The sequence below is a fragment of the Rosa rugosa genome, chromosome 3 (genome assembly GCF_958449725.1).
Source record: "Rosa rugosa chromosome 3, drRosRugo1.1, whole genome shotgun sequence".
NCBI classification, from domain to species: domain Eukaryota; kingdom Viridiplantae; phylum Streptophyta; class Magnoliopsida; order Rosales; family Rosaceae; genus Rosa; species Rosa rugosa.
The window spans coordinates 50,106,145-50,246,234 of record NC_084822.1 but is presented as its reverse complement, the minus strand read 5'-3'; the positions used below and the strand labels follow the sequence as shown (position 1 = coordinate 50,246,234).

Sequence of the window (140,090 nt, the reverse complement as noted above, 5' to 3'; positions counted from 1 at the left end):
TATCACCAAGGTGAGCCCCCAAAACAGAAACCTACTTGCACAAACAGAAGGAGCCATCCCTGCCTTACTCGCCCTCTCAAAATCTTCATCCAGCACCACTCAGATTCTCGCATTGTCCATCCTCTTCAACCTTTCCCTGAATCTTGATCTAAAGCTATCACTAGCAGATATAGAAACCATTTACCACCTCAATACCATAATTTCCGACCCAACAGAATCTGGCAAGCTAGCATCCTCACTGGTCTGCAGTTTAGCTATGCTCGACAAGAACAAGGCCAAGTTCGGAGTAGCAGGCACAATCCAATTGCTTGTCAATGCCATATCAGGTCCCCGTGGTCCTGCTGCTCATCACCTCCTTAGCTCTCTCGCTGAGCTTGTTCGGTTCCATGGGAACTGCACTGTGGCAGTGAGAGAAGGTGCTGTTCCTGCGCTTCTCCAAGTGGTGGAGAGCACCGATGGTGAGGACCTAGCTGGAACCTCTCTTCTGGTCCTAGGCCTCCTTGCAAGGTTTGATGAAGGGTTGAGTGCTTTGAGCAAAACTGAGCAGATTGTGAGTTCAATGGTACAAGTGTTCAAAGGGAGGTGCATGTTGAGCAAGGAAGGTGCAGCTGAACTTCTGCTTCTCCTCTTTGACGAAAGCGAGGGATGCGTGAGAGATGCTCTGAGGCTTCAAGATTTTTCGAGTTTGGTTGCTGATATTTCAGTCAGAGGATCAGCTAGAGCTAGAGAGAAGGCTGCTTTGCTGATGAAGAAGATGATGGATGCTGACATGGATTCTTATGTGGATGGAAACCCCATGTTTTCCCAGTGGTAACTGGACCTCTCATTGTTCAAGCTTGTTTTACACACTGATGAATTTTGCCTGGAAAAAAGTCTATTTGTATAATTGTCTTCTTCTTTTTTGTCAGATTATTTGTATAATTGTCAGTCATGACAAACCCCCATACTTTTATATCAAATATTTTCCAGAGTTAAATTTGAAGCAATGTTCCAAGTGTCTGTATATAATCTTTGGCTAAAATGAGTAATTGCTACAGGAAAACAGCAAGAGCAGAAGATCAGATTCTTGTTGAACGATGCTTCATCCTCGAAAGAGAGTACTTGACTGATAAGGGTATTTAAGGCCTTCTTGGAACCAAAACCAAAATCATATGGGGTCTGACAAGGTTGCTAATCTCAAAAAGTTAGTATTATAGAACCGAAAAGGTTATGAATGCGGATAAAAGTAGCAACTCCAGTAGGGTCATTTCGTGTTCATGTTGAGTACCAGCCAACGTAGCTCGATCAACTTCAGATTACTTGGTACTAGTCTGTTCTGCTTAAAATTTCAGCTACTCATCATGTCACACAATATAAAACTATCTTAATGGCAGCAAGTCGAGTAATGCAAGAGACTATGATCGAGAACTATAAATATGTCGTCAAGAGAGCCACCAATATGTTAACTAGTTATTGGTCTAGTGGTATTTATCTTCAATTCTTCCTTCCCAATTTTTTTTTTTTTTTTTTAAATTATAGAGATGAATTCTGAGGCAGTACGTATGATCTCATAGACTCATACATCTAGAATGCTGTATAGATTCATCGAAATAATATTGTTTTTAATTGCACAAAAAAAAAATTATGTCAAAAAGATGGAAGATGGTGTTCTTTTGTAACTGTATTATTCTCAAATCTCAACAAAAACATAAATCTATGTCCCATTATTATCACCATGATATGATATATCCAGTTTCTCTTGTGTGAGGGGTGTGCTAGTATAGTGTGCTCTATGTAATGGCTTTATGGCTTTTTCTGACAGCCCTCTAGGCAATTCATTATTGTATTGCTTGCTGAATTGCATATAATAGATGACATTTTCAACTAAAAAAACAACATTTCCATCACTCCTAAACTAAATTACATTAAACACAATAATATATGAGCACATTTTCTCACTTTGCATCTTGCTCAAGATTTTTCATCTTAGTCAAATTCTTCTTAATATGGATAACTTTGTCCATATTTAATCCTCAAGTTTTCCGCCAATACTTCTAATTCCTTAACTATTTACATAACTTTAAGGAGAGAAGTTTGCAACCCTAACTAATCTATCAAACGAATTTATCATATATTCATGGATACATTCCTAAGAACAACATTTATTTGTTGTTTGATACCTCTGAATTGTACAAATTTATCTGTTTGTCTTCTGGGGTCAATAGTTTACCCCAAATGTGATAGTTGTGGAGCTCCCTATGTCTTCTCGTCATAGACAAGATTCCATTTTTTTCTCTAATCCCTTTTGCATCTTACCTCCTCCTTTCAAATATTCCATTACTGTTGTAGTATAAATATATTATACTATAAATGTATATATCATGTAATAAGTACTTGAGTGTATAGATACGGTACTTGAGTGTATAATGTAGGTATAAGGACTTGTGTGACATGCTTTATGCCAAAGGGCAACAAGCATGACAATTATCATCATTGAAGACAACCATGTGGAGCTGCAGCCATGATGAAAATGGTTACCAAATTGGTTTTCTCTTTGAGTATTCACACTACAATGTATTCCTATAAATACAAGGGAGTATGAGATGAATAAACACACATTACTCTCTCCAAATTCTCTGATTCATTACTCTCTCTCTCTCTGTCAATTTATGTTTGTTCTTAAACACGTTATCAGCACGAAATTGCTCTAGAATTAGAATTGAAAATTGACAAGAGTAGAAGTTCATCATACGATTAAAGTCATTTTTCCAAACCTACAAAAAACCTCCAAACCCTATCACATATCAAAGCTCTTGATCCAAGAAGCCAGAACCGGTTTCAGAACGGACAGAACCGGCCGGAAACCTCATGAACCGGCCACCGGAAACACCGAAAGCCTCTCTGTCCGGTTCAACGCCTTCCACCCTGCCCCCTGCTGCCATACTCCACCAGAAACTGAAGCTTGATCCCAGCTCGCCGGAGCCGGAAAAATAGTCACCGGAACCGGCCTATTTTCGGCTGAACCGGCCGCCTGAAGCACTGCACCACCGAACCGGAGTCAAACCTGCCTCAGTCAACCCAGCCCAGTCAGCAGCCCAGAAGCTGCCCTAGGCGCAAAAGCAGAAGAGGCCCAACCAGCCCAAAAGCAGAAGCAGGCCCACTTCCAGCCCACTGCCATGTCAGCGCCCAGTCAGCGTCAGACTGCCACGTCAGCACCTCGGTCAACCATCCGGTCAATTCTCCGGTCAACGACCAGTCAACGCCGGTCAACCCTTTCCGGCCATTTTCCGGTGACTTTTCGGACATTTTCCGGCGACTTTTCAGACACTTTTCCGGCACTTTCCCGGCGACTTTCCGGACAACTTTCCAGAAACTGCGGACTGTGGGGTACATAAAGGCCAAGGACTATTTCGAGGTATTTCTAACTAAAAGTTCCCGCTTTTTGAGTTTTACCTTTTTCCTATGTTTCTTTTTCTCGGGAACTTGCAATTAGAAAGCGGAATCGTAGGGATTCACGCTATACGAACTAAGAGCGTTCGTAATCAATGAACTAAGAGTGTTCATAAGACTTCGGACTAAGAGCGTCCGTAAGCATCAATGTATGACTATATAAAGCGGAATCGTGGGGATTCACGCTATACGAACTAAGAGCGTTCGTAATCAATGAACTAAGAGTGTTCATAAGACTTCGGACTAAGAGCGTCCATAAGCATCGATTTATGACCATATAAACATCATTGTTTTGGTCTAATTTAAATATTCTTGGAAGTTGATTTCTTGGTAGCATAGCTCGGAGATCTTATTATTTTAGTTTTCGTGGAAGTTTAACTCCGAAACTAATATATCTTCTTCTCAGGATGTCGAATGGACCTGGACTCGATTTTCCTATGCTTGACTCAACAGGCTCAGATTACTATAGCTGGGTAACCGATGTTGAGAACCACCTCACTTCGAGGGAGATATTGCCCATAATCCAGGCACCTCGCCAGGGACTTATGTTCCAACGAATGCCCACAAAGCATGCTCAAGCAGTTATCTTGATGCGACGTCATATGGACAAAGCACTCAGGTTGGAGTATATGTCGATAAAGAATGCAAGAGAGCTATGGGTAGCGCTAGAAGAGCGCTTTGACAATATCCAAGATACCCTCCTCCCTGACTTGAAGATTCAGTGGAATGATATACGCTTCTCCGACTTCAAGTCTGTTTCTGAATACAATTCAGAAGCTCTTCGCCTCAAAGCCATGTTGAGGTTTTGTGGAAAACCTCTCACAGAAGAAGAGCTAATTGAGAAGACTCTCTCCACCTTCCCTGTCGCAGCACTTATACTGTCAAAGCAACATCGCACTGACTTCAATGCTAGACGACTTACGAGGTTTAATGAGCTTATAAATGTTTTGTCGGTAGCTGAAAAGCACGACAACATCCTCGTAAAGAATTATAATTCAAGGCCCATCAGAACCAAGAGCGTTCATGAGGCGAATTATATTGCACCCAAAAGAGGGCGCAAGGAGCGGTACCCTAATAACATGGGATATGGAGGACGAACGAGTCCATATAACCGCCCCAATAAGGAAGGAAACCGCAACTATAGAGCGAGCACACGAGATGGCAACGCCACACGTGGGAGAGGTGGATATGGCAACACCAGCCATGGAGGTCGCATCATGAGATATGGTAGTAGCAGCAACCCTCCTAGGGAATATCCACAATGTGCACAACCTGCACCTCAAATAAAGGGAGCTAACCACAATGACATGTGTCATCGATGTGGATCAATTGAGCACTGGTTCAAGCAATGCCATGCAAGTACCCAACTAGCTACAAGGAGTATAGGCAATTGAGAGAGCAAGAAATCAATCTTGTTGAAGATAAAGATGGTGAAGATATCACTCTCACCACTGAAGACTTCCAAACTGCAAATAAAGAGCACGAGGATGCCGCAAACTTTGATTAGAATAGTCTTTTCTATTTTCCAAAAACGGCAAATGTGCCTTAGTCAATAAAAGACAATTGTATTAACTCTTTCTCAGTGGCGCACCCAATGAAATATGATGTCTAGGAAAGTAATTGAGATCGGGGTATTTAAGCGAGCCTCGCTCCACCAACATCTCTCTACTTACTTGGTCATATTTTATTGGAGTTACCAAACGGATTGAGTGACTACAATTTGTCTAAAGTTTGATTTTGGAATAGACTTTGGAAAACTTTGATGTAATCATTGGCTATTGATAAAGTGTCGCATTATTATTCAATGTCATGGACATGTGTTAAATTCCGAACTTTATTATTTGAAAGATATAAAGAGCCAATGGTTTTCATGTGAAAACACATGGTGAGAATGGACAAGAGTTCCTTTGCATCACCTCTAATGACTACGGACATAAACGAGTATTAGAGGAACTTATGTGTCGCTCTAGTGGGTTGCATGCAACCACTATTCGAGTCATTAAATCAAACCATGTCATAAAGAGATGACTTATGGGATTCTGACACATATAAGCTTTGGCACGACCGATTGGAACATCCAGGTCATGATACACGGATATCATTCATTTTGCAAAGCTTGCTTTTTAGCAAAGGTAGGATCGAGACCATCCTATGCAAAGGACACTAAATACCATTCTTACAAATAATCCAAATTGATATTTGTGGACCCATTCAACCAACTTGCGGACGTTTAAATATCGCATGTTGTTGGTTGACACGCAAACACGCTGGTCACGTGTTGTGCCATTGTCCATCTATAAAAGCTGCTTATGCTATACTCCTAGCACATATCATATGACAAACCGCTCACTCCCTGGATCATCCTATTCAGTCAATTGGGTTTGACTATGATAGAGAGTTTACATCGAAAAGTTTTGATGGTTATTGCAAATGGGAGATGTTGGACATCACATTCCCATATACACACCCAAATGGTCTCGCGGAAATAACTACGATGATAAATCGGACATTGGTGATGCGCACCAAATCTCCTCATAAACCGCTTGGGGTGATGTAATATCGCATACAACTATGCTAAATCATCTCCGACCTACCGCCACTCAATGTATCTCTGCGTTACAGCTAGTGGCTGGGTACAAGTATTTTGTACTTACACACATTCAAGTGAGCCATTTATGTGCCAATTGCGCCGCCACAGCGCACTATGATAGGTCCTTCAAAACGAGTGAGCAATTCAGTTGGATTTGAGACTCCAAACAATCGTCAGCCACTTAATGCCCTTGCAAGGCGATCTCCTTAAAATCCCTTTGATGAGACAGTCTCCCCGTCGTTAGGGGGAGATAAGAACATGAATTTTCAGAAGGAACGACAGGAATTGTCGTGGTCTGTCCCCACTATGTCTCATCTCGATCCCTATTAAAGTGACGAGATCACACACATTTGCTGAAAATATGCCTGCAAGGAAGGACGTCCCTACACAGAGGTAGGCAAGGCGCTAACGCCATAGAGAGTGGCACTCTGGCGTTACAGGCCATGGCCCCAGCTAAGATGCATGGGAGGCCAGTGGATTCGAATGATACTTTGGCACAAACCAATTCTTGGATCACACTCAACATCCGTCTCATGAGTATCTTCCGGATTATGGTTATCGTTGGGGGACACCTCAAACGTCAGAACCTATTCCTGAGAATATAGAGCTCTATGAAAATTACACTAGTGTACATGAGACGTGGGATAGAAACTCCATCATAATTGATGATGTAGTTGCGCATTTTATTGCGCATGAGTTTGTTGAGTACGATGATATCAAACCACACTCTGTTGAAGTATGAATACCAACATAGAGAAATTTGGCCTAAATAGAAAGATGCGATCCAGGTTAAGATGGGTTCTCTAAACAAAGAGGAAGGTCTTTGAGCCAAGTGATGCCAACACCTCCTTACATAAAACCTATTGATTAATAGGTCTTCGTTAGAAAGCGTGTTGAGAAAAAGAGATGACAATATCGCCTTATGGCGCAAGGCTTCTCACAAAAACGCCCTGGAATCGACTACGATGAGACATATTCTCTCGTAATGGATGTCATTGCACTCCACTACCCTGTCAGTTTGGTAGTTCCCGAATAACTGAACATGCAGCTTATAAATGTGGTCACTACGTATCTCTATGGGGATCTAGATACGGAATATATATGAAAGTTCACGATGAACTTTATTTTCCCAAGTCAAGTGGCTCTCGACCACGGAGCGCGTTTGCAATAAAGTTTGAAACGCTCACTAAAGTGACTACTTGATTGGGAAGGGATATGCCATCACGTTTTCATAAACAAGTTTCGGATTCTATCGCGGTTCATGTTGGACATGATCTTCATTAGAAGCCTTAAAGAGCTAAGGGAAACCGCTGAACACTTGAAATCCGAGTTTGAGATGAAGGATTTTTGGGAGAACACGATTATGCCTCGGTTTGAAACTTTAGCAACGTGTTAATAAAAGCTTAGGCATTTTGACAAGGTCAAGCCTTAAAGCACCTCCATGATCGTCCATAGTCTTGATCCTGAAAAGGATTCTCTTCGTACAAAGGATGATGACGAAGATGTGCTAGAGGCAGTAGTGCCTTACTTAAAGTATAATAAAGCGCATTATTATACTTAGCTCAAAACACAAGACTGGACATCTCATTTTACCATGAACTTGTTAGCTAAGGTATAGCTCTGCGGCAACGCAACACCATTGAATTGGTGTAAAATATATCTTTCGATACTTGAGATGTATGATCGATATGGGCTTATTCTATCCCTACAACCAGAAACGCCGCCAAAGCTGGCCTGCATTTTCTATCCCCACCCAAAAACAACATAAGTGTTTTGGAAGGTTGGGTATCTCATAACCCATACAAAGGTCTTCCCAAAACTGGTTAAGTGTTCACCATGGGTAAAAACCGCGATATCTTGGGGGTCTACAGAATAGACCTTAGTCGCTATATCTTCGAACGATGCAGAGATTATGGCTCTTCACGAAGTGATTCGTGAATGTATATACAGATCCATAGTTACGCATGTTCGAATAGTTGTAGTTTGAAGTCTACCACAGATGAGCCTACAAGCATTTAAGATAATGCTGCTTATTTTTGAACAAATGAAGCAAGGCTACATCAAAAGCGACAACACCAAGCATAATCAGCAACAACAGACTCTCCTCAAGATTGAAATGAATCAAATCCAATCAGAGGATAATGTAGCGGACTTATTCACTAAAAGTCGTGACCTCAAATCCACCTTCGAGAAACATGTGAAAAAGATCAGATTGGAAAGGTTATCCGAACTCCCATGATTGAAGCAATCAGGGAGAGATATCGACATCAGGGGGAGTTATGATGTCTACATGGTTGATCTCGAAGAGTGAAGGACGTGTTGTACTCTTTTTCCTCCTCAAGCTTGTTTTTGTCTCACAGGGTTTTACACTCGAGTAAGGTTTTAACGAGGCAACGGATGAAACGTCACCGCCGAGTTTAAACGGCACAAAGGGGAGTATCCAGAAACATACTCCACACTCAACGCGCGTTGTGCTCTTTTTCTCCTTCGACCAATGTTGTTTTTTCCCACAGAGTTTTATTACTTGGCAAGGTTTTTAACGATGCAATTTCGAAGCGCACCACCAAGACAAAACTATTGACATGAAATATCCAATGGGGAGTGTTGTAGTATAAATATATTATACTATAAATGTATATATCATGTAATAGGTAATTGAGTGTATAGATAAGGTACTTGAGTGTATAATGTAGGTATAAGGATTTGTGTGACATGCTTTATGCCAAAGGGCAACAAACATGGCAATTATCATCATTGAAGACAACCATGTGGAGCTGCAGCCATGATGAAAATGGTTACCAAATTGGTTTTCTCTTTGAGTATTCACACTACAATGTATTCCAATAAATACAAGGGAGTATGAGATGAATAAACACACATTACTCTCTCCAAATTCTCTGATTCATTACTCTCTCTCTGTCAATTTATGTTTGTTCTTAAACAATTACCAATATTTAATTCATTATTCTTTTCACCACTTTCTATGTTGTGCTACACAATCTGGTTTGGAAGATATATATAGACCTAAACGGCTATAGATATACAATCCATGAATGTCAAGTTAAAAACGGTTGGAATACCCGCCAAATGGTCCAAAATTATATGTAAAACAGTAGCAGTAGGTTGCCTAAGACAGAACAAACACATTGTAAGATCATGAATGTCAAATAACACCAAAGATGTTGCAGCAAAGTGACAGCTTTTCGTGAGAATCAAACCCAAATCAACTAACATAAAAGCTTGATTGGTTGGTTCTTAAGTCCACCACCACATCAAGCATTGCTTAATCTAGAGCAGCATTATTTTGCTGTGGAAGACAAAGTAGGAGAAAAATGAACAACACATATGCTCTCCCTCCTGGCCTCATGTATGATGAGGCCAGTCCAGACTGGATGAGCAAAGCCGACAACGCATGGCAGCTGACCGCTGCAACTCTGGTTGGCATGCAAAGTGTTCCTGGCCTCATAATCCTATATGGCGGTGCGGTGAAGAAGAAATGGGCTGTGAACTCAGCTTTCATGGCATTCTATGCTTTTGCTTGTGTTCTTCTGTGTTGGGTTGGTTGGGGATATCACATGTCTTTTGGAAGTCCACTCTTCTCATCAGCTCCATTTTGGGGGAGGGCTGATGTGGCATTGGACCAAAAGTATCTTTTTACGCAGGCGTTTCTTGGAAAGTTCCCAAATGCCACAATGGTGTACTTTCAGTTTGTATTTGCAGCAATCACTTTAATTTTGATTGCTGGAGCTCTTCTGGGAAGGATGAACTTTTATGCTTGGATGTTGTTTGTGCCACTCTGGCTGACATTTTCATACACCATTGGAGCATATAGTATTTGGAGTCCAAACGGGTGGCTTGCCTTGAGAGGAATAATTGATTATTCTGGTGGTTATGTGATCCATCTCTCTTCTGGAGTTGCTGGTTTCACAGCAGCCTACTGGGTAGGAAAACCTTTCTTTCTCATTCATCTTTCTGTTTTTATTGTTTATTTCAAATTGATCTAAACTGAATTCAATCACCTTTGGAGCCAAAATCACTTTCTCCTCAAACTATGAAATGGGGTTTTCTCCCTCCAACAGACCAAATAGTATTGAAAACTTGCTTGCTTCAACTGGTTTAACCGGAAATGAACTAAAGATTTACATATACTTTTTGTTGGTGGTAAAATGTTTCAGTGTGACACTATAATTTGTGTCTCATTTTGAATATAAAGAAAGTAAAATCATTCATCGCATGCCAATAGAAAGAAGACTTCTACAAATTTTAGAATCAGTTTCTAAATTTGCATGATTTCAAATTTTAGTGGTCAATTAACACTAGACCCCCTTATTGTTGAGTTACATGATCAATTTTTTGGTGTATCTGATGGCAGGTCGGTCCTCGTTCAACCAAGGACAGGGAAAGGTTCCCTCCAAACAACATTCTTCTTATGTTGACGGGAGCAGGGTTGCTCTGGATGGGATGGACAGGGTTCAATGGAGGAGACCCTTATGTAGTCAGTATGGATGCTTCATTGGCTGTCTTGAACACTCATGTCTGCACCGCTACCAGCTTGCTAACTTGGCTAGCGCTTGATGTCATCTTTTTCCGCAAGCCTTCTGTCATCGGAGCAGTTCAAGGCATGATCACTGGTTTAGTTTGCATCACCCCAGCTGCTGGTAAGTACTAATTCACAAAGGCTACAAACCCAGAATATATGTCTAAGGCTCTAAGAGCAACTCAAACAGATTCCCTATATTTTGATTTTTCTCTACTTGGAAAAATAAGTCTCTTTTGCTCCAACAGATTCCCTATAACGATCCCTATTTTAGGGAAAGTGAGGAAAAAGAAAACCAAATTCCCTATATTTACAGCAAACTCTAAAATTTTAAGGAAGAATATGGAGATTTTTGAGATTGTTGTAAAATAGGAAATCTGTTGGAGTTAGCTAGAGAAGAAAAAGAGGCTAAAACTTTGACTTTTGCTTCCCTATAATACAAAAATTATAGGGAAGCTGTTGGAGTTGCTGAAAATAAGAACTTAGTACCAATTGTTAGCTTTATATGTATTGTCCACTATTGATTACCTAATTTTGGTGCTTATTAAAAAAAAACTTAAGTTTTTTGGTGTCCAATGATTACCTTACATGGTATCAGAGCCGGACTGTAAATTTAATTTACAATAGTTATGGTAGATATGAAAATAATATCCACTATTTTACATTGAACATCATGTAGGAGTTGTGCAAGGATGGGCAGCCATAATAATGGGGCTTCTCTCCGGCTCAATTCCTTGGTACACCATGATGGTTGTCCACAAGAAATCTAGGCTTCTTCAGAAAGTTGATGACACAATGGCTGTCCTACACACTCATGCTATCGCCGGATCCCTTGGTGGACTCCTCACCGGTTTCTTTGCCCATCCAAAGCTCAATAATTTGTTCTATGGCTACTATGCTCAATATGTTGGTCTATTTTATGGTTTTGACATGGGAAAAGTCCATCTCGGGCTTCGTCAAGTAGGAATTCAACTTATCGGGGTAATCTTCGTTGTTACACTAAATGTTGTTGTGACAAGCCTCGTATGCCTTTTGGTGCAACTCATTGTGCCTCTGAGAATGTCTGAAGAGGATATGGAGATTGGTGATGAAGCAGCTCATGGTGAAGAGGCTTATGCTATCTGGGGTCAAGGTGAAAAGATGGACGTAGCATATGATTTAGAGTCATCTGCAAAAAGTAAACCCAGGTCTGCTGGAAATATTGAGATGGCATAAGGCCATCTACATTGGTGTTCTAGATGCTAAGCTCAAATGAATTTGGAGGATAGAAGCTTTAAAATGTTTAAATGTGTCAAGAACTTTGCACAGTTTTCATTGAAATAATGTCACTTAATTAATAATTGTAATACCATAGAAGAAGAATCGACAATTTAAGCTTATGCATGACAGTGCTGGTTAATGTGAGTGCTTTTTGAAGTTATATTGAAATTGAGTCTTGATCCAAATAACTAGAAACAAGAAGTAAGCCTAAAAAGGAACTGGCTAGGCTGCAAAGCAGCAAGGGAACAGAGCTAGCAAGAAACAAATCAAACTGCAAAACAAGTAAAAGAGTCAGGTGAACCAGTTGACTCGGTAAAATTTAAATATAAGGCTCAAGAATCTCATCAGGAGGAAGAGGAAGAATCAAAGAGTAAAATGTTATTGTCAAGAAATATATGGTATGACCGTATGATGCGGTGCAACCCCAATCGTAGTGTCCGCTGTTTTCATTTTTGTATTTTTCATCAAATTTCCACCCATAACTTTCAACTGGTTACAAGACTTCGAGTGTTAATGTGAAAAAAAATTCTACGATGCGTTTAATGTATCGATGCTTTATATTACGTAACATCATCTTAGCCATTAGAACATCCAAACTTTAAAACTATAAACTAACTACGATTCATAACTTTGTGAAAGTTAGATGCCATAACTTCTTTAAAAAACAATATATATATATATATATATATATATATATATATATATATATATATATATATATATATAACCTTCTCCAAAATCATGATTTTATCCAAGTCTGTGGATACCACACGATTTTTGGAAAAGATTGCATGTTTTAATTTTCTTACCAAAAAATTTTTCACTCTTTTTTTTTTTTTGATCAGGTTAGTTGTTAGTAACTCACACACCCATGCAGTGGTATCCCAGCGCCAGGACACCTGCACCGACATTGCGGCGAAAGCCTGGCAAAACCAGACTAATCCACTGCACCGCAGCGCACGAACCCAAAGGGTCCCTCAAATCTCCTACCAAAAAATTTTTCACTCTTAAATAATAATTTTTATACGCTTGAATTGACAGACCTCAAAAATCACAATCTAATTTTTTATTTATTATTATTATTATTTTTTTTTTATGATTTGTCAAAGCCAAAACACTCAAAAATTCATTTAATATTTGTTCGAGGCTCTAAGGTATCAGTGTTCCATCAATTGGAAGATGTTCTAAAAATCATGCCATATGATTGGTGAGCTTATGGTACTGGAGATTTGGAGATCTTTTATAAAAAATAAAAATAAAATGTTAATGAGGTGTTACATGTTATGTCATGTCATTGCATTCCATATATGCCCTGTGACACCTTGCAATGTGTCAAGCCATACAAAGGCCCTTTTGTATTCAAATTATCATGTTTTTCAAGATCATTGGTAAAACCATGATCTTTTTTTTTTTTTTTTTTTTTTTTTTTTTTTTATCAACAGGAGGCGTCAAATTCATTAATATTAAATGAATTTAATGAAGTTAACATTACACAATTACTCACCCGGAATTCCAAACGCCAACAAAAGAGAGTCATGAATAGAAACCCTATAGTACAGAACGCTAGCAAATCTAACATAATGTTATACTAGAGTTAAGCTCCAAGTAACCAATAATCTGTCACTATCAGAGAAGAATCTGAACACAGTCAAAAACCTTTCCTTAATATAGAATTTCCAAAAACCTTGGTCACCAATCCAAAAATGAACCGGAGCCCAACTTTTGGTGGAAGCCTCTTAGGTCCTAAATACGGGCCCAAAAGTGAGTGCGCTACGCCTAAATAAGACAACCCACCTTATAATGCAGGCCCAGGCCCAATTGGAAATGCTCTGGGTGAAGGAATGGATGGATTTCAAAACTTTTTAATTAGTGCGGAATTAGTTTAACCATTAAACTACTAACTAAACATAAAATCCATTCCTTTAACCCATGATCTTGGCTTATTGTGATATGTATATAAACATAGCATGCATAGTAAGGAAGAACAAAGAGGGAGTTTATGTTCTACTCACCCTTGGAGCGTGATTTTAATCCGATCCAAGTGAACCACCAAAGTTCCTCTCCTTGATCTCTCCTTGTGTGTGTTTCCTCCACCTTGAAGCACCTTGGATTAAGAACTCCTTCTTGTACTCCTTCTTGTGCTTGTAATCTTCTCTTTGATGTAACAAGTAAAGCCACAAAAGGATATGGCCTCTAAGGATCTTCACCAAGTGAATCAAGAGATGAAGAAAGATGAAAGAAAAGAAGAAATTATGCAAGTGTTCTTCTTTCCTTTAATTTCTGAAAAATGGACCAAGAGAGAACTCTCTTTCTCTCTCTAATCTGAAAATAATAGTGTGGACACTACCATTATTATGTCTATGCTTTCACTTTTATATAATAGGAAATAACTCCAATTACTAAAAGAAAATATTGACTTTCATAAAACCAATATTTTGGCTGGTCCATACATGTTATTGGGCACTAAAAATGTGTCTTGGGCTTTCATTTAAATCTCATTTAGTGAAGCCCAAGTCCACACCAAAATCCGACAATCGTTTAGGCCCAATAGGTTCGGGTTTTACCCGAAAATTCTAATTATGTCCAAATAATAAATCTAATTAATTATTTGCTCATAACCAACTCTTGTTTAATCTTCTTCATATACAATCTCAAGGATCCACTTATATGGTGTGCGATCTCTTAGGTTCTAATTAACAAGGCAGTGAAGTTTATAGAAACCATTCTATTTTGTTTACGAATCAAAAACTCCATTTTTGATTCTCCCTTGTTATTAGGATAATAAATGTTTATTAATCCTCGGAGACTTCACAAGTCATGAGTGACGTCTTGCAACATATCATGACTACCCTAGTTAATGTAGAATGACAAAGAACCTATTCAATTGGAATTACAATACAATACGGTCCTTCTCTAACACGATGTTCTAAATCACATCATCGGGGTATGGAATTGATATGTCAATCCCCTAATGTGATTTTCATTCTTATGTGATTCTTAGAATGTGATTAAAAAAACTCCTTTTTAAATCTCATTCATTGCTTTGGCCAAAGACTCATTGAATCACATCTTTGAACATACACCTTATTTACTTAAGGATAGAGATTCATTGTTGTACACTCACATGTCTCCATGACCGAATTGATTATACCAATGAATGCATCTGTTATATCCATTAAGGGACACAATATTATTGCATCATCAAGAGATAATCCATTCACTCATAAGACAACTATGGTGTCTCAGGTCAAATGACTAATTTGTATTATTGCAATTTAGAGTTCAAGTTTGACATGTAAGTAAGACTCCATACAAGAACTCTAATGATCGCGTTCAGTGTACTCTTTAAGTTAAGAGCACCACATACTTGTATTAGTGTCTCTACACAAATGACAAGAGACATATCATCCTCCATATTGAGCATACATAGTATGTGCTAGTCTTTCCGGATTATCAATGTCCAAGTGATAATCCTATGACTAGGAACCTTTTAGGATAAGAGTGTGAAAGAGTAAAGGTCTCACACATCTAACTCTTTAGATTACTTTCTCTTTAACTCATATTCCTTGGACCTTGTTCAATCAAATATTAAATATAAGCAATGAACAATAAACTTGCCCTTTTGATTAATAATAATTACAATAATAATTACATCAAAATGATTGTTTTAGGACACAATTCCTTCAATCTCCCACTTGTACTAAACCCAATCAGCCATGAAACGTACACCCATCTTCTCAAGATGTTGTTCTAGCTTTGCTTGTGATAAAGGCTTAGTGAATGGAACTGATATGTTATCAACATATGCTACTTTGAGAATGTTAACGTCTCCACGATTAACAATCTCCTTTATGATATGGAAACGTCTTTCGATGTGTTTGGATTTTTTTGATGAGACCTTGGTTCCTTGGCTTGAGCAATTGCCCCATTGTTGTCACAGTAAAGTGGAATCGGTGACTCAATGGTAGGAACCACACCAAGTTCAGTGTTGAACTTTTTCATCCAAACTGTTTCCTTTGCAGCCTCTGCAGCTGCAATATATTCTGCCTCAGTAGTGGAATTTGCAGTAACACTTTACTTGCAGCTTCTCCAACTTACTACACCTCCATTCAAGGTGAAGACAAACCCTGATGTGGATTTTCTGTCATTCACATCAGATTGAAAATCTGAGTCTGTGTATGCTTCCACTTGCAACTCTAATTGCAAATCACCACCTCTATAAACGAGGAATAAATCTTTAGTCATTCTCAAGTACTTAAGGATATTCTTAACAGCATTCCAGTGTTCTAAACCTGGATTGGACTGATATCGACTAGTTATGCTTACGCCATAACTGATATCAGGTCTTGTGCATAGCATCGCATACATGAGGCTCCCTATTACAGATGCATATGGGATCTTGCTCATCTTTTGCACTTCCTCAATCGTTTGTGGGCACATTTTCTTAGAAAAGTGAATGCCATGTCTGACAGGCAGAAAACCCTTCCTAGATTGTTCCATGTGAAATCTATTCAGCACTTTGTCTATGTACAAGGATTGAGATAATCCAATTAATCTTTTTGATCTATCTCTGTAGATTTTTATTCCTAGTACATAGGCAGCTTCTCCAAGATCCTTCATAAGGAAGGTCTTGGACAACCAAACTTTAATTGAAGATAACATTCCTACATCATTCCCAAATAGTAGGATGTCATCTACATAAAGTACAAGGAACACAACAGCACTCCCACTGACCTTCTTGTAAACACAAGGTTCATCCATGTTTTGTGTGAAACCAAAAGATTTGACTGCATCATCAAAACGGATATTCCAACTCCTTGAAGCTTGCTTGAGTCCATAGATGGACCTATGAAGCTTGCACACTTTATGAATGTCATCTTTAGACGTAAAGCCTTCAGGTTGATCCATATAAAGGTCTTCCTCAAGGTTGCCATTCAGAAAGGCAGTCTTTACGTCCATTTGCCATATCTCATAATCATAGTGAGCAGCTATAGCAAATAATATCCGAATAGATTTAACCATGGCAACAGGAGAGAACGTATCTTCATAGTCAATGCCCTCTCTTTGCTTATAGCCCTTTGCCACCAACCTTGCTTTGTAGGTTTCTATTTTACCATCTGAACCTATCTTTTTCTTGAAGACCCATTTGTTTCCAATTGGTCTAATACCAGGTGGAGGGTCAACGAGAGTCCAGACTTGATTGGTATACATAGAGTCAATCTCGGATTCCATGGCTTCTTGCCATTGCTTTGAGTCAACATTTGACATTGCTTCATTATAACTAGAAGGATCATACAGGTTTTCATTGTCACCAAGGAGATTTAACTCCCCAAGGCTATCATGACACAAACCATACCTTCTGGGAGGTATCCGGATCCTACTAGATATTCTTGGAGTTTGTGTTATAGTTGGTACAGGAAGTTGTTCAACGGGAAATGAAGTGTTAGTTTGTGGCTTGTTGGACACTTCCTTGAGTTCTACCATTTGCTCAACATTTCCATCAAGGACATAGTCCCTTTCAAGGAAAGTGGCATTCCTGCTAACAAACACCTTTTGTTCTTCAGGTTGATAGAAATAATATCCTAAACTATCTTTAGGATATCCCACAAATAAACACTTGCTTAATCTAGCTTCAAGCTTGCCTGCTTCTAGTCTTTTGACATAAGCTGGACAACCCCAAATCTTAATATGATTGAGACTTGGTTTCTTCCCATGCCACATCTCATATGGTGTAAGAGGGACGGACTTGGAAGACACTTTATTCAACAAATAAATTGTTGTTTGAAGTGCATATCCCCAAAAGGATATAGGTAAATCAGTATAGCTCATCATGGAATGAACCATGTCTAACAAAGTTCGATTTCTCCTTTCAGAGACACCATTGAGTTGTGGTGTTCCAGGAGGAGCTAATGAAGAAACAATGTCTTCTTGTTTGAGATAATCAATAAACTCATTGCTTAAGTATTCGCCTCCTCGATCAGATCTTAGAGCCTTAATACTTCTGTCGGTTTGTTTCTCAACTTCATTCTTAAATTCTTTGAACTTTTCAAAGGCTTCAGATTTGTTCTTCATAAGGTATAAATAACCAAACCGAGAATAATCATCGGTAAATGTTATGAAGTATGAGAATCCACCTTTACTAATAGTGGACATGGGACCACATACATCGGTATGTATTAGGCCTAAGAGTTCTTTAACTCTTGTTCTTTGTCCACCATAATGTGACTTAGTCATTTTTCCTTTTAGACAAGACTCACAAGTAGGCATAGGATCAGATCCTAACGACTCTAAATATCCATTTTTGGATAATTTGTGAATTCTATCTTGGCTAATATGACCAAGCTTAAGGTGCCACATCTTAATGGGGTTAACCGTTTCTCGAGTTCTCTTAGATCCCAAAGCATTTTCCTTCATACAGTTAATACTACCATCTAAAGCTAGATGAAAGAGACCATCAATAATATTAGCATGACATATCATGCGTTCATTAATAGATACAAAACCACTTAGTTTATCAAAAACTACTCTATAACCATCCTTCAAAAGCATGGAGATGGAGATAAGGTTCTTTATACATATAGGAAGATAAAGACAATTATTTAACTCCAATGTATCTCCTGATGGTAACTTCAAAATATAAGTCCCCACGGCTTTGGCATCAACTCTTGTGCCATTTCCTACACGTAGGGAAATTTCTCCAGCTTTAAGCTTCCTTGCTCCCACTAGGTCCTGCAACGAAGTTTCGTTGCAAACATGGTGGGATGCACCTAAATCAATTATCCAAGTGGAAGTATTATTAACTGTAAATATTGATTCAATCACATTGATCATACCTTCTGTTGAAGACTTGTTCTTCAAGGATGCAAGATAAGCTTTGCAATTCCTCTTCCAGTGCCCATCTTTGTTGCAAAAGAAACAAATACCTTTTGGTTCCTTTTGTTCCTTCTTCTTCTTCTTTTGGACTACTCCCTTAGGCTTTATCACTTGTTTCTTCTTCCCTTTGCCTTTACATTTGGACTTACTGGATGAAGAAGAAGCGATAATAGCCGCACTCCCACTCTCTTTCTTAATTTGCTTCTCAGCTGTTACCAGCATATTGAGAAGATCAGAAAGAGTATGATCCATTTGTTGCATATTATAGTTCATTATGAACTGAGAAAATGAATCATCTAGGGAGGAAAGAAGAAGATCTTGAGCTAGCTCCGCATCAAGTGCAAATCCAAGGTCTTGAATTTGCTCAATAAGGCCTATCATTTTTAGACCATGTTGATGAACAGGTGCACCCCTCACATGCTTTGTCTTAACAAGCTCATTGACTACTGTGAAGCGCACATTTCTATTTCTCTCACCAAACAATTCAGTGAGATGAAGTAATATAGAACTGGCGCTATCCATATTCTCATGTTGCTTCTGAAGTTGTGAGTTCATGGATGCAAGCATAACACATTTAGCTTGCGTGTCATCATCCTTATGCTTTTGATAAGCAACACGTTGCTCATTGGTTGCATCTTGAGCCAATGGAGTGTGAGGAGGTGCATTTTGTAAGACATAAGCGATCTTATCGAATGTCAATACAATTTTCAAATTGCGGAGCCAGTCATTGAAGTTTGGGCCCTCAAGACGATTTTCATTGAGAATTTTGGTGATAGGATGTCCTGACATATTGCAGTCTACATAACATAAAATAAAATAAGTGAGATTGATTTTAAAACCAAGTGACTCGGGTCTTAAGAATCAAATGGCACCCTCTCACTATTTTAACAAATTCCAAATCCCTCAAAGGAATTCGAGAGTATAAATTAAAACTCTTAGTGAGTATGGAAGACTCATTTTCATTAAGCCAACCGCATCATAATAGAACTATAAGTCAACTTAATTTCCATGAGAGGATACTCTTATCCAATCACATCAAATGTGAATATCCATAACTTTGGTCTCTAAAGTAATTAAGTCTCACCATAATAGGATATTGATAAATTACTCTAGTTAAGCTATACCCAACATCTCATGTAAGTATAGAGATCAAAAATTAAATCTCATCATAATAGAATATTGACCAAGATTTGTCCCTACCTTACAACATCAAATGTTGAATAACCTCTCTTTAATGCTCCTAGCAAGAAATACCTCCGTTCGGAATGATATTCACATGCAAGAACATCTACTAGGAGATTACAATGTTGGAAGGCCACAAAGAAGCATTCATAATGACTTCTTCGTTTTTCAACTTAATATCACTTTGAGGGAATTTTAAGGTCTCATCTTTAATAATCTCATTAATAGCAATCACATTGCATTTGCTTTGATCCTAATGCAATCACACATTCATTATACTTGATCTATAATAAAATACTCCCACTAATTGTTTTCAGAAAACAATTTGATTTCATCAAAAACATTTTTCAAATGGAATCATGGGAAATATAAAATTACTTGATCAAGTGCAATGAACATGCAATTATAATAGGTCACATAGGATGATTATGGACTTGTTGTTTGATCCAACATGAGCCAATATGTTGGATCAAGGTCATGTTTGGGTGGTTGATTTTAATTACGCGTAACGATTACGAAAATTAAATAACTAAGCTAAGCTATTACACTTTGCACTTGAACTTATTTCAAGGCTTGATGACTTCAAACTTCTTCTTTGGATCATCATCATGTGCCTCCATCTTCGATTACAAGAGTGGATGAGGGGCATACAAGCTCCTATTTAAATTTAATCAAACTTGAATAAATTAAATAAGCTACTTAGTTACACAACCAAATGAATTAACTAAATTAATTACATAACCCAAATGAATTAACTACTTTAATTACATAACCACATTCATTCAAAATGAATAGTCGGCCAATCTCATGCTCAATTATATTTGGTCATAGTCCATAATCATCCTTTAATTAACCAAGATTAATAAGGTTAATTAAACAAGCATAATTAACTTATTCAAAATAAATTAACCACTAAATTACTTTAATTTAATGCAAGTAAATTAATTGAGTGATTTAGGGGATGATGTCTTACATCATGCAACACTAACTTTTTGGTGAGTAATTTAGGGGATGATGTCTCACATCACTTTTGATGAGTGATTTAGGGAATGATGTTTTACATCATGCATCACCAACTTTTGGTGAGTGATTTAGGGGATGATGTTTTACATCATGATTCACCAACCTTTGGTGAGTGATTTAGGGAGACATGTCTTTTATCTCATAATTTAGGGAGACATGTCTTTTATCTCATTCCAACTTTTGGTGAGTAATTTAGAGAAACTAATAATAAAGATGACTAACCCTACCAACTATTTGGTGAGGGAAACATGGAAATGATTTTATATCATCATTAACTATTAGGTATATTTCAATTCATGAATTTATGGATCAAAAGTGAAAGCAAACACCATGAAAAATTAGCTAGTTCATAACTAGTTTAGACATGTTCCAAAGCTGGAAATAAAATTCCAGTTTTGTGTTCTTCCATTGAACATTTGTTTACTTCATCTTTGAAGCCAAAAATCATGCATACCCTAAAGCATATATAATCTAACATGTTTCTAAGATTAACACCTTAATTAAGAAACATATAGAATCCCTTAATACATATCTCATATGCATCAAAGTTTCATAAAACTTAAAGAGTTAATTACTGTTTACTCCCTATACTTTTAGGGTTTCGTCGTTTCAGTCCCTGACATTCGAATTTCACCTAAAAAGTCCCTAAACTCTCAATTTCCTCTCAATTCGTCCCAATCGTCAACCTTCAGTCAAAATTGTCTGTTAAGATGCTGATGTGGCAACTTGAGTCGACACCTGGCGCCACTTGAGTCGACACCTGGTTCCACGTGGATCCACGTCGGTTGTAAAATGACGAAAACAGCCCTGCCTCTATTACGGTGCGTTCGGTCTGATATAGTCGAAATCAGATCGTAAACTCCGAAGAAACCCTAAAAAATCGATTTTGTGAGAACGGATCTAATCGCTTCCAAGTTCCAAACTCCCAAAAAACCCAGATCCGGCAACATTGCAAATCGAAAACCCAGAACCTATCATGTTACTAGGAGCGAGGAAGGCAACCTGAGTCAAATCGATTTTGTGAGAACGGAGCTAATCTCTTCCAAGTTCCAAACTCCCAAAAAACCCAGATCCGGCAACATTGCAAATCGAAAACCCAGAACCTATCATGTTACTAGGAGCGAGGAAGGCAACCTGAGTTGAAGAAGAGCGACGTTTTGTGGTGGCGACATGGTCGCGAACGATGCTGATTTGTGGGTTCCTCGAGCTACAGACCGGGAGAATGAGAAGGATGAAATCCCGAATTATGGTAAGTTTTGGAGGGGAACTATTCATCTCCGATATGAAGGGATTAAAGATGACGAAATCTAGGGTTTTGAAATACAAAATTGGGGGTTTTTAAATTGGTTAGGCCTTCTGTTTCTGGGTTATTGCAATGGGATTGCTGGTAGCTAAAAATGGTTTTTCTTAGTGTGGTGATGGTTTCGAGTGCTAGGGGTTTGATTAAAATTTGAGGATATGGTATGCTTTATGGGTTTCTGCCTTTCTGGGTTTCGAGAAAGATGGCTTCTTGTATTGAGTGGTAATAGAGATTGTGCCTACTATGTGTGTGGGTTTAGTGAATTGAGATTTGCATTCGGTGGTTGTTGAATTTGCTAGGCTGGCTTTTAATACTGTCGAAATTGTGGTTGGATGTGTAGGTTAGGCTTTTAATATTGCTGTTTCTGTCTGGTTTCTGGTTGTGGTCCTAGTTTGGCTTTTAGTAAAGTAAAGAATTGTGCTTGTCTTTGTCTCCCATGTGTGAAGAATATTGGCCCTGTAAAGCCTTTTTTGTTTGGTTCCTTTTTGTTTTCAGCTATTCATGGAGGCAGTTTGGTTAAGTGTTTTTTGCATTGACTAAATGTTTTTGGTTGACCATTTTCATTGACTAACTATTTTTAATTGACCATATGCATTGACCAACCATTTTCATTGTTGAATTTGCAGAACATGCAGACTATTTTACGGTTAAAGTTTATCATGGAGGGTGCTTGAGGCAGGGCACATATGTTGCTGGAAAGGTGGATTACTTTGATAACGTAGACAAGGACAAGATGTCCCTTGTAGAGGTTGACAACATGGCTAAGCAACTGAATCCGGGATATGAACACCAAAGAATCGATTACTGGTATAGGTGTGGGGATGAAACTGATGAGTTGATGAAATTGGAAACAGATGCAGACGTGATGGTTATGTGTACAGCTATTCCCCATTGGCGGTTGATCATACTTTATTTGGACCACATGGAGCTTAAAGGGGTGTTTGGGGAAGAGGATGAGGATTGCTTCATATTTGAAGATTTCTTTTTCAGTCAAAAAGGTAGCTGTGGGGTGGTCATAGAAGAATTACCGGATGAACCAAGGAAAAAGCCAGGTGTGGTGATTAAGGAGATATCAAATGAACCAATACCAAGAAGAAGCAAGGGAATTGAGATCAGAGAGGTTGACCAAGACCATGTACCGACTCAAGCAAGCACAGCTTGTGGTCTTAATCCAAAGGACAAGGGAAAACAGAAGCTGTTGGAGTATACTTCAAGTGGTAAGCAAGGCTCAACTGGAGGGAAAGTCAGAAGTGGTGGAGGGCAGTTTAGCGTCCAAAGGCAATCTAGTGTGCAAGGGCAGTCTAGTGTGCAGGGGCTGTCTAGTGGTGTAGAGAATGAAAGTTCAGGTCTTCATGATGTAAATATCGATTACTTCAATGCTATTCAGACCAATGATGATGGGGGCAGTGAGGAAGGGGTTTTTGATGAAGATGACAGTGAGGAAGTCAGTTCTGGTGAAGATGGCAGTGAGGATGATGACTATGACCCCCAGGCCAATGATGAGGAGTATGAACAGTATGGTGATGAGGACAATGAGGATTGGATGGAAGGAGTTGTGCATGAAGAAGCTACACAAAGAGCACCTAAGGCTGGTGTAAAGCTTACTAGTAGTCAAAGGGAAAGTGAGCAAGAAAATGTGACTGAGTTTGAAGATAATGAGGCCATGTTTGGTTTTCAAGATTCTGATGATGAGAATTTGGGTTTTACCATAAATTCCGATGGGGAGCTTGAAGATGAAGGACTGGAATTCAATCCCAAATCCGACATGAAGAAACCAGAATTTAAACTAAAACAGAAGTTTGCCACAGTTCAAGTATTGAGAGATGCATTGAGGGAGCATGCTATTCAAGGTGGATGGGAATATATCTTCATCAAGAATGATAAGACAAGGCTGCGGGTTGTATGCAAGGAGGACAATTGTCCCTTCTTTCTGTTTGCTTCCAAAATGCAGCATGAGAGCACTCTCATGATCAAGGGATATGATGGTACACACAAGTGCACAAGAAAATTTAACAATAGCATGGTGAAGCTTAGATATTTGACAGCAAAGTTTAAGGACCAGATTGTGGTTAATGAAAGTGTGAAGCCAGGTATGAAAGTTCAAAGTCTAAATGTGTTGTCCATTGGTGTTGGTTAATTATGTTTGCAGTTGTGTTGCTTTACCATATATTAAAGTGTTGACTGTTTGTTTTTGCAGAATCTCTTGCAAAAACAATGTCCTCAACCATTCGAGCAAGGGTTTCCAACTCAATGGCATATAAAGCTAAAAGGCAAGCTCTGTTGGAATATGAGGGAAGCATTCGAGAGCAATATGCAAGGCTTTGTGATTATGGCAGGGAGCTTCAGAGGGTTGATCCAGCAACCTCTATTGATATTAAGTGTAGTTTTCCTAAGGGTAGCAAGAGGCCAGTTTTTAAACGGATGTATATTTGCTTGGGAGCTCTAAAAAATGGCTTCAAGGCTGGATGCAGATCTGTCATTGGACTAGATGGGGCACACCTGAAGGGACCTTTTGGGGGGCAACTGTTAATAGTTGTAGCAATTGATGCAAATAACACATCATGGGTGGTTGCATATGCGATGGTGGAGCTGGAAACCAAGGATGCATGGATCTGGTTTCTGGAGTTATTGGTGAAGGATCTGGACATTGAACATGAAGGAAGGGGTTGGGTGTTTATAAGTGATAAACAGAAAGGTTTAATACCTGCATTTGAAGAGGTAGTCCCAAGGGCTCACATTAGATTTTGTGTGAGGCATATGTGGACAAATTTCACAAAGCTCTTTCCGGGAAAGGTCATGAAGGATAAAATGTGGGCTTGTGCCAAGGCAACCACCTTGCCTTATTTTCAGAAAGAAATGAATGAGATGAAAAGCCTAGATGATGATGCCTACAAGTGGATGACAGGTACTTTTATGTGCTTTTACTTGCAATGTTCCATTTTTCTATTTTCTTTACAATATGATGTTTTTTATCACAACCTAATTGATTATGTTTGCAGCACCCGAGAGACCAGCTATACATTGGTGTCGGGCTTTCTTCAACACAGATGTGGACTGTGACATCATGATTAACAACATCTGTGAGAGTTTCAATGCCTGGATATTAGATGCTAGGGGTAAACCCCCTGTGACTATGTTTGAAGAATTAAGGGTGAAGCTAATGAGACGGATTGCAGTGAGGAAGGAAAAAATGGAAGGATACCATGGGAATATCTGCCCCAAGCCAAGGGCTATTATAGAGACAAACAAGGAAAAGGCTGCTGTGGATTGTATTGCAACATTCAATGGTGGAGACATTGCTGAGGTTGACAATATTGAGGGATCAAAGAATGTTGTGAACCTTGCAATGAGGACATGCACTTGCAGGAGGTGGGACTTGACTGGAATTCCCTGCAAGCATGCTATTTCTGCCATTTACATGAAGAGGGAAGACCCGGATGATTATGTGGCAGCTTGCTATCTCAAGAAGACCTATATGAGTATCTATAGCAACCTGGTCCAGCCTGTTAATAGCATGGATTTATGGTTTAGAGGTGAGGATCCACCTATCTTACCCCCCCAATATACAAGGCAACCTGGAAGACCAAAAACAAAAAGATTCAAGCATGCTTCAGAAAAGGTGACAGATGGTGGTGTTAAACTACGAAGGGTACAAAGATCGCTGAGGTGTCGTAATTGTGGCCAAGTTGGTCACAACATCAAAAGTTGTCAAAGACATTTACCCCCAAAAGAAAAGAAGACTGCAGCATTGAATAGGAAGAGGAAGAATTCCAATGAGGAGGGACAAACTTCTGAAAATCAGGTAAAATGGGAGCACAAAGAGCACCTATGACTCAAGTAATTGTCATTTAAAGTGTTGTTGTCAATTAACATGGTTATTACTTGTTCCTTATTTGTTGCAGTCCAAGAAAGCCAAGAAACAGTCCATGACCAATAATGAATTGAGGCAAAAAGCCAAAGAAAGGGCAGAGTACCAAAGGGTAACCTAATTGATTATCTTTTCTATATCTCCATGTATGTAATGCTCAACCTTTTTAAAACTCTGCTCATGTACTTCTATTGGGTTTTTGTGTATGTTTCCAGAAAAAAATGGCTGCCTTAAAGGCATCAAGGTTGGAAGCAAATAGGTCGGCTCCAAAAGCATCAAGGCCTCAACAAGCTGCAGCATCTGCTAAGCAAACTTCGAGGCCTGTTCAAGCTGCATCTGCCCCAGCAGGTTCAAGGCCAGTCCAATCTTCGAAGGCATCAAGGAAGCAGGATGCAACAGCTACAAGGTCCTCTCAAAGGATCAAGCAATACTCAGGTAAAGGAGATGGAAAATAGTTGTCGAAATGGAATTGACATTAGCAAGCAGATTATTAATTTTTAGGCATCCTTTTTTTGGGCAACCTTGTGCTGTGACACTTGGTTGCTAGCTCTAATCTTTTGATAAGATGATTAGAGCTATCTTCAATTCTAGCAGAATTGGTACTTGAACAATTATTGAGGATGTAATGCTCAGATTTTTCTTATTTTGTGTAAATTAGATCTCTGTTTTGTGGCTTGCTATTGCTGAAAATACCATGTGTTTTGAGTTTATTATGAATGTAGGTGAATGGTTGTCTTGAACCTTCATAGTTGATGAACCTTAATTGCTCAATTTATGCTTCCAGCTTGCTCTGATTGTTTGGGTTATTATGCCATGCTTCCAGCTTACTCTGATTGTTTGGGTTATTATGCCACAAAAAATTAGCAGAAATCATTTTTTGGTTTATGATCTATGTGATTTGGGGATTTGGAGCAAAAAATTGACCGAGTTAGGAGTGAAAACATGGAAAAATTGAAGCACGGGGTAAGTTGGTCATTTTTCCTTTGAAATTTAATGCACCCAGCTGACTTGGCATGGAAATGACTGCCACCTCAGCGAGATAACGGACTGTTTGACGGAGGGTTGACGGTAGGGACGAATTGGGAGGAAATTGAGAGTTCAGGGATTTTTTAGGTGAAATTCGAAGGTCAGGGACTGAAACGACGAAACCCTATAAGTATAGGGAGTAAGCAGTATTTAATCCAAACTTAAACCACTTCTTACATGTAATTTCCAGAAAACTTTTTCTAGCTATCATAAAATCTACCTTACATCACATGCTTCATAACTTTTATGATAAAGCAAATTTTATGATCTAAATTACATATTACTCTAAGCTTAAGAAAATCACATCAACCAACATACTTAGCCATGTTTATAACATATCAAAATTAAGCCAATGGCTCTGATACCAATTGAAGGAATGGATGGATTTCAAAACTTTTTAATTAGTGCGGAATTAGTTTAACCATTAAACTACTAACTAAACATAAAATCCATTCCTTTAACCCATGATCTTGGCTTATTGTGATATGTATATAAACATAGCATGCATAGTAAGGAAGAACAAAGAGGGAGTTTATGTTCTACTCACCCTTGGAGCGTGATTTTAATCCGATCCAAGTGAACCACCAAAGTTCCTCTCCTTGATCTCTCCTTGTGTGTGTTTCCTCCACCTTGAAGCACCTTGGATTAAGAACTCCTTCTTGTACTCCTTCTTGTGCTTGTAATCTTCTCTTTGATGTAACAAGTAAAGCCACAAAAGGATATGGCCTCTAAGGATCTTCACCAAGTGAATCAAGAGATGAAGAAAGATGAAAGAAAAGAAGAAATTATGCAAGTGTTCTTCTTTCCTTTAATTTCTGAAAAATGGACCAAGAGAGAACTCTCTTTCTCTCTCTAATCTGAAAATAATAGTGTGGACACTACCATTATTATGTCTATGCTTTCACTTTTATATAATAGGAAATAACTCCAATTACTAAAAGAAAATATTGACTTTCATAAAACCAATATTTTGGCTGGTCCATACATGTTATTGGGCACTAAAAATGTGTCTTGGGCTTTCATTTAAATCTCATTTAGTGAAGCCCAAGTCCACACCAAAATCCGACAATCGTTTAGGCCCAATAGGTTCGGGTTTTACCCGAAAATTCTAATTATGTCCAAATAATAAATCTAATTAATTATTTGCTCATAACCAACTCTTGTTTAATCTTCTTCATATACAATCTCAAGGATCCACTTATATGGTGTGCGATCTCTTAGGTTCTAATTAACAAGGCAGTGAAGTTTATAGAAACCATTCTATTTTGTTTACGAATCAAAAACTCCATTTTTGATTCTCCCTTGTTATTAGGATAATAAATGTTTATTAATCCTCGGGGACTTCACAAGTCATGAGTGACGTCTTGCAACATATCATGACTACCCTAGTTAATGTAGAATGACAAAGAACCTATTCAATTGGAATTACAATACAATACGGTCCTTCTCTAACACGATGTTCTAAATCACATCATCGGGGTATGGAATTGATATGTCAATCCCCTAATGTGATTTTCATTCTTATGTGATTCTTAGAATGTGATTAAAAAAACTCCTTTTTAAATCTCATTCATTGCTTTGGCCAAAGACTCATTGAATCACATCTTTGAACATACACCTTATTTACTTAAGGATAGAGATTCCTTGTTGTACACTCACATGTCTCCATGACCGAATTGATTATACCAATGAATGCATCTGTTATATCCATTAAGGGACACAATATTATTGCATCATCAAGAGATAATCCATTCACTCATAAGACAACTATGGTGTCTCAGGTCAAATGACTAATTTGTATTATTGCAATTTAGAGTTCAAGTTTGACATGTAAGTAAGACTCCATACAAGAACTCTAATGATCGCGTTCAGTGTACTCTTTAAGTTAAGAGCACCCACATACTTGTATTAGTGTCTCTACACAAATGACAAGAGACATATCATCCTCCATATTGAGCATACATAGTATGTGCCAGTCTTTCCGGATTATCAATGTCCAAGTGATAATCCTATGACTAGGAACCTTTTAGGATAAGAGTGTGAAAGAGTAAAGGTCTCACACATCTAACTCTTTAGATTACTTTCTCTTTGACTCATATTCCTTGGACCTTGTTCAATCAAATATTAAATATAAGCAATGAACAATAAACTTGCCCTTTTGATTAATAATAATTACAATAATAATTACATCAAAATGATTGTTTTAGGACACAATTCATTCACTGGGCACCCAAGCAATTGGGCACTCAAGAGCCGGCCCATCTGGAATTGCTCAAGCAACCCAAGCATCTGGCTCCCAAGCTTTAAAATGTGTTCCAAATGACTGAATAACGAAATATCTAACGAATCTTTTTTTGTAAGCAAGAGAATATATATATACACGTACATACTTACATACACACGCACATAAAAAAAAAAAATTGTTCCATATTCAATATTAAACTCCAAGGGATTATTACCCCGTACCGAGACATCAGTTGATGTATGTCTTCCGTAAGTATTCCCTCCTCTCAAGTCATATGTCCTGACGTTAGACCTTATGAACACCAGTAAGAAAAGGAAACCTGGAAAGATGACATACATCGTAGACATCGGCAAGACAAGGGATCGTTCAGTAACTTCAGTTTCAAGCAGACCTGCAGAAGCACCGAGAGCCCCCGAGCTGGGTCCCTTATACAAATGCATGTATCAATGTAGATGGGTTCGTACGGTAGAACATTTCAAAGCACTAGCTATGTCACATGGTGAGTACCCTCTGCAACTTGTTCAACTAGCAACATCGATCAAACGTGCTCCTACTTTTCCATGATGGTTTTCACAAACTGGCATTTGGCACATGAATACGAGGATATATTCTCGATCGGATCTTCTGTTGGGTTGTTCTCTCGTTTTTATTTGTCTTTTAGTTTTCAGTGTATTATAAATTCTAGTCTATGATATTGTATGAAGCAAAGAGTGATCTTCGCATTAATTACATTTGTAATGCACAACTAGGATTGATGCAAAGAGAACAAAAGTACTGAAGCAAAGAAAAACAAAAGAATGGGAGACGGGGAGAGAATCCAATTTCTGGAATTTTTAAACCCTATAAAACCAGGTCTTGGAACTTGGATTAGAGTGGAGAACAGGTGGAAGGTGTTAATGATATAAGAACTCGTAGGACTACCCGACAAGCAGAAGTATTATTCCTTAACTTTTGTCTAATCTTCATTTCGAGCCTTTTTAAGGCATTAATCAGATTACAATATTGAAGTGTTTACTACATTAATTTGATGCCAAACTAGAAACGAATCAGCATATGGTGTTTGTATGTTTAAATAAGGCTAGAAATCAGTGCGCAAAATCTGTTCATAGTCTCATCCCAGGTTTATTCCAAATGCAAAGACGATTGTGAGCTTCCAGCCACTCTTGGGTATGAACCAATATTTCTTATACAATACAACTATGATTCGCCTTTAATTTAGCGTGTGGGCGAGTAACATAAAGAGTTGACATCTTGATAGAGACACTTAAGGTCATATGAAAACAAAAGACAAAGACTTTAGGACTTCCTTTCATCCTAAAATTCCAAATGCATGTATAAGCGTAGTTGGATTGAGACTTGTGAATCACAACTAAGATGCTAATTTGAAAAAGAAAAAAAAAACAATTAACAAGCACACCATCTTTTTCATTTCAAGACTCGAGGAAGTGATAAAAGAGAGTGTATTGGTTGAAAGTGTATTTATTCCGTTACAAAAATTTTAAATTCGAATCTTCCATTTTTCTCCATAAATTATTATTTAAAATAAAGTGAGTAAAGTTCAAGCAAAGACATGAGATACGTTGATATGAGAAGAATGAAAAAAGTATAGCTCAATTTCACTTGAAAAACCCAAAAAAGAAAAAAAAGAAAAAAAGATTTGCCACTTCATAGAATCTTCACAAATGTGAATACAGATGCCTATAGCTAAATTGTGACGCATGTTGAAGGGTTGGCATCGTATATTGTTTGAACAGAATGCAACTGTGGAACTAGGTGAATTCACTATATTGTCCCCAATATCACAAAGCTTATTCCTCGAGTTTGGTAACATTACTGTTCTAAGTTTTTTTTCAGATGAATGAAAATGACAAGTAAAAGTCTTTCGTCTCTTTCTCCATATCTCATCTCTCTCCTTTTTGGATGTCATATTTCCTTACAAAGGTTTTACCTTTTCCAAACGCAGAAAGGCGGAAACTTTTTTAACTATATGACTGTAGGTTAAAACGAAGAAGGGTATTTTGGTCTGGGCATGGAAAACCTGTGGGAAAATGATTAGTTTTCAGACCCCGTGAAAAAAAGAAAAAGAAAAAAGAAAAGAAAGAGCTTGGGGTTTTGTGGGTGGTTTCTGTGTGAGTGTGAAGTATGAACAAAACACAGAAAAGGAGTGAGATTGAGAGAGGGAGTGGAGAAAGTTGTGTGAACTGTGAAGCAGAGAAAGGCAAAGACAGAGAAGAAAGAGAGAGGCCCATATTCTTTTGGGTTTCTAGTCCCACACCAGGTTGGTACAAAAAGCTTAAACCCTTCCACTTCTCTTTCTCACTGGCATATTCAATATATTTTATATGTTTCCAGATCTTTTTTCTGTGCCTGCAATCTCATCCCACTTCCCCTCATTACCTCATTCAACGAGTGAACATTTCAACTTCTGGTTTTTTTGTATTTTATGGGTATCTGTCACCCATCAAGAATATACTCTCTTTTTTGCATTTTTGTTGTTTCCCTTTGGAGGAAAAATGGTTTCTTTGCAGGAAAAAAGTATGATTTATGGTTCTATTCTGGGGTTGCTGTAGTTGAAGTGCTTTACTTTGCCCATTGGGAGGCCACTAGCATATATTCTCTATTCCAATCGCTGTGTGTGCATTGCTAACTCAAAGTCTCTGTTGGTTAATTTTCTGCATTGGTTTGCTTTGGTGTAATGTGCCTTGTGTGCTTATAAAGACTCCTAGCTTTTCCTGTCCTTCTTTTTTGGTGCCTTTCCCTTTCTGATAATCTTTTTTAGGAGCAGTGTGTGAGATGTGACTTATGCAGATTCACGGGTTGTATTACATTTTCACACCCTACATGGGTATAAATAGGTACATCCATTATTGATTTTCTCAATTGCAGGAAGTCATCTCGGTTGTGCATATCGGATATTGGGTGATAGAAGAGAATGAGCTACAATAATCCCACTACTGGTTCTGGTTAGTCATTGTTTTGAGCTGGTGTCTGTATTATTAGTTCATCTGTATATGGAGGGTAAAGCTATTTTATGAAAACTTATTGTGTTGGTTCTTGCTGGTGTCTTGGTAACTAGCGCAATTGTTATGTCTTTTGAATATTTGTTGATTCAATTTGTTAGGTAGTGGAACTGCTAGAGGGAGGTTTGAGTTTGGAAGGACACATGTGGTCAGGCCAAAAGGGAAACACCAAGCAACTATAGTTTGGCTACATGGCCTTGGTGATAAGGGCTCAAGGTAATGCTATACTTTTATCAAATATTTTAGAAAAACATTGTGCTGGTTACCATCTGTCATTGTTTTTAGGTGAAACTTGTTGTAAACCAACTTATCAGGAGAACTGAAATTCGTAGCATGATAATTGTACCTTGTCATGTCAGGTTTACAATAGCAATACAGTCTAATGTTTTACTCCCCTTGGTTTTGTGGACGTGCATGTATCAATAGTTATGACAATTAAGCGTGAAGTTCTTTAATCACCTTTGTGGATATGAGTTGATTCCGTTCCCTTTAAAATGAGTATATAACTGTAAGAGTAGGGAGGACTTGTTTTTTTTTCCACATAAAAAGAAAGAAGGGGAATTGAAGAATGTCAAGTCTTTGTCCTGTTATGGAATGGTCTGTTATTTAACTAGCCTTTCAGCCCTTACGTTGCAAATGGAAGATTCTAACTCTGATTGACTTGATGTGGATAATGATACTGCTGTGAACCAAAGAAACAATTTCATAAGTGTTCATTTGATTCCTCTTTTTGACATTCTAAGTCATGTTGGGGAAGTCTTGAATCAAGTATTTGAATATTCCTAGGCCAAGAATAGGGGCCCACTTCTTCACTAGCTTAGTTGCCTTTAGTTTTATCAAATTGAAATACACTAGTTGATTTAATGATATATGGTTGGACGAATTTGAGCCAAGACATTATTGGAAAAGAATCAAAATTATACAAATTGTTGATCAGGCTTATTCTTAAGTTTGATTACATATGGTCCTAAATTGAGATATGTGGTTTTAACAAGTGTTTCTTAAATAATATTGTAATGATTCTCCAGCTTGAAGTGTGCCACCAACCCTAGTTATTGGACAGAAATGTTGTGCTATTCCAGCTCCTTTTTATGCCAAGCTGACAAGTTAAATTAACCAGTAGTGAGTCCTAATAAGATGGGTTTTCCCACTTGGTTCTTTGTTTTGCAGTTGGTCCCAGCTCTTGGAAACCCTTCCTCTTCCAAATGTAAGTATAGTTATTTTAAGCTATAGTTTACCATTATGCACATGTATATGCACGATGCATTCTACCTGCACACTTTATCTTCTATTTCAGAGACTATTGCTAGTTGTTTAATAGAAGTCACTGTCTTATCATACAGATCAAGTGGATTTGCCCTACTGCTCCTTCTCGGCCTGTAGCATTATTTGGTGGATTTCCTTGCACTGCTTGTAAGACTTATTGTTGTAGATTTTGTCTCTTGCTGAACACCACCATCAAATTCAAGGTGGTGTGAGTTTTATCATATGAGAATGTTACCCAGTAACTAGGATAACTGTTTTGGAGTTTGGACATTTGGTTTATCATTATTATTATTATTATTATTTTTCATATAAATTTATAGAACATAGGCTCATGTGTTCAAGTGATTCATAACAGGGTTTGACATGGGGGACATTTCAGAAGATGCTCCTGATGACATGGAGGGGTTAGATGCCTCAGCAGCGCATGTTGCAAATCTCTTGTCAACAGAGCCAGCTGATAGTATGTTCCATTCTTGAAAGATTCTAAACTCTTATATCTTAGTTATATTTGTTTGTTACAAAGTGTTTAACATAGGATAAACTAGGGCCTGGTTTTTCTTGGTAGTGTGGCAAAGGGGAATATAAAGAGTTATGGACTCAGGATTCATGCAATTTTCTACTTTTTACATAAAAAGATTAAATTCAAAAGCCAAAATTCTCTGTAATTGGCACCTTCCCTTGTGCTCCACTGAATTGAAGTTATTTGCTTATTTCTCTTTATGACTCTGTTCAGCTTTCACGATTCATGACTTTACTATAATATCTATATTCTGATCAGTTAATGCTCCCTGTTATCTGTTGTCTTTTCTCATCAGGTTCTGTTTAATTCTGTTTGTATAGTGAACTTATTTTCCCATTCATGTAATCATGTTTTAAACAGCTTTCATGAATCGTGACTTAACAAATAGAAATTATACTAAATGCTCCCGATTATCTTTTGTAAATTCATCATCAGGTTAATTTAATTTTTCTCACATCATGGAATGAGTTCATTTCATAACTGCCTTCTGCCAATTGATTTGCAGAACTCTCATTCGATCTTCAACCTTGCTACTGAATTACCTTACCTTGTTTTGTCAAGGTTGTCAAGACTAGCAGATATATGGACACCATAATGCTGCAACATCTAATTAGAACTAGAGGAAGTTGGTTGTTTATTTATATATATGTTATATATATTACAATATAAATCTAGAGGGAAGATAATTAGTGATTTTGCTTTGAAGTTGTGAATCACGGTATTCTTACAAAAATATTGGCTCTGTAGTGTTATTGAGGTGATTCTTTTTACAGGAATTATAGATGCTTCTATATTTGCTCATGTAAATTTTGCTCTTTTGAACAGTAAAACTAGGTGTTGGAGGCTTCAGCATGGGTGCTGCAACTGCCCTCTACTCTGCCACGTGCCGCGCTTTAGGGCAATATGGAAATGGAAACCCATATCCAGTTAACCTTAGTGCAATTGTTGGTCTAAGTGGCTGGCTGCCATGTTCGAGGTTTAGCTTCTGTCATGTTTCCGCTGATATGGATTTGTTCATGCACAACACGTATACCCTACACACACATGTACTGTTAATAATCAATCAACTCATCTCAGTAGCTATTTTTCTTATAGGACCTTAAGGAACCGGATGGAGGGGTCGCATGAGGCTGCAAGGCATGCAGCATCCTTGCCCATTTTGCTGTGTCATGGCTCAGGTAATCATATCTTCTGATATCCGGTACTATAAGATCCAGTTCTTCTTCTGAAGTATCTTTGGAAATAGCTGCAAGCTGCTAGATTGTTTGTTTGGTTGGTTAGATTTATAATTTGCAAGTTTAGAAACACAAAATGTATATGAAGCATAGTTAATCTATCTGATGCCTTGATTCTTCTTTGCAGGTGATGATGTGGTTGCACATAAACATGGAGAGAAATCCGCACAGACCTTAAGTGCAGCTGGATTTCGAAATCTCATGTTTAGAACATACAATGGGTACGTGATTCTGGCTTCATTAAGTTTTTATATTTTGTTATTTTTTGTTCCAATATCAGTTTCATGAATCCTACATTTGGCAATGCAGTCTGGGCCATTATACGATCCCTGAAGAAACCGATGAAGTTTGTGCTTGGCTGACTGCAAGTTTGGGGCTTGAGGGATCCCGATCTTACTAGTCGAAAAGCAACGAATGGTGAATGATGAGATAGTATGCATGGGGATTAATTACAAATGACCCGGAGTTTATAGACAAAAAGGGACAAGAAGAGGGCATTCCGACTAGAATAGATGGTGGTTTGGGATACATATATGTTAGTGGAAGTTCTTATGATTTCTCTCTGGCTCCCTTTCCTTTTCTTAAAATAATGTCTCGCTCTTGGAGTCGAGGGTGGGGGAATGGGAGCCAGATGCGGTTCTCTTTGTTCACATTCACTGATATTTGTTGTTTGATAGTGAAGTATTTTATGCCCAAAAATTATATAATGAAGTGTTTTGTTTTATTTCTTCCGTTCATAGTTTTCTTCATTATTTCAAAGGGAAAAAACCTTAAGTACCATTTTTCCCATAAATTTGTCCCTTAAGTTGACCCTTATTACTAGTTTTTCTCATAAATCTAATATAAGCCGCTTGTTTTCCATCCTTATGGAATTATTGTATCCATGTCTTTTTTAATTTTTTAGGACCATTTTACCTTTTAATTGGCCAAGAAGCTTACAATTACCCTTTAGTTTTTTGGGAGCCAATTAAGGAGCAGTTTCCTATTTTTTCTGATGCTGACTTCTACTAGGACCAAGTATAATATTAATAGATTATGAGTTTTATATTTCTGGTTTCATTTATGGGTTAAATTTTGGGGTTTCAAATTTTTAATTAATTTTTTTTTTCTTTGTTCGCATTTCTCTTAGAAATTTTTGTTAGTACAAGTTGGGCCTCTATGTTTTTTTTCCTAACTTGTACTACTAGAAAAAATTTATGAGGGTCAATAAATTTTTGTTAGTACAAGACTACAAGTATTGAGGGAAGCTTGAAGTTCGACAACTACTTTTTTTAGTATTGCTGGTTTTTAGTACTTCGACAAATTTGTGTTATCATTTTCTGTAATTGTGTTATCTACTTGAACATCATTTTTTAACTTTTGTTATATTTGTATCCTGTCGAAGTAAGGAACCGTGTTATGTGTTATGTGTTCTAGCACTTTAGTAATATGTGTTCTGTCCAGTTTTCAACTTTTGATCAACTTGGTTCAAATTCTGTGTTCATTGTTAGTACTTGTCAAATTGCTGTCCAGTTTTGGTAAAATTCTGCTTTTAGTAATTAGTAATGTGGTAAAATGCAACAGTTCTGTTTTGTTCTACTTCTGTTGTGAAGATGCAGCATTTTTGTTTTATGTATTGATGTGTTTGTTGTGAATATGTATTGCTGTATTTTTGTGAAAATGCATTTCTGTTTTATGTATCGATGCATTTCTGTTCTATGACTCATATGAAGATATGAATTATGATCAACATTAGCAAATTTAAGTACATATGGTCCCTCATGCAAAGCTACGCCATTATCACCCATAAACCTTCCACAAACTCTTTATTAATCCCAAACCAAACTTTTTGAAGATATCTTTTAGCTTTTGTCAAATTTAAATTTGACATATGAAATGACAAAATTGACTTGATGTTTTAAATTTGAGATTTGACTAATCTTAGCTCAAAACTAATATGTCAAAAAAAAAAAATCAACAGTTAATTGATATTGGGAAATAAATGGGTCAAATTTGACATACATCTCCTTTCATCTTTTTCCATATCAGAATGTGGCAAAAGACTCTTCATTGGAGACCTCCATCCCAACTACATAAAGGGCTAAAAGCTTATTTTTTAGCCCTTTTGGTCTCCAACCCAAACAACTTAGGAGGGCCAAAGTGTTAAAATTGAGGGCCGAAAGGCTAAAGAGAGGGGCAAATTTAGCCCTCAAATTAGCCCTTTAGCCCTTAGGGCCAAATGGATCAGAAATGGGAGGCCCACATGTGGGTGCTGCGTGACATGTGCATGACGTCATCTAGCCGTTGGTTTTTTTTTTTTTTTACACATATAGCTGTTGGGATTTTTTTTTATTTTTTTTATAGCCGTTGGTTTTTTTTTTTTAAATGCACCATGCTTTATTCCATTTCAAAATCAGCTACAGATATTTTTGATTATCTTAAAAAAAAAAAACATCCAGAAAAATATTTTTTATCATAAAAATGATTTCAATTACTATAGTAAAAATCTGATAAAAAATAAGAACATATATATATATATATATAACATATCCAAAATATTAAAATATATTTTAGGGCTATAATTTAGCCTTAACGGATTGTAGATGGTTGATGTCACATCGATAAACATTACATAATTTAGGGCTAAAATTTAGCCCCAGGGCTATTTTTAGCCTTGCCGGTTGGAGATGGCGTAACCCCTCCATCAAACCCAGTTGTCACTCACTTTTCCACCCAACCTCTCTCCCTCAATTTTGCTAACACTACTTCAATGGCAGCTAGATTTCTACCTTTCATCTATGGTGGCTTTGCAGGCGTGTTCTTCCTAGCTAGTGGGTGTTGCACTCATAATACTGTTATGTCATAGAGACGGCAACAGGAGGCGGAGTTGGAGAAGAAACTTCATCAATTCTAAATCACAATGCCGCCCTATTCGTCATGGTCATCATGGCCGACGACGATGCACCAACGACAGGCTAGAGCTTGAGGTGAGGTCCAAGAAGCGGCTGCCTCAAGCCCAATTTTTTTTTTTTCACAATTTGTTAGGATGTTATATATATATACTAGTTTTCTGCTCACATGCTCTGCATGTGTAAAATTTTTATAATTATTATATTGAGAAAAAAAATAGTTATTTGAGAAAAAAGAAAGTGGGAGGTTATCTGAATTGTGGGTGGCTATTGCAGACATGGGTAGTTAACTGTCTGAAAATTATTTAACTTCTTTTTTATAGGATTTTTTATTTTGCTATTTACTATACTACCACTAAGTTATTAAAAATTAGGAAAAAAAATATCGTTTTAGTCACTCAACTTTCGCTTGATTGACACTTTGGTCACTCATGTTTATAAAATCTCACTTTAGTCACCCAACTTTAACTCCGACTATCACTTTAGTCCGCCAGTGAATTTTTTCGATAAAAAAATTCACATGACACCTAACATGCCATTTTTTAAGGGTTATTTTCATCCTATAATTTCAGAAAATTTCAACCTATATTCAAACCAAAGGTCTCACAACTCTTCAACATCTTAAAATAACTCTTGAAAAATGGCATGAGAGGCGTCATGTGACTTTTTTTATTGGAAAAATTCACCGGTAGACTAAAGTGATAGTCGGAGTTAAATTTGAGTGACTAAAGTGAGATTTTATAAACATGAGTGACCAAAGTGTCAATCAAGCGAAAGTTGAATGACTAAAACTATATTTTTTTCCTAAAAATTATTTAAAATTAATATAAGGTCTAAGGATTTTATTGTATTTTCACACCCACTTTGACTAACAAAGCCTCTTCTCTTAATATATATATATATATATATATATATATATATATATATATATATATATATATAAAGTTCAATCACTATTAGGAGTAAAAGATTACTATATTTAGAGGATAAACAAATTATTTGTATATTATATGCAACAATACAATCACCACAAGGTCAAAAAAAGTAAATCTCTCTTTTTTGTCGATCATTCTTACTTTATTAATTTAACTTTTAGTGTAGAACATATTTTGAGCATATTTACCAGTAAGCTATATTTTAAGTTAAAATAACTAAAAAAGTGAAATATAGCTATTGGTTTAATAATTTTTTTTTCCAGCAATACTAGTTATTTCAAATGTTTTATCAAAACATAAATTAAAGTTTGGATAAAGGGCAAAGAAAATAGGAGATAGAAATGATATATAACTATTTAAAAGAGCTCAACAAGAAGCTTATTGCCTCCGAATCCCGCGACGGGGCCATGTGGGGTGTCAAATTGTTCGCCTGAGATGCCAAGGCTGACGTCATCCTCCTCCATTTTCTCTGGGCCCGGGATTTCCGGGTCGCCGATGCTTTCAAGATGTTAATCAAGTGCTTGGAGTGGAGGAAAGAGTTCGAAACAGATGGCATCGTCGAGGAAGACCTAGGATCTAAAAAGCTTGAAGGTATTGTTGCTTATATGCATGGGTTTGATAGGTCGGAGATGGTCGCAGATGGCCAGGAAGCTTTACCATGAGTAAAAGAAGATGAAGGTCGACGAAAAAGAGAGAGTTGGAGAGGTTATGTTTATCGCTGTTCTCGCGTGGCTGGATTTAATTTATCTTACCATCTCAACAAGATTTCTTATTCGAGTCTGATTGGATACAAAATTTCTAACCCAAACTTATCGAGGCCTCCAAACATCACAAGTGGCCTGATTGGATACATTCCTATCCACTCTATAAATCAGGCAAAACAAACGCGCCCTTAGTGTGTGGGCTCACATTTGGTTCGTTGATGGGTTGGAGCCTCACTAGGAAATTTTTAATCTTGCACGATATATCATCTACTGGAGGGCTGAGATCAATGAATCAATCATAAGTTCATAACAAGAATAACATATTTTACTGATAAGTCATGTAGAAGTTTTTAATACACACCCCTAACTATTTAATACACACTCTCTACTCAATACACCACCCATTTAATTTCTCATTTTAATATTTTACTAAATACACAAACTGAAAGTACCTAAAAATATCATTAATCTCAAAAACCATTAAATATCATATTATTTGACTATATTAAGGTTACTATTTAATATGATTAGTATATATTAGTATATTGGAGTTTTGTAAATGACCATATTGATTACTTGTGTTAGTTATTGGAAAATCCATAAAGATTTGTTGTTCCCTAGATGCCTAGAAATAGTTTTGTATTATTTGAGTTCTCATCAACCAAACACCTGTTGATCAAGTATAAAATTTTTGGTTGAACATTCAACCAAAACTATATCAGTAATTACTCCACAGTGGCGGAACTACGAAGTTATCATTGGAGGGACGATTACAAACATTTCTACTTGTGATGTTTTATATGTTGCCAATTATAACTTTTAGAACAAAAAAAGAAATTAAATAAAAAATGGGAGTAAAGCGATCTGTTTTAAAAATATTTAATATCATTGATTCCAAAATTCTAAATTATATGGTTTCTCACCCCATTAATTACAATTTATTCAAGGAAAAATTAAATAAGATAGCTTTTAACTTTATTCTTGTATTAAATGGGGAGGCCATGTATAGAAATTTTTTGTGTTTATCTAACTATTTATACATAATTATAGAAGCGTAAAAACTCCAAATGGTACGTGAACTATTGTGAAAGGTATTTTTTGGTACCTACAAATTTTTTACACCCCAAATGGTACCTAAAGTATTGCACCGTTACCAAATATAGTACCTCCGTTAACTTTTCCGTTAAAGTCGTCTACGTGATATGTATTTTTAAAATAAAAACTTCAAATGGTACCCAAACTATTGCAAAATGTTTTTTTTGGTACCTATAAATTATTATTTTTTACCCAAAATGGTACCACAAGTATTGGCCCAAATCGTTTGTTGATAAAATTTTTAGCTAAAAATAAATAGTTAATTTGATGAAATATTAGATTTTTTTTTATACCGAAACTTGTATTGTTTCAACCTATTTGTAACACTTCTTCCGATGAATGAATTTCATATTATGATGAAAAAAAATAGTAAAGGCGCAATACTTGAGGTAAAAAAAAACATTTACAGGTACCAAAAAATACATTGTGCAATAGTTTGGGTACCATTTGGAGTTTTTATCCAAAAATGTACATGCCACGTAGGCGATTTTAACGGAAAAGTTAACGGAGGTACTATATTTAGTAAAGGCGTAATACTTCATGTACCATTTGGAGTAAAAAAAATTTGTAGGTACCAAAAAGTACCTTTCACAATAGTTCAAGTAGCATTTGGAGTTTTTACTCATTATAGAATGATATAAGAAAAATATGACTATTTTTTCTGCTTCTAATACAGAGATGTCTGCTTTGGTCATTTAACCTACCTATAAAATCTGATTTGAAATATAAATAATACATATGTATATTAAGTAGTTAGGGGTGTGTATTTAAAATTTCTCTAAATCATGATCATATTCATTTCAATTTGAAAGCCTCAAAGAGTAGTAGATTATAAAAAACACAAGGACCGGATAGAATCTAAATTCATTCCCTGGTTACGTTGTGAAGAAAGCAAGGGAATATTAGATAGTTGTGATTAGGGGTGGGTACGGCCCATCGGCCGAGAATCGAGCTTGATTTTCGGTGCGGTTCAGTTTGATTTTTTCATTTTAAGAGATTCAAAACCGCTATACCGGTCCATTTTGGTTCAAACTTTGTTTTTTGTTTTTATTTTTATTTTTATTTTTTTGTGAATCATTTATATATATATATATATATATAGAAGCCTTCCAATGAGGGATCCCTTTTTTTGGTATTTTATAGGGATAGGCATTTTACCAACTTTTGGATCATATTTTCACATCTCAACCGTTCAGTTTTTAGGTCCTAATGTGTAGATCACTTCTACAAATTTTCAGCCAAATCGGTGATCGTTAAGGCATCCAAAACTGCAATTTACACGAACGGACTGAATCTGTCGAACCGGAACCGTTCGTGTTTATAATGGTAAATTGCAGTTTTGGATGCCTTAACGATCATCAAATTGGCTGAAATTTTGCAGAAGTGATCTACACATTAGGACCTAAAAACTGAACGGTTGAGATGTGAAAATATGATCCCAAAGTTGGTAAAATGCCTATCCCTATAAAATACCAAAAAAAGGGATCCCTTAGAGGAAGGGCCCTGTATATATATATATATATATATATATATATATATATATATAGGTGTAAAACCCCGAAAAATCCAAATTAAATTCCATGGATTTTTAGAAATGATTTCACGATAGTAGGAGGGAGTACGAAGCTTGAAGAAGTTGTGGTATTAGTTCGAACGATTTAATTTTCGAAAACGAACGTTATTTAGGGGGTCTCAAAAAGTGACTTTTTATACATTGGGAATTTTGGAAAACTTCCTTCATGAAAGTTGTAGAGCGCGTCGATACGAGTTCGTGGACATGTGGAACGCAATATTCGGAGTTCGTATGAATAAGTTATGAATATTTTAAAATTGGGATTTTTCTATAAATAGGTGGAAAACCTGAATTTTTCGGAAGGACGAAATTTTCTCAAAATTGCAATTTGGTCCCCCAAACTCTCCGTTCTCTCTCCTCCCTACGCAGCCGACCCGACTGACCCGACCCGGACCCATCTTCGTCCTCCGGCGTCCTCCGGCCACGACCCGACCCTCCTTGTGATCGCCGCAAGCCGCCCAGTTGCCTGGTGCCGCTGCCTTGCACCGCCGTCGTCCCCAGACCTGGATCGAAGCCCCCCAAAGCTAAAACTCGACCCGGCCGGGTTTCCAGTTTTCCGGCATCACCTGGGCCGATCCTTTTCATTTTCGTGATCGTCTCTTCCCCCTGATCATCCCCATGTAAGTCTTTCATCACGATTTTGAGTGTAGAACACTAGATCAAGGTTTGACTTTTTCGACGTCCCTGATTTAATCTGAAATCTGATGGGACGCACATGATTAATCCGACTTCCAAGCTTGATCTAGGATGATCTAGACCGAATCTCGCTTAGCTCCAGGTATGAAAGTCGATCAACCCTTCATTTTGAACCAGTTTGTAGTTGGTCACTTTGCCATCTGAGGTTGTTGACCGGCGTTGACCGCCACGTTGACCGCCACGTTGACCGTCGTCTGACCTCCGGGTGTGGCGGCGCGTCGGACCCTTTTGTTGAGTTTTCATTATCTAGGCGATGATCTACGCATCCATACGAGCGTTTTGATATATAACAAGGTTATGTTAGAAAAGTTGATAAATAGTGGATTTACGTTTTTACGTTACTATTTAACGTTTTTACGTTTTATCTTCAGTTTACGATCTGCGAAGATCTGACCATCGGTTTTACTTCAAATTTAGATATGTTGATCGTATGACTGTCCCGATGACTTTGTGTGGTCACGGGTGAAGATCCGACCGTTGGATCTTCGTATAATTGAGAAATGGTGATTCGGAAGGCGATTCGTGAGAATCCGACCGTCAGATTTTCGTATAATTTTGTGGAGATGTTTGTTAGAGTGATTCAAGAAGATCTGACCGTTGGATCTTCGTGATAATTTTGGAGGATGATCCTAAGGGCGATCCGTGAGGATCCGACCGTTGGATCATCGTATAATTTCGATCCGACCGTTGGATCATCTTTAAATTAGAATCCGACCGTTGGATTTCCGTATATGTGTGGTTTATAATTGATTTACTAAGTCAAGATAGTATCTGATTAGGTGATTGACAAATCGAGTTGGTGGACGATTCGGATCGATATTTGGCTTTTAGAAGACGCAGCGGGAATTAGAGGTGAGTAAACCTCACGTGGTTCATATTACGAACCGAATAAATTTAATTACTTTATTTTTGTCGCAATTGTGTGAAAATATTTGTGGAATAAATATTTGTTTTAAATCATATGGACTTGATCAACTACGGTCCATAGGTAAGTAAAATGATTTCATTTATACAAATGAATTTCACGGTTTTTATGCTTGAACTATAGTTGATATTAGTGGTCATCCCTGAGCGGATGATTACGTATATATATATTTACGTGGAATATATATATTGGTTGATGTGTGATTGGTGTGATGAAATGATTGAGAATGGATTGGATATTATTCAAGCTATTAATCTCGCATTTTAATTGTTGAATAATGAAATGTTGATCATGTGGTGTGAAAGCTATTTTATATGCCCAAATGTGATTATGTGGAAATTATTTTAAGAAATAAAGATTTATCTTGAAATAATATGTCTCTTTATGTGGGTGTACATATACATATATACGATCTATAAATGATAAAGATTGTATTTTGTGAATTTGATTATGTCTGAGAAGTACAATTGTGAAGCCGGGTGATTCCTACAACCCCGTGCTTAAATGAATTACTGGTAAATATGTTTTGGTGTTATGAGACGTTAAGCCTGGGCCCTAGTCCCTACAGATAGTGCACTATTATACTCATAGGAAGGAAGTAGCCGACCTTGGGTATACATACTTGGGTATAGTACGTTGGACCCTAGTATGCTGCGGCTTTCCCGTACTTTGGGTATAGTATGTTGGACCCTAGTACGTGGATTTGTGATTTGTTACCAGTCAACCTGGCTTACTCGTGCTTTGGGTATAGTACGTTGGACCCTAGCACTTGTATTTATGATTTGTTACCAGTTAATCCGAAAATTCACTAAAAAGAAAAGTGTACTTATATTATTTTGATCAAATATCTATTTGTGATATATTGTTAATATGTGAAGGTGTTAGTGAAAAGAGAATCAAGCATGCTTTGCTTTAATGTTATTTCACATATTAATGTTGCAATATTTGTTGGTTGTGATCAGTCAAATGTTGAGTTTTAAAAGAAAGCATCGAGAATATACTTATATGTTTCTGTGATTTTTGGAGTTACCTTGTGAGTGTGTTGATTGTTTACTTGAGTTATAATAAATATAATTGAATAAATCAACAGTTCTTTCTTGTTTACTCATACGGGCTGTCAAAAGCTTACCGGGTTTTGTGTTGTTGCAACTCCCGGTACACTATTCAAATTGTGTAGCGGGTAATCCTACAGGTCAGGAGAATCAGGGCAGTGATCGTGCGGTTTAGAGTATTAGTATTAGATTTATAGCATTTGTTTTGTGAGGAGAATTGTGCTCTCTTGAGTTTTATAATTTGTTTTGGTGAGAGTGTGCTGTAATAAGTAGCTTGAGGATTTGGTTTATGTAATTATCGAGAGGTGTAATGTGCAGTTGATTTTGAGAAAAAAATTCTGAGATTATAAACAGGGTATTTGAGGTTCATGCTTCGAATATGAATTACTTAAATTCAGAATTCGGGGTGTGACAATAGGCCCGTTCTGGAGAGAACCTAGCTCCTTACTTTAAGAATATGAGAATTTTACTATTTTACACTAGTATATGACATAATTAGATGATTTCAACCATTGATCCTTTAAATTCTATTGCAAGAATTGTGCCTACAAAAAATCAACCAAATCCATAATCATTTGGTCATTCAAAATTGTGTAAACAAATGTAGTCCGTTAGATAAAATTAAAACAAATATTGTGCTAATCAAATGGTTAAACGTTTTCTGCTTTGGCTAATTTTTTGTATGATTCATATGAATGTATATAATTAGAGAATGAATTGTTTAGATTATTAAACTATATGCTATAAATAAAAAAATCTCATATTTCAAGTTTAAGGAGGTTCTCTCTACACACACACACATAGAGGCCCGTTATAGAGAGGACCTCCTTAATTTTAATAATTTGAGGATTTCTACTATTTTACACTAGTGTTGGTGACTAAAATTTCCGTTGAGGATTTTGACTCACCAATTAATGCGAACTGGAGCGGGAGCTAACCAGAAATTATCTAGAAACTTCCTTTGAATGTTGACCCGAAGTTTGACCGTGGCCCAAAGAAGGGAGGTACCTGCAGAAAACTCTCCGATGCCAAAGTCAATAACTTTCTTAGTTGAGTGTCGTAGAAAGAATCGGAATTAGATGCATTACCTGGATGTCGAGCCTCATTTATACAGGCGAGAACATACTTGGGCGACAAGTCGCCATTACCACTGCTTTTATGGCTGTATAAATTTACTCATGCACTTATGATGGCAATCATTGCTGCACTTATGACGGTTAATCATTGCATACTTATAATTGTAATCATTGCGCGCAATTATTACCATATTTATGACCATAATCATTGTCGCTTTCATGGCTGACATTTACCGCTGTATTAATGACCGAGTTAATTGTCCTAATTACGGGTCTAGAATAATTGACCACCCCCACAACTAGTATATGACTTAATTCAATGATGTCAACCGTTGATCATTTAGGTTCTATTGCAAGAATTGTGTTTACAAAAAATCAACCAAATCCATAATAATTTGGTCATTCAAAATTGTGTAAACAAATGCAATCCGTTAGATAAATTAAAACGAACATTGTGCGAATCAAATTGTTAAACGTTTTTTTATTTGGCTAATTTTTGTAGGATCCATATTTGTCTATGTAACTAGAGAATAAATGGTTTAGATTATTAAACTCCATGCTAAAAATGAAAATATACTCACTTTTCAAGTTTAAGGAGGTCCTCTCCAGCAGCAAGAACATGCTTGCTTTTTACTATGCAGCACCAAGAGAAAAGAGGGTTGATCACCAATCTCTGCCTCCCAAAAAGAGGAATGGGGATAATTTATAGCCTTATAGAGTTGTGCAATGAGGGAATTAGGGTTTTTAAGAAGCCTCCAGCCTTGTATTACTAACATAGAGAGATTATAAGCATAAAGATTTTTAAAACCTGTACCACCCTCTTGTTTAGTCAAACATAGCTTTTCCCAACTCCTCCAGTGTATTTTCTTCTTGTTGTCATTATCTCCCAACAAGAAACCTGCACAAAGTTGGTGAATGTCATCACATAAGGCTTTTCGTAGCAAGTAGCAGTTCATTGCATACAGTGGCATAGTTTGGGCCACTGCTTTCATTAGCTCTTCTTTTCCTGCAGAGCTTAACAACTATGATTTCCAATTGATAAGCTCTTTTGTTAGCTTTTCTTTGATGTATGCAAATATAGCTGTCTTTAATTTTCCAATTCTCATAGGCAGACCAAAATTCCTATCATGCTTATCTACCCTGTTGACTTGCAGGATAGCAGCCAATTGATGTTGTATGTCAGGGTGCACATTTCTGCTGAAGACCACATTACTTTTTTGATAACTGATCTTTTGTCCAGATGTCAATTCATAGATATTGAGAAGTTCTTTGTATCTGTAGCATTCCATTTCTGTTGCAGCTTCAAAGATGAAGCTATCACTGCAAAGAAGAGATGATGTAGGGTAGGAGCCGTAGGACACATTTTTAAACCCTTGATCACTTGCCTTTCCACTGAAAGAGAAATGAGATGAGAGAGCCCCTCAGCACAAGGAATAGATAAGTAAGGTGATAAAGATCTTCTTGTCTTATTCCCTTGGTGGGATAAATAACCTCAGTAGGCTGACCAGTGAGCAAAATGGAGTACTGCACTAAAGTAACATTTTGTATGATAATATCAACCCATTTTGCATCAAAGCCAAGTCTGAGAAGCATTGCTTTTAAATAGCCTCATTCCAGCCTATGATAGGCCTTAGATATATCCTAAGAAGCACGGAAACGGGTACGAGTTTCCGGATACGAAACGATCGGAAACGTGGAAACGGCAAATCTTAAATGTAATAGGAAACGGAAACGTGAAGGAAACGCCAATTAAATATATATATATATATATATATATATATATATATATAATTAGAAAAAAAAAATATGGAACATAAACAAATTAGAAATTACTAGTTTATGACAATCAAACATTATCAATCCAAAGGTTCAAATAAAAGGTTAACACCACTAATAACAAGTCTCCAACCATCAACTTCATTCAACTTGAACAACATCCTCAAGGTCTTCATCTTCAAACAAAACCCCCTCTAATTGTGGTTCATCAAGTGAAAGGTTAGCAATCTCAAGCCTTCCAACATTAGTCTCTTCCAATGAATCAAACTCGGCACTAGAACTAATAGGAGGTGTTCCTCCGCTGCTCATGGTTCCTGAAAAATACACAATTCAATTACTATATTCTAATCCCCATTCTCAACGTTACACCAATATGCAAAGAACCCAATATTTAGCATGATTACCCAATTAGCAGATAAGCTCAGCCAAAACAATAAAGCAATATTGCTTCTAATCCCCATTCTCAACGGTACACCAATAAGAAATTAAGAACTATGTACCCAATTAGTTGCTGCTATACAGTGTAACGTTATCAGAACTAGCCCATAGCCCATAGTATACACACAGAAGCATAACAATAGCCCATAGTATACACACATCGCATAACAATATCTCATAGTATACACTATACACACATCGCATAACAATATCAGAAGAACAAGCTCCACAGCTCCAAGCTCCAAATTGAAGAAATTGAAGAACAAATATGAGAAGAAGAGCATAACAAACATACCTGAAGCGGTCTTGAGCAGAAAAGATTCGGAGTAGAGGAACGACCGAACCGGGTCCGAGCAGAAGAGAAACGAAGAGGAACTGGGTCTCGTCCTTCCTCCTTCGTCCGAGCAGAAGAGAAACGATCAGAAGCCTTCCTCCTTTGTCCGACCGAACTGGTCTCGTCCGGAAGATAAACGATCAGAAGAAGAGGAACGACCGAACCGGGTCCGAGCAGAAGAGAAACGAAGAGGAACTGGGTCTCGTCCTTCCTCCTTCGTCCGAGCAGAAGAGAAACGATCAGAAGAAGAGCCTCCTTCGTCCGACCGAACTGGGCGAAACGATCTCGATCTTGTCTTCAGGGTCTGAGGTCGCGTCTATCTCGATCTGAAGAGAAACGACGGTCTGAGGTCGCGTCTAGGTCTTTTGATTGTTTTTTTTTTTTTTTTTTGCAGAGTAAAAAGTCAGTATTACCCCCACGTTTCCTATTTATTTACTTGCTGGCGTTTCCGCAGTGGATACGTACGTTTCCTAAACGTTTCCAAACACCGATCCGCGTTTCCGGGCGTTTCCAACCCGTTTCCGACCCGTTTCCGGTTCCGAAACGGGAAACGAGGCCATTTTGGCGTTTCCATGCATCATAGGATATATCCAATTTCAAAGAGGAAAAAAAAAAAAAAAACCTTCTTCCTGTCTTCTCAAGTTGAATATAAAATGAGCCACTAGCCCACTAGGGTGTTATTAAAAATTAGTCTTCCTAGTACATATGCACTTTGCAATGGTGAGATGATAGAAGGGAACAACTTTTTAAGTCTATTGGCAAGAACTTTAGAAGCAATTCTATAAATGACATTGCAAAGAGCAATAGGCCTAAAGTGACTTGCTTCTTTTGGTTCCATGATTTTTGGAATCAGACACAGATGAGTACTATTAGAGTTATCAAAATTTTAGTGCGAATTGGATCTTTACTTGACTGGGAGTTTACGATAATTTCATTCATTCAGGGCTATCCAGAATTCGATTTGCCATCAAGAGAAGTAAGTGGTGGTGCTTCCCCATGCACGGGGTTGGATTCGGGATTGTGCAAATTGTTTAATCTCAAATCCCAAACTTTCAGAAGCTGTCCTGGCTCTCAAAGCTTGCTCCAATTATGTCTTTTGGCTATGCTTCTATAGGAATTGGACTCTCTATTGAAAAATCATCTGGGGTATGCGATTCAATTAGCTAGTTCTCCATCAATCCTCATTTTTAATTGGTTCATCAAATAGATTGTAAGTCACTCTTACATGTGCAGGGCCGGAAGGAAAAACATCTGTTACTGGATTGCATCAATCTTCATCAGAAAAAGTTTGGAGTATATTCATTGCAGCCGGAGACATCGCACTTCCTTACTCATTCAGTCATTTGCAGTGATCATCATTGATATCCAAGTAAGATAATCATGCTTCCATGTTTATTAATTCACATCAAGTCTCCTAATTCACATCAAGAAGATTGGAATCCTTTGCTCGTTTTGAAGATGCAGTATATATTAAGTCCTTGTAATTTTCTTGGTCAGGAAACTGAAGTCATCACCACCAGAAAACAAAGTGATGAAGAAGGCCACCAAAACAGGGGTGATGGTGATGACAATATTATTTACTTTGTGTGGTACCTTGGGTTATGCTGCATTTGGAGATGAAAAAGTACCAGAAAATCTCATGGCTGGTTTTCTATCTCACAAGGCCTTCTGGATAGTGGACTTGGCCAATGTCTTCATCGTGGTGCACCTAGTGGGTGCATTTCAGGTATATATATCTTGCAGATAAATCTAACACTGCTGTACTCAATATAAAGCATATTTCATGTCCCTGATATAAATTGTATTGGATATTTGAGCAGGTATTTGCCCAACCAGTGTACTGCTTGATTGAAGTGTGAGCTGCTAGGAGATGGCCGAGGTCTGGTTTTGTAACCCCAAGGGCAGTAAGCTTTGGGAAGGTGACGTTCAACATCAACATGCTTCGCTTACGCTGCAGAACGGGCTTTGTGCTTTTGGCTACTGTGATTGCCACAGCACTGCCTTTCTTCTATTGGCTACTGGCCGCTCACCATCTACTTCCCGTTGCAGCTGCACATTGCGCAAAAGAAGATGCAGCGAGCAACCGTCCATTGGTTTGGCCTCCAGCTGCTGAGTGAGATATGTGCTTCCTAATTTCAGTTGCTGCAGCCTCTGGTGCAGTCCACGGTCTGCACAGGGGTCTGAAGGCCCAACGGCCCTTTAGGTTGAAGGAGTGAATCCTTGGTTATTTGATCTATCCAGAAAACATTTAGTCATTAGTTAATGTGGTTTTAGACTATTGTGTGCGGCTGAACGACTTGAAGGAGCTAGAATTTTTGTACAACTCTGGCTAGTATTTCAATACAATTCTCTCTCTCTCTCTCTCTCTCACCAGTATTTCAGTATAACTCTAACTAGTATTTCTATACAAGTCTCTCTCACTACGATAGTACTGTTGTACTCACAGAGTAGTTAACATACAATGGAGAATTGTAAATACACCTATTATAAGGGAAAGATGAATGGAGATGATGGTGAAGGTGGAGGGAGGAGAAATTGGCGAACAAGATTATTGGAGCTAGGGATGGAGTTGAATAGTATTATCAATTTAGTGAGGTTGGGGCAAAATAAGACAATGCCAAGGTATAGTAGCCACATATCAAAGTAAAAGCTTGCACAAAATCACCACAGCAGTGTAATATTTGCCGCCGACTCCCAAACCAGAGGAGAGAGGTTAGGTTCGTACCTTTCATATCCTTCAGAAGCCGGCACCACATAGAGGATATCAAATCTAACTACGATGTCTGATCTACTAAACCCGTACAAGTCCATTTGAAACTGTCATGCATAATTCTCTTTGACAAGCGGAAAACTAGAGCAATTGGAAAAGACAAACCATATAGTTTACACCACTACTAATTTGAGATCGAGTTGAAAACTGCTACATGCAAATGCTTGCAGTACACAGCTGCTAACTGCTAAGCATAACTGAGTCTGACACAAGAGATCACTAATAAGTAGTAACAAAAGATAAATGAGATGGTAAATTTATGGGGCAAAAGAATTAAACAAATTATAGGTTCAGCACAATTCATTTGCTGAAGCCTGAGTGAAGCATATGTATGCTGTTAGATGGTCTGGAGTGGAAAATATACAACCTAGTAAAAACCAGCTGATGGAGTATCTTCCAATAATAACGACAACGATCTTGAATTTATCTTCCACAATTAGAGAAAGTAAGATATGTCAATATAGAAACAAGAAAGATGAACAATTTTTATAGATTCAATTGAACAATTGAGCAACTGAAAGATTCAATTTAACAAAAAAGAAATGCAAACTAAAATCTTGAGAAAAAACATTAAGAAATGACTGCAAATAATGATGCAGTAGCAATGTGTTTCCATTAGTAAAACACAGCCACATGGTACAGTAAATGACAACTGTGATAATCATACATATAGGAAAATATTTATACTTCAGATATCTGAAGATGTCACCATATTCAAACCTGACAACATTCAACCCACAGACCAATGTCAGGAAAAGTCTTCTTTCTCATCCCAAGTACAACAATCAAAGACTACAGTGATCCCTTGGAGTAATCTGGAACATGTAACATGCCAATATTAGCATCAGTAATGAAACTTTAGAACTCTAACATTAATGGCAAGTTGAGGAATCGTGATAACTCACCCATCTCACCATGGATTCCAGTAGTGTCAATCATTTCTTTCAACCCTTATCTTGAAGAGGATTATTCATGTTCTGAATGGTACTACTACCTTTTGAACCAATACAAGGGGTAAGAGGTGGAAAAGAAGGCACAGCCTTCAGTATGAACTTGCGGCCACTTCTCAAGCCCCCTGAAGAGCTTGTACCAAGCTCATGATTGTGGCTGTGAGGAGGAGAAACACGCTTCTTATTTGGGGAGCTCACTTTCACCGACTTGATGGGGATAGAAGTGTCCTTCAATATCTCAGGTGTATCATCTTGCAGGAGGTCGTGATGGCTCTTTTCAGAGTCAAAACCTTGAAATGATTTCATCCCACCGAACCGATGCATTGGGGTGACTGGTGAACTATGCCAATGAAGAGAACTACCTGACAAGAGACAGTGACTTCCAGGGCACAGCTGAACTTGTGAAGCATTTGTCAAATCCCTTGTTGTCAATGATGCTGAAGAAGTTATGGCCAATGACCCAGGACCGGACAGTGGAGTAAGATGGCATGTAGTGGGGACTGCATAGCATCTTGGTGAAGTAGTCTCCAAACCAATGTTCTCGTAATCCTCTTGCCAATCATAAGAACCCACGTCCAACAATCCTTTACTTGTGTCCATAAGATTGTCACTGTTCTCTGAATTTCTCTGAGGAGATCTTGTTGAATTTTTGTGATGTGATATGATGGTAAGAGCTGATTGAGGAGATGGACGGCATATTGCCGGAAGGACCCTGGATTTTGATACATTATGTGTATCACTGAAAAAAAAATGTAAGAAGCAATCAAAAAATAATTAGGAATCAAACTATGACATAGCAATTCAAGATTACTGTGACATCAAAATCTAGAATCTTACTCAAAGCATTGCAATGATGGTGTCAACGGAGTGAGGCTGGGTGAATCATTTGAATCTTTCCTTGTTGCCACCATTTGCAGCTTCTCATCAAATGTGCTTTCTCTTATTTCCGTGCCATCTTTGTCAGTAATCACTTCTTCGGACACACCAGAATCCACGTCAACAAACTCTATAGCAAATAAGCTTATGTTAGAAAAGGACATTAACTGATCTCAGGGGTAAGAACAAATTTTGCAAAGTTATTCCAAGATATTGCTGCAAAGATCAATTAGCTTCTTCCACTCAATACTGTGAGTGCATTCAAATTCACAAAATACTCATCTTTGTAGTAGAAGAAGCTAAATGGGAAGTACCAATAGCATCACCCTAAAAGGAACTCCTAATATAAGATAAACATCATAAACTACATAATATGGGATAATGTCCTATTCTGAGATAGTCTTGCGTGCTATGTTTTAAATTTCCAATACCACTGGTTGAGTGGAATCATGTCTGAAAGTGTGGTCCTGATTGCTGTTGAAAAGTTAACAATATAGCATACCAGACTATCTAGCAAGAATATTACTCTTGAATATTCTTTTATTACCCCAGTGCAATGAGTAACGCTAAAAGTTCATAGCATGGAAGTGGAAAACAAAATTTATTAGTGTAGAGCCTTACCTCCCCTCTTGCCATAAGCATTTTGACATCCTTCACACCGGCATCCATTGGAGCATCCTACATTAGCCTTTAAGACAAAGGAATTTGAGAATTTAGGATCAGTTGAAAGGAGCAAGATAACAATATGCAGCATAGAAATATGGAAACGACATTCAAGACCTGATAACATTCACAATATTTTTTCAGACACATTGACTTTTTGCAATTGCACCCTCTTTTATGTCTTGCCGAGGCTGGTGTGAATTGATTCTCATCTTCCTGTCATGGACACTTGAAATCAAGTTTCTAAAGAAAGGAATATATTAATTAATAAGTGAAAGTGTTTGCTACCAAAGTATTAGTGGAAACTCACTTACACGCTCTACAACCTTGGGAGCAAATGCAAGAGGGTTACGGGATTCTATTTTTTGTCTTGTCTCAAGAACCGTATCTTCATACTCGGGTCTGTTAAAGCACTCTTGGCAAGCACAAGTTGTGTCACAATAGATTCCAGCAGAAAAACAATCACAATAACTGCAAAAAAGAAGAGTGTATTACCAAGTGACATAAAAATGTGCACTCATAGATTTACTTGGAAAAAAGTGGATCAACCTACAGTTTCAAGCATTTGGTCTTCCTGCAGTTGCAGCGCTTACACCCATCACTATCAATATTTCTCGATGCTCTTTTCCTGGAGACTCACTAACACATGTTAATACCACAGACAAAAGAAAGAATTGTACCACACCACATGAAAGCACATGACACAGACCTCTTCGTGTTTGGGCTAGATTGGTTGCACTCTTCGTAACTGTCTATACTGTGAGAATCAGATATCCTAATCTCATGTATAGGCCCATGATGCTCAAATTCCACAGAGTGGGGAGACTGGGTAGTGGCAGAACTTGCAGCAACTGAAGTCTCAGTTTCATTCCTCCAGTCTACACCACCAGCAGAATCTTTCTCAACCACATTCAATGAATTAGGACAGCGCCTTACATTAATAGATGCTGAGTTCATAACTTGCACACCCATGTAGCGGTCTGCTAATTTTATGCTTGTTGCACCACGAACCACTGATGCAGCATTGACAATACTGTTTAAATGCAAGCCAATACCGGATGGCTTAGAAACAGTTAAACGAGATTTTCCAGTACTCCGAGGTGGCAATGAGGCTGCCGTCTGTGTCTTCGTAGAAGTTATTAAGTCCACATAAGGTGATTCCACCATCTCTGATTCTACAGTGCTGGTAGGTGGTTCTGAATTGCTAACCTTCTCTGAAAGACTCAAAGAACCGTCCCCTTTGCCACTAGTACAAGGAGCCTCTTCAAACCGAAGGCAACGTCTCTGCATGTCACATTGGTTATTCCTTGCCTTATTGATCTTACAATTATTCTAGTATAAGAAGGACAAATCCTAGCATGATCCCATAATGAAAAGAAAAGGCCGTGTGCTCCTATTTCAGGCCCTATGGTGGCAATGTCGTAAAATGAAAACGTTTTATCATACCAAATAAATCCAGCCGGCCTTACTTGCATTACACTGAAGGAATTATACTTCCAGCAACCAAAGAAATGAAAAAAAAAAAGAAAAAAAAAAAAGAATGATGCAGAAATCATGCTAACTAGAAACACATCTTGACATTCTTTTCAAAGATTATAGAGAAAAAATGTGTTAAAAAAAAAAAAGAGAGAGATTCTTGAATCCAAAAGAGTTGTCCATAAGAGACCGCAAGTTGGTGCATATAATTCAGGTGTATTATCATACCTTAGAAGCATGCATTACAGCGTTTTCAATCAGTCTATTTGGAATTGAACCAGCATTCTCATCTTCATACACCTGACCATTATGCAAAGCTCCAGCTAGAGATTGAGGGCAGTAATCATAATCATCCTGATGTTCACCTCTTAGACCCTGTAACTTAAGAAGTCGTGGTTACATGTAAGAAAAGGCATGGGAACAGTCATATCATATCTTATCAAATAAAGTAGGTCCTTTCACTTTTTGTTTTTTGTGTATTGTAAAAGGAAGAAACAATTACCCGATCAAGAAATTCTTGGTGATATTCTCTCCTGAAAGCATTGTCAACAGATAAACCAGATTCGATATTTGTGCATTCGTTAAATCGTAATTCATCATTCCTTTGCTTTTCACTCCTTGTCAACTTTGCAATAAATGTTTGCTTTCCTTGATTGTACTCGTGAGCCTGCTCCGATGTCATAAAAGGTGCCTGAGCTTCCGTTCTTGAGTTGGTTGCATTATCATTTCTGTTGCCAAGTGTTAATGTGAGTTCCTTGGACTTGATTAAGCCACTTCTTGATGGCTCCAGCACACTGCTAGAATGTTCCAAATGTGGATTGACTGATTGATCAGAATTCGCACAGTCCACCTCAGTGGAATCAGCCAAGTATTCATCTACAAACCCTGAGGAGCTACAGGGATGAGTTTCCACAAAATTTTTGGTCTTGCAGTCTCTAGTGTCAGTAATCAAGCCCAACTGCAATTGTGTCAAAGGTTTCACAGGGTCCGCTGCACTATCAGCAAACTCTTTGCCTTCACCATGAGTTTTAGGTATTCCTGCACAGGATAATTCTGAGTGTTGAGACCGCCTGATAAGAATCGCAAATATTTAACGTGTTAGATACCAAGCAAACACAAATGATTCAATAAGAAAATAGAAATGAAACTCAAGTAATCCCAGACCTCTTTAGGAAACTCGTCTCAGTGTATGGATTTACTCGTGGTGATGTAAACACAAGAGGAGGAGAGCTAAGTCCGGGGAACCCTGGTGCTATATGTGTAGCCTTCACAGTCTTTATTGGGGACAAATTGTTGATAAAACTAAAAATAGGCGACTCCTGAGTCAAAGAACAACGAAAGTATGAATAACAGATTTATGGTCTACAAAGATTGACAATGTTCATTTCCGAAATAAAAGTCACAAATTCAACAAAATGACACTTCCGTACACCAACAAAAACAGTAGTTCAGATAAGGCAATCATTTTAAGTTCCAAGAACAAGTACTCCCATAATTCATTTAACCCTGGGACATAGTATAGTCCTACACTACCAGCCCTCTATATGATATAAAAGGAAATTGAGTTCCGATGCAAGCCCGGGAATCCTTGTAGTATTGCAATCACTAAAAGCACTCACAGAAATGAAATTATGAGCATTTTCTAATGGAAGATTGTAAAACGAAAACGAGCCACAAATCCATTAGACATAGTTTTCAATAGCTCCAAAGAACTCAAACTCAATCGTTTGCTAACCAATCACTCAATTATAAACCCTAAAATCACTTCAAAACAAATAGAACTACTCCAAACACCACAGAACCCTCCAATTCAAGCACAAACTACCAACCCAGTCCATCAATTGCAAAATCATCACAGTTACAAATCGAGAAACCAAAAGAAACAACAGGTAAAGATCTGCAGCAGAGGTCAGAAATCCACATAAAACCCCAAGTAGAAGAAGAGAATCGAAAAGCTTAAGCGGAAATTTTGAAGTGAAATTGAGATTACTTGAACTGGAGGAGAGCCGGATGAGGGTGAGGCTGTGGCTTTGGCTTTGGTTTTGGTGAAATCAGGAGAATCCATGATGGTGTGAAACCCTAACCGACTGCATTTTTTGTTTGTCTAACTTTTACTAATTAAGCCTCCACTTCTCTGGAACTGAGTTGCTACAAAAATGAGAACATTTTTAGATTGCGAAATTCAGGTTTTTTTGTTTTTTTTTTTTTTTTCTTCTTTTTTATTTTCTGGCTATTGAAGGGCGGGATTTTAAATCACAAGCGGGAAGTGTGTGTAATTTTATGTGGACTCGACCGCATTTGGGCTCTGGGCTGATGTAATGGATTTGGGCTGGGCTGTGGCTTAATTTGAGTGCTCTTTCAACATGTTCCTAGAAAGTCTATCATGATCACAAAGTCAAAGAAAAAGGAGTGAATCATCTTTCTTTAGAATTTGCACAGTATGTAACTATGAAACTAACTTCTTGATAATGTAGGATTAAATTCATGATAAGGTTCATTATAGTGGGATAAAAAAAATATATGTATAAGATATGTACTTCATAAATTTGAATTATATTGTCATGGAGCCAAAACTTTTTTTTTTTTTTTTTACTTTAAAAATAGCCTTAATTTTGTCTTTCCGTATGATCCTGATCCGAATGTGTTGTATATGAACCTCATTGTGGCATGAAATTGAAACAAATATGAGTCTTAGACAAAGCTTAAATTTTTTCACGCTTTATGTCAAGATACCACTAGTTTCATTTTCATTTTTTCTCTCAAATTCTATGAAAATGCATGCATTTGAGGAAGGGTTGACCAATACAGTCTAGTACAACACAGAGAACTGACAGAAGCATCTTCCTAGCTTTATAGGGCAACCTTCAAGCTAGCTAGAAAGGGTTTTTTTGACCGACAAAAGAAAATTTAAATTATTCCCAAAACCATATATATTTTACACAATATAGATATATTATACACAATAATTTTGATTCCCTGGAAAATCAAATACCTGGTTCTAGCTGACTAGCTAGCTAGCCGACTTATATACATTCTATTCTTTCATTCCAGAATAAATAACCGGTAAATACATAGTTGACTAATTAACATACACATATACACTTATCGGGGTATATCCGTATATATATGTAGGGAATCATATTGTATATAGAGTATCTATATACAATAAAACTAGCTAGCTTGCTGGGTCTTCTTCTTCATCCTCTATCTTGATCAGTTCATTTCTAGCTAGCTTAGACTCTCTAGTCTCTAATGGCAATGGCTCTTCCTCTTATTATTTGCTTGATATTATTCTCAAGTTTGTTTCCATTTCCATGCCATGCAATCACAGACACGCTCACAGCTTCAGACTCGTTGAGCGACAACCAAACGCTGGTTTCTGCAGGCGAAGTCTTCGTCCTTGGCTTCTTCATCGATAGCTCTTCAGGTAATCACTATCTAGGTATATGGCTGAGAGCTGATGCAAAGAGAGTTGTTTGGGTTGCCTACCGTGAAATACCTATATTGGACTCTTCCGGCGTGCTTCAAATCCGGTCAGGGAATCTGGTTGTCACCGACCGACGACAACTGCAGCTCATAGTCAACTCGGGAAACGTTGCCGCCACCACCAACACGAGTGCAACACTTCTTGATACGGGAAATCTTGTGCTTAAGGATGAAAATACAGGTACGTAGTACAAAATTTTCTTCCTGAATCGACTTCGATGCTCTCGTCTTTCGCTTCACAGTCCCAAATTATTTGTTAAGCAAAAGAAGATAACAATCTCCTTTTCAAAAAAAAAAAAAAAAGATAACAATCTATATTTGCAAGTTGTTAAGAGTTGACCCGAGTGACGTGCTAATTAATGAGAGTAATGAATGAGTTAGGGTTAAGATAGGTTGGAAGTTCGGTCATTTCTAATATTGTTATATGTGTTTATACATCATGATATCAATTTTCGACAATTTATGTTTCTTGAAAGTAGTTAACTAGGAAGGAGAGACAATTTATGTTTCTTAACATGTTTTTTTTTTTCTTGACAAAAAAAATAATAAATAAAAAACCACTGGAGCTACAACTACGCGATTATGTTTAAGATTTTCGTTTTGTCATTATTACCGTACCGCATCGTTAATCATTAATCCAAGCCGATTGCATTGCAGGTACCACTGTATGGCAGAGCTTCGATGTACCAACTGATACATATCTTCCGGGGATGAAAGTTGGGTTGTTTGGCCTAAACACAAGCCAACAAAGCTTTCGGATTCTCACTTCCTGGGAAAGCCCTCAAAACCCTAGTCGTGGCCTCTTCACCTTCTCGCTGGATAGAATAGACTTCACTAAAATTGATGTTTGGCGAGGAGATGGACTCCAAATGCATATCGCTTTCTGGGACGGACATGATCTCCGGTTCATTTTCGAGAACACAACCGCAAACAATGACTACAACTTTAGCTACACTTCCATTAATGGAAGTGAAGCCTACTACACTTTTAGCCACAACAAGAAGCAGTATGACCTCATGTGGTTTGTAATGGCTTCAACAGGAAACCTAGACCAGTACTTCATGGTGAATGGGAAGATTACTTCTACGAGTCATGCTTTGTGTGAAGATTCAAGTGGTGGTAATAGTGGAAAGTGCTTGACTTCTTTACCACCTATGTGTGGTAATACTTTTAACCAGACGAATGGTTCGTTGCCGTCGACGGTTAAGGTTGACTCAATTAATATAGGGGCTAATGATTGTGAGACTTTGTGCAAGAGCAATTGTTCTTGTACTGCATATGTTTCAGTTCAGAATGATCAATCGGTTTGTCAGCTTTATTATGGGAGTAAACAGGAGTTGATGAAGATGATGGAGATAGGGTCAGGGACTATCAACGTGCGTGTTTCTGCTAATACAAGTGGTACGTAAATACTTCAATCTCTTCAAAATCACGGACCAAGAATCCTTTTGTTTTGACTTGAAAGGATTTCAATTTTGACTTTTTATTTAGTTTAAAAGTGAAAATTTCTTGGAGTTTCACGAACAAAATTTATCCGTGCAGATGTGTCATTCCAAAAAAGTTCCCATTTGATATGATTAAAAGATGTAACATATATTCTATGCTCTAGTGCTCTACTATCGAATAGTCTATCATATTATTATTATGTTATAATATTCTTAGATATCAACTAAATCACGTTAATTGAAGATAACCCATATTTTACTAGGTCTACATTCCTATTTTGAAATAAAACAATGGAAATCAGACTTTTATATCAAGTGCAGTTATTTACTAGGATCAATGGTGACGATAGATTAATGAATTTATATTCTTATCTTTGGTGCATATTTTGGTCAAACAATCATGTTGTTTATGTATAATGTGCTATGTGCTTAATAATTTGAAATTGCTTCGTTTGCAATTGTTTGACTTTATGTGAATCAATGTGTGTTTTATGTGTGACGACTATAGATAAATATTGCGACAAGAAAATGATTAATCTGACATGATATATATATATATATATATATACAGATTTTATCCAGAGCGGAGCTCCGCTTTGAAATTAACGTGTGAAGTTCGAGTTTTGGGTCACTTTTCGGTCGTATATCCACATCTCGACCATTCAGTTTTTATGTACTAGTGTATAGATCATCTCTGCAAATTTTCAGCCAAATTGATGATCGTTAAAGTATCTAACTCGCTTAAACCAATGGACGGACTGAATCTGTCAACCTGAACCGTACTAGCTTTAAGACAGTTATCAATGCCTTAACGATCATCAATTTGGCTGAAATTTTGCAAAGGTGATCTATACAGTAGTACCTAAAAAATGAACGGTCGAGATGTGAATATGCGACCAAAAAGTGACCTAAAACTCGAATTTCACACGTTAATTTTAAAGCGGAGCTCGTCTATAGATAGGATTTGTATATATATATATATATATTCCTGTTCAATAGCGTAGCTACAGTCTATTCTATTTAAAGATATTTCTATCTGAAAACACAATGCAGTGCGATGGCGGCCTAGCTTTCAATATTATAATTTATAAAGCTGGTTCTGAGTTTATCATAATATGCTTAATTACGATCAGTTACAGATAAGAAATGGTCAACCCAGACTAGGTCAACATTCAAGACTTATTGTTTTTGAAGAATTCACTGAAACCAATCCCTTTCTCTGTCATGGATTGTTGGTAAAGATCGACATGAGTAAAATTAGAGCTAATTCCTTATATTTTTTAACTGCACTTTATTGCTCGATCCGAGCTTTCTTGTGCAGCAAGAAATTATTTCGAAACTAACTAGCACAAAAATGGTTGCATTGTGTTCACTCCGGTTTCAGATGGTAAGAAGTGGAAAAGGTGGTTGACTATCGTGCTCCCGGTGGTTTTCCTATCGGCTCTTATTTCAGTCTTCTTATTCTGTTATCTACGTTGGAGAAGAGGACCTCAAGGTTTGAGTTAACTTGAAAATTTTCAATTCATTTCTTTTGTATTAATCTGTCAAAAAACAGGATGGAAACTAAATCTGATGTGACAACACCTGCCCATTTTTGGTTTTAACTCTTGGGTTAACAACATCTTGAGTTCATTTAAGCTCCACGTTGTACACTATGAATCGATTATTGGGTTATCAGAAATTTGTATACAGAAAATTTGTATAATGTATATATTTGTTGCCATGATGTAACAGGAAGTAGGCGAGAAGGGATTGTCATTTCGGATGAAGTGAGATTATTCCAAATTGGCTCCACCAATGCCTCACCAATTCAGTATGATCTAGCTAGGGTTGCCAATATGATGGAATTGAGCAGATCACAGAAGGATCAAGAACTGCCATTCTTTACTTTCTCTGCCATACAAACTGCAACAAATGACTTTGCAAAGGCTAATAAACTCGGGGAAGGTGGATTTGGGCCTGTCTACAAGGTAATGCATCAATTTGGACTCGCCAAATTATGCGAGTGTTTCATTGACTTCGTGTATTTTTGACATGATGTACGTTTGGTGAACAAGTTGGTATCCCATCTTTAGAGTACAGTTTCTTAATGAACCTAAGGGCCGGGTTTATATATTTTTTGGCAAATGCAGGGGAAGCTATTAGAAGGACAGGAAATTGCAGTGAAAAGGTTGTCTGAACTGTCGAGGCAAGGGTTGGAGGAGTTCAAAAACGAGGTCTTAGTCATTTGTAAGCTCCAACACAGGAACCTGGTTAGGATCTTGGGGTGCTGCATTGAAGGAGAAGAAAGTATACTAGTTTATGAGTACATGCCCAACAAAAGCTTAGATTCCTTCATTTTTGGTATGTGAAAGATCTCTTTTTTGGAAAATTCTACAATGTGTTAACGTATGACATGCATACAATTGCCTTAAAAGTGGTAAAATGAGTCCTCAAAATAGTAATATTAGTCCTCAAAGTGGTAACATGAGTCTTTAAAGTGGTAAATTTTCTTAGTTACCACATGAGTCCTCAAAATAGTAATATTAGTCCTCAAAGTGATAACATGAGTCCTTAAAGTGGTAAATTTTCTTAGTTTACCATATGAGTCCTCAAAATAGTAATATTAGTCCTCAAAGTGGTAACATGAGTCCTTAAAGTGGTAAAAATAGTTGATGTATGAGAAATTAATGTTAACATACCATAGTTTTACCCCTCTTTTTTAGCTTTGAACATGTTCCATGCCTCCTGTTTTTGAAATATTTGTTCCATTTTCATTATAAATATGGGTGCAGATCCAGCCAAACGGGTGGTTTTGGATTGGAAAAAGCGCATGAACATTATTGATGGGATTTCCCAAGGCCTTCTATATCTTCACAAATACTCAAGATTACGGATCATTCACCGCGATCTAAAGACCAGCAATATTTTGCTAGACAGCGACATGAACCCGAAAATTTCTGATTTTGGCATGGCAAGGATTTTTGGGGACAATGACACTAGAGGAAAAACAAACCGGGTTGTTGGTACATTGTGAGTCAAACATTTAGCGGCATGTAATTCTCTTATGATCTTCTTTGATTTAGTTTCTAATGCATATAGTCTATGATTCTCAGTGGTTACATGTCTCCGGAGTATGCCATGGGCGGCCTATTTTCTGAAAAATCAGATGTGTTTAGCTTCGGGGTGATCTTATTAGAGGTCATTAGTGGGAAGAAGAACATTCCATTTTTTGAGTCTGATCAATCTAGTCTAAACTTACTTGGCAATGTAAGCAAGAAATCGCAATCACTTTTCTACATGTAAGTGTGCATTTTTTTCTACTTATCAAGATTTGTGAAATTGGTTTATTATACTTCAGGCCTGGAATTTATGGAATGAAGGCAAGAGCATGGAGTTACTGGATTCAGCACTGGTTGCATCTTGTTCCAGCAGTGAAGTTATGAGGTGCATTCAGATGGGTCTTTTGTGCGTGCAAGAAAGAGCCATGGATCGACCTAATATGTCGGACGTGGCTTCGATGCTAAGCAATCAATCAATTCCTCTGCCTCTTCCAAAAGAACCTGCATTTTGGAGCCAGCTAAGTTCTACTGATGCAGATACATCTTCAAGTAGGCAAAGACATTACTCTACAATTGAGTCAACTCTAACTATTTCAGAAGTGCATGCAAGGTAGGAACTAGGAAGCTCAAGTGTTGTAGGCATTGGTCATTACCAAGTACTTCATCGAGTATAATACGTACTACTGTTTTGTTTGTTGTGATGACTATTTTATTTGTATAAAGTCAGTTTTTTTTTGTTTTTTTTGGTACGTGAGATCCATACACACGATGGGAAATTATAACATGATCTTATAGTACACATGGTGGTTCGGGGTGATGTTATTGGCCCATATGATTTATAGTTATTTCTTGGGCTAAATACTGTTTAGTACCCTGTGATATGGGCTAAACATTGATTCAGTCCCTCGACTTTCAATTTCATCAAAAACATCCCCACAATATCATATTCTCGTCCAATAGGTTCCTCCGACTCAATTCCATCAATTTTAGACGTTAAGTGCTGATATGGCATTTCAAACTCATCAAAAGTGGGGCCCACATGGAAGTGAAATTGCCAAACTGACCTTGGCCAACTGAATATGGAAAAATCCAAAATAAATTTCGGATTTTAAGGTTGGGGAGACTCGAAACGCATATGCAAATGAAAGCCCCCAACCACAAACCACTTGCATGGTATTAGTATATTACAAACAAAAATAATATATATATATATATAGATCCTATCCAGAGCGAGGCCTCGCTTTAAAATTAAAGTGCGAGGTTGGAGTTTAGGGTCACTTTTCGGTCTCATATCCACATCTCGACCGTTCAGCTTTGAGGTGCTAATGTATAGATCATCTCTGCAAAATTTCAGCCAAATTGATGGTCGTTAAGGCATTGATAACTGCCTTAAAGCTAGTACGGTTCAGGTTGGACAGATTCAGTTCGTCCATTTGTTTAAGCGAGTTAGATACCTTAAAGATCATTAATTTGGCTGAAATTTTGCAGAGATGATCTATACATTAGTACCTAAAAACTGAACGGTCGAGATGTGAATATGAGACCGAAAAGTGACCCTAAACTCCAACCTCGCACTTTAATTTCAGAGCGAGGCCTCGCTCTGGATAGGATCTATATATATATATATATGTATGTATAATAGGTTTAAAAACACTTTGTCATCGTCGTCTGTGGCGCCTTATCATATCACGATTCCCATCTTTCCCATTTTCAATCTGCTCCCTCTCTCTCAGTCATTGCTAATATGACACAAAGCCACAGACTTTGAAGTCCCCACTTCGAAATCCACCGCAATGCCGCCACCAGCTACACTCTCATCTTCTTCCTCCTTCACCCTCCTCTCCCCATCTCCAAAGCTCGCATCTTTCCACTCCAAAACCCACTCCTTCAACTCCGCCACGCCCTTCACGGGCCTCCGTTCCCCTCCCTCCATCACTCTGCGATGCGCTGTCATCGATAAAGAGACGCCGGAGACGGAAAAGCCTGAGACTTTCCTCCACGAGTCGTCGTCGCCGACCTAAGTCCGGGTGTTGTTTGATAAGATGATACGGGAAGCGTAGGACACAGTGTGTGAGGCCATCGCCGTTTGGGAGAAGGCTGGGGTTAATGTGTCTGTTGTGTATGGAGTTATGCCGCCTGAGGCTTATAAAGCTGCCAAGGGCGTCGCTATTGATCACAAGCCCTGCCCGATGATGTTCTTCGCAGTCGAAATTAGCTCAAAGATTGCTTAATTTCTGCTCTATTTGTGAAAAATGTTGCACATTTTAGCTGAAAAATGTCACCCCCGCCGCTTCCTTCTTTATTATTTGGGTCTTTCGTGGCGGAAAAGGAAGAAAAAGAGAAGAAGAGGACAGAGGTGGGTGGAGGAGGACAATGACAAAGTGTTTTTAAACCTATTGTACAAATATATATTGTTTTTGTTTGCATACTAGTACCATGCAAGTGGTCTGATGGTTGGGACTTTTATTTGCATATATATTGGGGGGGGGGGGGGGGGTCAGTCTCCCCAACCTCAAAGTCTGGAATTTGTTTTGAATTTTTCCATATTCAGTTGGCCAGGGTCAGTTTGGGAATTTTACTTCCGTGTGGGCCCTATTTTTGATGAGTTGGAAATGCCATGTCAACACTTAACGTCTGAAATTGAAGGAATTGAGTCGGAGGGACCTATTGGACGAGAAGATGATTGTTGTCAATTTTAATTTAGTACTCGCAAATGCACGAATCAATTGTAGAATAGATGTGCAAGCACGAGGTCATTCCCTCAAGGACTGATTGAGACAATTTTGTTATGACAAATGTGCTATACTTAAGTGAAACAAACTGATTAATGTTATGATGTGATTGAGTTTTAAATAGAAAATTAAAGAAAGAAAAACTAAAATTAAAGACAAGAATGAGCAATGAGATTCTTTAGAGTTTAAGAACAGATTATGAAGATGCTAAAGCATTGAATCCACCACGTTGATAACAATTGAATCCAACAGATTATGAAGACAAATGTACACCTAACACTTCTATCCGATTCTCTAGTTGATAACAATTGAATTCCCTAGATTTCATGCTAAAGATTTCCGTACATAAGCCTTATTGATCCCAGACATATGCCAAAGTTCTTCTAACCTATGAATTCCAACTTATTGATCTTGTATAGAACTCAAGTAGCCAAACTATAATTTACTCCACTTAATGATCAGGTTCAAGCAAACATGTTCAACTTCATTTAGCACAAAAGAACTAGGAAATCATGCAAACAAGAATATCGACTATGATCAAGCACTTGTATTCTTAATTTAATCACAAGATTGAATTATCTTTTGGCACCTTAGAAAACATCTACTCATTGATCAAGCATCATGTTCTCCAACCAAATAACTCATAAATAAAACCTAGGTCTTATTGATCCCGAGCAAAGATTTTGAATAAAAGTTCTATTGAAACGGTGATTAAAAGTTTAACATAGAATCCAGAAATTCAATAGCAAACCAACTGAATAAATAGAATAGTCATACTAGGGGCTTCATCTCAGCCCTAGCTTAGAAGTTTAGCAATCCATGACTATGAAAAGCACGACTAGAATCAAAGAAAACATGAAACAAACAATGGAAGAATTGAGGAACTCGGGTCCAACGATGGTGAGAGCTTCTCTTCTCCTTGTTCTCTGTGGAATCTGCTGCCTCTTGTGTCTCTAGACGTTCCAGGTTTTTCTGCCTTGTTTGTCCCTCCCAATTCCTACTTGACTTGGGCTTCTTAAGTCTTCTAGTCCAACTTGGAATAGATTTCTTCTCTCCAAAGAAACACAGGGTTATTAAGGTCAATGCAAGAAATTACTCCAAATATGTCAGACACGTTCAACCTTGTTCCATTCAAGTGCTAAGAACAACGGACTTGGGCCTCACAAGTCAGATTCCGAAAAGATATGCAAAATCCGTCAGAATCTGCCTTCCCGAACTAGGTTCACTTAAATCATCATAACTTGCTCTACAAGAATGTGAATCCACTTCTGTAAAATTCCTCAGAAAGCTAACATCCATATCTTTCCAATGGTATAAGACTAGCCTGCTAATTCTGTGATACCCCAGAAATTCGTATTTATTTTCTGAGGATTTTCCGGAATTTAATTAGTGGTTGTTGGAAGGTTTCGTGGCTCGTGGACGGTGCGGAAGTGTTTCAGACGAATTTTTATTTGAAAAGGATGACTTTAGGGGGGTTGCAAAGGTTGAATTTTGATACGTTGAGATTCTCTAAAAATTTCCTTCACGAAAGTTGTAGAGCGAGTCGATACAAGTTCGTGGACATGCGGAACGCGGAAATCGGAGTTCGTATGAGAAAGTTATGACCAGCGGAAGAAGTTTCCGTTTTGGTATAAATAGAAGTTTCCCGAAAGAGAAACTTACTATTTTCATTTGGTTTCCTCTTCCGGAAACCCTCAGTTTTTCTCTCTCTCTTCTCTCTCGACTGATACCTTCGGTATCTGGGTTTTTCGACTGACCCGACCCGAACCCGGTATTCCGACCCGGTCGGAACTCCATTCTCCGGCGACCTCCGGCCTTGAAATCTGCACAGAACGGTTCGCCTCCCTTGTGCGGTCATCTCTGTGGCAGCCTCTAGCGACGATTCACGGCGGAGGAGGTGCAGCAAGGCGGTGCAGACGTAGGTTTTCCGACCCGACAGGAAAACGTAGCTCCGGCGACGGCAAGGCTTCGGGCCAAACTTGGGGAGCTCAGAGCAGCCTCCTTGATCGATCTATGGTGTTTGTTTCGATCGATTTACGTGGAAATCGGTTCAACTCAGATTGGATTACTGTTCACAGTTTGTGAGGTAGTTTTCGATCCCTTATGCTTGTTTTCTGACTTCGAGCTAGATATGAAAGTTCACAAGCATGCTTAGATGAAGCTTTTTGATGTTGGGAGTTTTGTGAAATATTGAGTTTTGACCGGCGGCGGTGCACCACCGCCTGTGGCGGCGTTCCGGTGGTGTTTCGGCCATGTAAGAAACTGTTTCTGATATTATATATCTTCTACTCGTCGATACGAGCGTTTTGATATATAATATGCAGATTTTGGAGTTCGTATGGATTTGTTATGATTTTCACCGTTTCATATCGGTGAATTTATTCAAATCCTTGAGGATTTAAGCATCCGATCGACTTGTGGCTTGGACACATCGATCGTGGAAGTGTTCCGGAGACTTTGGGAGGTCTCGGATGTGGTTTCGCCTCGATTGGCGTCACCTTAGGAATTTTGGTTCGATTTAGGGTTTCGAACGTTATTCCTTGTGATTCGTTAACTGAATCAGAGTTGTGTTTCCTTAGGTACTTGACGAAGTATTCTTTGGACGGCTATTGTGATTGGCTGCTTTGTTCTGTATTGAAGACGCAGCTGGAGTTTCGAGGTGAGTAATCTCACAAGGTTCATTATGAACGGAATTACCATTATTGTTTTGGCGTTAATTATTTAACTGCAAACTATAGTTGGTATTAGTAGGCATTCCTGAGCGAATGACTACGTATATATATATTTACGTGAAATATATATATTCTTGTGGATGATGTGTGATGAATAATATGCATGATGGGTTCATATTATTGTTGAATGAGACTTTTCATAGAAACAATATTGTGGAAAAAGATGTTTTCTATTGTTTGAGAAGTATTGAGTTAGATATTACATTTTGGAGTCAAGCGTGACTCATTTTAAATGTATTGGTCCTTATACCAAGGGTCACAGATGGTGAGCAGGGATGGAGAAAGCCGGAACTAGATGGTCGTAACGTTTTTAGGTCAGGTGTGACTTACTTAACGTTGACTTGAGACCAGATGGGGTCTGAAAAGCATGGGTCGCAGATGGTGACCAACGGTTGGTTCTAAGACCAGACGGGGTCTGAAAACCAAGAGTCACAGATAGTGATAGGTTGCAGATGGTGACCAATGAATTATCTGTGTTATGAGCCTAGTTACCATATTGTCTTGGAGTTATGGGATTAACTGTGACTATAGATGGTATTAGTGACATTCTGAGTGTATGACTATGTGTGTACATATGTATATCATGGGGGGTAGCGGGGAGCTATCTGATGCTCATGAGTACGTGTCTTTAAAAGAGAGTTTCGGGGATTCTTTCTTTTAAATGTCCTGGGAGGACTTGTGAATCATATGCTATTGTTAGGTTAACGATAGGTATGATTGATGTGCTTATGTGTTTTATCCAGGTTGGATCGATTAATCATATTTGAATTGTTAGGTTAACGATTTATATGATTTTGTCACGGTGTGACTTTTGTGATTTCATTTTTGGGAAAAGAGTATTGTTTTGGGAAGCATGGTATGTTTCCTTATTCTTGAGTCGAAAGATGTTCCTCGTGTTTTGACGTGAGTTGTGCGGGCTTTTATCCCGTGATTTGGTGTGAGTTGTTTTTGAGTTACTCATACGGGCTTGCAAAAGCTTACCGGGTTTGTTGTGTGACAACCCGGTGCACTATTCAAACGGTGTAGGGGTTAACCTTGCAGGTCAGGAAATCGTGGCTGAAGCTGAGGTATCTTGTTGGCAGCAGAACTGGTAGGAAGCAAATTTGATTGGCTTTGCCATTGTTATGACTTCCGCTTTGTAGTAAACTCTGAGGAGCTTTTACGTTTTATCTTGTTGTTGACAATTTAATTCGTAAGCTTATGTAATATATGACTCTGTGGGCGGGTCAATATTGACATAGTGAGTTCAGGGCATCAACATGTATATTGTATAAAGGGAAAATGTTTTCCAGGTATTTGGTATTGATGGCTGAACGTTCATGCATATATAATTATGGGGTTATATATCGATTTTTAATTGTGTTAAAAATCAGGGGCGTGACAAATTCCTTGTGGAAGGTACAGTTTAATCCTCAAAGTTGACGCACAGCAGAGACAATTTTGGACACTCAGGATAGCAAGCACCTTTTCAATCATGCGTTTGACTTTAAGCTCCAAATCTTTATTTTCTCCAATTTAACCTACAAAACACAAACACAAAGTAAATGACTCAAAAATGATAAGAACTAAGCCTAGAATCCTACATTTGAGGGTATAAAAATGTATAAAATTATGAACCTATCAATGATATTCGAGTCTCCCCAACCTCAAAGTCTGGAATTTGTTTTGGATTTTTCCATATTCAGTTGGCTAGGGTCAGTTTGAGAATTTCACTTCTGTGTGGGCCCCACTTTTGATGAGTTGGAAATGCCATGTCAGCACTTAACGTCTGAAATTGAAAGAATTGAGTCGGAGGGACCTATTGGACGAGAAGATGATATTCGAGTCTCTCCCCAACCTCAAAGTCTGGAATTTGTTTTGGATTTTTCCATATTCAGTTGACCAGGATCAGTTTGGGAATTTCACTTCCGTGTGGGCCCCACTTTTGATGAGTTGGAAATGCCATGTCAGCACTTAACGTCTGAAATTGACGGAATTGAGTCGGAGGGACCTATTGGACGAGAAGATGATATTGTGGAGGTGTTTTTGATGAAATTGAAAGTCGAGAGACTGAATCGATGTTTGGCCCATACCACAGGGTACTAAACAGTATTTAGCCTTATTTCTTATTGGTCTCTTAATTTAATGGGGCCGTGACCACTTACCCAATTTTAGACTAAACATTGCCCACTTACTCCCGCACCTGTTTTTTAATCCCATTTACCCAATCTAATATCTATTGACATTTTAACCCCTATTAATTAAAAAGAAACCCATCCCTCTCCCCTCAGACTCTCTGTCTCTCTCCCCCCGATCTCCACCTCCAGTTTCTCTCTCTCTCTCTCTCTCTCTCTCTCTCTCTCTCTCTCTCTCTCTCTCTCTCTCTCTCTCTCTCTCTCTCTCTCTCTCTCCCCGCACAGTGCCCGTTGCCGCGCTCCACAGAGGCCGGACGACGCCGCATAGGCCGGAGACGACGCCACAGAGGCCGGACGACGCCGCATAGGCAATAGACGTCTAAAAATCACATTACTGGGGGGCAATAATATTTCTATTGCCCCCCAATAGACCAACATAGTACACTACATTTCCACACTATAAACACAAATAAACGTATCAGCTATCAAAAACATAATTCCCACAAATATAACATAGTGTCAATAGATTATTGGCGGGCAATAATATGATTATTGGAGGGTAATAATATGATTATTGGGGGAGAGGAAAAAAAGGAGCCAACCTGAAAATCAAGGAGAGTGATTGGAGATTTCGATTGGAGGAAATCATGGGAGATTTTTAAGGGCAAAAAGATATTCTTAGAGGAGTTAATTATGTGTTGCCGTAAAAAGCCAAGAGAGAAACAAGGAAATAACGTGGAAAATCAAGGTGATTGACGCCACACAAGGAATGATATGCATGGAGATTTTCAAGGGAGAATTTTAAGGAAAGAAGAAGTCCAAAACAAGTCTAGGTTCATCCTACAATTCCTAAAGGAATTTTGGCCGAAAATAAAGAAGAAAATAAGAATTAATTCATGGATATTTCGGCAAAAAAATATACAGAAAATTATGGACTTATTTTGGAGCTTTATGATTGGTTGGATGACACAACAAAGGTGACATGTAACTCTGTGATTGGTCGAAGCTATGATTATTGGGAGGCAATAATATGATTATTGGGAGGCAATAATATGATTATTGGGGGGCAATAATATGGTTACTGGAGGGTAATAATATGATTATTGGGGGAGAGGAAAAAAAGGAGCCAACGTGAAAATCAAGGAGAGTGATTGGAGATTTCGATTGGAGGAAATCATGGGAGATTTTTAAGGGCAAAAAGATATTCTTGGAGGAGTTAATTATGTGTTGCCGTAAAAAGCCAAGAGAGAAACAAGGAAATAACGTGGAAAATCAAGGTGATTGACGCCACACAAGGAAGGATATGCATGGAGATTTTCAAGGGAGAATTTTAAGGAAAGAAGAAGTCCAAAACAAGTCTAGGTTCATCCTACAATTCCTAAAGGAATTTTGGCCGAAAATAAAGAAGAAAATAAGAATTAATTCATGGATATTTCGGCAAAAATATATGCAGAAAATTATGGACTTATTTTGGAGCTTTATGATTGGTTGGATGACACAACAAAGGTGACATGGCACTCTGTGATTGGTCGAAGCTATGATTATTGGGGGGCAATAATATGATTACTGGGGGGCAATAATATGGTTACTGGGTATTATTAGGAACCGGTCGCCGGATTCCAGTCACCGGAGTCCGCGGCCGGCCACTAGTCACCGGAGTCCAGCAAGGTATCCAACAACTTCTCTCTCTAAGTGAGAAAGAAGGAGAGGGCAAAAAAGTCTCAAAAATAAATAAAAAGAATAAAAAAAGAATTAATTGGGTAATAGGGAAATAATCCCTTAGAGTGTTTTGGGTAAATGGGGTTTTTAAACTCTTAGTCGGGCAAGTGGGCAATTTTTAAGCTGAAATTGGGTAAATGATCATTTCCCCTAATTTAATTTTTTTTTCACTCCATGCATGGTCCCCACCAAATTCGGGTGATATTATTGGTTGGGATCATCACATAGCAGTGTGTCACGAGCCGCACTTAAGAGTAGTGCTATCGTGACACTTTGTGAAGGAAATGCCGAGAGGGGCGAGCCTTGGGACAAGGAGAAGCCAAGAAGGGCGAGCCTTGGAAGCCCAAGGGCAAGCTTGAAGCTACAGTGAGGACGAGTGGCATTGTCGTAATTAAGTAGAAGTTCGGGTTCGAGGTGCTTCGGCTTGGAATTTGGGAAAACTCAAAACACGAGAAATGTCTGGGACGTCGAAACGAGTTCAACGCACTTGACGACATGTCATTTGGATTTTCTGTGAATTAGTTATGGACAATTAGTCTCCTTGGCTATTTTGATGTTTCCTCCTGCCAGGTTCATGTAAGCAAGATATGCTCTATAGGGGGAGACATGGTGTCAAGCTCTCCACCACCCCCGGTGCTGGCCTTCATGGGGCACTAAGTGAGCTTCTCCCGGGCACCCGTGGGGGCCTAGGGGACCAGGCATGTGTCGTCAGAAAGGGGCGGCATATGTTTCCACGAGTCAGGAAGTCTCGTGGACGGTATTGGCCGAAAGGCTGATATTGTGGGTCGACGTCGGGGACGAGGTTCGTATGAGGGCGATCCTTATGCCATCGGCGTAGACAAACATGTGGGCTTATGATTACACGCATTTATATGCATGTAATTGTATCCAAAACATTAGAAATAAGTTAATCCTCAAGTTAATTATTATGTAATTAATCAATTTTTATTTATTTTGTAGTAAATAAGCGGAGTTGTGGATTTCGGAAGAAATTGGCGTGAAAATGAAGCAAATGAGAGTTTTCGACAAAAAGATAAAAGTGCAACGCCATCAATTGTTATCAACGCGAGTAACGTGAAGTGAAGAGAAGCCAATTAATCAAGCAATGTTGATTAATTAATTAATTTGTTAGCATGGGTTTGGCTATTATGCTATGCTGCACGTGTTAAATATATTAATTAAGCAAATTAATTCAACCTTCGCTTAATTATGAAGTTGACCAACCCTCCTTTCTTTTGGTTATCACCACGTGCCAGACCATTTTTGTTCCTCTCTCTCTCTAACCAATCACATGCAGCCATCCTCTTCTTATTCCTTTTCCTCCTCAACCACGAAGCCCAGCCATCCATTTTTTTATAATCATCCTCTTCTCTTCTACCCTAGGGGGAGCCGCACAGCATATATATTATTCTTCCCCTTCTGCCGCACACACGACCACACCACCAGAAACCCATCACTTCTCTCTCTCCTCTCGGCAAAGCACCCACCCTCCTTCATTATTTCCATTTTTCTTTCCTCACTTCCACTCTCAAATCCTCATCAATTTCTCAAGGGATTTCAAGGAGCATCAATATTTGAGATTGGGTAAAAGTGAGAAATCATAAATCAAGGCTTGTCATATTTGCTCCATAGCAATTTGTGACTTGTTCTTGTTACTTTCCACTCCTCTTCACCTTTACCTCTTTAATTGATGAATATTGTTGTTGATTTGTGGATGGGTTGTGAGTAGTCTATTTAGGAAGCTAGGGTTTGAGCCCTAGCATGGATTTAATGTAATAAATATATTTTGATTTAATGGTTTTCAATTTAGTGTTTGGCATATGTTCTATCCTATATTATTTGGCTTAGATGCATGCTTAGGAGCTTGATTAACTCTTGAATGTGTAGATGAGCATGTCTAGAACAAATTAGGGGACCTAATCATTTCTCTAATTTATGGCTAGGACACTTGTTTAGAACATGGTTAGTTACAATGCCAATTTCGATTGTCGTATTGGCTAGCTTGGGAACCTTGATTCTAGGACTCTTCGCCTTTTGGTGCAACTAGAGGCCCTAACAAGGCTCTAGATTGTCCCAATTGAGTTTCTACGACCCTTGATCCGGAGTAGGAATACCCTTTAAGGAATCTAATGACCCATGAGCCTTGAAAAGCCTTGGGTACGGTTCTTGATGCCACTATGAATTGAATGACCATTGTCGGAATATATTTATGCATTAAATTTGGCTAGGAGGATACCCTAGTGACCTAATTTCCATTTCTTGATTAGTTTCTATTATCTCAAGTTTTATTAGCTACTTTAATTTTCAATTGTCAATTCATTTTTCAAAATCAAAAAAAAATCAAATTTCACATACCACTTTCATTGTCCATACCATTTGGTTGTGGGTTTCCGCATTCACTTGTGGTTCTCTTAACCCATTTTAGGCTTGGTTGTTCCGAGCCGGGCATGTAAATAGCTTGGTGCTATTTTTAGGTTTTGTTTGTTAAATTGTTGGTGACTTAGTAATCGGTATAACCAAGGATTGAAGTTAGCTTTTCAATCCCCGTGGTACGATAATTTCGGGTTCAAATATTTCCCACTTCTTTGATGACCGTGCCCTTATTGCGCGTAAGTTGCATTCAAGCACACAAATCAGCTTACGGAAGATATGTCGGGACCCTGTGGTGCTCATTGGCCATGGAACAAGCGACGTGGGCATGTGTTAGGGTTCGACTTTGCCCAAAGCCAAGTGATGCCAGCAAGCACGGGAGGGGCGACCCCGTGCTAGACTGAAGGAAGCTTAAGAGGGGCATCAAGGATGAGTTGCTCACTTGAGCAGCATGCCAACAAGCAAGACGGCATGCCCTCTCGAGGATTGGCCTACGAGCTAGAATATGCCTTGGAGCCATGACAGTCATCAAGAAGAGAACATGGTAGCCTTGTTAGATGGAAAAGGCCACAAGGCCTCGATGGCTTGTCAGGTTGGTACTCAAGGCTTGAGTAGACAGGCAAGTGTTACCCATGAGCCGAGTGGGCTGTCTAGGTGATGCCCATGAGGCGAAGTATGAGGGCATGTGTTGCCCAAGAGCCAAGTGGGTTGCACGAGGGATACTCACGAGACAAGATACGACGGCAGGTGGTGTCCATGAGCCGAGTGAGTTGCACAAGTGATGCTCATGAGGTGCAGGATGAAAACAAGTGTTGCCTATGAGTTCATTGGGTTGTGCCAGTGATGCCACAAGACGAAGTAAGCGGGCACGTGCTGTCAAGTAAGGTACGTAAGTGATGCGCACAAGGTTAAAGTACGCGGGCATGGGTTGCCCTTGAGCTGAAGACTGAGTGGGTCGCATAAGTGGCGCCCATGAGGTGAAATATGCAAGACATGTGTTGTCTTGGAGCTGAGCGGGTGGTGCGAGAGATGCCCGCGAAGTGAGGAAGGTGTGCAAGCTACTAAGGAATGACTCAAGGAAGAAATGTGAATGCCAACTTAGTCTCGGTACACGGTCTTGCTACTTGCTATCGACGTGCGGGATGCACGCGGGTCAGTAATGGACTGGCGCAAGCCGAGATGACATGAAAGCCTATCGATTGGGCGAGTGTCTTGGAAGACAACCATGACACAAGGAAGCGATCGGTTAGTCACAAGATGTGAGACTCCTGTGTGAGTAGCTTTCGTTGGTAAACCTCAACAAGTAAGAGGATGATGTCGAAGGGGGTCAAGTTGACAAGAGAAGCACACAGAAAGAGAAAGAAAAATGGAGTATCAAGGAAGTAAGGAAGATAGGCTGGCCTCGGTTCAGAGGAACCTTGGCGCCTCACGGGCTAATTCCGCTGCGTATAAAGTCGGCCCGTGACACAGTGCCACGTGGTGCTCCGGGATGGACAGAATAATTCTTCTACAGACGATTCATGCAACTCAGCTAAGAAAGTTGATCGTCATGTATCCCTAGCTTAGGTTAGGTTAGTCCTCAGCAACTACGTTCCTTTTTGGGATATTGGAGCTTGTAACTTTTCTAGTCACGCCATTTCGCATGGTCCTTGAATGAATGTCTCGAGATCCCCTACTGTAGGTAGGTAATTGAATGGCAGACGGATGTGTCGTCTCTGCTTTCTAACCTAAAGTCAAAATTAGAGGCGTTCACGTATGGCAGCTTTATGCCATTGACTTTTCAACCAAATGCATTGACAGATTGTGTGAATCATGATTCTACTGGTACTATATTGGTTTACTATTACTATTATTATAAAAAAAATGTTGGATTACTATTGCTATACTATCATAACAAGGGAGAAACTATCACTATAACTTAAAAAAAAAAATTAAAAAAAATCATAATTTCATATGTTCGGTTGACCTTTACTGATAGCTCATAAAATGCTCGGCAGTACTCTACTAAATAATCTCTTTTGAGTTCGGTAAAATTTTACCAAACGATTCTACAGTGACAAAATCATTCAAATTATTTAGTAATATGACAATATCCACTGAATAAGACAAAAATGTTTAGCAGATGAAGTTTGGAACAAAATGCAAACTAGAATATGTTAGAGCAACTCCACAGGTAGCTTCTTGACTGGTCACTAGCTAGGAAAAGCTGAGGTGGTGACCATGGATGAGAAAAACGGGGCTCTAGCGGTGGGCTTCTGACCAGCCAAAATCCAGACTTTCTTGACTGAAGCCAAGAAAAAAGCCAACGGCATGACATTTTCCTTGACCCAGCCAACCCATCTGCTAGCTCGGCCCAACTGATAATGTGGGTGACATCATCTACACAAGTGGGAGTAAAATAATTATGTAAATGGGTGACTTTGTCGTGTAGCATGATTGAATGGGACAACATGATTGCTCGTGGAGGCTAGCCATTGGTTGCTTTAGAAAGTTGAAACAAACTTTCATTAAATCCGTGACTTCAATTAATGGAGAGATCTAAAGGCGTATAATTAATCCATCTATATAACAAAAAGGTAAGGAAAAAAAATTGTCAAAAATTCTGAAAATTTCCACCGAAAATATTATGAAAATAGTAAACTGCAGTTTTGAGGTCCAAAATGATCCCGAAAGCCCAAAAAACCCCACACATCGTGGCGAAGCGACGAGTTCTCTACCTAGCGTCATTCCCTTTCCGGAAAGCTATAACAATCACAATTCTGACATTAAATATAATACAAATCTCCATTATTACCATCTATTTACATCAAATCTATTTCAATTTTCCAATAAAAAAATAAAATAAAATTTCAATGAACAGTAAATCTAACTGGTCAAGAAACAGAATGGGTGGAAATCTATGTCCAGTGGCAGTGAACAGTTTCTTGACTGGTCGATCCATTGACTTTTTGACCTTGACATTTCTTGACAACGGGTGGACTTGCTCTTATGATCTAAAAATCATAGAAATAATGAAATTTGATGATAGATGCTGAGAAATGTAAAATTTAACGATAAATGATGAGAGTGAGAATAAAGGCTTAGTTTAGGATGCAGTAAGAAAAATAACATGTAATTTTTAATAATTTATTGTCCTATATCATAATTTTGCATTAACCTATATCATTCCTGCAATAAACAAAAAAAATGAAAAAATGCGCACAGTGAACAAAGAATTAATATGATGGCAATAGCCGTAGCTTTAGGTATTCGATCGTCTCTCGGAAGGTGTTAAGTTATATATATATTCCGACGGAATCAGACTCAAACGGGAATGGCTAACGGCCCTTTTGATCAAGCAAGGAAGAGCAGCCAAAAATTCAGAGAGTCAACAGAGCATGCAGAGCCACCCAAAACCAGAAGAAAGGTTTCATCTTGGGTTAATTTGACCCCAAAGTTTTAACATGTGGGCTTCTCAAGTTTACGTCTGGGCTTTTACCTATTCAAACCCATTGTGTGTTCATGTCATTTTTCCCGTTCTGGATGTCAACTATGCTGTTTTTATCTCATCTTGCGGGTAAATTTCTAGTTGCCTTCATCAGCATTGTGATCATTTACATTGAGGATTCATAGTTGACCGTTTGGAATTTCCCTATGCAAGCTAGAACTGTGTTGAATTTATTTAATCTGAATACTTGACCAGTAGGCTTCAGGATCGAGTTCGAGTTTCTCAATATGCTCAGAGCCGGCTTAGAGCAAGTGCGACATGAGCGACGGAACAGGGTCCCCAAATTTTGGGGCCCTATTTTAAGTTCTGAGACGTATAAGATATATAGAAAAGGGCCTCATGACATAAGTCTGTTGTAGTTCAGTTGGCACTGAATTGAGCTTTTCTTTTCCTTCCTCTTTAGGTGTTCGACTCTCACCATTGTATGTCTCTTGCTTTTCTTTTTTCCTTCCCCCCTCTCCTTCCTCTATTTTCCTGGTTTTATTTTTTTGGTGGATACTGCAGTAGGGCCCCTATATTTATCTTTGATCCTTTGAATTCTTTACAATTTTTTTATGTTTTTTGGGTAGTATCTTATTTATCTTCTTTAATAATTCAATTGTAATGTTGATTCTTTTAATGAAATTTTTGTAACAAAGCTTTAGTTCTCTTTCTCTCTGAAAAATGATAAAAGATTTTTCAATCTTTTTTTTTTGGTCAACTGAAGATTTTTCAATCTAAAAAATAATCTTGTATTATATTTTCTCTATATAACAAAAATTTTCAATAGTATATACATATAAAACTGCAAAAAGTGGGCCCTATTTTTAATTTCGCACAGGGCCTCCAAAACTTTTGAGACGGCTCTGAATATGCTTTAGTCAAAAAATATATTTAATTATCTATGACTTCCTGGAAGGAGGAATCAACACGGAATTGGGTCCGTCTAAAAAAACAAAACCAGGAACTAGTGACTAGCAAACTCATATTAATGAGGATGCAGGAAAACATTATTCCTAGAATATCAAAAACTAGCAAGCTAGTTCTGTTTTCAGCTGGAGACCTTGAGCTGGAGTTTAGCCATCAACTTCTCTTTGTAACTTTCTCTCTTCAAGAGGCAATGCCTAGCACGAGGGTTATCATCAGAAAAGAATTGTGTCTTCTTATCTGCTTCATATTTTTATTTAGCTTCTTTTTATCTTCATCTTTTGCAACAGACACACTAACACCCGGAGACACACTTACAGTCAATCAAACCCTGGTTTCAGCTGGTGGAGTTTTCGAGCTTGGCTTCTTCAAAAGTGACTTTTCAGGTAGTTACTATCTAGGAATTTGGTTCAGAGCCGATGCAAACAAGGTTGTTTGGGTTGGTAACCGCAGAGTTCCCATATTGGACGCTTCAGGAAGTCTTCAAATACTATCTGGGAATCTGGTTCTTATAGACCGCCGTCAAAACCCTTTGCTAGTCAGTACAGGAAATGTTGCCATGGCCATAAACGCAACCGCAACACTTCTTGACTCTGGAAATTTTATCCTTAAAGAAGAAAATACAGGCATGATTTGCACTTTTGATAAGCTTCCCTAATGTTTCTGTTTCTAACAAGTATTGATGTTACATACACCATCTTGATAATTTCTTTGAGCAGATTTGACTCCAAAACCATTTTGATGTATAGTTCTTTCAATTCCAATAACAGTCTTTATCTCAGACCCTCAACATGTCCGTTAACAGCTATATTTAATTATTTGGATCATACAGGTACTATGCTATGGCAAAGTTTTGATATTCCTACTGATACTTATCTTCCTGGGATGAAACTTGGTTGGTCTCAGCTTAACAGTAACCAGCCAATCCTTCGCGCTTTTGTTTCTTGGGTCAACCCCCAAAATCCTGCTCTTGGCAACTTTACTTTAACCATGAACAGGATCAACTTTAAAAAGCTTCAGGTTTGGCGAGGAAATATTCAAATGAATGTTGGGTCTTGGGATGGACATAATGTGCGGTTTATCTTTAATAACTCAACAAGTGGAAATGACTACAATTTTAGTTACCACTCCAATGCAGATGAAGTCTACTTTACTTTTAGTGGGAATAAGAATTATGACCTCATGTGGTTTGTGATGGCTTCCACGGGAAAGCTAGATCAGTATTATATGGTGGATGGGAAGATTTCTTCTGTGAGTAATGCTGTGTGTGATCCAACTGGGAGCTGCTTGAATTCCCTACCGTCTATGTGTAAGAATGGTGATAGTTTTTCACAGGTGAAGGGTTCACTGCCTTCTACTTTTAATAGTGGTTCTATAAATCTGGGGACTACAGATTGTGAATCTTGGTGCCGGAGCAATTGTTCTTGTTCATCATTTGCTTCACCTCAGAATGATCAAGTATGCCAACTTTATTACGGGAGTACACATGATTTATTGAAGATCATAGAGAAGGGGACAGGAATTATATACATCCGCGGTGGTGCTCCAAGTGGTAAGTCGGAAATTTCATAACAAGATTGTAATTTTATTGGTTTTATGAGACAGCCTGCTGCTTTGCTGTCAGGTTGTCACTTTAGAGTTTTAGACGGTATTAGACCACACTTTCAAACAATAACCAACTTGATCGATAGGTTGTATAAGAAGTTAACTTCAGCTAACAAGTTGTTTCAAAACTGAGTGGTTCTAAATATATATTTAGGTCTCCAACTTCTGGTTTGCACCATCTGTAATAGATTTATACAATAAAAGTTCTTACAATATGTTTCATTTGGTAGGATTGATGGTGACAATCAATTAGTTTTATTTATATGTTTACGAAAATCAGTCAATCGCTTACACTGGTGCATAGTTTAATCAATAATCATCAGAGTCCTCAAAATTTGTTAAAAAAATGTTGTTTATTGGAAAATGTCAAGGGTTTGGAATTCTTTGATTTGGTTGATGGACTTTCTGCGAATGAATCTGTTTTAGTACAAAAAAATTGTAGGAGAGTTGAAATCTAAAATGATATTCATGTCCATAGTGTAGCTGCAGTTCAATATATAATGGCCTTTCAATATCATAATTACAGGAGTTGATTATTATATTGGCAGTAGAAAGGCTTCACTGGTGAGATTGCAAACTGGGTCATTAGACCCTATGTCAAGACTTGTTACGGAAGAGTTAGTGTTACCCCATCGATTTGTTTGTACTTTTTTTTCATATGGGGTTGATAAGGCAAATTTTAATTTTAATTCCTAATTTTGTTAGAGTTAATAGTACAGATATTCTGCACAGCAACAAATGTTATATGAAATTTACCAACAAAATGGTGGCATTTTCACTCTTCAGACGGTAAGAACTGGAAACTCTGGTTGGCTACTGTCCTTCCTTTGGCGTCCCTCTTGGTTCTTATTCCAACCTCCTTATGCTGCTATCTGCGCTGGAGAAGAAGACGTAAAGGTGTGAGTTAATTTGATTGTTATTAGGTTGAGTAGATAGATATATAAATGTAATTGTTGGAGTAAAAATTAGGGCAGTACTATTTTGCTCTCTTAAATAATTCTATGTTCGACATGTTCTATATATGTTATGTACCTATGATTCTTGCCATAATTTTGTGACTGAAAAGGCAACCTTGTGTAATTGATGTAGCAGAGGATCCAGTAACCAGACGGGAAGGAATTATCAATTTGGATCTGGTGAGTTTATTCCAAATGGGAACTAATGAGTCACAACTTCGTCATGATGAAGTCAGAGGTACAAATAACCTGGAATTAGGCAGACAGAAGGATCAAGAACTGCCCTTGATTAGCTTTGCTACCATACAGACTGCAACACATAACTTTGCGGAGGCCAATAAACTTGGGGAAGGAGGATTTGGGCCTGTCTATAAGGCAAGGCATCAATTCCCTGCTTTACATGGCTGATTGTTGTAATTTTGAATAATGCATATTATGTTAAACGACTCAATCTGGCAGATTCGAGTCCATCTGACCAATGGACCAATGACACCCTAGCATCATTATAACAAGCCAAACTATCTGTGTTAAGAAAGTATTTCCCTGCAATTTTGTTTTTGGCATTGTCAAGATCCTCTTAGTAACCTTGAATATATTTTATTGTATTGAAACAGGGGAAGTTACCAGTAGAAGGACCTGTAATTGCAGTGAAAAGACTGTCCAAAATTTCCCGTCAAGGGTTGGGGGAGTTCAAAAATGAAGTCTCAGTAATTTGTAAGCTTCAACACAGGAACTTGGTTAGGCTTTTTGGATGCTGCATTGAAGCAGAAGAAAGTATACTTGTTTATGAGTACATGCCCAACAAAAGCCTGGATTTTTTCATTTTTGGTAAGTGCATGATCTCTTTTTAGTTTTGAACATGTCCTACATGTTCCTATTCTTGCTATCTTTTTCCTATATTCAGTATCTTTGATCACATTTGAAATGAATTGGTAGACTCAACCAAACGGGTACTTTTGGATTGGAGAAAGCGCATAAACATTATTGAAGGCATTGCTCAAGGACTTCAATATCTTCACAAATACTCAAGATTAAGGATCATTCACCGTGATTTAAAGCCCAGCAATATCTTGTTGGACAGTGACATGAACCCAAAAATTTCTGATTTTGGCATGGCAAGAATTTTTGGGGATAATGACTCTAAGGGGAAAACAAACAGGGTTGTTGGCACATTGTAAGTAAATGTTCTGCAGCATGCGCTTTTCGACAATACATGCTAAATATACATTTGATTTGGTTTCCTTATACTGTAAAGTCATTCATAATCATGTTGATTGTCACATCTCTCATAAAATTCATTTTCATAATAAGATGTTGTAGACAACGAATATGGTATACATAGCATTACTATTTCGTTTTGTTTCTAATACATTTTGGCCTCTGATTGTCAGTGGTTACATGTCTCCTGAGTATGCCATGGACGGGCTCTTTTCTGAAAAGTCAGATGTGTTCAGCTTTGGGGTGATCTTATTAGAGATCATAAGTGCCAAGAAGAACATTGCCTTCTTTGAGGCAGATCACTCTCTGAACTTACTTGGCAAAGTAAGCAACTTCAGTCAATCAACCCTGAACTTGCCACTCACTTTTATATCTGTACATGTATTTATAGCTACAATTTTTTAATCCTATTATTATAGGCTTGGAATCTGTGGAAAGAAGGCAATAGCATGGAGTTGATGGATCCAACACTCGGTGGTTCTTGTTCAAGCAGTGAAGCTATCAGATGCACTCAAATTGGTCTTCTTTGTGTGCAAGAAAGAGCTACTGATCGACCAACAATGTCAGATGTTATTTCTATGCTAAGCAATCAGTCATGTCCTCTGCCGCTTCCCAAACAGCCTGCATTTTTGAGTCAGTTAAGTTCAACTGATGCAGATTCATCTTCAAGAAGGCACAGACATTACTCTCGAAATGATATGACCATTTCAGAAGAACATGGCAGGTAGAAAGTCAGAATTCACTGGGCTTTGCAATTAATAATATTGCTGCTGCCTTTGTAGGGATGATTTTATTTGTATCAAAAGTGTAATGTAATGCAAAAGGGAATCACAGTTTTTACCCATAATCACAGTTGTTACCCATATGTATGATCATAGAGGTTCCCATTGGTATGGAAATGTTTATATTCTTTTTGGCCAATTCATTTTGTGTTTGCAGCATCAAAAAGTAATTGAGGAATAATCAGGATCAGTAAAAGCTATTTGGACTGCATTATAGTATCAAACACATTTTTAATAGAAACAGGAATTGCTTGTATAAGAGTATATATAGTGTTTCTCTCCCATGTAATTTGTGAAGTGATTGTCTAGGTATCACTTTTATAACAGTATATGCATGTGTGCCACTTGGGTGTGCTGGACATTGGAAACCCAGTGGCATACCAGTGGCAGACACCAATTTCCCTGCTCAAGAGGCAAAGCTGTTGGAAGGTCTCTCTATGTGGTTGTGTAATTGAACTCCTTCCATTCACTTTTGCTCGAAAACAATTTATCTTTTCTTTTTTTTCTTTCAATTTAGAGGTTGAAAAACATGACTGCCCTCTGTCTTCAGATTCTGGGATTTCATGGAGGAGGAAGCTATAGATCACTGGACTGTCCAGCAATGGTTTTGTATTGTCATTACCATTACTGCAAACATGGAGATAGATTGAAGATGGTTTTCAAGCTATGATCTCCACATCTGGGTTCTTTTGGAAAGCAAAAGGTACAAACCATATGCTTCTGGCTTTCCTATTGTATGTTGCATGATTCTTGTTTTGGATTTATTCAGCTGGCATCAAATCCGCTCTGGGAATTTGGTTCTCATGGACCATGACATGTATTGATACACGCAGGGCCAAAACTATCACAAGTTGACTTCATAAGAATTCTGATAATTTACATGTGTATTCATAGTTGACTTATTGGAAGTTTGGAAATTTCCTATGCAAGGCAGAAAGGCTTTTTAATTTAGTAATCCTAAAACTTAACCATTAAGCATTTATGATCCAGGAGTTTCCATTGTGTTTAAAATGATATTTTATATCCTGGAAGGCTGGAAGATCAACACAGAACCAGTAAACAGTTGACCAACAGAACATGTAGAAGTGAGGATGAAGGAAAATTATATTATTAATTTAGAAATTAAATAAAAAGCTACAGCTAGCTAGCTCCCATCTAGTTGGGTCTTCATCTGGACCTCTAGCTTGAATTAGTTTATCAGCTTTGCTTTACACATTGAATTAGTTTATCAGCTTTGCTACAGACAATGGCCAGCATCAAAATAGAATTTCTTCATATTGTTTGTTTGATATCGTCCTATACCTTCTTTTCATTTTCATCTCATGCATTAACTGATACACTTACACCTGAAGAAACACTAACAAACAATCAAACCTTGGTTTCAGCTGGTAGGATTTTTGAGCTTGGCTTCTTCAGTGATGACTTTTCAGGCAATTATTATATTGGCATTTGGTTCAAAGCCGATAAGAACAAGGTTGTCTGGGTTGGTAACCGCGAAATTCCCATATCAGATTCCTCAGGTATTCTTCAAATACGATCTGGGAATCTGGTTTTCATGGACAGACGTCAAGTTCCTTGGCTACTCAATTCTGAAAATGTTGCCACGGCCATAAACACAACTGCAACACTTCTTGATTCAGGAAATTTTGTCCTTAAAGAAGAATATACAGGTATGGTCTGAAATTTGATAATGTCTTGAAGTTTCTCTACTGTTTCTATTTCTAACTAGTATATTTGATACAACATTTTCATATTTTCTCTTAGCAGAATTCACTTAATGTCAAATGGTAATATCAGTTATGTTTATTCATCTCCAGTTAGGAGGATTTATAGTATGTTCAGGCCTACAATTACAGTTGGGAGGATAGGAGTTATAGTAACTATTCTAACTATTACAACAGCAAATGACAGAGAAGTCAATAGAGTACAATAACTAATGACAGAGAAGTCAATAGAGTACAATAACTAATGACAGAGAAGTCAATAAAGAATAAAGCCAATGTAGTTGGTCTGCTATGCACTCCCCCTCAAGTTGGTGCATAAATATCTCGAATACCCAACTTGTTAAGGCATGAATGGAAGGTTTTACTTGACACAGCCTTTGTCAAGATATCTGCCAATTGATCCTCACTTTTCACAAATGGGAAGTCAATAATTCCGCCCTCTAGTTTCTCCTTGATAAAATGTCTATCCACTTCAACATGTTTAGTCCGATCATGTTGAACAGGATTGTGAGAGATACAGATAGCTGATTTGTTATCACAGTGTAAATTCATGGACTTCTTAGGTTTGAAACCCAAATCTCTCAACAAATTTCTCAACCAAAGCATTTCACAAACACCATGGGACATGCCTCTGAATTCAGCTTCAGCACTTGATCTAGCAACAACTTTTTGTTTCTTGCTACGCCAGGTGACTAAATTTCCACCAACAAAAGTGAAATATCCAGAAGTGGATCTTCTATCTGATTTAGAACCAGCCCAATCTGCATCAGTATAGCCTTCAATTTCGAGTTGGCCATGCTTAGAGAACATCAACCCTTTACCCGGGGCTGACTTCAAGTATTAGAGAATTCGAACAACAGCATCCATATGATCCTCACTCGGTGAGTGCATGAACTGACTTACCACACTCACTGCATATGCAATGTCAGGTCGTGTGTGTGATAAGTAGATCAATTTTCCTACCAACCTTTGATATCTTTCTTTATTAGTAGGGATCTGATCAAGATACTCTCCTAATTTGTGATTTTGTTCAATAGGAGTATCTGCTGGTTTGCAAGCAAGCATTCCAGTTTCAGTTAGTAAATCTAAAGCATACTTTCTTTGAGATAAGAAGATGCCATGCTTGGATCTAGCTACCTCAATTCCCAAAAAATATCTTAGACCCCCAAGGTCTTTCATTTCAAACTCTTGGGCTAAGTAATTTTGGAGTAGTTTCATTTCTTCTCCATCATTACCTGTAACCACCATGTCATCCACATAAATAATTAAGGCTGTCACCCTACCTTTCTTATGCTTTAGAAACAATGTGTGATCAGAATTACTTTGCTTGTACCCGAATTTCCTCATAGACTTACTGAACCTTCCAAACCATGCTCTTGGGGATTGTTTGAGACCATATAAGGACTTCCTAAGTCTACACACCTTTCCAATGTCGGAATCTGTGGTAAACCCAGGAGGAAGATCCATATACACTTCTTCTTCTAAGTCTCCATGCAGGAAGGCATTTTTCACATCAAATTGATGTAATGGCCAATCCATATTGGCAGCTAGAGATAAGAGAACTCGAATGGTATTGATCTTAGCAACTGGTGCAAAAGTCTCTTGGTAGTCTAGACCATAAGTTTGAGTGTATCCTTTAGCTACTAATCTAGCTTTGTATCTCTCAATTGAGCCATCAGTGTTATGCTTTACCGTAAATATCCACCTGCAACCTACGGTCTTCTTCCCTTTAGGTAGATCCACCAACTCCCAAGTGGAGTTTTTATTGAGTGCTTTCATCTCTTCAATCATGGCTTTGGTCCATTTTGGATCAGCAAGCGCTTCCTGCAACTTACTTGGAATAGATATAGTGGATAATTGAAGTGCAAAAGACTTATATGACTTAGATAATCTATGAGACGACACAGAATTTGCAATTGGGTATTTGACATTATCTTCTTTGGAAAATCCCAAGCGATCAGGAGGTTGCCCTCGGTTTTTCCGAGGAGGAAGATGGTACCTCTGATTTTCCTTTTCAATTGATGGATGTGTAGGATCAAACAAGTCATTTAGATTATACACTGTATCATGATTAGACTCAACTACAGGTATGTCAGAATAAGAAGGATGAGAGTGTACCTCAGGATTGACCTCAGTGTCGGAAGTCGAGTGGTGTGGTGGTAAATCAGAGAGGGGTGTAGCTACTTGATCTTCTTCATCATTCTTCTGAACTTTGTTTTTCCTTCTCTTGTACACCTTTAACACATTCTCTTCCCGAGCTGGTGCTGTTGGCTCCATCGTTATAATATCAAAATCATAAGACTTCTCTTCCATGTTTATGGACTCCCCCTGAAGAGAAGGAGTAGTGAAATACCCGATATCTTCTCTAAAGGTAACATTCATAGTAACATAAGATTTTCTGGTGGGAGGATGATAACATTTATATCCCTTTTGGCTAGGAGAATAGCCCAGAAAGACACATTTAAGGGCACAAGGATCAAGTTTGTCTCGCTGATGTTTATAGATATGAACATAAGCAACACACCCAAAAATGCGAGGAGGAATTTTAAGCATTGATGGCAAGGAATAGTGACTGGAAAGAACCTGGAGAGGAGTTTGAAAATCAAGGACACTGGAAGGGAGTCTATTAATCAAATAGACAGCCGAAAGAAGAGCATCGCCCCAAAAAAATTTAGGCATCTGCATTGTAAGGAGTAAAGATCGAGCCATTTCTAAGAGATGCCGATTTTTACGTTCAGCTATGCCATTTTGTTGAGGGGAGTGTGGACAAGAATTTTGGTGGAGAATACCATGAGATTGAAAATATGTGTTCATGTCATGATTAAGATATTCTCCCCCATTGTCAGAACGCACCACCTGAATTTGAGCATTGAATTGTGTTCGAATCATAGTATGAAATATAGGGAAGATAGAACACACATCACTTTTATTCCTAAGAAGATATACCCATGACACACGAGTGCAATCATCGATAAACGAAACAAACCACCGCATGCCAGATGAGGTAGGTATTTTAGATGGACCCCAGACATCGGAGTGTATGAGTGCAAAAGGCACATCACTTCGACTAGAGCTAGGGGGAAAATGAACACGATGACTCTTAGCCAATATGCAAGTCTCACAATGAAACTTGGATACATTGATTTTGGAAAATAACGATGGAAATAAGTGCTTAAGATAAATAAAGGATGGATGACCTAAACGTCTATGCCATAGCCAAATTTGCTCCTCTGTGCTCAAAACATCTGCACTTGCTTGATGTGCTTGGCTCACCGACGTCTCGCTTGCTTCCGATAAGACCAAGTAGTACAGACCCTCTCTTTCCTCACCACGACCAATCGTTTCCTTGCTGAGGAGATCCTGGAAGATGCAATGAGTGGGAAAGTGTTAAAACAACTAATGCACATTGGAGTTCTCTAAATCTTTCTCTAACTATCTAGATTAGTCTAGAACTTGTTCAAGTACTTGGTCTAGATTAATCCATAATGATCATGTAATGAAATGTCTAGAGAGTTCTAGTGTTGCTCACTAATGTGTGGTTAGTAATTAACCACATAAGTTAAGTCGGTGGAGTTAATTATATGTTAGGTCGGTGAACAAGGTCTTTAAATATGTAATCAGCCATGTACTCTTGTAATTACTCTCGAATCAATTAAGAAGCATTAATCAATAGCTTCTCTCCTCTGTTTTCCTTTCTTAAACAACCTCCTCTGTTTCTAACTCTTAACACCTCCTCTACTTCTAGTCCTAGCTCACCTAGCTCCTAAACATCTTTACCTAAACACATTGTCCTAGCCCACTACTACTAAAAGCTTCCGCACCAAATACCAATAGTGGTATCAGAGCCACAAATTCTAACAGTGGTATCAGAGCTTGTTCGATCATCTATTCGGGGCGTTGATTTGTGTCTTCCACCATGTCTATCTCCACCTCTAACCAAACATCTATTCCTCTTCCCATCTTCAAGGGAGAAAACTATGATTTTTGGAGTATCAAGATGAGAACCTTCTTCATGTCTCAAGATCTATGGGACATAGTAGAGAAAGGATTCTCGACTCCAGAAAATCCAACGGTGGAGCAGTTGAGGCAAGAGAAGAAAGAAAAACTAAGAGATGCTAGTGCTCTTTTCGCCATCCAACAAGCGGTGGACGATACAAATTTTTCAAGAATCATGGGAGCTACTACATCAAAAGAAGCTTGGGATCTACTAAAGGAGGAGTTTCAAGGAACTGCAAAGGTACGTTCCGTCAAATTACAAACTATGAGGAGAGAGTTAGAAAATTTAAAAATGAAAGATTCTGAGATCGTAAAAGATTACTATTCCCGGTTAAAGGAAATAGTAAATCAATTAAGAGCCTATGGTGAAAATATTAGTGAGACTAGAGTAGTTGAAAAAATACTCATTAGCCTCACTGAAAAATATGACCCAATAGTAACTGCCATCGAACATTCGAAAGACATATCGAATCTTTCGGTGACAGAATTGATAGGCTCTTTAGAAGCTTATGAAAAAAGATTGAGTAGTCGGAATGAAACTCCTGTAGAGAGTGCATTCCAGTCTAAACTCAATCTACGATCTCAGAAATATAAAAAAGATGCAAAGTTGAATGAATCTTCTAGAGGAGGAGAAAGACCCAAATATTGGGAAAATAAAAAAGATATAAAGGAGAAAAGAAATTATTCTCCATGCGGAATTTGCCACAAAAATAATCATCGAGAAATAGATTGTTGGTTTCGGGGAAAACCGAAATGCCGAAACTGCAACAAGTTTGGTCATATCGAGGAAAACTGTTTCCTCAAGAAAAATCACCGAGCAGACTTTTCAGAAGAAAATGAGCAAGATGAGAAGCTCTTCTATGCATGTCACTCGGCGATTGAAGAGAAAAATAAGAAGTGGTACGTGGATAGCGGCTGCAGCAATCACATGTCAAGAGACAAAACCATTTTCTCCAAACTTGATACTTCACAAAAGTCTCAAGTGAAACTAGGAAATGGAGAAATTGTGAAAACTAAAGGCAAAGGTACGATTTCCATCCCGACTAATTTAGGAACTAAAAAGATTAATGATGTTGTATTAGTTCCTAGCTTGAAGCATAATCTCCTAAGTGTCGGACAAATGATGGAAAATGGATATGCTATATTATTTCATGGAGACTTCTGCAAAATATTTGACAAGAAAAGAAGGTTGATTTTCAAAATAAGGATGAAAAATAGATATTTTCCCATCCAATGGCAACAAATGGCCACGAAAGCAGAAGTCGAGAAGAAAAATATTTTCCTAGAGAAAAAGCAGCTGAGGACTCTACCACATCAAGCAAATAAAGAAGGGAGTTCAAATCCTCCACAACTAAAAAGTTGTGAAGTTGCAATGAAGAAGAAAGCCGGAGGAAGGCTATGGAAGAAGAAAGCTGAAGGAAGGCCATGGAGAAAGAAAGCAAGAGCGAGAACACCTTCGCCAAGGCACTTCCAAGATCGAGACTTGAATTTCTACGAGATTGCCCGGAGTATCATCAATGTGCATTAAGGAGGAGTGTTAAAACAACTAATGCACATTGGAGTTCTCTAAATCTTTCTCTAACTATCTAGATTAGTCTAGAACTTGTTCAAGTACTTGGTCTAGATTAATCCATAATGATCATGTAATGAAATGTCTAGAGAGTTCTAGTGTTGCTCACTAATGTGTGGTTAGTAATTAACCACATAAGTTAAGTCGGTGGAGTTAATTATATGTTAGGTCGGTGAACAAGGTCTTTAAATATGTAATCAGCCATGTACTCTTGTAATTACTCTCGAATCAATTAAGAAGCTGTTGAAGGAAAATCAACATAGTGTGCCTTATCAAACTAGGAGTAGTAATAGGAGAGAAGGTTCTAGATTTCCTAATCCTACTCGGATTAGTATTCCTTGTAACATTAAGATATGTACTTTGTAATCCCTATATATAGGGCTCCTATTCTCAATAATAAGACACATCTCTCTCTACAATTCTCTCTCGAATCTATTTTACTTAAACAGGTTATCAGCACGAGCCCTAACCTTGAGATCAAAAATCCAAAACCAGAAAATTCTTCAACATCACCTTCTCCACCGTTGCACCTAGCCCGTGCTAGACTAGCCGCTGCTGCCCACCTGCGCGCCCCTGCGCTGCACGCTGCCCCTGCAGCCCTTACGCACCCGTGTGCCGCCTACTGCCCCTGCAGCATCGCCGCACGCCTGCTGCCCCTGCAGCACAGCAGGACGCTCGTTCCTGTGCAGATCTGCCTTCTTTCAAGCCCCGAAACGTCTTGATAGGGACCTCAGATCAAAATGTTTCCTTCATCAATGTTGTTCGTCTCTGTCTCTTCTATCTGACCTCCGAATTTCAGCATTATCGGAGTTGTTTTGAGACCTGTACACCAATCTAAGTGAAAGCTGTTAAGAAGCAAATCTGCTCCGATTTTCAACAAAAATCCTTGAAAACCGCTGCTCCCTTCAAGCATCACTGCAGCAGCTCCTAGCCCACGTTAGCCTCATCTGCGTGCCTGCCCCTGCAACGCCTACGCGCCCCTGCGCACGCATCCGTCGGCCAGCTCCTTGGCTTACCTCGGCCAGACCTGTATCGGCCACACAGCAGGGATTGAAAGATGGTTTGCAATCCCCGACCCAGGATCGATAGCGCGTATGCAATCCTACACGCCTGCATCAACACGCGCCTGTATTGAGAATTTCAAATTCCGAAATTCATGAGTAAGTTTTCACTGGTAAGTTATTCCCGCTTTTGAAATTTAAATTTATTTTTATTTTTCTTCGGGGGACTTACAAAATTCCTTCTTCTACATCCCACCTTTCTTATAACGTGGGTTCGATCATTGAAAAGCGGAATCGTGGGGATTCACGCAATTAACGAACTAAGAGCGTTCGTAAGACTTCGGACTAAGAGCGTCCGTAAGCATCGATTTAACGAACTAAGAGCGTTCGTATGCTACGGACTAAGAGCATTCGTGAGCATCTATTTTGACCATTCAAACATCATTGTTTCTGTCTAATCCAAATTTCTTGGAAATCGATTTCTTGGTAGCATTAAGGCTCGGAAATCTTAATACTAGTTTTCGTGGAAGCATTGACTCCGAAACTAATCCATTCTTGTTTCTCCTTTTTTGGATATCAAACTTGAACGAGCTCGATTTTACTCCATTGGATTCTACGGGCACGGGATATTTATTTGCCTACAATCCAAGAGCCATGTTCTAAAGGAACCGCTCAAGACTCACAAACTGAGATAGAAAATTCCAGGGCATTTACCCTGATGAAGCGCCACATGAAGATGGCCCTCCAGTTTGAGTACATGAATGAGGATAACGCTAACAACCTTTGGGTTGCGCCTAGTGAACGTTTTAGTAACATTCACAACTTTTCGAACATGGAAGCACGATGGAATAATATCTGCTTCACTAAAACTTTGAAAGAGTTATGAAATATTGTTCGGAGGCTCTCTGCATCATATTATTTATGCATGATTGTGGAAAACACAAAAGAACAAATTGATTGAGAAAACCCTAACATGACCGTAGGAGTCATGACATTGAGGGTATAGGGTTGGACACCATGGCGCCACTTTTGGCCATGATTGCACTATTCCAACGCCATTGGTCCTAGGGACCATATGTATTGTGTCAATACACCTCAATCAAGAGAGCATCCTCTTCATGGTATTTTATGGAGTACCTGATCAATGGTAATCAAGATATCGAGCTATAAAAGACTTTAAATCTGGCGATGAAGATAGAATGCCGCAGATTTTTATATAGTCTTTTAATTTCCAAGAATTATGTAATGGCAATATGCCTTAAATCAACAAAATGACTTTTTGTATTAACTTTTTCCCTCTAGGCGTACTCAAGAGTACTTGTGATGTCTAGGCAAGGTTTGATCTGAGAGAACGGTTTTAAAAGTGAGCAACGCTCCACCAAAATCTCGCCTTACCTTACCTGGTCACAACTAAATTGAAATTACCGAACGGATTGAGTGACTACGATTTGTCTACGGTTTGATTTTTTATGTTGGATTAGATTTTGGTCACGAAACTTTGATGTAATCATTGGCTATTATTAATAAAGTGTCGATTTCTTTCGACGTTATTACTTCAAAGATATAAGAGCCAATGGTTTTCATGTGGAAACACATTGTGAGAATGAACAAGCGTTCCTTTGCATCACCTCTAATGACTACGGACATAAACGAGTATTAGAGAAACTTATGTGTCGCTCTAGTGGGTTGTATGCAACCACTATTCGAGTCATTGAATCTAATCATGTTATGAGAGATGATTTATGGAATTCTGACACATATAGGCTTTGGCATGACCGTTTGGGACACCCAGGTCATGACATGATGATCCGTATATTAAAGACTTCACACGGACATCCCCTTTTCAGAACGAAAAGAAGTAAAAATCGGTTTTTGGACTCCGAAAGAGCCCCTGCGCCTCACGGCGCCGTTCACCCCCAAAACCGGCCATCCTTGGCCGGCGCCGCCGTCCCCCTGCGGCCTCAGGGTGGCATTGACGCCACCTATGCTCTTTCCCATCCAAAATTTACTTCTAAAGTCACTTGTGACTTCGTGGCTCAACCAAAATCCTCATTGGTTGTTTCTAAAGCCCATTATTCGTTCTACAAAGCCTGCTCTTTAGCCAAATTAGGATCGAGACCATCCTATGCAAAGGACACCAAGAAAATATACCATTCTTACAAAGAATCCAAGGTGATATTGTGGACCTACTCAACCAACTTGCGGACCGTATAGACATGTTATGGTGTTGGTTGATATGCAAACACGCTGGTCACGTGTTGTGCCATTGTCCACTCATAATGCTGGAGCGTTTACATCGAAAATTTTCGATGACTATTGCATATCATTGGGTATTGATATCGAGTATCATATTCCCATGTACACACCCAATTGGTCTCGAGGAAAAACCACCATTAAAAGACTACGATGGTAGCCCGGACTTTGGTCATGCGCACCAATATTTCCTCTTGGGTTATGCAATATTGCATGCAGCTATGCTAATTCGTCTACGACTCATAGCAGCCACTCAACGTTTATTTGCGTTACAGCTAGTGACTGGGTTCGAGTCTAAATATCTCGTACTTATGCATATTTGAGTGTGCGGTTTATGTGCCAATTGTGCCGCCATAGCGCATCAACATGAGTCATTGCAACGAATGCATATATATTTGTATTGGACATAAGTCTCCAACCATAAAGTCCGCTATGTAAAACCCTTGACAGACGATCTCTTTTTCGCTAGATTTGCGAATTGTCACTTTGATGAGACAGTCTCCCCGTCGTTAGGGGGAGATTAGAACGTCTATGTTCAACAGAAACGACAGGAATTGTCGTGGTCTGTCCCCACTATGTCTCATCTTGATCCCCTAAAAAGTGACGAGATCACATATACCTGCTGCAAACATGCCTGCAAGGATAGATGTCCACTCAAGAGGATGAGATGGGCACGGCACCACCACCATGGATGGTGGTATAGTGACGCCACAGTGTGGCATAGTGGCGTCATAGGCCATGGGTTCCGCTAAAGAGCGTAGGAGACCCATAGGTTCGATGGATTCTCGCCCTAGGAAGAGAGCGAGTTGGCACAACTTGATCCATTGATCATTGATACTCAAAATCCGTCTCATGGGAATATTCTGGATTGTGGTTATGTCCAAGAGACATCGTTGGGGGACGCCTCAATGTTAGAACCAACTCCTGAGAATATAGAGATCTCTACAAACTACACTAGTGTACATGAGGACGTGGAATTATTGAGACCAATGACATCGAACCTTACTCCGTTGAAAGGAATGCCAACGAAGAGCAGATTGGCCTAAATGCAAAGATGCGATCCAGGTTGAATTTGATTCACTAACGAAGAGGAAGGTTTTCGGGCTTGAGATGCCAACACCTCCTAATATAAAACCTGTTGACATTAATAGGTCTTCGTTAGATAGCGTGATGAGAAAAAGAGATGATAATCTCACCTTATGGCGCAAGGTGTCTCACAAAACGCCCTGGAATCGACTACAAGAAGACATATTCTCTCGTAATGGATGTCATTGCACTCCACTACCTTGTCAGTTTGGTAGTTTCTGAATAACTGAACATGCAGCTTACGAATGTGGTCACTACGTATCTCTATGGGGATCTAGATACGGAATATAATGAAGGTTCTTGTGAACTTCATTTTCCCAAGTCAAGTGGCTCTAGACCACGGAGCACGTTTGCAACGAGGTTGAAACGCTCACTAAAGTGACTACTTGATTGGAAAGGGATATGTAGCGGACTTATTCACTAAGTCGTTACCTAAATCCACCTTCGAGAAACATGTGAAGAGCATCGGATTGAAAAAGTTATCCGAACTCCCATGATTGTAGTAATCAGGGGGAGATATCGACATCAGGGGGAGTTATGATGTCTACATGTTCAATCTCGAAAAGTGAAGGACGTGTTGTGCTCTTTTTGTCCTTCGACCAGGGTTATTTTTTTCCCACTGGGTTTTTGTTACCTGGCAAGGTTTTTAACGAGGCAACAGATGAAGCGTCACCACCAAGTTTGAGCGGCACAAGGGGGAGTGTTGAAGGAAAATCAACATAGTGTGCCTTATCAAACTAGGAGTAGTAATAGGAGAGAAGGTTCTAGATTTCCTAATCCTACTCGGATTAGTATTCCTTGTAACATTAAGATATGTACTTTGTAATCCCTATATATAGGGCTCCTATTCTCAATAATAAGACACATCTCTCTCTACAATTCTCTCTCGAATCTATTTTACTTAAACAGAAGCATTAATCAATAGCTTCTCTCCTCTGTTTTCCTTTCTTAAACAACCTCCTCTGTTTCTAACTCTTAACACCTCCTCTACTTCTAGTCCTAGCTCACCTAGCTCCTAAACATCTTTACCTAAACACATTGTCCTAGCCCACTACTACTAAAAGCTTCCGCACCAAATACCAATAGTGGTATCAGAGCCACAAATTCTAACAGAAAGAATGTTATGGAACATTTTAAGGTTTTGGTGATATGACTAATTGACAGTAGATTATTGGAAAGAGCAGGAACATGTAACACAGATGAGAGGGATAATGAAGATGTTAATGGGATAGAACCTGCCCCTATAACAGGGGAAGGAATACCATTGGCATTTGCGACACTGTGCTTGGAAGGATGAGTATGTGTATGAAACTGACCGGAATCAAAAGTCATATGATCTGTTGCACCTGAGTCAATTATCCACGCACTATCACAAGTAGAAGCAGAAATATTTAAAGCATGACCCAAGTTACCTGAGTCAGCCAAAGATGTCGATGAAGAATTGTTGGTAGAAGGTTGATCTACCTTTAACACCAAGGATGGTTGCGAGGCAATCTGCAATGCCTTTCCCTTTCTTCCCTTTTCTTTATCCTTCTTTTGAGATTGCTGCTCCTTCTGCTCCAAGTACCAATCTGGGAAGCCGATTAACTTGAAACAAGTCTCTCGGATATGGCCTTTGTCACCACAGTAAGAACACTCTCTTGTTTTAGTGTTCTTCGAACTGGAACCAATTGAGGAAAAAGAAGGTCGAGCAACACCATTTCGCTGAGTTCCGAACACCATCGCAGAGCCCTCATGAACTTCAGAGACATTCATCATTGTAACTTGACGTTGAGCTTCACGTCGAACATGAGCAAAGGAAACTTCAACATCAGGGAAAGGATCCATTCGCAACACATCACTGCGAACTTTATCGAGTTCAGGATCTAGACCAGCCAAGAACACGTACACACGTTGATTCTCAGTTTGTTTCTTCCAAGTAGCAGCATCAGCAGCACATTCCATGTTACTTGGACATCGGTGATCTAACTCTTGCCAAATACCTTGAAGATCAGAGTAGTAGGCAGTGATTGGTCTCCCATTTTGACGCATTTGGAAGGCCTTGCAAGTCAACTCATAAACTTGAGACATATCTGAGCCATCATAGTAGGTTTTAGCAACAGCATCCCAAACCGCCTTAGCTGTAGGAAGACGAATGAAGTTGCCCATCAAAGTGGAAGACATTGAATTGATCAGCCAGCCTTTGACTAGAGCATTGTCAGCCCTCCATTTGTTGTAGGTTGGATCTTTTGGTGAAGGTTGTGGGACTTCACCAGTCAAATATCCAAACTTTTCTCGCCCAGCAACATGCATCTCCACAACTTGTGACCAGAGTGAATAATTGGTATCGTCAAGTTTCATGCCAATATGAGAGGAATTGGAATTGTCACTTTGTACTGTGACAATCTGTGGAAGCTGAGTTGCAGATGAATCACCTTTGTTGGAAACATTGATATCATCATCATTGACCATTGTTTTTCACAATAACAGGTACGGTAGCAGCGGAAGATTGATTTTGGGATAGTTTGTCGGATTGGGTCGGGGGAGATTTGATAAGTTTCTGATTGAAAAAATTGATGGAAAAGCTAAGGTAATCAGCTGGCACAACAAGCTCTGAGATTTCAGAAGCTTGCAGAAGGTAAGGCAACAAACTCTGGGATTACAGAGTTTGCAGGTGAGGTAAGGCAATAAGCTCTGAGATTACAGAAGCTTTGTAGGTAAGGTAAGGCCCAGCAACTCTGAGATTACAGAAGCTGCTGCAAGTGCATATCAGAAATACCTTCTAAATATTTCCTAGGATTGTATATGCTCTGATACCATGTCAAATGGTAATATCAGTTATGTTTATTCATCTCCAGTTAGGAGGATTTATAGTATGTTCAGGCCTACAATTACAGTTGGGAGGATAGGAGTTATAGTAACTATTCTAACTATTACAACAGCAAATGACAGAGAAGTCAATAGAGTACAATAACTAATGACAGAGAAGTCAATAAAGAATAAAGCCAATGTAGTTGGTCTGCTATGCAGTTGGGATAACTTCATGAATGCTGACACTTAAACCGTTTTCATATAAAATTTTCTTTCGATGACATGTTTATTTCAGACCTTCAACAGTAAACTGTGATATTTGATCATACAGGTACTGTTCTATGGCAAAGTTTTGATAATCCAACTGATACTTATCTTCCTGGGATGAAACTTGGTTGGTCGGCACTAAACACTAACCAACCAAGCTTTCACCTTTTTGTTTCTTGGGTAAGCCCCCAAAGCCCTACTCGTGGCCTTTTCACCTTAACCATGGATAGGATCAACTTTACAAAGATTCAGGTTTGGCGAGGAGATAAAGTTCGAATGGATATTGGGTTTTGGGATGGACATAACCTGCGGTTTATTTTTGACAACTCAACAAGTGGAAATGACTACAATTTTAGTCACCATTCCACTGCAGATGAAGCCTACTTTAATTTTAGTGGCAATAAGAATTATGACATTGTGTGGTTTGTGATGGCTTCCACGGGAAAACTAGATCAGTATTTTATGGTGGATGGGAAGATTTCTTCCGTGAGTCATGCCCTGTGTGAAAATTCAACTGGGAGGTGCTTGACTTCCCTACCATCTATGTGTGAGGATGGTGAAAGCTTTTCACAGGTTAAGGGATCACTGCCATCTATGTTTAACATTGGTGCCATTAATACGGGGCCTAGTGGTTGTGAAACTCTGTGCGAGAGCAATTGTTCTTGCACTGCATTTGCTTCACTTCAGAATGATAAAGAATGCCAACTTTATTATGGGAGTAAGCAGGATTTATTGAAGACCATAGTAAAAGGGCCAGGGATTATTTACATCCGCGGTACTGCTGCTACAAATGGTATGCCAGTAAACAATTCTCTTATGAACATTGCAAATCTGCTAACAAAACCAAAGCCTTTTTGGTTTGGATAGAAGGGTTCTGGTTGTGACACCAAATAGTTGACTTGGAGGAGTTCTGGTTTTGACCTCATTCCTTGAATTGAAAAAAGAAACTCCTTCAAGCCAACTGAGGGGATCAGTTTCAAAACTGATGGTCGCCTGTACCACGGTCTGCTTAAAAGCCAGACTGTGTGCAGATATGTTACACAAAGAGTCCCAGCTAGTCTATGTTTTAAATCATTTGTTCAGTAGTTGGCATTGACATATATTATGAGTATAAATGTTTTATTATCTGACAGTCTGCAATTTTTTTCTTAGGTTGTCATTTGTTGAGTAGTTTAGAAGGTTGCTGGGAGTTATGATATTCTGGCAAATAGTAGAGGTCTGCTGGACAGATCATAATTGGAGTCAATACTGAAGACTTGCTGTTGAAGTGAATACCCATCTATTGGTTTTAGACTTCTTTTCTCATATGTTTGTTGTTTAGGCAAATTATTATTATTTTAATTTCTTAAAATTAGTGAAAGTTAGTACAGCTCCTTTATGTGAAGCTAGCAAGAAATGTTATATACAACTTACCAACAAAATGCTGGCATTGTCTTCACTATTCAGGTGGTAAGAAGTGGAAACTCGGGTTAGCTCTCACAGTTTCTTTGGCTACCCTCTTGGTTCTTATCCCTTTTTCCTTATGCTGCTATCTGCGTTGGAGAAAGGGACACAAAGGTTAGAGTTAATTTGATTGTTGGATTTAATGGGGCGTACCATTTTGCACTCTTTTACAATATTCCTGCACACTTTTGGAGTGAGGGAAGTAAAGTGAGTGCGAAGAGCGCTCCCCTAAAACTATCTATGACACTTTATGTCTGTCATTTTTTCCCTACTGAAAAAGGTCAACCTTGTGTAATTAATGTAATCAGAAGACTCAGTAACAGAAGGCATTATCAATTTGGACCAAGAGAGTTTATTCCAAAGGGCGACTAATGTGTCACCAGTTCAGCAGAATGCAGTTAGAGGTGCAAGTAACATCGAGTTAGGCAGGCAGAAGGATCAAGATCTGCCCTTGTTTAGTATTTCTACAATACAGACTGCAACAAATTACTTTGCTGAGTCAAATAAACTAGGGGAAGGTGGATTTGGGCCTGTCTATAAGGCGAGGCTTCAGTTCTTGCTTTACTTAATTGGATAACAGTCATAATATTTTCTTTTCTTCTTTAGTAATGCTTCCTTACCAGATAATCGGCATGTTAAGTTACTGAGATGTCAATCTGGTATTCAAAAATGAGTTCACCAATCAGTGACCCAGAATGACATTGCAGCAGCATATATAACATGCACAACAGTCTGTCAAGAAAACATTTCCCTGCAATTTATTTGGCACTGTGAATATCTTCTTAACCTCCAAAATGTTTTTTACATTATGAAAACAGGGTAAGCTCCTAGTAGAAGGACAAGAAATTGCAGTGAAAAGACTGTCCAAAATTTCCCGCCAAGGGTCAGGGGAATTCAAAAATGAAGTCTCAGTGATTTGTAAGCTCCAACACAGGAACTTGGTTAGGCTTTTGGGATGCTGCATTGAAGCAGAAGAAAGTATACTAATTTACGAATACATGCCCAACAAAAGCCTGGACTTTTTCATTTTTGGTTAGTGCATGATCTCCATTAGTATGCAACATGTCATATATGCTTCCTATTCTTGTGATCTTCTTTTCGTATGTTTGTTGAGGTTCACATTTTGAGAGGAATTGGTGCAGATTCAACCAAACGGTTACTTTTGGATTGGGGAAAGCGTGTGAACATTGTGGAAGGGATTGCTCAAGGCCTTCTATATCTTCACAAATACTCCCGATTAAGGATCATTCACCGTGATTTAAAGTCCAGTAATATCCTGTTGGACAGTGACATGAACCCAAAGATTTCTGATTTTGGCATGGCAAGGATTTTCGGGGACAATGACACTAGAGGCAAAACAAACCGGGTTGTTGGTACATTGTAAGTAAAATGTTCTGTAGCTTGAGATTTACATGCTCATATGATTTGGTCTCTTTTTACAACAAAACTATCTCTACTGCATTTACTAACACATTGCTGTTGGCGTCTCTATTTAAATTGGGATCAACGATGTTAGTCCAACTTTCCTTCCTTTTCTAATGCATTTTGGCCTCTGATTATTAGTGGTTACATGTCACCGGAGTATGCCATGGACGGCCTCTTTTCTGAAAAATCCGATGTGTTTAGCTTTGGGGTGATCGTATTAGAGATTATTACTGGCAAGAAGAATATTGCCTTCTTTGAAGCTGATCATTCTCTGAACTTACTGGGCAAAGTAAGCAACTCTTGTAAATCAGGTCAGAATTGATCCAATCACTATTTATTATATGTCAGCATATATTTGTTTCTAATTAACATTTGTGAAATTTGATTATCCTAGGCTTGGACTTTGTGGAAAGAAGGTAATGGCATGGAGTTGATGGATTCGACACTGCGTGCTTCTTGTTCGAGCAGTGAAGTTATGAGATACATACAGATGGGTCTTCTGTGCGTGCAAGAAAGATCTATTGATCGACCAAACATGTCTGATGTAGTTTCTCTGCTAAGCAATCAGTCATTTGCTCTGCCTTTTCCTAAAGAACCTGCATTTTTGTGTCAGCAAATTTCGACTGATGCAGATTCATCTTCAAGTAGGCAAAGACGTTACTCTCAGAATGATCTAACCATTTCACAAGTGCATGGCAGGTAGCAAAAATTGAACTTCACCGGGCGCTTTGCAGTTAATAATATTGCTATCACTGTAGAATATATGTTTTACTTGTATAGAAGTTGTAACTAATACGAAAGAAAATGCACCTGTAACAATAATCAAACCATCAAAGTTTTTGTACACATTATTTAGTAGCAACATTTCTCGAGGGTGATGTTTACAAGTGTGACACGTGTGCCGAGTTACATTTTGAATACTTAGCATAAAACGATCGCAGAGGAACAGCCCGACTACGAACCCAGGAAGAGCTTTTGCTAAACTCTCTGTTTCGGTTTAAGCGCTTTTGCTTTCTGCATAAGCAGTTAAAGATGCTGTCTTTGACTTTGGTATCCCAGGAATTTTTTTTCAATTAGAAGCTTATTCAGATGGGTTTCATTAGAAAATGAGTGGATGCTGTTAAAGAATAGCGAAGGAGAAGGCTTTGAAATTTTCAGATTTCAGTGATGACTGTAGTGGTCATCTTTACATCTGGGTGGTTCGATCTTTTTCTTTTCAAAAGGTAAAAACCACCAGCTTGTCCTTTACCTATTGTATGTTGCATGCCATGTTTGTTGTTTTGAATGTCAATTGTGTTTTGTATTTATCTCCAGGTAAATAGTTAGCTTCAGAAGGATCGATTGTGATATACAGTTTTGTTCATATGACGATCTTCCACGATAGCGACAGTCAAGAAAGTGTGGGGTCTTACCCAATACATCACCATTACGCTCTAGAAGTTTCACTAATCTTTCAGTGATCAATGTTTTTCTTATTCTGTTTCCGTTCTGACCGCTACCACGGAAGACTGTCAAATTTCATTCATGTTTAAGGAAAAGAGATTTTGAGAGAATTGTCCAACATATTATTGAGAATAGGAGCCCTATATATAGAGATTACAAAGTACATATTCTAATGTTACAAGGAATACTAATCCATCTATGTTAATGCTTGGATCCGTGGGGATCTAATTAACGATAAGTAAAGAGAGAGAGAGAGATTGACACGAGATGTATAGTGGTTCACCTCCCGCCTTAGCGGGAGACTACGTCCACTTGAATGTGTACTAGTGTGTCGAGCCTTGCGGCCTAACAAGATTACAAGAGATGTAATGGAGTGAATGGTGTTTAAGTGGGAGGAGAGTTCATTTTATATGTGAAGGAGTGCTCTTCCTTTACATGTTCTTAGATGTGGGACAAAAACCCACTATTCTAGTATAGAAATGCATATTGTGGAGGCAACTTGGCAAGGCCGGAAAGGTGGCTTCCCGGCGACGGTTGCGACTTCCGGATACCGTATCGTAGCTTGAACATAGGGCTACAAGATGCAAGTAGCGGTTGGGTCTCACCATGGCTTGTGGGTGTCCCAAAGAGGGTGTTACTTATGCTTGGTGATGTAGTAAATACTCCATATTGTTGGAGGTATGTACAAGTCCCCGAAGTCCCCAAGTAAGAGGAGCTTCTTGGTTGGGGAGTTATAAACATGAAGTCACCAAGCATAAGTAACCGGGCGGCACGGAGCCCTTACAAGTCCCCGAACTCCGTAAGCAAGAAGGGACTCGTTAACCTGCACAACAAAGACAAAAAATAGGCATATGTAGAATGCTTGTTGCATTGGGCAACAAATGTGAGTTGCATTGATATGCGTTGGCATATACGAATGTATGAGGTGCGTGATACATGGTCGTGTGAGCATATGGATTGCATATGATAAATGTGTTACGCGCGCAAGGAGACGAACGGGGTCGAGTTTGACGGGGTTACGCTCGTGAGATGTAAGTTGCATGAGTGCCGCGAAGGTATGTATTTGTAACTCATGAACGATGACCGTGCGTACGGTTGTGTCTGTTTGGTTTTCGGTCGTATTAATGGAACGCGAAAAGAATTTGATTTGTCGCGGTCGGTAAACGACAAATGGTAGAAAAATTCAATGTTCCATTAACGTGTGGTGTGTCGAGTAGACATGAGCGTAAAGCTCGAGGATTGCCGGGAAGGCATGAGCGGAAAGCTCGTGAGCGGGAAACTCGGGGTTGCCGGGAAGGCATGAGCGGGAAGCTCAGGGGTTGCCGGGAAGGCATGAGCGGGAAGCTCAGGGGTTGCCGGGAAGGCATGAGCGGGAAGCTCAGGGGTTGCCGGGAAGGCATGAGCGGGAAGCTCAGGGGTTGCCGGGAAGGCATGAGCGGAAAGCTCAGGGGTTGCCGGGAAGGCATGAGCGGAAAGCTCAGGGGTTGCCGGGAAGGCATGAGCGGAAGCTCGGGGTGCCGGGAAGGCATGAGCGGGAAGCTCGTGGGTTGCCGGGAAGGCATGAGCGGGAGGCTCGTGGGTTTCCGGGAAGGCATGAGCGGGAAGCTCGTGGGTTGCCGGGAAGGCATGAGCGGGAAGCTCGTGGGTTGCCGGGAAGGCATGAGCGGGAAGCTCAAGGGTTGCCGGGAAGGCATGAGCGGAAGGCTCGTGGGTTGCCGGGAAGGCATGAGCGGAAGGCTCGTGGGTTGCCGGGAAGGCATGAGCGGAAGGCTCGGGGTGCCGGGAAGGCATGAGCGGAAGCTCGGGGTGCCGGGAAGGCATGAGCGGAAGCTCGGGGTGCCGGGAAGGCATGAGCGGAAGCTCGGGGTGCCGGGAAGGCATGAGCGGGAGGCTCGTGGGTTGCCGGGAAGGCATGAGCGGGAGGCTCGTGGGTTGCCGGGAAGGCATGAGCGGGAAGCTCGTGGGTTGCCGGGAAGGCATGAGCGGGAAGCTCGTGGGTTGCCGGGAAGGCATGAGCGGGAAGCTCGTGGGTTGCCGGGAAGGCATGAGCGGGAAGCTCAAGGGTTGCCGGGAAGGCATGAGCGGGAAGCTCAAGGGTTGCCGGGAAGGCATGAGCGGAAGGCTCGTGGGTTGCCTGGAAGGCATGAGCGGAAGCTCGGGGTGCCGCGAAGGCATGAGCGGAAGCTCGGGGTGCCGCGAAGGCATGAGCGGAAGCTCGGGGTGCCGGGAAGGCATGAGCGGAAGCTCGGGGTGCCGCGAAGGCATGAGCGGAAGCTCGGGGTGCCGCGAAGGCATGAGCGGGAAGCTCGTGAGTGGAAGCTCAAGGGTTGCCGGGAAGGCATGAGCGGAAGCTCGGGGTGCCGGGAAGGCATGAGCGGAAGCTCAAGGGTTGCCGGGAAGGCATGAGCGGAAGCTCGGGGTGTCGCGAAGGCATGAGCGGAAACTCAAGGGTTGCCGGGAAGGCATGAACGGAAGCTCGGGGTGCCGGGAAGGCATGAGCGGAAGCTCAAGGGTTGCCGGGAAGGCATGAGCGGGAAGCTCGTGAGCGGAAGCTCAAGGGTTGCCGGGAAGACATGAGCGGAAGCTCAAGGGTTGCCGGGAAGACATGAGCGGAAGCTCAAGGGTTGCCGGGAAGGCATGAGCGGAAGCTCGGCGGTGCCTTAACGGGTAGCTCGAGGTGATGTCCTGAGGCATGAGCGTGACTGTTGCTAATTATGATGGGCTGTATGTACAAGTCCCCGAAGTCCCCAGTCAAGGAGGGTGTTCTTGCGGGTTGATACCAAAGCGTAGCTTTGTGCCGTATATCAAGCATAATTAGTGCGAGTGCGTCGTCCATCTAGAATTGGTTGGAGCGAACGCTTTTGCCCTTTCGGGTGGGCCCCTGCCAGGCCCTGCGAGGAGTCCCCCACTCCTGGCTATAGACCTCCCGATGGTCGGAAAATTGTTTGATGAGGGGAGCTGCGCGGAGCAGAGGGTGTTGGGTAGCAAGCCCAATCTTTGGTACCCAAGCGTCGGGGTTAACTGCCGGATCAATGGCTGCCGTGGGCTGTGTTAACTAGTCCCTTTGCTATTTCTCGGAGGAGAAACTTGACTGCAATGCCGCGTAGCGGTCATTGTCATTATGAGGCGTTGCCTTACCGCTTGGCGGTTGAATGAAAAATGATAATCACATAGAGCAAGTAATAATATTTTGTTTGAGTGTCCCATGTTTATTTAATTGAGTTGCAATTAAAATAGAAGCATGGCATATGTGTATAGCATGTACTTGTAGTAAAGTTGCTAATAACATTTTTTGCATTTTTGTAGATATGTTAAAGGATCATTGAGATCGGTATGTGAAACATGGCATATCTAGTATGTGAGATCTAGAAAGTGTTGCCAAATCTACGAAATGTTGTTGGCATGCTTAAAAGTTTATGGAAGCATGTAAAAGCATATCAAGTGTGATATATTTGTAGGCATGCTTAAAGTAGTAAAAGCATGTGGTTGGCATGACACTAGCTCAAATTGAAAGAGCGTAAAAGAGAAGATAAAGTTACTTATCTTATGCCGATTTAGAGCGAGTTGGAGTTGGAATCACCGTAAGTACCCAAATCATGTTGGAGTTGTCCAAGCATGACGCTCCATTGCTTTGACGGATAAAGTGTTCCGATAATGTACGTCCACTCGTAGTTGAGGTGAGGAGCTTGATAGAAATAGTTTAATTTCCTTGAAACAAAATAGATGATTAATATGTAGATTTGTCAAATCAACATAAATAATTTGCATATGTACTTTGATAAAAATTTTAAGCAAAGTGTATAAGCAAGTGTAGTATTACTTGATGACAAATAACATATTTGATTGTTCGTCTCTAATGTGAATTTCAAAGTGATAATGAAATGTCAAAGAGGCCTTGTACTAGGTTGACTAGATTGGTATGGGCCAATGTTTATGCTATTTTGAAACGTCACAAAGTGCCAGGTTGCTTGTGCAACAGACTTAATTAAGGCATGCATGCTAGTAAATGCCCATTTTGATAATGATAGAGGCAAAATAAACTAATCACCTATCAATCATGTACGTGTAGGCATGCATGCTACTAGAACATTAGAATTTAGAAAGTGTTTCTTCATGACAGGTGCTAGTTAGAAAGTATGCTAAGGCTCAGCATATATAAATCGTGGGCCCTTGAATTGACCGGGAGCATGGTAGACTAGCAAGGAACACATGTTAATTTAAAACTGTGCATGCTAGTATGCGTTGTGCGGTACATATGCCTTATGCTTGGTAAGCTGTCATGATGTATATATATGGAGAAGGAATAAGTTGGTATTATGGTATAATTAAGACCAAGAGGCTGAGAGTGCTTAGCTTTCCTTTAGTTGCTGCGTTCTCGACTTCATGCAGCTGCAAGCAAAGTGGGTGCAAGAGTGGAGTTGCAGGGAAGAGCCACCGAGAGGAATTTTCTGGGTGAAGCATGGGTGCGTAGAGCAAGCTATTGGGTGTCAAGAGAATGTTTGGTTATCCAAAGTGGATTTCGGCGGATGGCTCTTGGCGGGGTGATGGTCCGAGGAGTAGATGGGTGTCGCTAGTCGACGAAGATGATCGCTGCATCGACAAAGATGGCCGCTAGTTTCGCTGAGTGGAGGTTGGCCGGCGGGGAAGCACAGTGGAGGATGCCCAGCGGTGCACCTCAGCGGTGACGCCCAAGGTAGACGCTCGGCGGAGGTTTGGGCCAGCGGAGAAGCTCGGCGGAACGGAGCTCGATTTGGTCGGCGGAGCTCGTCCGCTAAGCTTTGGTCAGCGGTGCTCTGTCCATGGCCGGCGGAGGCAGGCTAGCGGAGATAGTCCGGCGGAGCGGAGACAGTCCGGCGGAGCGTAGCTCGGTGCTCGGAGGAGAATGGCAGCGGGGCTTGCTAGCGGTTGAAAGTGACGGTGTACAGTGTGGCGGAATATCTTCCGGCGGAGGTTGCTAGCGGAGGGAGCAGCAGTTGGGTCCGGCGGAGCTGCAAAGTAGAGCTGAGGCTCTGAGCTCGAGGTCAGCGGAGATGCTCGGCGGAAGAGCTCGGCGGTGACCTGGAGGTTGGCGGAGGATCCTGGCGGAGGAAGAGTTCGGCGGAGCTGATCCTGATGGAGACCACGAGTTCCAGGTCGAAGGTGGACGGAGCTGCAATTGGTAGTGACTGGCGGAAATTTTGAAAATTGGAGGGGTGCCCAGAGAAGTTTTCTGGGTGTCCAGAGAGTTTTTGCCGCCCGATTTTTTTTTTTTTTTTTGAAGTTCAGCGTTGACTTTTTTTTGAGTTGGGCGTTGACCAGCCATGGTCAGCGTTGACCAAAAGTTGATCAAGCCTTGATGGGCGTTGACCGACCCCGCCGGGCGTTGACCGAGCCCTAATTTGATGTTTACCGAAGTTCATGGTACGTGACGAAGCCATTGTGTTGGCTTCCCACAGACGGCGCCAATGTTAATGCTTGGATCCGTGGGGATCTAATTAACGATAAGTAAAGAGAGAGAGAGAGATTGACACGAGATGTATAGTGGTTCACCTCCCGCCTTAGCGGGAGACTACGTCCACTTGAATGTGTACTAGTGTGTCGAGCCTTGCGGCCTAACAAGATTACAAGAGATGTAATGGAGTGAATGGTGTTTAAGTGGGAGGAGAGTTCCTTTTATATGTGAAGGGGTGCTCTTCCTTTACATGTTCTTAGATGTGGGACAAGAACCCACTATTCTAGTATAGAAATGCATATTGTGGAGGCAACTTGGCAAGGCCGGAAAGGTGGCTTCCCGGCGACGGATTTGCGACTTCCGGATACCGTAGCGTAGCTTGAACATAGGGCTATAAGATGCAAGTAGCGGTTGGGTCTCACCATGGCTTGTGGGTGTCCCAAAGAGGGTGTTACTTATGCTTGGTGATGTAGTAAATACTCCATATTGTTGGAGGTATGTACAATCTATGATTAGGAATTCTAGAACCTTCTCTCCTATTACTACTCCTAGTTTGATAAGGCACACTAAGTCGATTTTCCTTCAACACTCCCCCTTGTGCCGCTTCAAACTTGGTGGTGACGCTTCATTCGTTGTCTCGTTAAAAACCTTGCCAGGTAACAAAAACCCTGTGGGACAAAAATAACCCTGGTCGAAGGACAAAAAGAGCACAACACGTCCTTCACTCTTCGAGATCGAACATGTAGACATCATAACTCCCCCTGATGTCGATATCTCCCCCTGATTGCTACAATCGTGGGAGTTCGGATAACTTTCTCAATCCGATGCTCTTCACATGTTTCTCGAATGTGGATTTAGGTAACGACTTAGTGAATAAGTCTGCTACAGTATCCTCTGATCGGATTTGATTCACTTCAATCTTTAGAAGTGTTTGTTGTTGCTGATTATAAAAGAACTTAGGCGATATGTGCTTGGTGTTGTCGCCCTTGATGAAACCTAACTTCATTTGCTCAATACAAGCTGCATTATCCTCATAAATACATGTAGGTTCATCCGTGGTAGACTTCAAACCACAACTTCCTTGAATATGTCTTATTACAGACCTTAGCCATATACATTCTCGTACGGCTTCATGTAGAGCAATAATCTCTGCATGATTTGAGGAAGTAGCAACAAGGGTCTGCTTTGTAGACCTCCAAGATATCACAGTGCTTCCCATGATAAAAACATAACCCGTTTGGGAGCGACCTTTGTGAGGGTCAGAGAGGTACCCTGCATCAGCAAAACCCATAAAAACATCATTGTCGTTTTGATGGAGGGGGATAGGGTGAGGCCGGCCACCCTTGATAGTGGTGGCGGCGTTGGCGGCAACATGGCCGGCCACTATGTTATGGTGGACGGCGGCTCCATGCCTAATGGGGTCCGATTCCATTCTTCCGTCATTCCTCTTCTCTCTGTAGGGATAAAATAGGCCCATATCAATTGTACCTCTTAGGTATCGAAAGATTGTCTTTACACCAATCCAATGGCGGCGTGTTGGCGCAGAGCTATGTCGAGCTAACAAGTTCACTGCGAATGAGATGTCTGGTCTTTGTGCATTGAGCTAAGTACAATAATGCGCCTATTGCACTTAAATAGGGCACTTCGACCTCTAATGGTTCTTCGTCCTCATCCCTTGGACGAAACGGATCTTTTCCGGGCTCAAGACGATGACCGATCATGGGAGTACTCACAGGCTTTGCTTTATCTTCATTAAAGCGCCTTAGGATTTTCTGAGTATATGCAGACTGATGGATCAAAATCCCATCACTACGGTGCTCGAGTTCTAAACCGAGACAAAACCGTGTTTTCCCAAGATCTTTCATCTCAAATTCGGATTTCAAGTATTTAGCAGTTTCCTTCAACTCATCTAGAGTTCCAATTAGGTTCATGTCATCGACATAAACTGCTACGATTGCAAATCCGGAACTTGTTCTTTTAATGAACACGCATGGGCATATTTCATTGTTAATATATCCATTCCCAATCAAGTAGTCACTTAGACGGTTATACCACATTCGTCCAGATTGTTTTAATCCATATAGTGAGCGTTTTAATCTTATTGAAAACGCGCTCCGTGGTTTAGAGCCACTTGATTTGGGTAATTGAAGTCCATCTGGAACCTTCATATATATCTCTGAATCTAGATCCCCATAGAGATATGCTGTAACCACATCCATAAGCTGCATGTCAAGTTTTTCGGAAACTACCAAACTGACAAGGTAGCGGAACGTTCTAACGTCCATTACGGGAGAATATGTCTCCTCGTAGTCGATTCCAGGGCGTTGTGAGAAACCTTGCGCCACGAGACGGGCTTTATATCTAACCACCTCGGTTTTCTCATTACGCTTTCTAACAAAAACCCATTTATGGCCAACAGGTTTTACACTTGGGGGTGTCTGCGTTACAGGCCCAAATACCTGTCTCTTTGTTAGTGAATCCAATTCAACCTGGATCGCATCTTTCCATTTAGGCCAATCCGCTCTTCGTTGACATTCTTCAACAGAGCGAGGTTCGATATCATCATATTCTATAATTCCTTTTGCAATATGATATGCAAACGCATCATCAATTGCCATAGAATTTCTATCCATCATCTCATGTACACTAGTGTAATTTATGGAGATCTCTCTATTCTCTGGAGTTGGTTCTGACATTGGAGCGTCCCCCAATGATGTCTCTTGGACATAACCATAATCCGGAATATTCTCATGAGATGGATTATTCACATCGATGATTAATGGATTATTTTGTGCCAAACTCGCTTTCTTTCTTGGGCAAGAATCCATCGAACCTATAGGCCTCCCGCACTTCCTGGCAGGAGCCGTGGGTCTAGCCACAACGTCACCATCACTGTGAGAGGGGACGTTGGCGCCATGCTCAATTGCCCTTGAGATGGCGTCATGTCCTCTATTTTTAGGGACATCAATCATTGCAGGCACGTTTGCAGCAGGTATGTGTGATCTCGTCACTTTAGCGATATCAGAAAACGCATCAGGCATCGATTCTGCTACGTTCTGAAGATCGAGAATTCTCCGCACTTCAATTTCGGACTGTGCGGTTCAGGGATCAAGATGAGACAGAGTGGGGACAGACCACGACAATTCCTGTCGTTCCTGTTGAACATTGATGTTCTTATCTCCCCCTAACGACGGGAAGACTGTCTCATCGAAGTGACAATCCGCAAATCTTGCGGTAAAGAGATCGCCTGTCAAGTGTTCTATGTAGCGGACAATAGTTGGAGAGTCATATCCAACATAAACGCCTAATCGTCGTTGAGGACCCATTTTGGTGCGCTGTGGCGGCGCAATTGGCACATAAACTGCACACCCAAATATGCGTAAGTGTGAGACATTAGGCTCATACCCAGTCACCATCTGGGACGCAGAAAAGGGTTGGTTTTTGGTTCAGGGATCAACATACACTCGGGCAATGATAATGTCATTTTTGGTTCGTTTTACAAACAGTGTTTTATCAATAGACCCTCTAGCATACCCTTTTCCTACAAGATGAGTGGAGAGCCTCTCATACCAGGCTCGGGGAGCCTGCTTTAGTCCATATAGAGCTTTCTTAAGCCGGTAGACATGATCTAAGTTATGTGGATCTTGGAAACCTGGTGGCTGTTCCACATAAACTTCTTCCTGAAGGTTCCCATTTAGAAAAGCAGTTTTGACATCCATTTGAAACAATTTGAACCTAAGATGACATGCTACAGACAAAAGTAATCTAATGATATGCCCAGAATAGACGCTCAATTTAACCCTGCAATGATGTAGTCGTCAGTAGTAAAGGATAAGCAAGGATCGTTCGATGCCAGAGATTGAGGGTAACTATATTAATCACACAAAAGAAAACAAAACTAAACTAACAAATAAAAAAGAATAACAAAATCTGAACTAAACCAAAGAAAACGTCAAACAACAAAAAGAAAAGAGAGAAAGATGGAGGGACAGAGAGGGGGATTGCAGAGGCGTTGCAATCCTGAAACACACTAAACTGGGGGTTTTTGGGTTTTTAACTAAAATAAACAGAAAATAAAGTAAAGAAAAATGATTTTGAGTTTAAGATTGAAAGATATGGATGAAGATGTTAGGAACTCGGAAATCCACCACCAAAATATGCTTGAGACAAATTTATCATCCTAGTTTCAATTACTAAGTCGTGAAAAAGGTTTCAATCAAGAACAAACCATGAATGCATGCATAAGTTCTTATTACTTCCCTAGATTACTTAAGCAAGATGAACGCACCATTACTAAGCCTTTAGAATAAACAATCAAGGTATAGAACGCTATCCTATCAACAATTCATTCTAAGCATTAATCACATGTGGAAGTTTGATCGAAACAAGTATGCAAAACTAGTGTGGAACGCCTACCTAGCATGCAATCCTTTTTATTTGGTTTCACCTATTGTCCTATAGGTTTTACTACCATTGAAACAAGCATTATTAACCGTTTAGGAGATTAAAATACCTATTTCTAGCCCCACTCACATGATCATAATATTTTATGTGCGCATTCATAAAACATAAACATGCAAGAGTTATCTGTAAACCAAAACCAAATAAACAATTTCACAACAAAGCAATCACAAAACTAGGAATCAAAATATTATCAAAAACATATCTTAGGGGCTTCAAACCTCGCCCCTAACAAAAGTAGATTAGCCACACATTGTCTCAAAATTCACAACTAGAAACATATAAGTTTGAATTACAAGAAAATAAAAACTGTAAAGGGCAGAAGATGAGAGCCACGAATTCACTTTTAGGCAGCCTTGAACGCAAGAACTCCCTTCAAGATAGTACACGGCAAGGCTTGATGAAGATGGATGAAGGTGTGCACGGTTTTTGCTCTTGGAGGACTTGGGAATTTCAAGACTTTGTGTGCTAGGGTTTATGGCAGAAGATGGCGCTGTAGGGTGGTAGTTTTCAACATGTTCTGCTGCTCTATATATATGTGGAGCACCCTCAAGTTTCCTTTTCCAATTCTGCTTTGAAAACCTCCCCTAGTTGCTTGAGGATTACTCTGATTGGTGCACAATTAAATGATTTCCAAGGCTTAATAATCTTCCCAAATTCTTGATGAATCATTCTAGGACTCTCCTTCATATTTTCAGCAGCAATATCCTTCCAAAAATGCCCAAGAAATCCGTCCATAGAAGATATCTGCCAAACTGTCCTGTTTTGACTAGGATTCAATTTCTGACTCTGAAGCTTCCTTCTTGGACAAGGAACGACTTCGTCTTGACAAGTTTCTGGATAGTTCTTGACTCCCACGTGTTCTATGACATCATATATTCTAGATTGATCAACAAACTTCTGGAAAAACTCCAATTAAATCGCCGCAAAAGATCTCCCAAAAAGCTTCGTGAAAAGCTGACAGTTTCTGCATTATCGGGAATCTTACTTTGAATTTGATTTCCTGCTGCCTCGTTGATGCTTCTGACCAGTTCTTTGGCTCTAGTTAAAGTATAATATCATGTCTTCAAAGATTGCTGGCCCTTTCTGCAAAGTTGCAGCTGGAATGATGCAAGAATTGCTCCTCAAAACCGTTCCCAGAAAGCTGATTCTGAAACTGCAGTTTTCTGCTTTGCAGCAACTGTTTTGCACAATGATTTCCGTGGACTTCCCTTGTAATTTCTGGCTAAAAGGTTGATCAAAATTAGTCCTCTGCATCAGTACTTTATGCTCCATAGCCTCATTGCTCCCTTTAGGCTTCTATTTCTCTTGAATCACTACACAAACAACCTAAAAAGAAAACAAAGTTAAAACTGACTTTTTAAAGGAAATAACTAAGAAAAGTGTAAAGGATTGCACATCATATTTGTCGCATTTATGCTCCTATCATCTAACTGATTCTAATCTAGCTACAGGAGCAAATGTCTCGTGAAAGTCAAGACCTTCAACCTGAGAGTATCCCTGAGCAACTAGTCTAGCTTTGTTTCTAATCACATTCCCTCTTTCATCACTTTTGTTTCTGAAAATCCACTTGGTTCCTATAACATTGCATTTACTAGGTCGAGGTACCAAGTACCACACATCATTCCTAGTAAACTGATTTAGCTTATCATGCATGGCACTAATTCAGTTATCATCCAATAAGGCTGCCTTAATATTTTTTGGTTCAACGATGGACACAAAACCAAAATGAGATATAATGTTCATGCTTAGCAGATTTTCAGTAATAAAACATAGTAATACATTTCCTTCACTTACCTCAGAAGTACTTACCTGAGCTATAGCTTTTCTCCTTGTTGTCGGTCCATCTTTCAGATTTCCGATGATATCTTGAGAGGAGTGGTCCTTTTGAACTTGCTTGAACCCTTTCCTTTGGATGGGAGCTGGTTCAAAAATGTTGTCAGGGATCTCCTCTTCCTCTTCATCAGTTGAGGCTTCTGCATTTAGTGGTGGTGTGATAGAGGAGGGTGATGGATTTGCATATGATTCTTCCTGTTTTACACATTGATCATCAATAGAAACATTAATGGATTCCATAACAACTCGGGTTCTTTTATTGTAAACCCTATAAGCTCTACTGTTTAGAGAATATCCCAAGAACACACCATCGTCACTTCTAGCATCAAATTTTCCAAGGTGCTCTCTATCTCGTAAGATGTAGCAAGGACTGCCAAAAATATGAAAGTGTCCAACATTTGGCTTTTTACCTTTCCACAGCTCATAAGCTGTTTGATCAGTACCTGGTCTGAAAAATACTCTGTTTATTGTATAACAAGCAGTACTGATAGCCTCAGCCCAAAAGTTTGTGCTTAAACCTGCAGCATCTAACATTACTCGAGCCATGTCCAGCAATACCCTATTTTTCCTTTCCACAATGCCATTTTGTTGTGGAGTGATTGGAGCTGAGAACTCATGCGACACACCAAGCTCATGAAAATAGTTAGAGAAGGAGGCATTTTTAAATTCAGTACCATTATCCGATCTTACTCTCACTATGCTAGTATTTGATGACTGCTTTTCAATGATCAATTTTTGACTCAAGTTTTTAAAAGATTCAAACGTTTCAGTCTTGTCTTTTAAGAAATTTACCCAGGTGTATCTTGAGAAATCATCTACAACTACTAGCATATAGCTCTTACCTCCAATACTTTCAGATTGAGCTGGTCCCATGAGATCCATGTGTAATAGTTCCAAGACTTTTGTGGTTGTTGCAGAATTCACCACCCTGTGAGGAGCCTTTGTTTGCTTTCCAACTTTGCAGTCTCCACATATCTTATCAGTTTTGCCCTTTAAATTTGGTAAGCCTCGGACACATTGCTTGGAAGATAATTTCAGCAAGTCCTGATAGTTTACATGTCCCATCTTTTTTTGCCAAAGTTCAAAGGTCTCCTCTGTGCTTTTTACAGACAAACAGGGCTGCAAGCTGGAAGATTCATTAGCTTGAATATGATAACAGTTATCAAAAGATTTCTTACCTCCCATGATACCTTCTCCTTTCTGATTTAAGACTAAACATCTCTGTTTGTTAAACCATACATCTTCATAGTCATCAGCTAAATGGCTTACGCTAATCAGATTTGCAGTTAAGCCTTCAACGAATAGCACATTTTTGAGATTAGGTATACCTGGGGTGTTCACTGTATCTCAAGCTAGAATATTTGCTTTCCTTCCATCTCCAAACGTGACTGATCCAGTTGTGTTCTCATCTTCAAATGAAGCAAACCAGGTTTTGTCTCCAGTCATGTGTCTAGAGCAGCCACTGTCGACATACCAGAAATCTCATCTCTTGTCAGCTAATGCAGTCAAGGCTACCAAACAAGTTGCCTCAATGTGAGAGCCTTGTTGAGTTTTGTTTGCACAAGCAAAGAGACATGTATTATTAGTTTTATCAATATAAGACTGAAGGCATTTACTTTCATTTTTCTTGGTCCAGACAACTTTTCTTCTTTCAGTTGGAAGGTTTTTCTTCGAAACAATTTCTGTTAATCTGTTGATGAGTTCTTTTTGTTCTTTAAGTTCAAAACTTAGAGATTCAACAGTGCACTTTTCTTGAGAAGGCTGTGAGTTTGAAAATCTTCCATTACACCTAGGTCTGATATGGCCTATCTTACCACAGTGATGACAAGTAGGAATAAAAGTTCTAGAGTTTGTGTACCTGTTCTGACCAGTGTGAGACTCTTGGTCAAGTTTTACCTGGAAGTTTTGATTTGGTTGACCTTCCTTCACATTTTTGACAGAATCATCAGTGGAGACTTCTTTCTTTTCTATAGATGGTCTTGATCGATGCTCTTACGAACTTGGTACATCTGGAATTCTCTCCGGTGTATCCTAACCCACAAGTGTCATGAGGAGCTTTTCCTGATCCGAGCAATTTGGACATGGCAATAGAGCTGACATCGAACTTGGTGAACCTTTCTTGAGTCGATTTTAACTCCTCTTGCAATGCCTCGTTTTTAGCCAACAGTTCCAAGTTCAATGCTTGTTGTCCTTTAACATCCAGTTCCAGCAATTTGATCTTGTTGAGATACTCATTCCTTTCAGTCTTCCATGTCACTATTCCTTGGTCACCTTGTAGATCTGCTGCTTTACTTACATGTTTGCCTTTCTCCAGTTTCCATGCAGATTGTGAGGATTCCAATAATTGCTCCATTTTTTCTTTTTAAGTTCTCAGAAAATAAACTTCTTTTTCCAAACTCAAGTTTCTTAGCAGGGTTGCCTTTGAAGCTTTGTAGAGTTGTCTGCAGCGGACATTTGTTTCATCATCAGAGAAAAACTCGTCACTATCTGAATCAGGTAGAAGTGATGATACAAGAGCCACGTTTTCAATTTCTTGAGACTCATCATCACTCCAAGTTGAAAGAAGAGACTTGTTGTTGCTATTTTCATGCTTCCTATTTCCACATTCAGTAGAGATGTGACCGTAGCCACCACATTCATAGCATTTAGGTTTTCCTGAGTGATTTCCTTTGAAGTTTCCTTTTCCACTCTTGTTGGTGTAGTCACTATTGTTACCATTGCCGGTATAAGTATTCTTTCTAGGAGCATTCGAATTTCTAGAAGAGTTCTTGCTTTTGAGAAATCTTTTGAATTCCTTTATCAGTAGAGCAAGATCTGGTATTTCCTCTTCCTCTTCTGTTCCTTTCACTGCCTTGAAAGCTACACCCTTTTTTTTCTTCTCAGGTTTTAACCTCATCTCATAGGTTTTAAGATTTCCAATGAGCTCATCGAGTGGATACTCGTCAATGTCAAAAGAGTCCTCTATGCTAGTGACTTTTGAATGAAATTTTTCTGGCAGGGCCCTGAGTATCTTTTTAACTATCTTATCTTCATCAAAAGGTGCTCCCAGACTACGACACTGACCGGAGATTTTAAGAATTCTACCATGAAAATCATCCACGGTTTCATCATCTCCCATAGTCATGGTTTCGAATTCAAATATCAGTGCTTGCAGTTTCTGTGCACGTACCTTCTTATTTCCTTCATACGTAGTCTGTAGAAGATCCCATGCTTGCTTGGCAGTGTCACAGTGACTGATTCTCAATTTTTCTCGTTCAGATAAGGCTGTGAAAATGCCATTCTTAGCCTTGAAATCTGCTTGCAAATCACGAACTTCTTCCTCAGTCCAATCCTTCCTTGGTTTGGGAGTGGCAGTGGAGGAGCTTTCTCCTTTTGCTTTTACCATAGGTATAGTCCAACCATTTTCTACAATATTCCACACATGTTCATCTTGAGCATAGAGATATGATTTCATGTATATTTTCCACTGAGTATATTTTTCACATCCACCCTCGAACCATGGAGGACTATTTATAGATCCGCCAGCAGCCCTATCACGTGAATGTTCCATCTTTCCTGGGATCACTAGAAAGTTCTAGAACCCGCTCTGATACCAAATGAAAATACCAGACGGAACAAATATTAGAAGGAACTTTACGTATAAGAATTTATCCAAAGAAAATACGATTCATAACACGGAGATTTGCTAACGCAGTGTAAACCTCTCCACTGAGGAAACTTCACTGCGTGGCTTTTAACGTAGCCAACACGAAAAGGCAATCCAATATGAATCACTAGGGTTTACAGAATACAAGTAGTGTTGTTCTTAACAAACACTTTCACTTAGCAACACATGCTAACTTGTTTTACAACTGTTCTAACTCCTAATACAACATTCTAGATAAGCTATTTTCAACCTTCCTTGCTCTCAATTGAATCACCGATCTTGAGAGTAAATATGAATGATTATGCAATGGAATACATGAAACAAATAAAGAGGGTTTTTCAGAAACTGATTTGAGCAGAACAAGTAGTTCAATTGAGAACAATTTTATGCAATCAAAAACCCCAATTTTAGTATCAGTTTCGAACCCTTTTATCAGGGAGGAAAACTCCCCCTCAAACAAATCTTTTCATTAAACAACAAATAAGATAAATATGGAAGGATATCAAAACTGAAATCGATGCTTCCTATTTATTTGTTGCGCATGCAAAAAGTCTTTAATGCAAAATATACCAAATCAATTTAATAGACATGTAAATCAATTTAAATTATGCAACATGATTTGGAATGAATGTCATATTAAACTCAAGATCAGTGAATCAATTCTGCTTGATCTTATCTTCCTCTTTGTTTCCTTGAAGTTCCGGTTTCCTTGTGACAATGGGAAATCATGTATTGAATGGTAATAGCCCAATATACTTACATGTTTCCTGCAGAAGGACAAGACAGAGTGCAACGTGGGTCGCATTCGAATTAGAGTGGAAGTTGATATGTTGCAACCAGTGGTATTTCGCTGCTGCTTCACGGTGGAGGATGGGGATAGATGCTGATCTGGAATTCATCTTTGAAAATATGTATGGGCGGTGCAGCGATTGAGGCAGGCTCACCCATGTGGGATTGCCGTGTTCAAGCCCACCTCTGGATGAGGCTCTGAGGGAAGCGGTGCCTCCGACCAGCAAAAATTTGGATCGGGTTATGGCCAGAGCGGATGGCAAACCGGTAGCTGGACCTTCATTGGTGTTCGAAGCGCAAGGAGGTGGGGAAGGAATTGGTGGTTTGAATCGTTTCATGCCAGCCTCGACTCTTAAGGCTAGAGTGTGGAGGGCTCTTATACCTCTTCCTTCTGGGGAGGGTACCTCTGGCACTAAAGATGTAGTTGAGGATGATGGCCATGGGGGTCATTTGACAGTGGAAACGGAAAGGGAAGAAGAGGCTAGTGCAGCTGGCTTAGAAATCAGTGGGGCTTAGAACCTCCATATGGGGAGTTGGTGTTGGTTACGAAGACTTCAGTTGCTGGGCTGAGAAGGAAACGAATGGAGGATGATGGAGTTTCGCCAAAGTAGCCACGACTTAGTCTTGCGATTGGTAGAACCAATTTGGATAATGTAACAATGGGATTAGTTGCTGTGAATTCTTCACAGGAGAGCAAGCTAGGAGAAGCGTGGCCGTCCTCGAGGTGCTAAGAATAAAGTGGAAGTTGATTGCAAGGTGGTGAAAACCTCACCTATATGAAGAAAAGCAAGAATTCGAAGAAGACAGAGAAACTGGTGAATGGGCTACCAGAGTTTACTTTACCAGTTGAGAAGGGTACACCTAAAGCCTCCAAGGGTAAGGAGGTAGTAGTGACTTGATCAGTTTTTAGTTGCAGTTTAGAATAATGTCTATGCTAGTGGAAACTTCTCTAGAAGTCTCTGTAGAAGTATCTAGCTATCTCGTACCACAATGGTGTGCTTGGCGTAATAGGATTTGGTAGAATGGTTTTTGCCTACGAGGCAAGTTTATTTTGTTAGTATAGAGTATAGACTACTCGGAGCTTATATTGTCTATTGGGAGTAGTTTTTTTTGTACTATTCTTTGACCATAATCAAGGGTCATATTAATTTATGATCTCTTATTTTCAAAAAAAAAAAAAACTTATATCTTTCCTTTTTCAGAATATAAGACCAATAAATAGTTGACTAAAGGAACCTACCATAGTACCATGAATGACAGTGTAGTATGACATACTGTATTTACTTGGAAAATGAAAAACTAGTTAGTCTGGTGGTGTCAGGTTACTCTTATTACTTGGAGCAAGGACGGAAAAATCGATAATATCCTCGAAATTTCTGCGATATTTCTGTTTTTTTAGGGTCTCGATATATCTTTGATACCAAGAGAATATCGGGAGAAATTTTCGAAATTTCGCGATATTTCCTGAAATATTCAAAATTTTCGCGAAATTCCGAGATTATCGCTACCTCTCACGATATGTGGCTCGTGAAAACTATCTCTTGTTTTTATCCAATTTGACTAAACTGATAACATCTAAAGAAAAATACTTTAAAAATTTATAGGGTCATGTATTGTTCTTTGTGTCTTTTCCCTCCATGCTTATAAATCTTCTAATTATCTAATTTGCTAATTAACTAGTAAACATTTGGCTTTATTAAAAAATAAAAACTTTTCTATGTATTTCAATGGACCATTTTCTACTTCTTTTTCTGTTTATTTGAAGACCGATTTTTTTTTTAACATGTGTATTTAATTGTAAAATATTATTATAATTAATAATTAACTCTCCTAATGTCCTATTTAAATCATTTTTGAGAATTCTCATGTAGAATTTCATATCATTGTCATGTCAGTGTATCTTATTATACTCTAAATTACTACAATCATTATACAATTAAGTTCATCAAACACTTTTTTTGAAATATTATAGGTAACTGATCATGTGAACATTTCATGAACATTCATTAATGATTTTCATGTTACTTTCTAAATTTCCATCATTTTTTTCGAAAATTTACTTAGATCGAAATTTCCTCGATATTTCGATCGAAATTTCCATTTTTTAGACTATCGATATTTCCTCGATATTCGATATTTTAGTCCTTGACTTGGAGGCTTGGAGCTTCCACTCTAAAAGGTTGCATTATGTTAGAATAATCTAAAAAAAAAAAAAAAAAAACTTAACTTTGACCAAACCCCACCAGTCAGTTCAAGTTAGGTTTGATTCTCAGTTTTGGCTAAAAACTGAACCGAATAAAACCGAATCCACCCTACCACCCATGGAGACGTTGACATTGGGCCTCCGTCAGGGCATATGGGTCAGCCCGTCTCAATAAGTCACACCCACCAATCCCGCTCGCAAATGAACCCAGATCTGTCTCATCAAACACCTGGTGGATTCATCGGGCATGCTTTCATTACGTTTAATTCATTGCAAACAAGGAGATGCTTGAAACTTGAACAGTTGAACGATGCTTCTCAAGCAAATCAACTTTACATCTGGGTTCTTTTTCTTTTCAAAAGGTACAAACAAGCTGTATTTATCTCCAGCTAAGTAGTTAGTTTCACAACCGGCCATTGTGATTTGACATGCATGTTGTTTATTCCAATGGTTGACTCGCTTGGATTTTACTGCATAATATGTTCTGATAGCCGGTACGCGCGTACTCAGAAAGAGTGGTCGAATTGTATATTTTCAACACTTTACCATTAAGCTCCAGGTGTTCAAAGATTTTCAATGATGTGTATGTTTTTTATTCTCAATTATTTCTGACCAGTTCCCTGGAATATCATCAAACGTACATCTTGCCTGAGGAACTATTGTCTTCATTTTAGAATATAAGACCAGTAAATAGTTGACTAAAGGAACCTACCATGAATGAATGCAGCAAGACATATTGTATTTAATTGGAAAATGAAAAACTAGCTAGCCTCTTAGTGCCTTTGTCTTCTCTGGCCAGACTTGCTTGCATCAGCTTTGCACCTCGAACTCTGTAATGGCCATATTTCTTCCTCTAATTTGCTTGATATTATCATTCTTTAGCTTCTTTTCGTTTTCATCTCTTGCAACAGATACTCTTACACCTTCAGACACATTGAGAGATGGTCAAATCCTGGTTTCAGCTGGTGGAGTTTTTGAGCTGGGCTTGTTCAATGAAAGCTTTTCAGGCTATCACTATCTGGGGATTTGGTTGAGAGCCGATGCAACCAAGGTTGTCTGGGTTGATCGCGATAATCCTATATTGGATTCATCAGGCAAGCTTCAAATCCTGTCTGGAAATTTGGTTCTCGCTGACCGTCGACAAGTACAATTGATAGTCAACTCAGGGAGTCTTGCCAGAGTCACAGCTAACACAAGTGCAACACTTCTTGACACCGGTAACTTTGTCCTTAAGGAAACAGATACAGGAACTAAAATATGGCAAAGTTTTGATATACCGACTGATACTTATCTTCCTGGGATGGAACTTGGGTTCTTTGGCCTAAACACATCTCGGGTAAGCTTTCACATTCTTATTTCTTGGGCAAGCCCCCAAAACCCAGACCTTGGCCTCTTCACTTTAAGCATTGATAGGAACAACACCACAAAGCTTTTGGTTAGGCGAAAAGATGGAGCAAAAATGGAAATCGGTTTCTGGAATGGAAATGGCATCCAGTTTATTTTTGAGAACTCATCTGCTGGGAATATGTACGATTTTAGCTTCCAGTCCAATGCAAATGAAGCTGTTTACACTTTTACTACCAGTAAGACTTATGACCTTGTGTGGTTTGTGATGAGTTACATGGGAAACCTGGACCAGTATTTTATGGTAGATGGGAAGATCTCTTCTTTGAGTCATGCTTTGTGTGAGGATTCGGCTGGTGGTAATACTGGGACATGCTTTAGTTCAATACCTTCTAACTGTGGCAATGGTGATAGCTTTTTTCAGATGAATGGTTTGCTGCCATCTACATTTAATAGCACTGGTTCCGTAAATATGGCGATTACTGATTGTGAAACTTTCTGCAAGAACAATTGTTCTTGTACAGCATTTGCTTCAGTTCAGAATGGTCAACCAGGATGTCAACTATACTATGGGAGTAAGCAGGAGCTATTGAAGATCATAGAGAAGGGAGAAGGGCTTATATACATTCGGCGTGGTGCTCCAAGTGGTAAGTCCAACTTTATCCAACTAGGTGAGCCAATGTATAAATGTAAACGTATCTGTCAAGAAAATAAATTGTGTTAAACTCGTCTTTTTCTAGATGCTAAAAAGTGGAAACTCTGGTTGGCTGTTGTGGTTCCCTTGGCTTCCCTCTTGGTTCTTATACCAATCTCCATAGCCTGCTATTTGCGCTGGGGAAAGCGACTGAAAGGTTAGAGTTCTTTTGGTTTCAGGTTGACTATATATTGCTACATGTAATTGTTATAACAACAATTAGAGCAGTGCTGCTACTTGATGCAATTAGTACTTTCTTAAATTTTTTACTAGTATACATGAGACTAGAATAAAAGTATCAATGATTTTCCCTTGATTTCCCTTATAAAAAGCAGTCTTTGTCTGGTTTGCTTGATTTAACCAGAAGAACAAACTCGACAAGAAGCCATAATCAATTCTGATCGAGGTAGATTATTCCTTGCTTCAACAATCCATCATGATGAAGTTAGAGGTTCAAATAACATCGAATTAGGCATACACAAGGATCAAGAATTGCCCTGTTTTAGCTTTTCCACCATAAATATGGCAACAAACTACTTTGCAGAGGCTGATAAACTTGGAGAAGGTGGATATGGACCTGTCTATAAGGCAAGCATCACTTCCCTGCTTTACATCTGATAATCAGATTTTCATTTTGCATTTTGCATATTGCATTTTGTATTTTGCAATTTGCATTTCCAAGGTCTTCTTAACCTTCAACTTTTGTATATCCTGTGGATTTAACCAGGGTAAGTTGCTAGTAGAAGGACAGGAAATTGCAGTGAAACGGTTGTCTAAAATTTCCAGGCAAGGGTCCAAAGAGTTCCAAAACGAAGTCTCGGTCATTTGTAAGCTTCAACACAGGAATTTGGTCAGGCTTCTGGGATGCTGCATTGAAGCAGAAGAAAGCATACTGATTTATGAGTACATGCCCAACAAAAGTCTTGATTCCTTCATTTTTGGTTTGTCCGTGATCTTTCAAGCTCATGCTCTATGTTTCCTATTTTTGTTACTTTCTTTTCTGGTTTCATTATCTAGCTATGTTCACATGTTTAATGAATTGAGTACAGACTCAACCAAACAGGTACTTTTGGATTGGAGAAGGCGTATTAACATTATTGAAGGTATTGCACAAGGTCTTCTATATCTTCACAAATACTCTAGATTAAGGATCATTCACCGCGATTTAAAGACCAGCAATATTCTGCTGGACAGTGACATGAACCCAAAAATTTCTGATTTTGGAATGGCAAGAATTTTCGGGGACAATGACATCAGAGGAAAAACAAACCGAGTTGTTGGTACATTGTAAGTAAACATAGAGAAAAATGTACACTTCCTGAGAAGTACATGCTCATTTCTTTTGGTTTCTTAATTTTTAACATAGCATTATTTTATCTGTTGTTCACTTTGTAATGCATATTAACCTCTGATTGCTAGTGGTTACATGTCTCCTGAGTATGCAATGGATGGCCTCTTTTCTGAAAAATCCGATGTCTTTAGCTTTGGGGTGATCTTATTAGAGATCATAAGTGGTGAGAAGAACATTGCATTCTTTGAGGCTGATCACACCCTGAACTTACTCAGCAAAGTAGGAAACCTTGAACCTATCCGGTCACTTTTTACATCTGCACATGTATCTGTAGTTAATATTTTTGAACTCGGATTATTTTAGGCTTGGCATTTGTTGAAAAAAGGAAGCAGCATGGAGTTAATGGATCCGACACTGTGTGCTTCTTGTTCGAGCAGTGAAGTTATCAGATGCATACAGATGGGTCTTCTGTGCGTGCAAGAAAGAGCTATAGATCGACCAACCATGTCGGATGTTGTTTCTCTTCTAAGCAATCAATCATTTGCTCTGCCTCTTCCTAAAGAACCTGCATTTTTGAGGCAGTTAAGTTCGACTGATGCAGATTCATCTTCAAGTATGCAAAGATACTGTTCTCAAAATGACATAACTATTTCAGAAGAACATGGCAGGTAGCATGTTAGAATTCACCAGGCTTTGCAATTAACAATATTTCTGCCCTTGTAAACTTTTATTTTTCTTGTATCAAAGTTGTAATGTAATGTAAATGGAAACACACATTTTCACCCAAATATGTATACCTATGTATCTTTGACAACAAGTAAATTTCAGTTGCACTTCTGTTTTTGCAGCACCAGAGAGTAATTTATCAATAATTAGATCAATAAATCTATATTTAGAAGCATAGTGGGCTTAGTGCAATAGATGTTTGCATGTGTGCCACCTGTGCTGTGGGCTGTGGTTTAACTGTTTGCCCAGTGGACACTTACATTTTGAACTCCGATATTTTACCATCTCTGATCTCTGGGCATTTCATCAAACACTTTCCCAAAAGATAACCCATGCCACATTTTGAACATAATAATGAGTGTGGGTGTGGACCCAGATGCTGAACCCAGAACCTCTTATGAGTTATGAGCATGACATGACCACAAAAGTTTAAACAAAGTTTTCTCAATCAGAGGTTGGATTCAGAAGTAACCGGCCTCTGTTTTCACATCTGGGTTCTTTTTCATTTTAGAAGGTACAAACCCCCAGCTTATAAGTTTCCCTACTGAATATTGAATGTTGCATGCCATATTTGTTGTTTTGAATGTCAATTTTACTTCTATTTATTTCTATGGAAGTGATTGGCTTCACAATCTTTGTGATTACTTATGTATTCGTATAGTTGACTTATTTCGATTCACTGCATAGGTGATCGAATTATTTATTCCTGAAACATTAAGATACTTAACCTCTCTCCAGGAGTTTACATCATCGTTGAACATTGAATGATGATATTTTATAACGCTATCAATTTTCATTACCCAGAAAATCTTCAGATATCTGGCTTGAGGACCAAGAAATGGGCTAAGTGGCCAACTTAAGATTTTATTTCGGAATAATAACCCTGTAAATATTTGACTAATGAACCATGCAAGGAAAAAATATTGCATTTACTTGGAATATACTAAACTAGCTAGCTAGCTAGTAAGCTTGGTCTTCATCTGGACCACTCTAGCTTGAATTAGTTCATCTGCTTTGCATCTTCTCTGACTCTGCAATGGCCATGGTTCTTCCTGTTATTTTCTTGATATCATTTCTTAGCTTCTTTTCATTTTCATCTCTTGCAACAGACACACTTACACCTTCAGACACATTAAGAGACAGTCAAACCCTGGTTTCAGCTGGTGGAGTTTTCGTGCTTGGCTTATTCAATGAAAGCTCTTCAGGTTATTACTATCTGGGAATTTGGCTTAAAGCTGATGCAGACAACGTTGTCTGGGTTGACCGCGAAAACCCCATATTGGATTCATCTGGCCTGCTTCAAATCCGGTCTGGGAATTTGGTTCTCACAGACCGTCGACAAGTGCTACTGATAGTCAACTCAGGAAATCTTGCCACCACTACAACTAACACAAGTGCAACACTTCTTGATACTGGAAACTTGGTCCTCAAGGAAGCAGCTACAGGTACTATCATATGGCAGAGTTTTGATATTCCAACTGACACTTATCTTCCTGGGATGAAGATTGGGTTATTTGGCCTAAACACAACCCAGCAGACCTTTCGCATTCTTGTTTCTTGGGCAAGCCCTCAAAATCCAACTCGTGGCCTATTTACCTTAAGCATTGATGCCAACGACCACACAAGGATTTCGGTTTGGCGAGGAGATGGAGCTAAGATGAATATCGGTTTCTGGGAAGGAAATGGCTTAAGGTTTATTTTTGAGAACTCAACTGAGAATATGTACAATTTTAGCTTCCAGTCCAATCAATCTGAAGCCTTCTACACTTTTAGCACACCGAAGAACTACGACCTCATGTGGTTTGTGATGGCTTCCACAGGAACGCTGGACCAGTATAATATGTTGGATGGGAAGATTTCTAATGTGAGTCATGCTTTGTGTGAAGATTCAAATGGTGGAAATACTGGGAGGTGCTTGACTTCGCTACCATCTATGTGTGATGATGGTAAATTTTCTGAGATGAATGGTTTACTACCATCTAACACTAGTACTGATTCCATCATTGTATGGACTGCTGATTGTGAAACGCTGTGCAAAAACAATTGTTCTTGTACTGCATATACTTCACTTCACAATGGACAACCAGGATGTCAACTTTTTTATGGGAGCAGACAAAATCTATCAAAGATCATAGAGAAGGGCGCGGGGGTTATTTACATCCGCAGTGATGCTTCAACTGGTAAGTCTAAAATTCTGAACTCATGTAGTTAGTTGTGTACATACACACACAGGGCCCTTCTGTAAGGGAATCCCATTGTGATCACACACGGATCAATCCTGCATTGTGGTCTAATGACTTGAAATTTTCATTTTTTAAGTCTTCCTGTTCAATCATCCCTAGTGGGCTCTACATGCGATCCCTATGTGATCAACTTAATTGGGGGTCCCTTTACAGAAGTTTTATGTTTATACACACGCATATATGGTCTGGCTCTAAGCAGATAATGCACTTTGTGGACCAAACAGAAATCTCTGGTATGGCTTGAGGAAGAGGTTTTGGTTGTAAAAATAGTATCAAACTGAAACCCCCCCTCCAAGCCAAACAGAAGGGTTGCATTTGTGAAATGAAACCGTGTACATATTCCATCAATAGCTTATGAACATTCTGACATCAAGACAATAAGTTAAATTGTTTTTGACAGAATGGTTCTCTATATATTTTAACATAGTACTTGTGGTTTGCATTAACAATGAAAAATAGCTTGTTATATGAAGTACAGTCTTTTACAATGTAGAGTACAAAACTATGAATTAATTTAGTACAATGGTCTATTCAATATAGAAAGTCAGTTAATTTGAATTCTTATCCTGGTACATAGTTTAATCTTGTTGATTATCAGAAGGGTTAGGTGGTTTGAAATTCTTTGGTTTGCTTGCTTGACTTTCTGATGTGTGTTTTGATACAATATATTTGGGGAGACTATAGGTATATATTTTCAACAAATGTTAAATGATTGTCTCCGTGCAATAGCGTATAGGTTCTGTTGTGGCATCTCGATCAATATTATAAAAGCAGTTGGTATTAACTATAATATGCTGACATATAATAAGTTTATGAGGAGATTGCAAACTGGGTCAATACTCAAGCTGTACATGTTTACTTACCTACTACTGGAACCGTTCCCATTCTTCCCCATTTCTTATTGACATTGTAGAATAATAGGGATGTATATTTTTCTACAAATATAATAAGCAAAATTTCCTAGCTACTTATGATTAATACCAAACCTTCCCTCAAACTCAAACATGCTCCTCTGTCATCAGTACGTAAAATAGTGTTTTATCTTTTTGCAATTAGATGCATTTATATTTTTTTCAGTTTTGTGGTAGCTTTATGATTAGTAAAATACTTATTTTTATTATATATAATCTCAACTAACTACTTCAAATATGATAAATAACTGATTGGAAAAAAATAGTGGTAGCTTTATCTTAGTAACATTTGCATCTGAATAATAGGCAGCTGATGAAAAGATATAAATGTTGTTGTAAATGGAGATTCTAGTAATCAAGCTGCTTTTGCTTTGCCTGAAAGTTGGTAACTATTTTAATGAGATTGTCTCATTCCTGATTCCATTTCAGTCGTACTCTTTCGCATTGTGATTCCAGATACAAAAGCACAAACCAATCTACTTATCAAATGCAAACATTCTAATGAAATTAGTTTGGCAAGTTATGTGACTACAATTTGAACTAATTGATCATGAAGATCTTATTTGACAACAATAAGATTCAAATTGGCAATCTGACAATATACCATGTTTTCCTATGGATTGTTGGGGAAATCTTTACACTATTTCGTCAGAGTTAGTTCTAGTTGTAGACAACAAGAAATGCTATTTAAACTTATGAACATTGTCTTCATTCTCCAGATGATAAGAAGTGGAAGCTCTGGTTGTCTATAGCAGTTCCTTTGGCTTCCCTCTTGATTTCTATTTCAATCTCCTTCTTCTGGTATATGCGTTGCAGAAGGAAACATAAAGGTTTGAGTTTAGTTGTTTTTAAGTCCAATCTTTGCTTACGTAATTGTTTAAACTAAAACAGGGGAGTCCTATCTGTTGCAGTAATCCTACAATCCAGTGCTATCTGCTGTAATGCGAGAGCATGTAAATAGTGCGCACAGCGATATTTTGTAGTACACATGCATCACAAATGTTATTTTTTTATTATGATTTTCCTAATTTAGAAGCAACCTTTTCCATTTATTGTTACCACTTACCAGAAGATCAAGTAACCAGACGAGAATCTGATCAAGCAAGGTTATTCCAAATGTGCTCCAATGATGCATCACCAATACAGCTTGATGAAGTTAGAAGTGCAAATATGGAATTAGGCAGACGGAAGGACCAAGATCTACCCTTCTTTAGTTTTTCTGCAATAAAGACTGCAACAGATTACTTCGCAGAGGCTAATAAACTTGGGGAAGGTGGATATGGGCCTGTATATAAGGTAAGGCTTCAGTTCCCAGCTTTACATTGCTGACAATCACAGACTTTGTTGGTCATTGCCAAGATCTTCTTAATTATTTAACTTTCAAAATTTGTATGGAAACTGCAGGGTAAGTTGCTTCAAGAAGGACAGGAAATTGCAGTGAAAAGGCTTTCCAAAATTTCCAGGCAAGGGTTGGAGGAGTTCAAAAATGAAGTCTCGGTAATTTGTAAGCTCCAACACAGGAATTTGGTTAAGCTTTTGGGATGCTGCATTGAAGCAGAAGAAAGCATACTGATTTATGAGTTCATGCCCAACAATAGTCTGGATTCCTTCATCTTTGGTTTGTCCATGATCTACCAAGCTTTTAATCAGTTTTTCCAATTATCAGTCAATTACTGTTACCATTTTTTCTAGTTTTATTAATTTTTGCTAACATAGTGAGATGAACTGGGTGCAGATTCAACCAAACATGTACTTTTGGACTGGGAGAGTCGCATGAGTATTATTGAAGGGATTGCTCAAGGTCTTCTGTATCTTCACAAATACTCAAGATTAAGGATCATTCACCGTGATTTAAAGACGAGCAATATTCTACTTGACTGTGACATGAACCCAAAAATTTCTGATTTTGGCATGGCAAGAATTGTTGGCGACGATGACATAAGGGGGCAAACAAAACGGGTTGTTGGTACAATGTAAGTTATGCTCTGCAACATGTACCTCTTTACATGGGTGATTTCATACAATCATATGGTTTATCTTTTCACAATAAAGCCAGATGTTCTATGTTCTCTGATCACATTGCTAACTACATCTCTGATAAAGTTGGTGCCTCTTTTTATAAGTGGATCATCCCACCTCATTCACAGGTGTGACTCGCAAATAGGCACATAGCACTACTTTTTCTAAAATTCAGTTTCTAATGAACTTTACATGCTGATTTTTAGTGGTTACATGTCTCCCGAATATGCCATGGACGGACTCTTTTCTGAAAAATCAGATGTGTTCAGCTTTGGGGTGATCATTTTAGAGATCATAAGCGGAAAGAAGAACATTGCCTTTTTTGATGTTGATCAGTCTCAAAACCTACTTGGCAGGGTAAGCAGCAACTTCATTCACTTTTTATAGTTTTGCATACTTTTGTTGCTAAGATTTAGAATTCGGGGTTGTTTTAGGCTTGGAATTTGTGGAAAGACGGCAATGGAATGGGATTGATGGATTCAGCACTGCATGCCTCTTGTTCAAGCAATGAAGTTATGAGATACATTCAAATCGGTCTTCTATGCGTTCAAGAAAGAGCAATTGATCGACCAAACATGTCGGATGTTATATTTATGCTAAGCAATGAATCAATTGCTCTGCCTTATCCCAAAGAACCTGCATTTTTAAGTCAGTTCAGCTCAGACGCAGATTCATCTTCAAGCAGGCAAAGATATTACTCTAAAAATGATATGACCATGTCAGAAGTAGATGCCAGGTAGAAGATTGTCTAGTGTCTACTTGTTTTACTTGTATGAAAGCTGTAATATAATGCAACAGAAAATGCACATTTGATTCTTTTTGAACAAATATTTATTTTTGAAGGTCAGACAGGTGATCATGTATTTAGAAATCTGATTAAGCCTCTGTTGTGGTAGCATCAAAATAGTTTAGTTTTTTTTTTTTTTTTTTTGGAAGTTTGAACAGATGAAATATCAAAGCAGAAGGTTTTAGTTAAAGTAAATAACTAACTAAAAGTTATTTTACTTGTCTATTCTGAAATCTTTACGATTGGCTCTAAATATTTTTCATCTGAACTAATCTTGAATATATTCTACGTAAATCTAGTATATGTACATTGTATGGCTTCGGAAGTGATTTGAGATTCGTGAAATCTCGTGCAGATTTAAGATGATACTTGAGACGAGCACAGTTCTTCTTTGATGGTGTAACCAGATACGCTATATGTTGTCACTGCTATAAATGAAGAAGAGTCTATACCTTAGTCCCCGGAGCAGAATCTACTTTGATTAGGCCAAGGGTTATCTACTAAATAGCTTTCTTTCACTATGCTGAAACTCAACGAATGAAAAATCTACTAAATTTTCTGGCTCACCGTCTATATACATTTTGTGTAAAATATCTGCTCTAAACGGCCTTGGTTCTTAAATTTCAAAATAAAAAGGAAAGAAAAAAGGAGAAAGAAGAGATTTTTAGCCCTTAAAGCCCCAGCCCACTTTAGCCTAGTCCACTTTACCCTCTTTAGCCCAGTCAACTCCTGCTTCTCATTTGCACTTTTCTGCTACTGCAGAACTGCCTCTTCTTCTTCTTCTTCTTCTTCTTCTTGTTTTTGCTCTGACATAAGTTTTAGTTCATCTGGTTCTTGTTATTTATTAAATTCTCCTGGGGAACTAGAGGTAAGCTTCATTTTGGGTTCTTCTGGAAAGATTTTCCTGTATTAAAATCAGACATTGACTCTAAATTTCAATTTCCTGTTTATAACACTATATATCAATCTCTAACTTAGAGGGTTTGAATTCAGTTGAGATTTGGTATCTGGGTAGCGGTCCATTTGGGATTTGCTTTGTTGACTTGAGCTTGGTGTAATTGTGTTGGCTGCTTCTGCTTTCCTTTTCTTCCAGCTATATGTATCATATTTTATGTACAAATTTCTGTCAAACTGATCAGCAAGGGATCGCATTCTCACACAACTGACTTGAGGATTACCCATTTGTTTGTTGCATAACATGCATGTCACATTTCTTCGATGTTTCCTGTTTTGTCTATTTTTTTTTCCTTTAATATCATATACTCAATCCGTTGACTACACAAATGAAATGATTCATTGTTGAATCTTTTTTTTTTTTTTTTTTTTTTTTAAACAAGCTAAAGATGATGCTTAATTACTAGGCAGCATGAGTTCACATAGTGTTTTAGTTATATATTTTTATTCTTAATATTGATTTCTCTGGAAGATGATATATCTGACTTGAGAACTAACAAATGGGGCCAACTTATATGAATAAATAACCAGCAAGTAGTTGGCTAATGACCCTGTTCAGGCTAAAATATTGTGTGAAAATAAAATTTTAGATAGCTAATTGGGTTTTCAACTGGAGACCTTTAGCCTGATCTATTGTCAAGCTTTGCAAGGCAATGGCAAGCATGAGAATTACCGAAACCAAAGAGTTTTTTCCTCTTATATTGTGCTTGATATCGTTCTTCAGTAGCTTCTTTTCATTTTCATCTCATGCAACAGATACACTTACATCCGAAGGCACACTAAGAAACAATGAAACCCTGGTATCAAATGGTGGGATTTTCGAGCTTGGCTTCTTCAGCACTGAAAGCTTTTCAGACTATCACTATCTGGGGATATGGTTGAGAGCTGATGCAAACAAGGTTGTCTGGGTTGACCGTGAAAATCCCATTTTGGCTTCATCTGGCTTGCTTCAAATTTGGTCTGGGAATTTGGTTCTCATGGACAGGCGACAAGTGCAATTGATAGTCAATTCTGGATATGTTGCCACTGCCACAACTAACACAAGTGCAACACTTCTTGACACTGGAAATTTGGTCCTTAAGGAAGCAGATACAGGTACTATTATATGGCAGAGTTTTGATATTCCAAGCGATACGTATCTTCCTGGTATGAAACTTGGGTTGTTTGGCCTAAACAGTACAAACAAGCCAGGCTTTCACGTGCTTGTTTCTTGGGTAAGCCCCAAAGACCCTGCTCGTGGCCTCTTCACCTTAACTGTTGATGGCACCAACTTAACAAAGCTTAAAGTTTGGCGAGGAGATGGAGCAAAAATGGATATTGCTTTTTGGGACGGACATGGGTTACAGTTTGTTTTTGAGAACTCAACAGGGAATAATAACTACAACTTTAGCTACCAGTCCAATAAATATGAGGCCTATTACACTTTTAGCAGCAGTCAGAAGTATGATCTCATGTGGTTTGTATTGGCTTCCACTGGAAACCTTGAACAGTATGTTATGTTGGACAAGAAGATTTCTTCTGTGAGTCATACTTTGTGTGAGGATGGTGGGATGTGCTTGACTTCAATACCCTCTAAGTGTGACGATGGTGGTAATTTTCTTGAGGTGAATGGTTCTTTGCCATCTACATATAATAGTGGATCCATCAATATGAGGGCCAGTGATTGTGAAATTTTATGCAAGAACAATTGTTCTTGTTCCGCATTTGCTTCAGTTCAGAATGAAGAAACTGGATGTCAACTTTATTATGGGAGTAAACGTGAATTATTGAAGATTATAGAGAAGGGTCCAGGGATTATTTACATCCGCGGTGGCACTCCAAGTGGTAAGTCTAAATTTATGTAATTGAAAAAGTAAAAGCTAAATATAGTACAAGTAAATAGTTAAAAAAGTATATTTTAAATGTTGAGGTAGCCTTGTTCTAGGAAAGTACTTTTTGGCATTTGTATGGTTTTCGTAAAAACTAGTTGGAAAAAAAAAAAAAAAAAAAAAAAAAAACAAACAAACAGTTATATCGTGATAAGAACATGTAATTTTTTAAACTTACAGGTGAAATGCTTGTCTCTACTTTGCAGATAGTAAGAAGTGGAAGCTGTGGTTGGCTGTTGCAGTTCCTTTGGCTTTCCTCTTGGCTCTTATTCCAATCTCCTTGTCATGCTATTTGTGTCGACGTAAAGGTTTGAGTTTGGTTGTTATTAGGTTGAATACATTGCTATTTGTGATTGTTAGAATTAAATTGGGGAGAGTGCAGATGTCTGTTCTCTTACAGTAACAGTGCCAGTATGTTTATAATTCTGCACTGCTGGATGTTATTCTTACAATAGTTCAAGTAATACATAAGAAAAGTTGCTTCTTGTAAATCAACGTTCTTTCTTACATAATAACACCAACCCTTATCTATATAAGCATTTCATGAGAGTGGATTACTAGAGAGAAATATTAACCACTTCTTTTCCTAAGTTTACTGATTCAGAAGAGAACCTTGTTTAATTGTTTTAACCAGAAGATCAGGTAACCAGGCGGAAAGGCTTTTGTGATCAAGTAAGATTATTCCAAATGGGCTCCAATTTTGCATCAACAGTTCCCCATGATGAAGCTGGAGGAGGTGCAGATAACATTGAAATAGGCAGACAGAAGGATCAAGAATTGCCCTTATTTAGTTTTTCTACCATAAAGACTGCAACAGATAACTTTGCAGATACTAATAAACTGGGGGAAGGTGGATTTGGGCCTGTCTATAAGGCAAGGCATCAGTTTCATACTTTACAGTTTACATTGTTGATAGAACTTTAATGGAATGTTCTCTTGCCACATGTCTAGCATGGTATGTTGTCACACCTAATCTGACACTACATATTCAAACAAGAGTTCACATGATGATTAGTTCAGATTTACACAACAGAAGATGCTAGACTATCTTCTTGAGAACATTTATCCGCAATTTTATTTGGTATTGCCAAGACTTTCTTAACCCTCAACATGCATGTATTATATACATGGAAACTGCAGGGCAAGTTGCTAGTAGGACAGGAAATTGCAGTCAAAAGGCTGTCCAAAATTTCCCGGCAAGGATTGAGGGAGTTCAAAAATGAAGTCTCAGTAATTTGTAAGCTCCAGCACAGGAATTTGGTTCGGCTTTTGGGGTGCTGCATTGAAGCAGAAGAGAGTATACTAATTTATGAGTACATGCCCAACAAAAGTCTGGATTGCTTCATTTTTGGTTCGTGCATGATCTTTCAAGCTCTATACATTATCTTTTGTTGCCTATCTTATTGTTATCTTCTTTTTTATTTTCGCCATCTGTGTTCACACGTAGAGATGAATTAATTGGGTACAGATTCAACCAACCGGGCACTTATGGATTGGAGGAGGTGTATTGGCATCATTGAAGGGATTGCTCAAGGTCTTCTCTATCTTCATAAATACTCAAGATTAAGGATCATTCACCGTGATTTAAAGACCAGCAATATACTGTTGGACAGTGAGATGAACCCGAAAATTTCTGATTTTGGCATGGCTAGAATTTTTGGGGATGACGACAGTAGAGGAAAAACGAATCGGGTTGTTGGTACATTGTGAGTCATCTTCACACTTCAATTTTTGTTTCCTTTATAACAATATTATTTGTATCACATGTCTGAACCGTTTTCATATATGGTCGTGTGACCAAATATTGCACATAGTATCACTCTTTCTAAAAATTCAGTTTCTAATGCAATTTAGCCTCTGTTTCAGTGGTTACATGTCTCCTGAGTACGCCATGGACGGCCTGTTTTCTGAAAAATCAGATGTCTTTAGCTTTGGGGTGATCATATTAGAGATCATAAGTTGCAAGAAGAACATTGCCTTCTTTGAGACTGATCATTCTTTGAACTTACTTGGAAAAGTAAGCAGCTTCAATAACTCCCAAACTTCCTATATCTTCCTATATGTTTACATGTATTTGCTGATTTTGAAATTTTTGTTATTTTAGGCTTGGTATTTGTGGAAAGAAGGCAATGGCATGGACTTGATTGATTCTACTCTCTGCGCTTCTTGTTCAAGCAGTGAAGTTATGAGATGCATACAAATGGGTCTTTTGTGCGTCCAAGAAAGAGCTATGGATCGACCAAATATGTCAGATGTTGTTTCGATGCTAAGCAATGAATCAATTGCTCTACCTGTTCCTAAAGAACCTGCATTTTTGAATCAGCTAAATTCTGCTAATGCAGATATATCTTCAAGTAAGCAAAGATGTAGCTGTAACAATGATCTAACAGTTTCCTCAGAACATGCCAGGTAGTCGATTGGTATTTCCTATACTTTGCCGGTAATAATACTGCTGAAGTTGTAATGTTGTAGAGTTTGTTTTAGTTGTATCGAAGCTGTTACACAATGAAATGAAATCCACATTTTACCCTTCTAGGCCAGTCCATCATTTTTGTTCTTGTAGTTTATTTTGGCAGTATTATCCATTACTTCTACTTTCATCTTCAAAAGGTAACAAATTTGAGAATTGAATGGTTTAGGCTTTAGACTGTCTGTTGAAATTAAGATCAAAATGGGGTGGCACCGAGTCTCTGTTTCCAAAAAGGTCATCCAAGTTCACTCAAGAACAGTTTCAAAGCTTCTATCATACATCGGTTATGATTTTTCACCGGTAGATTAAGTTTTTCAAATAATCCAGCAACGAAAGAACATGGAATATGTCATACACAAATACGGTAAGATTTGTGATCCTAAACACTAAATCAACGTCTTCCACAACAATAGAAATGATCCACATCTTAAAACTGAAAAAGGTTTTTCCTTGTAGTCGTAACTTGTAAGCTGTAGCATACTTATTTGCGGATGTGGTTACTAGCCGTGCTTGTTAGGGTGGAAAACCGTGAGAAAAAATCAAAGAGGTGGACATTAGAGGAGAAGAGAGCATAATGTAAAAGATATTGGAGGACTAAAAAGTAAAGGAAAAGAGCAAACTTTTATCATTGTGTGTGATGACCTCACACTCATCCCTTGTTCTACCTCACGTGCATGCAACCTAACACGCATTACGTAGAACCCTGAAATATTCGTTTTTTCTTTTTCCTTTTTTTTGGGCGTACTTCTTGATTGTTATTCGTAGTCGATTTCTAATTGCTCAATTTTTGAAATTATGATTTATCAGGCACGTATGTGTATAGCTTCCATTGTTTGTCCTATACAAAGAAAAGTTATTGTACATGGATCTTTGGAAGGTTCAAAGTCTTGAGCTTAATTTCATTTCGTACGGTATGATTAACATGCTTATCTTTATTCTTGGAGGCCGGATTTCTTATCACCCTCACCATTTTGTTAGCTAGTTTTGATATTTTGACAATTTTCTTTAAATTTTTTATATTTAGTTAATTTATGATTGTCTAACATGATATATGTTAAGTTCAAAACGCTCAAAACCTTTATCTTTGGTTTGAAAAGTAGAGTTCTTTATCATCTTTATTACATGTTAGCTATATGCAATTAAATAAAGTATGCATTTATGAAAAATTAAATTAAGATTTTCTTAATCCTATTTTTTGATTGATGTAGAATGGATGGCAGCTAGGATTGAATAGTAGCTTGATTGTGAAAAGGGTAAAATCGGTACGCTGCAAATTTGGCGTTCAATATCAGAATGCTAATTATTATACATTTTCGAGAAGAGAACGAAGCTACTTATCGCTTTGCTACCATATATGGGTTTTTTTGGGCTTTCGAGGTCATTTTGGGCCTCAAAACTGTATTTCACTATTTTTCCAGCTATTTAGGTTTTCTAGTTCGTTTTAGATTTATTTTGATTTAATCTGTGGGCTTTTAAGCTTGATTCTTAGTGGCCCTAGGGCTTTTTTTTTTTTGGTATTTAATTAAGCAAATTTAAACGATTGCAGACTCCATCTTTTATATTACCATCAATAAAATATGAGAAAAATTCTTTGATGGACTCCAGAATTCTTTATTTTAAGATTTATAGCTTATAAACCTCATTACCTTCTGACTGCGTCATTGATTATGATAATAGGCATAACCACATAGATACAAACCAAGGTCAGGTAACTATATACAGAAACCCTAATTATGTATTTACATTTACATATAAATCAACTTTTGAGTTAAAATTGTTTACAATCGATCTTGTCGTATTTGAAAAAGGTTAAAAAGAGAAAGTGAAAAGAGTTATACGTTGGGCTAGCTTAGCTTGGTCATGGTCATGCATGGAAGCATTTCCCAATGAGAGAATCGAATCAGTCCCCTCCCTTTCTTTTTGCTTTTTCACAGTTTGCTACAGCCTTCTTTACCACTCCCCAATAAAAACATATGCCTAGTAATCTTGAATAGTAAATTCAAAACCAAGATTTGTGAGCAAGGATGAGTAGTAGTACAACTACTAAGGGGAAAAGGAACAATGTGACAGTGAAAAAGCTAGGGATATCAGTAGCAGTAGTAGTACTGGGCATGGTGATGAGAAAAAAGAAAAAGGAAAGATTAAAAAGATGGTCAAAATTTGAACCTCGAAGACTCACTCCTCTATTCCGTCATCATCAGCTTCGACTATCTTTATCGAAACTCTACCAATTAATCTCTCTTTCTTTCTTTGATTTTGAGCCTTCACGTCTCTCAATTGATTTGGCTTCACAGATTAATAATAATGTGGACGTTCTTTGAAGCTCTTTATAACCATGCAACAGCTTTTCTGTTTGGTTTTGGCAACGGCTACATATCTTCTTCCTTTTCTAAATTACTAAACCAGCTGACATGCACGAGTGTGAGAAACTGAGATGGCTTATTTTATGAACTATTTTGTTTGTAAGATTTTGATGAATATGAGTGCCCGAGATTGAGGTAGAGTAATTTAATATGCTGATTAGAGTAATTATTGGACGTTCTAGAATGAATTATAATAGAGGAAGATGCATGCAGATATTGTGGTGATTGAGCAAAGTATGTCTATTGATATACTGATTAAAGTGATTGTTGGAAGTTCTAGGATGAATCTTATAATAAGCGATGCATGTGGCCGTGTTTCATATTCAAAGCTTCAAGATGGCTTAAGAGGGAAGGTTGGGAAGCCAATCGCCATGGGGACCAATGGACAATATAGTACCATTCATGGTTTCGTTCTCTTTTATCAAGAGTTAATTGGTTCCTTTTTTTCGATTATGGCTTGATTTTCTACATGTAGATTTATCCAATTAATTAATATTAAGTAAGTATATAAGAGAAACAAAAATCATAAATGATACTCGTTAAATCAAAATAAATCATACAAACAAAGCAAAACAAAAAACAAATAAATATCATACTATGTGAAAGTTGATCACGTACATTTGACAGTATAACACAGTTAACATAATAATAAATCAACCGTCAAATTGTGTTGAACTAATGTATAGTCCGACCTCTACCTAATATGAAATAATTTAATAGGATTATTTAAGTTGGAGAACCAATTCACAACCCTATCCAATATCAGTGCTGTTCAATATATGAATAAATTAATATAGGTGAAGGGGTTGCCATAATTTCCCTCCAAATTCATAGACTAAGAACGGTCTTTGAATTTTGATTT

At 38.7% G+C, this 140,090-nt stretch overlaps 11 protein-coding genes and 1 pseudogene across 19 annotated transcripts in view; 11 read left to right on the top strand and 1 right to left on the bottom strand.

The window, feature by feature from the left end:
- The window catches only part of LOC133737898 (U-box domain-containing protein 14-like), a 1,256-nt gene extending 134 nt beyond the window's left edge, over nt 1–1,122 (top strand). Inside the window, exons 1-2 of the mRNA XM_062165369.1 lie at nt 1–810; nt 1,038–1,122. The exon at nt 1–810 is cut by the window's left edge and continues 134 nt beyond it. Of these exons, the coding sequence (XP_062021353.1) occupies nt 1–810; nt 1,038–1,122 (895 nt within the window). The remainder of the gene's footprint in view (nt 811–1,037) is intronic.
- An 8,133-nt stretch (nt 1,123–9,255) lies between these two features.
- On the top strand, nt 9,256–11,937 carry LOC133739161 (ammonium transporter 2 member 5-like). The gene is made up of 3 exons (XM_062166894.1): nt 9,256–9,960; nt 10,392–10,677; nt 11,236–11,937. The coding sequence occupies exons 1-3, from the start codon at nt 9,352–9,354 to the stop codon at nt 11,769–11,771; spliced, it is 1,431 nt and encodes a 476-aa protein (XP_062022878.1). The 5' UTR covers nt 9,256–9,351; the 3' UTR covers nt 11,772–11,937.
- Nucleotides 11,938–24,756: 12,819 nt separating this feature from the next.
- Nucleotides 24,757–26,781, top strand: LOC133735500 (uncharacterized). Its single transcript, XM_062162907.1, has 4 exons — nt 24,757–25,099; nt 25,194–25,996; nt 26,097–26,174; nt 26,278–26,781. Exons 1-4 carry the CDS (start codon nt 24,775–24,777, stop codon nt 26,515–26,517), a joined length of 1,446 nt encoding a protein of 481 aa, XP_062018891.1. The 5' UTR covers nt 24,757–24,774; the 3' UTR covers nt 26,518–26,781.
- Nucleotides 26,782–31,452: 4,671 nt separating this feature from the next.
- LOC133740751 (uncharacterized) lies at nt 31,453–36,111 on the top strand. 2 transcript variants are annotated; one of them, XM_062168703.1, is made up of 10 exons: nt 31,453–31,611; nt 32,220–32,296; nt 32,455–32,569; nt 33,524–33,560; nt 33,697–33,766; nt 33,975–34,079; nt 34,965–35,115; nt 35,235–35,317; nt 35,502–35,595; nt 35,684–36,111. In XM_062168703.1, exons 2-10 carry the CDS (start codon nt 32,266–32,268, stop codon nt 35,772–35,774), a joined length of 777 nt encoding a protein of 258 aa, XP_062024687.1. In that variant the 5' UTR covers nt 31,453–31,611; nt 32,220–32,265; the 3' UTR covers nt 35,775–36,111. The 2 variants fall into 2 exon arrangements, with proteins under 2 accessions (XP_062024687.1, XP_062024688.1); XM_062168704.1 differs by lacking the exon at nt 31,453–31,611 and adding an exon at nt 31,789–31,964.
- A 13,614-nt stretch (nt 36,112–49,725) lies between these two features.
- Nucleotides 49,726–51,460, top strand: LOC133737897 (amino acid permease 6-like; annotated as a pseudogene).
- Nucleotides 51,461–52,121: 661 nt separating this feature from the next.
- LOC133739921 (protein tesmin/TSO1-like CXC 4) lies at nt 52,122–57,751 on the bottom strand. The gene is made up of 12 exons (XM_062167736.1): nt 57,592–57,751; nt 56,766–56,920; nt 56,104–56,671; nt 55,830–55,976; nt 54,835–55,409; nt 54,679–54,753; nt 54,440–54,596; nt 54,243–54,341; nt 54,084–54,150; nt 53,424–53,592; nt 52,542–53,325; nt 52,122–52,451 (listed from the first exon to the last, which is right to left on the bottom strand). The coding sequence occupies exons 1-11, from the start codon at nt 57,664–57,666 to the stop codon at nt 52,581–52,583; spliced, it is 2,832 nt and encodes a 943-aa protein (XP_062023720.1). The 5' UTR covers nt 57,667–57,751; the 3' UTR covers nt 52,122–52,451; nt 52,542–52,580.
- Nucleotides 57,752–58,674: 923 nt separating this feature from the next.
- Nucleotides 58,675–64,342, top strand: LOC133739923 (receptor-like serine/threonine-protein kinase SD1-8). 2 transcript variants are annotated; one of them, XM_062167738.1, is made up of 8 exons: nt 58,676–59,268; nt 59,745–60,488; nt 61,917–62,027; nt 62,267–62,502; nt 62,665–62,875; nt 63,307–63,544; nt 63,628–63,781; nt 63,873–64,342. In XM_062167738.1, exons 1-8 carry the CDS (start codon nt 58,854–58,856, stop codon nt 64,185–64,187), a joined length of 2,424 nt encoding a protein of 807 aa, XP_062023722.1. In that variant the 5' UTR covers nt 58,676–58,853; the 3' UTR covers nt 64,188–64,342. The 2 variants fall into 2 exon arrangements, with proteins under 2 accessions (XP_062023723.1, XP_062023722.1); XM_062167739.1 differs by lacking the exon at nt 63,628–63,781 and having other exon boundaries at nt 58,675–59,268; nt 63,873–64,106.
- A 15,331-nt stretch (nt 64,343–79,673) lies between these two features.
- Nucleotides 79,674–84,333, top strand: LOC133739922 (receptor-like serine/threonine-protein kinase SD1-8). Its single transcript, XM_062167737.1, has 8 exons — nt 79,674–80,259; nt 80,466–81,185; nt 82,025–82,135; nt 82,328–82,569; nt 82,809–83,022; nt 83,131–83,368; nt 83,586–83,736; nt 83,832–84,333. Exons 1-8 carry the CDS (start codon nt 79,698–79,700, stop codon nt 84,138–84,140), a joined length of 2,547 nt encoding a protein of 848 aa, XP_062023721.1. The 5' UTR covers nt 79,674–79,697; the 3' UTR covers nt 84,141–84,333.
- A 188-nt stretch (nt 84,334–84,521) lies between these two features.
- On the top strand, nt 84,522–102,804 carry LOC133739924 (receptor-like serine/threonine-protein kinase SD1-8). The gene is made up of 10 exons (XM_062167740.1): nt 84,522–84,636; nt 84,745–84,897; nt 85,580–85,864; nt 98,946–99,674; nt 100,328–100,438; nt 100,633–100,865; nt 101,143–101,356; nt 101,467–101,704; nt 101,888–102,038; nt 102,144–102,804. The coding sequence occupies exons 2-10, from the start codon at nt 84,861–84,863 to the stop codon at nt 102,450–102,452; spliced, it is 2,307 nt and encodes a 768-aa protein (XP_062023724.1). The 5' UTR covers nt 84,522–84,636; nt 84,745–84,860; the 3' UTR covers nt 102,453–102,804.
- An 18,973-nt stretch (nt 102,805–121,777) lies between these two features.
- Nucleotides 121,778–125,727, top strand: LOC133739416 (receptor-like serine/threonine-protein kinase SD1-8). Of its 2 annotated transcripts, XM_062167196.1 has the most exons (8): nt 121,778–121,920; nt 122,470–123,549; nt 123,643–123,753; nt 123,961–124,184; nt 124,324–124,537; nt 124,646–124,883; nt 125,016–125,166; nt 125,251–125,727. In XM_062167196.1, the coding sequence occupies exons 1-8, from the start codon at nt 121,869–121,871 to the stop codon at nt 125,557–125,559; spliced, it is 2,379 nt and encodes a 792-aa protein (XP_062023180.1). In that variant the 5' UTR covers nt 121,778–121,868; the 3' UTR covers nt 125,560–125,727. The 2 variants fall into 2 exon arrangements, with proteins under 2 accessions (XP_062023180.1, XP_062023179.1); XM_062167195.1 differs by lacking the exon at nt 121,778–121,920 and having other exon boundaries at nt 122,140–123,549.
- Nucleotides 125,728–126,613: 886 nt separating this feature from the next.
- On the top strand, nt 126,614–131,662 carry LOC133738466 (G-type lectin S-receptor-like serine/threonine-protein kinase At1g11330). 4 transcript variants are annotated; one of them, XM_062166020.1, is made up of 8 exons: nt 127,168–127,305; nt 127,434–127,793; nt 129,487–129,597; nt 129,837–130,063; nt 130,172–130,385; nt 130,503–130,740; nt 130,993–131,143; nt 131,221–131,662. In XM_062166020.1, the coding sequence occupies exons 2-8, from the start codon at nt 127,454–127,456 to the stop codon at nt 131,524–131,526; spliced, it is 1,587 nt and encodes a 528-aa protein (XP_062022004.1). In that variant the 5' UTR covers nt 127,168–127,305; nt 127,434–127,453; the 3' UTR covers nt 131,527–131,662. The 4 variants fall into 4 exon arrangements, with proteins under 4 accessions (XP_062022002.1, XP_062022003.1, XP_062022004.1 ...); XM_062166018.1 differs by having other exon boundaries at nt 126,614–127,793; XM_062166019.1 differs by lacking the exon at nt 129,487–129,597 and having other exon boundaries at nt 126,614–127,793.
- Nucleotides 131,663–132,250: 588 nt separating this feature from the next.
- LOC133738465 (G-type lectin S-receptor-like serine/threonine-protein kinase At1g11410) lies at nt 132,251–136,935 on the top strand. Of its 3 annotated transcripts, XM_062166017.1 has the most exons (8): nt 132,256–132,441; nt 133,284–134,351; nt 134,602–134,703; nt 135,030–135,268; nt 135,536–135,746; nt 135,864–136,101; nt 136,262–136,412; nt 136,500–136,935. In XM_062166017.1, the coding sequence occupies exons 2-8, from the start codon at nt 133,505–133,507 to the stop codon at nt 136,806–136,808; spliced, it is 2,097 nt and encodes a 698-aa protein (XP_062022001.1). In that variant the 5' UTR covers nt 132,256–132,441; nt 133,284–133,504; the 3' UTR covers nt 136,809–136,935. The 3 variants fall into 3 exon arrangements, with proteins under 3 accessions (XP_062022000.1, XP_062021999.1, XP_062022001.1); XM_062166016.1 differs by having other exon boundaries at nt 132,251–134,351; nt 135,033–135,268; XM_062166015.1 differs by having other exon boundaries at nt 132,253–134,351.
- The last annotated feature ends 3,155 nt before the right edge of the window (nt 136,936–140,090 follow it).

What these genes read in the sequence shown, in the direction of transcription:
- LOC133735500 (XM_062162907.1), top strand. Translation starts at nt 24,775, where the DNA reads ATGGTGGAGCTGGAAACCAAGGATGCATGGATCTGGTTTCTGGAGTTA. An exon ending in GACAAACTTCTGAAAATCAG is followed by an intron (nt 25,997 to 26,096) that starts GTAAAATGGGAG and finishes TATTTGTTGCAG; the next exon opens with TCCAAGAAAGCCAAGAAACA. An exon ending in AAAGGGCAGAGTACCAAAGG is followed by an intron (nt 26,175 to 26,277) that starts GTAACCTAATTG and finishes GTATGTTTCCAG; the next exon opens with AAAAAAATGGCTGCCTTAAA.
- LOC133740751 (XM_062168703.1), top strand. Translation starts at nt 32,266, where the DNA reads ATGAGCTACAATAATCCCACTACTGGTTCTG. An exon ending in TAATCCCACTACTGGTTCTG is followed by an intron (nt 32,297 to 32,454) that starts GTTAGTCATTGT and finishes TCAATTTGTTAG; the next exon opens with GTAGTGGAACTGCTAGAGGG. An exon ending in ATGTTTAGAACATACAATGG is followed by an intron (nt 35,596 to 35,683) that starts GTACGTGATTCT and finishes TTGGCAATGCAG; the next exon opens with TCTGGGCCATTATACGATCC.
- LOC133738466 (XM_062166018.1), top strand. Translation starts at nt 126,650, where the DNA reads ATGGCCATGGTTCTTCCTGTTATTTTCTTGATATCATTTCTTAGCTTC. An exon ending in TTGCAGAAGGAAACATAAAG is followed by an intron (nt 129,598 to 129,836) that starts GTTTGAGTTTAG and finishes ACCACTTACCAG; the next exon opens with AAGATCAAGTAACCAGACGA. An exon ending in AAACGGGTTGTTGGTACAAT is followed by an intron (nt 130,741 to 130,992) that starts GTAAGTTATGCT and finishes GCTGATTTTTAG; the next exon opens with TGGTTACATGTCTCCCGAAT.
- LOC133738465 (XM_062166015.1), top strand. Translation starts at nt 133,181, where the DNA reads ATGGCAAGCATGAGAATTACCGAAACCAAAGAGTTTTTTCCTCTTATA. An exon ending in CTATTTGTGTCGACGTAAAG is followed by an intron (nt 134,704 to 135,029) that starts GTTTGAGTTTGG and finishes TGTTTTAACCAG; the next exon opens with AAGATCAGGTAACCAGGCGG. An exon ending in CTTTGAACTTACTTGGAAAA is followed by an intron (nt 136,413 to 136,499) that starts GTAAGCAGCTTC and finishes TTGTTATTTTAG; the next exon opens with GCTTGGTATTTGTGGAAAGA.
- LOC133739921 (XM_062167736.1), bottom strand. Translation starts at nt 57,666, where the DNA reads ATGGATTCTCCTGATTTCACCAAAACCAAAGCCAAAGCCACAGCCTCA. An exon ending in AATATTGTGAATGTTATCAG is followed by an intron (nt 54,151 to 54,242) that starts GTCTTGAATGTC and finishes TTTGTCTTAAAG; the next exon opens with GCTAATGTAGGATGCTCCAA. An exon ending in CCATCATTGCAATGCTTTGA is followed by an intron (nt 53,326 to 53,423) that starts GTAAGATTCTAG and finishes TTTTTTTTTCAG; the next exon opens with TGATACACATAATGTATCAA.
- LOC133739924 (XM_062167740.1), top strand. Translation starts at nt 84,861, where the DNA reads ATGATCTCCACATCTGGGTTCTTTTGGAAAGCAAAAG. An exon ending in CGGTACTGCTGCTACAAATG is followed by an intron (nt 99,675 to 100,327) that starts GTATGCCAGTAA and finishes TTCACTATTCAG; the next exon opens with GTGGTAAGAAGTGGAAACTC. An exon ending in CCTGGACTTTTTCATTTTTG is followed by an intron (nt 101,357 to 101,466) that starts GTTAGTGCATGA and finishes GAATTGGTGCAG; the next exon opens with ATTCAACCAAACGGTTACTT.
- LOC133739161 (XM_062166894.1), top strand. Translation starts at nt 9,352, where the DNA reads ATGAACAACACATATGCTCTCCCTCCTGGCCTCATGTATGATGAGGCC. An exon ending in GTTTCACAGCAGCCTACTGG is followed by an intron (nt 9,961 to 10,391) that starts GTAGGAAAACCT and finishes ATCTGATGGCAG; the next exon opens with GTCGGTCCTCGTTCAACCAA. An exon ending in TTGCATCACCCCAGCTGCTG is followed by an intron (nt 10,678 to 11,235) that starts GTAAGTACTAAT and finishes AACATCATGTAG; the next exon opens with GAGTTGTGCAAGGATGGGCA.
- LOC133739416 (XM_062167195.1), top strand. Translation starts at nt 122,394, where the DNA reads ATGGCCATATTTCTTCCTCTAATTTGCTTGATATTATCATTCTTTAGC. An exon ending in TCGGCGTGGTGCTCCAAGTG is followed by an intron (nt 123,550 to 123,642) that starts GTAAGTCCAACT and finishes GTCTTTTTCTAG; the next exon opens with ATGCTAAAAAGTGGAAACTC. An exon ending in CCCTGAACTTACTCAGCAAA is followed by an intron (nt 125,167 to 125,250) that starts GTAGGAAACCTT and finishes GGATTATTTTAG; the next exon opens with GCTTGGCATTTGTTGAAAAA.
- LOC133739923 (XM_062167738.1), top strand. Translation starts at nt 58,854, where the DNA reads ATGGCAATGGCTCTTCCTCTTATTATTTGCTTGATATTATTCTCAAGT. An exon ending in TGTTTCTGCTAATACAAGTG is followed by an intron (nt 60,489 to 61,916) that starts GTACGTAAATAC and finishes CTCCGGTTTCAG; the next exon opens with ATGGTAAGAAGTGGAAAAGG. An exon ending in CTTAGATTCCTTCATTTTTG is followed by an intron (nt 62,876 to 63,306) that starts GTATGTGAAAGA and finishes ATATGGGTGCAG; the next exon opens with ATCCAGCCAAACGGGTGGTT.
- LOC133739922 (XM_062167737.1), top strand. Translation starts at nt 79,698, where the DNA reads ATGAGGATGCAGGAAAACATTATTCCTAGAATATCAAAAACTAGCAAG. An exon ending in CTGGAGAAGAAGACGTAAAG is followed by an intron (nt 82,136 to 82,327) that starts GTGTGAGTTAAT and finishes TAATTGATGTAG; the next exon opens with CAGAGGATCCAGTAACCAGA. An exon ending in GATTTGGGCCTGTCTATAAG is followed by an intron (nt 82,570 to 82,808) that starts GCAAGGCATCAA and finishes GTATTGAAACAG; the next exon opens with GGGAAGTTACCAGTAGAAGG.